This window comes from Dromaius novaehollandiae, chromosome 3 (assembly GCF_036370855.1).
Source record: "Dromaius novaehollandiae isolate bDroNov1 chromosome 3, bDroNov1.hap1, whole genome shotgun sequence".
Classification (NCBI taxonomy): domain Eukaryota; kingdom Metazoa; phylum Chordata; class Aves; order Casuariiformes; family Dromaiidae; genus Dromaius; species Dromaius novaehollandiae.
In genome coordinates, this window is record NC_088100.1 from 70,423,696 (window position 1) to 70,567,874 (window position 144,179).

A 144,179-nucleotide genomic window follows, 5' to 3' on the forward strand; every position below is an offset into this window, starting at 1 on the left:
CCAAGCAGAGTTACGACTTTCAGTTCTCAGATTTCTCCTCCGTAAGCATTAAGACAGAAGAAAATAGGAGCAGTGGTTCTGTGAAGAGTGACTTTCAAGGAGGTGAACACTGACTTTGGTCCTTATGATTAGAAGTTTGAAGCCTTTCTCCCAGAAGTAAAAAAATAAGCTATACAACTGCTACTGCCATAGTGTTAAGTATGCTTTGAAGATAGATTCTTGAGAGCTGAGATGTGTTAGATTTGCCTATGCTCTTACAGCTGTCCTGTGGGGTGGCCCTTCTAGACTGCTTTCAATCCCTTTATTTTCAACCCTACTAACATCTGTGCAGTCTTGGTCTCTGTTTTTGTAGCACTTTGGGAGTCTATATGTAATATACAGGAGTCTAGACCAATTTTGTGCACAGAACAAATACAGGTTTTTGGCAGAGCACACAACCACCTTAATGCAGTCCTGTGCCTTTTTGTACCATCTTGCCGGATTGTTTTGGCTGAGTGATAAATGCAGCAATGTGTTCTCTCTTATTAGCATTTCTGGATTTGCGGCATGATTTGACAGGATGCAGATGCCAAATATGTATTTTTCCAGTGCTGTTGCCTTGAGGCGTATCAGGCTCCAGACTTTTAAGGTGCAGTAGGCAAGCTAAATAATATTTTCTCTTGAGACAAAATTTGGAAACTGGAATTTGGAAAGCTTGGAAAAAATAACTGGCAAGATCTGGCAGGATTCAGGATTCAAAGACAGATTTTCAGAACATCCTGGTCTTGATTTTTGAGACTGTGACTGGCAGATCCACGCCGGTTCTTTACTTAGGCATTGAGCTTCAGGCGCCAGCCATCAAAAAGTTACTCAGCCACTAAATCCCTGGATCTCCGTCATCTGCACCGAGGAAAATGAAGAACTGGGTGGTGTTTTATATACCTACTTTCTTTTTCCTATTTCGACATGCCAATGTGGGGCAAAAAAAAAAAAAAAGAAAAAGAAAAAGAAAAAGGCAGGAACCCAGCACAGCTAGCGTTTCACTTTTCATCGTCGAGGCGTCTTCCTCCCTGCCGTAACACATTTCTAGGCCAGGCGCAGGGGCGCCCGCCGCCACAGCCCCGCACGAAGGGGTCCTCGGGGGGTCTCCCCGGCCCCGGTCCGGCAGAGCCCGCCCGCTCCCGCCGCGGAGGAGGCCGCAGTGCCGGGCCCTCCCCCGGGGCCGGCGGAGCATCCCCGGGCGGGCGCGGGCGCGGTGCCGCCGCCGCTGCCGGGCGCTCCCCGGGCGGCCGCGCCGTGACTCACCCGCCGGGGCCAAGCGGGGAAACTCCCGCTGCCGCCGGGCTCCGGCGCCGGTGGCAGAGCGCATGTGCGCTCACTGCCTCTCCTCTCCTCTGCTCTCCTCTCTCTCGTCTCCTCGCATCCCTCCCGCCCTCCCTCTCTCTCTCTGTCTCTCTCTCCCTGCCGGCTGGGTGCTGAAGTTGGGCGGATGGCAGCAAACCAGCTCCGCTAGGGACGAGCTGCACCAGCCTTTCCGCGGGATCGCGCAGTGCCAAGTACACACAGCCAGGCGGGGGTGGGTAAGGCAGTCCGTTTTTATTTAAGCCTGAACCTTGTTAAATGGCATCAAAATGTCTGCTTTATACCGATGCATGGAGTGAAAAAAAGGGGAGGGGAGGAAGAGGAAGAGGAGGGAGCGAGGTGGGAGAGAGGATGGATGGAGGGCGGTGGAGAGTGCGACCGAAAATGCACTCAGCGGAGGGACCGTCTGTGTGTCAGTGTGTGTGTGTGTGTGTGCAACAACGGGCGGCTGCGGCGCCGAGGCTGCAAGGTGGAGTGTGCGTGTGTGCGCGCGTGTGAGTGTGTGTGCGCGCGCGCGCTCGTCGCTCCGCGGCCGCGGTGCACAAAGGGGTGGGAGACGTGCCGCGCCGCCGGTTCTGCCCGGGCCCCGCTGCCCCAGGCCCGGGCGATGCCGCCCCGGGCGATGCCGCCGGGCGTCCGCTGCGCCGGGCGCCGCTGCCCAGCCCGGGAGGGCCGGGGGGAGGGACCGGGCCGCCCTCGGGGAAGCCGAGGGCACGGGCTGCCGGTGTGACAGCCGCCAGCTTGCAGACGAGGCAGGGCTCCTCCTGCCTCTCCTCTTGACCTTCCTCTTCGCCTCCTTACAACGCCGGGCCACTTGCGGGGGGTGTTATTATTATTGCTGTTGTTATTACTATTATTATTTTAACCCGAGGAGCCGGAGGAAGGCGAGGGCGAACAAACGAGTCTTTGCTCTCAGATGAATAGTTGCGTTCCTTTCTGTCTTGCCCCTCCTCAGCCTCTTTCCCCGGCTGCCCCCGCCCTGGGCTGGCCCCGGCAGCCCTCTGCCGCGCGGGCCGAGGGGAGGCGGCGGCGGGGCCGCTGCACGGGGGCTGCCGCTTCCCCGGGGGCGGCGGGGAGCGACCGCGCCGCCCCCCGACCCCCGCCCCTCTGCGGCAACGCTGGGGCGCTGGGACACGGCAGCACCCCCCCCCCCCCCCCGCCTCCTTCCCGCCCCTTCCCTGGAAATGTCGGCGGGATGCGGGCGGGGAGCCAGGGCGGCGGCGGGAGCAGGTGCCGGCGGGGCAGCGGCTGCTCCCGGCCCAGCCAGGCCCGGCCCGGCCCGGCCCACTTCGCCGCCGCCGCCGGGCCGCGCAGCCGGCACCGGCGCCAGCAGCCGGGGGCTTCCCCGCGCCCTGGGAAACCCCAGCTGTTGCCGTGCCCGGACTGCGGGGGGGAGCTGCAGTCCTTCCCCGCCTCTGCCGTCCGCGATACACTTTCCCAGGGGCTCTTTACCTCTCCTCGGGATAAAAACCGCTGGCAATCGAGGAGGGCTGATGCTGTCCAGCTTGCTTAACTGTCAACTTATTGTCAACCCTATATTGCACCATTCGCTCTATACTGCACTACCTCTTCTTGCTTATTTATAAGGAAACCTTCACTGCACTGCCAGGCTTAGAACTGGCAGAGGTAAGATCTCAGATTTTCAGTATTTGGTTTCCTCATTTTTGTATCTGGATTCTCACCAACATGTGTCATAGGTTTGCAGCCAGATGCTTTTGCAAAATGGATGAAATCTCAAATAACCTGCTAGGTAAATGTAAGTTACATGTCATCTGGCAATAGTATTACGGGTAACAAGTGATAAATAGCTTTCTACAAATGTAATATACATGTACCACAAATCTGCAGAGTTTTATAAAGGAAGTTAATTCTTATTCACATCAGTGGATGTTAGTGTCATCATCCTTACATAAATCACTCAGGACTTTGCTGTGACACAAGCCATTTAGGCAAGCAGATTATTTAACCTTTATAAAGAAACAGCGTTATACCCAGTTATCACTGTTGCCAAGATCTTGTTTTATTTAATTCCAGATTCAAAATAAGCAAAGGCCTCCTAAAAAGGTACACCTACCCCACCCAAAAAAGTTTACAGCCCGAGAAGTGAAGGCCATGATAAGCATAAATATTTAGCTCTCTAAAATCTGTGAGAGTTAGATATTTAAATGCTTTTCTCAATCAGGGCCTTAGATTCTTCTAAGTAGACAAAATAGGGACATAATTTGATTAAAAGCATAAGATCAAAAGAACTGCTATAGTGAGTTGGACATCTAGTTCAATATCCTGGCTTTGACCATAGTCATTAGCAGATGCTGAAGGAAAAAAAAAAGAACATGAGAAGTGGGGTTTGTACAGAGTGATCTTTTCCTGGTATATCCTTTTAAGTTCCAACAATCAGTAGTACAGGGATTTCTTAAACTGGGGGGTGCCTCCAGACCATCGTATTTAATAAGCTATTGTATTTCTCTGCTCCCATTTTTTCACCCACTTATACTTTGGTCTCCACATCATTCTGTGGCAATGAGCGCCACAATTTAATTATGAGCTGTGTGAAAAAGTGCTTCCTTTTGTTTGCTATGAACCTGCTGCCTCATAATTTCATTCAGTGCTCCTTAGCTTTTGTATGTGACAAGGAGCACATGCTGTGTTTGTATAAGGTGCTAGCCTGGCAGCAGCGTCCTCTCGCACCGGAGCAGGTACAGCACTGGAAGCTCAAGTCCCTTTATTACATCTAACACTGAATTAGGAGGTCTGCCTAGGGGTGTAGAAGCCAATGCCCTTGGTCTATATGTTGAAAATTACAGATAAGAATAGTGTGTGTGAGAGTTGTTATGCAACATGGATACGTGCACAAAGAATTGCCCTGAACCCATGAACTCATTTCAAAAAGGCTGCTGAAAAGCTGTCTGGTGAAAATTAATTCCCTGCACTACTGATCTGAATCAAAATCTGACTGACAGCCTAGTGAAAAATTCCCTCTCCTAATCTACTTCTCTGCTGCTCTGAAAAGAAGATGAAAGGTTTTATTCTTGAACTGCAATTTTTCATTTTCAGGAGGTATACTAAATACAAAATACAAGCTACATGTGAAGTGGCATCTATCTATGAACTCTGCACATTTGAATTAGCATCACTTCTAATTGCTCTATGTTAGGGTTCATTTTAAGGAACGTGCATGCTGAACGATGTGCATAGTTTCAAAAGTTAAGTGTAAATTTCCCACAAAATCTAAATGATTTTGAAAGGCTTGTAACACAAATTCTCCCCAAGAGTAGTGCTGAGTTGGAATCATGCTTGAGGAGCAGAAGTATTGATCAGATTAACATTGTGGAAGTCTTTCCTGATCTCACCAGTAGCCCTGCTTTAATTTTTTTTTCATAAGAACAATAAAGGAACAAGAGACCAGAGAACTATAAACGCATGGTCAGGACCTAAAGACCCAGAAGTTCTCATAGTTGGAAATCAGCAGCAGACACAACTTGGAACAACACAGTCCTCCACAGCAAGATGTGGACAAGCGGAGAACAGTAGAAACTCAGTAGAGTTGAGAAACCCTTCACAAAAAAATAAAACACCCAGAAAATAAATAAATTATGTTAAAAAAAGAACATTCAGATGCTGGAATCCTCATCTCCCAAAAGACTAAAAGAAGAGGAGACTGAGTGGCATCATTATTAAGACAGGATAGAAAGGATGTCAGCCAGTCTCAGACTTAAGCCAGTCTCAAATTAAACATGAGAGTGGTTTGCCAGCTGTAAATGGCATATACATACATATATATATATATATATATATATATATATGCATGTATAGGCTTTGTTTCAATGAAAATACATTAGCTTGAATAAATTGTATAATCCTAGCACCTTTTAAATAAAATTAGATTTCACTCCTATAATGAGTGAATGAAACCACTTTATCACTTGTTTGCTTCATGCCTGCCTTTAAATATGAAACATACGGAGATTCTTAGGAATACTCTAAAAGTGTGCTAAGTGAAACAATATTAGGTCTTATAGAGATGTTTAGCACAGTTGCATTACAGCTTTCCTGATCGTGACTCCGTAGTTAAGGTATGGATTTATTTTGCACTTGTACCAAGGACTCAACCTCAGCTTTTTTAATGAAAAATATGTCCTCACCTTACTTGCAGTGCTTATTCTGTGAATACAGGATGAGTTTCCTATGAGCTTACAAGTTCATATGCTAATTAGCTTGAGTTCAAACTGGTTAAAAACTAAATCATTCAAGAAATTTAGCATTTCTATTGACCTGTTTTTTGTCCTGAATAGTCTTAATAATGAAATAACACAGTCAAACTTTCCATATTGTTAATTAATTAAAAGCCTGTGCACAGGCTATAAAAAATGAATTTATTAGGTTGTAATTAATCTCATCTATGCATGATTATAGCTCATGGCTATAACTATACAGGCTGTAAATAGGCTTGTGTCGGTAGCTTTGATGACTCTTGGGGGGGGTCCAGCAACCTCGAGGGAACTCAGCCTGTCATCGCGATGACTCTGCAGGAGCTGGCCACAGCGAGTCTGTGATATGGGGGGCTGGATGCATGTGTCTCCCCATTTCACTGGCAGATTAACTGATGCAGAAATCTCCTTTCTGCAGAGATTTTGTATCTCTGCCCTAGGTCAGAAGGTTTCCCCTGGCACTGCTGCTGTGCACGAAGAAAACATCCGTGCAGTGTAACTGAGGCAGGAACTGATGGGAACATTTAAAGCACACGAACACATGAGCTCAGGGTCTACACCCTTCCGCCTGCCCAGCCACCATGTAATGTGGGTTTAAGCTAAATGTGGGTCCTCTAAACCAAATCTAGGGGCTAGATTCAGTAGTATGCTTTAGCTGCTTTGCACTGTTCAGGTGATGCAAACCAGATGTAAACCCAATTTAAAGGACTGGTGTGCTTTAAATAATAGGTGCTGTTCTGACATACTGATAAATCTGTGCTTAAAATAAATAAAAAAAGAATTAAAAAGTAGTCCAAACTGATTTAAGATTGATTATATCATATCTTCATTTAAGTTTCGAGTGATATCCTTGACTTTGGGTTCCTTGTTTATAAAACATGAATGAAATGCTTCATATCTTTCATACAGTCAAAATTTTCATATATTACTTTGTAAGCAAATGTCAATAAGCTCATAGAACTCAGTAAATTTCTAGACAAAATGAAGGCAGAGATGTGGAACAGAAATAAATGAGTAATAAAATCATATGGGGCTCCTCCTTAAGCCAAGTGTTACAAGTTACAGATTATATTTAAAGCCATTCAAACATCTTAAACAGTATGTCTGCACTGGGTAATCCATCTCCATGCAGAAATACCCAAATATCTAGCCTAGTTCTGTTAGTGAGAAAGGGAGTAAATTAGTGAGTGCTGCATTAACACAGGTATGCAAGCTAGGCAGCTTCTGCTACCAAAGCAGCTTCATTTAAAGCTAGCTTGGGTATTTTCTTCAGTGAAGAGCCAGCCCTGTGCGTACTGAAATAGGAGACAGAAATCACAAGCTGGACCACTCTGTAGAGCCCTAACTCTATTTGCATTGCCCAGCAGAGAGTATACCAGAGAAACTACTGCCTATAAAGGGAAACTGTCACTGCATCGTTACTCACTGCTATAAAACTCAACTGAATATGCCATCTTTCTCTGTAATTTTATTTAAGTGCAATTTCAAGCAAGACTTGCTCTTATAAGACTTATTCTGTTTTAGGAAGGTTGAATATTGTTAAAGCTGTTTTGCTATGTTGTACTTTCCTATGCTGTGGTATGTTGTTATATTATGAAATCCTTGTCTTTGGTGGAAATAATGATAATAATAAAAATGAAGTATGGGATAGAAGGAGCTTGGTCAGTGCCGCAATGTAAATAGCTCTAGCTTATGATCTAACAATGTCTTCTTCCTTTATCATCAACTCATGTCAGTTACAGTAAAATAATACTATAAGTTCAAAGATAAAGCAATTGAAACACAGGAATCAAGGATTAAGGCTGTCACGGTGTCCTTAGCACAACACTTTTATTCCTACTGCAGTTCAGAGAGCTTTCAGATGAGAGATCTCAAAACTCAGGCACCCCAAGAGGCAATCTGTTCTACCATCCCTAGACACATGGCAGCTTAAGGCAAGGAGCTGAAGGAAATCCTTAGGTTTCTCACAGTATCATTGGCCAGCTAGTATCCCAATACACACACTGATCTCCTAAAAGCCTTAACTGGAGAAAAGTGTATAACAAATTTTTAATAGCATGGTTACTATTTATCATTTGTGTGATGAAAGGAACTTTCTGAAATGAGGAATTTCTTACCTGATCCACCTTATTACAAAAGCATTGCAGGCAGGACTCAGTCTTCGATAGCCATATTACACCAGACCTTTGAGTGGTGTAGATGTTGCTTTGTCAGTTGTCAGTTGTCTGTGTCAGATGAAAATCCAGAACAGTGAGTAATAACTTCCTTTACAAGTAGCCCCATTTTAATTAATGTAGGTGGGAAGTGTGGTCCTAATTACTCAGTGTCCAAAAGGGAGTTGCATTTCCAAATCTTAAAGTTTTTAGAAATGGCACAATCCTGAAATATTAATCACATACTTTCATAGCTTTCACAATGGGGTTGGGAAGAAAGGAGCGAGATGAGATGTGCAAGCTACTTTTATCATTCAAGTAAAACAATTTAAAAATATAACCACAAACTATTTTCATGCTTAACTCTAAACTAGTTTGTTGGAATGCAGTTTTGATAATGATCTGATAATCTAGTTGATATAGCTTGATACATCTGATAATCTGGTAACAGGAATCTAATTTTTAACATTTTTCACTTTGTTATATATGTGCAAAAATTTTACAAGCACTTATTGACCCTCACAACATACAAAAAAAAAATCAGTCTTAGCTGTTTGATAAGCATCATGCTGACCAGAATAGATAAAGATGTTTTCAAATCCTATGTCTGATTATTTTTTTTTTTTGTAAACCAAGTCATAGAGATACCATAAAAAGTCAAATATGTATTTTGTGTGGTAAAGATCTTGAAAAGAATTGGGGGAACACCTGCACCCAGGGAATTCAGGAACTTCTTGAATGCAGGAGCTGTGAAAATGGCAGCTTGGAGCTGACAACTCATGTACAACTGGGCATTGGTCAGTGATTCAGTATACAATGATTTATTGTACAGAAATCTGACTTTATGGGATTTGTCGTTAGGTCTGTCTCAAAACACGTCTGCACTGCCAGCCGCAGTGTAGAGATATCTGGCATAGGCTGAGTACTGGAAGCAATCTAGTTAAAGCAGCACTGAACCCTGTGCAAGACGGTGACCCTATTTTACCTCTGCTGTCTGTATGACATCTTGCATCCTGCATGGACTACCCAGGAGCTGCTCAAGCCACTTCTCAACTATTTTTTTTTCTTTTTTTTTTTTCTCAAGCTAAATGGCTCCTGAGGGTATTTACAATGAGATATGTTTCATACTCCTTCAACCATTGTCTTAGTTCTTCTTAAACCTGCTTCAGCTGATCAATATCCTTCTTTATCTGAGGACTTCACAACTGCATTTCAACAGCAGTCAGTAAAAAATACAAAAGTAGCACAGCACTTACATGCCTGCTTAAAAAATTCAGTTTTATATAGGCGAGGCAGCACTCCTCTTTTGGCTGCAGGATTGCACTGAGCACTTCTTTTATTTGCCTTGACTCTTAGTGTTTTTTAGATTCCCAGGTTATGTCCCTGTAAAATAACAAAATCCTGGCCCTATAACTTGATCATCTACATATTAAATTGTTAGAATGGTCCCAGACCTGGCTGGGAACATAGCCTAGTCCAGGCACTATTACCAATAAGCTGTTTGCATGAGGCTGTCCTGTTATACAGATCAGATGAGACTAGTTATACAAATATAGCTAAACTGGCCAGTTGGCCTCAGAGCCAAGTCATGGAATTGCTTAGCTTACCTATGTACATACATATTTTCCCAGGATATATTTTCCAGCTTTTGACTTTGGCTTGCATCCTTTCTTCCTAGACATATGATTTTAGGTTTAACCAAATCCATGTAAATCCAAATCCAAAGTAAATTCATGTTTGCTCTGCCTTATTTAGCAATGAATCCAGATCACCTTAAGTTAGTGATTTTTTCCTCTTTAGCTTATATTGTTCCCTCAATATTTGCCTACTGCAGACATTAGCATTAGTGATTTTTATAGTTTCTTCTATATGGTTTCTTTAACTCACTCATAATAGAGCAGACGGTTATAAAGTTGTCTAGAAGAGCATATTCTTGCACGATCCAATTGGAAACATGCCTGCTTAATAATTAGTCTCCGTTTGTAATTGCAGACTAGGACTTGTCAGTTTTCCATACATTTGATGTTTACCATGTTGATTTATCAGGCTCATTTACAATCAAAATGTTGCATGTACTAACAGAAGTCAAAGTATTTATATTGACAATGTCACTTTTAGCCATCAAACTGTTAATCTTGTATAAAATATAGTATAAATACTTCTCATGTGGGTCTAAAATAAATATATCTAGTTTTAAGAGTTCTATTTACCGTAACGCATACTGAATGGCTTTAATTAGATTGCCTTCCTTGAAGCCCTTCATATGTTTATTGTTACTTATATCCTTTTACATCTGTGGAATACAGTGGGTACGGTTTTATGTTCAATGTTCATTTCTTTCATACAAAACAGGAGGTAGAACTGTTCAAGCACATTAAGCAAGAAAGTGTAAAGTTTAGGAAAGGAAAGTGGCTCGTATCCTATGTGTATGATATAATAGGAAAAATATACTTTGTGTGACTTTACTTCTACTGAGCATTTTTCTTGGCCAGGCATTTAGTGGTATGACAAATGCTGTGACCTCTTTTCATACAATGTGTAAAAAGAGGTGGCATTTCAGAAGCTTTTAAGAAAATCGTGAATCCAGAAAGCTAACAGTAAAAGAGGAAGGGTACTATCCTTCATATTATTATTATCTTGAGGATTTTGTAAATACTGAGAACAAACATCAAACAAATTATTAAAAGTCCATTCTTTTTAATACTGTCTTTTCAGATATTTTTTCTGGGTTTCAGTCCTAACAGGTTTTTTAAGATAATTATCCCATCATACCACCTTTTCTACAAGTTCACTTTTCAAACAGCAGCAGCACTTGTGTGTGCTGGGACATAGTAAACAGCACTGCTATTTTACAGCAAAGGAAATTCAGATATATATATTAATTAAGTGATTCTCCAGGATCACACAGTAAAATAATGGCAGATCCAGAAATAGACTATATAGAGCATTTGGCCCTTAATTTTAAGGGCCAAAATTTAACATCAGAGAGAGCTTAAGATGCAGAAAATCTCCACACCAAAATGGGAATTTGCAGCTGAATAAGAAGTCAGTCTTTCTGATCACATATTCTTAGACACTCTGAGAATGGCCAGAGCAAAGCCCATGCGTTTCCAGCCAGCGTATTTACACTGTGCCCTTGAATAGGTAACCTGTATATCAATATGAAAAATATTAATTATGACCATGTTAGAAATAAATGTCTCAAAAAGCAACAGACTTCAAAAACATGATGGCTCTGATAACTGAGCAGTATGGTCCTAAGTTTTACAAATTAGGAAGAGGAAATGGAAATATATAGTAGATAGTATAATATTTTCTGCATATATTTTACGACATTCAGCTCATCTTAGATCAGTTCTTTGAAAAAATTTGGAAGCTTTTTGGTGATTTGTTAAACCATTACCTATAGATTTGTCTTCCTTTTATGAGTTAACTCCAACACAGTTAAAGTCAGTCAAATAACACCTGTCTTAGCTTTAGCAAATTAAGCATAAAATAATTTTATGCACATTTCTTTTGGCTTGATTGTCAGTTTTTGTGATAGAACATCCTATAAAACATCCTTTTACCCTTTATAGTTATAATACACACACAAAAATGTGTTTACAGCTAAGGACAGGGGAGTGGACTGACTAGTCCACTCTTGCCAGTTTCTGCTATTGAATATGCCATACCTTTTCTAACCCAAGATTACTTTGAATCTTAGGAACACTAGATTCTTAGGCTTATCTAACGTCGATCTAGGGGAGATACTTTAATCAGTCTGTATCAGTATATATTTTATATATGCTAATATATATTTACTTATAATTTGTTTAGCCTAGGATCGTTTGAATTAATTGCCTTGTCTTTACCACAGTGGCAGAACACATGCATGAGCTGTGGCATATGTTACTACCAGTCGACTGCTCTAATATATCTGCGCTGAAGTATGCTGACAGCCCAAGAAAATACAGGTAGTTTACTCCTTAGTGAAAAGAAAGTTACTTCACATCCCTTTAATGATGTAGGGAAAAGGTCTTTTTTTAATTCAAGTAAATATGATCTAAAAAAACTTTAATGTAAGAAAACTAAATTTATCTGTAAACTATACTGGACAGCAGCAAAGTGGTTGAATGCCAGAGCCACCCTGAACTCATTTGACTGCACCCAACTCTGTGAGATACTAATGGGAATACCTAAAGACAGTATTTTATGTTTTAAAAACAAGCTGGGTAATATTCATACAGCAGACTTTCTTTTTTTCTGTGTTAAACCCCAAGCCATCTAGGTGAGAGACTTACATTGTGCTGCAGTCCTATCTAAGGTACAGAGTGTATCCAGCAGGGTGCCAAGCAAATCAACTGCTATCGAACCAGTCTGGCAGCGTGCACTCAGCAGCTCTCTGGATTGGACTGCTTTTTATTATTATGGCCAATTCCAGCAGGTGGTTTAGGAGTAGTTTTAGGAACACTGGAAAATAAGAACTTGGATGGGAAGGAACACCATGGCTAATTGAATCCAAATCCCCTGCTGTTTCTAACAACCAGTTCTTACCTTTGCTTCCTTTTCTGTACCAAGTTAATATTAAAAAGCAATTAAGTTTTTACCTCTATTCTTATTCAAAGGCTGTTCCAGAGCTCCTGTTGAAAACCCTTTTCTAGTTTCCAGGCACGTATATCCAACGTATATCCTTCCCAATTTGTTCCTGCACAATCATCCATCTTAAATCAGTCTTTTCCCCTTCCATTTGTCCATCTCACACACTCATCTCCCTCCCCTTTAATATTCATCGCAATAATGCTCCTCAGATCAAACAGACCTCAGAAGATGGAGGGAACTCTCAGAAAGCAAAATCTCCATATCTTGTGAAGAAAGAGGGCTCAAATGCCATGGCAACAGCACTCCTTCTGATCATGAAAACCCTCCCCCAACCCTTTCTCTTCATAATTTAAGCTGTGGAGCTGTCTGTAGTAGGAATGTAATAGGCTGCATGGCTATTGCATGAATGTCTTCTCACTCCCACTTATGTAAGGGGGATCGCATTCTAAGGGGCATTCAAAGAACAGCTAACACCTAAAGAAATCATAGAAGTGTGCTGCTTCATTTTCAGTACTATGGCTCACTGCAATCCGTACTGTGAATAGTGGCACCAAACCACATGAGATGATGTGTGTGAGAGAAGACTCACCTATATAAATTTCTACAATCTGGACCTACCTGAAAGCTGTATCCTGGCATTTATTTGTGATGAAGTTGCACCCTATCCTGTGAATGAGGCAGGTGATGATGATACACTATTAATGTGAACAAGTGACTAGTTGCCAGAAGAAAAGGTGGTAGGGACTGACCATTAACCACTTCCATCTCCTGTTAAACAGTGTGAAAAAAAAGAAAGACATGCCATGTGTCATAGCAGTTAGAAAAGACACAAAATTTCATTAACTTCTGTGTGCATTTTCCCTACCTTGAATGTAAAACAATAATTTTCTGAATATTAAAATGAAAATATGCAAGACAGAAAAGAAAAAATGAGAAAATGTATATATAATACATTCCTCAGAAAAAAATACACATTTTAATTAGTCTTTAAAATGTACTTAACCTAGCAAAGCTCTGCTGACTTCACGTAACTTGAATAGATGTAAGTTCTTTAAAAGTCAATAGAGTTGTTTTTAGAGTTATTTCAAACCTAATAAAAGAAGCAACTAAACAAGGTCTCACTAATTTAATAGCAAAAGTTCTGGTATAATAGAATTCTCTATTGCTTTCCCAACAGAAACCAAATTTATTCTTGATTACTACTAGTTTTATAGGGGCCTAAAATTTTCTTTTTTTCCCCCCCTCAATCACCAAGATATCCTTTCTAGGTTAATCTGGATACATGAAAAGCTTCAGCATCAGTATAATTTTTCTTCTCAGACAAAATGTCTCCTTCAGCAAACTCTTCTGCAAGTTACTCATAAGACCTTTGTAACTATGCATCATGTGCATCTCAATCTTGGCATCTTGTAGAACTAGGTAAATGCACAAAATATGAAGGTAGACATGTAGATATTGGCCTAGAAGAACATGGTTCCAACAGCTGTGTGGTGCAAATGCTTTGGTTCACCTACATGGGATTGCACAGGACAAAAAAAAAAAAAAAAAAAAAAAAATTGTCCGCTTTGATTTGTTGCTGCATGAGTCACCTTCAAACGAAAAGTCAAATCACAAGATAAAATTAAACAGTTGTCAAGCAAATTAAGAATTGGCCGTTTGCATGAATCGGTAGATGACTATTCTTCGAGTTCAATTTTGTTATGGTATTGCTGACCCACTTGCAGACTTGAACAAGAACAGATCATGCTGCTCTATGAGGGTTTCATTCTCATCTCTAAAAAGCGGTCTTTACATCCAAGTAAAGAACAGGTTCCAACTGACAATAATAACCACATACCCCTTATTCTGCTTGCCATTCTGCTATTTCTAGCCATGACCATGCACAACCCTCTCTCAGCACAGGGACCTCAGCAGGAAACAAAATTTGGCTGGGCCCAAACTTACAGTTTATGAACAATGACAAAACATCTGATATGATTAGCAGGCAGCAACTCTCCCAGCAAATGCAATTATAATGTGACCTCAATTTATTTTTTATATTTTAAAAAGTGTATGCTACAAATAAATATAAAACCTTTTAGCAACCATCTAAATTTGACTTTCAGACTGTTTCAGATTGCATATGCTATGTCACTGCCTCTGAGTGATGTGTAATGGAAATACAAAGGTCAGTGTTATGAGCACATTGAAAACACTTCCATCCACGTCTCCTTCCTAATATGTTGCGTGGATGATATACAAGAGGGCAACATGTGCCCTAAGTATTATCTGCATGTGTTAGAAGAGAGTCCCCTGAAGAGAAAAAGCAGCTCCACCAAGAATCTCTTCAGTTGTGCATATGCTATTTGTTAAGGCTGGTCTGGAGCTCACACTCCCCAAACTTCCACATTACAAACCTGTGGGGACAACACTGAGTTGGTCTGGGTGCCTGTGGATGAGCACGTATCTTTTGGGTGTCCAGTGATTGTTAACTCCACCGGGCACTCCACATCCCAGCCAAGCCTGAGTGCCTGAACCTACCTGGCCCTGTTGCTATCATGCTGCCACACAGAGGCACAAGAAAGCCCTGTGTTGTTCACAAGACAGCAACGTGGACCATGAAATGGGTGGGAGCCAGCCATGCTTACAGCTGGCTGGAACCTGTGCTTCTTTTTCCCTTGTAAGCAAAGCTTCTTAAAGGCAGAAACAAAGTTTCCGCAATGCATGTTTATTCCTGCTAAGACTCAGCTAATCTGCAGCTCCCCAGAATTGAAATTTCAGTGGATTTAGACAGAATATTGTTGGCAAGAATATCTAGTGTTTGTCAGTTTCTCTCCAGAAATCACTAGAAATTACCAGAAATCGGTCATAGCACATTTATAGTGATGATGCTGTAAGTTAGAGTGAAGCCAAAGCAACAAATTCAAGGAGTTTTGAGACATTTAGAATGCCTTAGAGAAGCGTCCATAATTGTTTCCAGAATATTAATGAGAACTGGAAGGTCAGAAGTAGATCTTTAGTGGCACAGAGGTTCAGTGTCCAGAGATGGTTTCTGACAATAGGAGCAGACATATACTTTCTTAAAGTGCTTGGCCCTCCTGCCTCCTGAAAGGTAGAATTGAGAATATTCTCCACGAAAGAACCATAGTAGTTGCCCACAAGTCTTCCCCAGTGAGGAAACACGTCAGTCCAAATTAATAATTGCAAGGCAAAACTCCTTCCAACATTTCCGTGCAATGGAACGATGAACATGAACGCAGACCTCCACCCAAGCACAAAAATTTGCAAAAATCTTACTTTATGATCAAACATGCAGACAGTTCAGTTTAATGCTGACCATTTTTTCCCACAAAACTACCAAAAATTTCCTTGCAAGAGGAAGTGTTTGAGTCAGCTCTTCAGAGAAAAGAAGTTTATCTCATTCACTAAGTGGGCTGAATCTTCTGTTGAGATGAAAAATACTACTCCTTTGCCTTCCACACAGCCATTCCATACGATCTTAAGAACTTTTTATGGCACAGTCATTTATACTCAGTATAACGCTTTTGTCTCTGGCTCTCCAGCTGTTTCCCTGCTTACACCCTGAGGCAAGAACTGCTAAACTTGGGGAGCAGGAAAACTGAAATATGGACAGAGACAATCTACAGGAAATTGTAGAGGGTGTGTGCACCTCAGAACTAGATATCCCAATCTTCCAGGAAAACAAACAACTCTGCAAGGGCAGAAATAGTAACCATCACAGACTGAGAGAACATGGAAACTTTAAGGGGACGTTCAAAGTGTAAGAAGGTAAGGGACTGGCATAACAGATATTAAGATTGCAATGGTAGGCAGCAATGAAGGGTAAGTGAGAACATGAGTTTGGATGTTAGTTAGTGAAGAAAAGATTGATTAAATAGCTAAAGTAATAAAATCTTGCAGGTATGGAATAGGAAGAACCCTGAGAGCAGGAAACTGAAAAGTGAAGGTGGGAGAGAGGAAGGCTTTTTGCTATGGAAATGGGAAGGAGAAATGGATTTTAGAGCTGAGAAAAATGAATGACAGTATTTTGCAACAGACTATATGATAAGTAAAGGACAGAGGAGTCAATGGTGGCTGAAGCCTAAAAGGCTGGGAATAAAGTGACTGGAAAAATTATGGTGCAGAGGGGAGTGGAAGTTTTGAGGAGGAAATAAGGATAGTTCCTCTCTATTTGCCAAATTTAAATTGCCACTGCAACATCAAGCAGGAGAAACCCATTCACAGGTGGGCTGAACAGAGTGCAATCTCACCAACTGTTAGCTGACTATGAAGATACCAGCACAGAAAAAAGGCAGTAAAGGAACATGTTGCGGGAAAAAGAAAAGTAGCAGTAAAGAACCATGGAAAGAAGCAGGAGATGCTGAAGAATTTTATAGTGAGGACTGAAGAGAATGGAAGAAATGTATTATTGTCACTTTTAAAATAAAAACTGATTTCTAATAGCTTTGGATTATTAGGAGATGTTTGTAGCAGCCAAGATATCCAGTATTCATAAGGAGATGGAGGACTTTCTTGCCTACAGCATGCTTTCTTTCCTATTAAAGGATAAAAAGGTACTATTGAGCCAAGCGTAAGTCTCCAGAAGATTTTATTGCTATTAGAGCTAAGTTAAATCGCATTGTATTCTAAGCAGTAGCGTTGAAATTTCAAACTTGATTTTGTTTCGTTGTTTTGAAGAAAACTCCAAATCACCTTTCAAAAATTTCCTAATATTATTTTTCATCAATTCTCTCTATAAAAGATATATATACTATACCCTATTGGCACTATTGGTGCCACTGGTGTCCTGAGTACTAACCGTCTGGTAAACAGAAAGTGATTGGCCATTTCAGTAATATTTAAATACACATTCTGGGGTGAAATCTATGATCTCCAGATTTTTCAGGATGGAGGAATTGCTAATCATCATTCTTTTTGAGGATAACATGGTTTTTTAGACAAAAGAGAAATAAACATTTTTAATTAAAAGACTTGACTTAATTGAAACATTTCTCACAACTCCAGTTTACATGCAGCCTTCCAAAATGAGATACTTGTGTACAGGGCAAATCAGCCAAGCACAGAAATAAGCAAGGGAGTGTTTATCTACTCCGGCTGGGATGGCTGTAGCTGCTGTTTGCACTTAGGCCCTGATGCCACAGGGGTTAGGCATCCAAATTAGTATTTAGTTGGATTTCAGTCCTCTATATCCAAGAACACAAGTATCCCACTCCCCATGCACTCTCTAGGTACCTAAATGCCTCCAGTGAAGTCTCCCAAGTGCCTATTATTCTTCTTGTAGACATATCTGGAACTGCTTCCAACTAAGTCACAACCAACTGTCATCAGGACATTTTCTTCTGCCTGAGATCCCTGAGGAGCTCTGGCCAGGAGACATGCTGAGAGCGTGCTTCTCATTTCCTGAAATAGCTGAGCTCATCACAAAACACAAAAGCCAAACGAACTGGCACAGCCAAAGAAGGAGGCTGATCATAAGTAAGTTCTGTGATTATTTAATCCCTCCTGATCTCACTAAAGCTGCTGCCATTTTATCCATTTTTCATTCATAAAATAACGGAAGAGCTACAGCTCTACCGCAGATGTGGGAAACCTGGGTTCCATTTTGTGTTAATCTGAGGGAGTTCAGATCTACCTTTCCCACTCACAGGAAGCCTGCCCAGAATTGAGTCCGGAAGATATTCAATGGGAGAAATGCTCTCCACTCTTCCTCTTGATGTTATGCTGTTTTTGCAGAATCCCTACCAAAAAGTTAAATAGCCATTACCCAGGGAGGCAGCAAACTGCCCACCATTACACCTGGCAACAGGAACACCTTGGTTTCTGCCCTAGTCTAAGCATTGAAGCGAGCGTTGGAGCCACATTATTTAATCTTGGGGATATTGAATAAAAGCAAGAAAGCACATTCACTACTTCCCTTTTCAAAGAATATCCTGGCACTTTATGTGTTTTTAAAAGGAGTGATTCAGAGTCATAAATCTAGGTGAGTGCTCATGGCTGAAAATCTCAGTCATTCTGCAGTTCATATTGGGTTTCTCAGTCCCAAAAAGGGACTCTCTCTGGTCACCACTCTTCTACTCCTGGTACTGTTGTATGGCAGCTTAAGCCAATCTAAGTCAGAGCTGCTGCACCTCTCCCCTCGCCACGTGTGAGCGACCGCAGTGAATCAGTTCAGAGAGCTAACCCAGCTCTACGGGTTATCTGGCTAAGTACTCATTTGTTTCTATAGAGTGACTGTTCTGCCAGATCAGCTACTTGATTTGACTTTCCACGTGGTAGAAACACATCACCAGAAATTGGAGGAGTCAGGGAACCAGCAGCTTGGACCTAAGTTGGCCTTAACTGCCAAGGACTCTCGCCCTTGGTGTGCCAACCTCCCAGGATTCATTCTGAGGTGTCTAATCCTGCTGAGGTATTGCAGGTACCTAGAGACTTTGCACACAGCTGTTCCTTCCTGGGAGGCAGTCGCCAAAATCGAAGTGCTTATTGTGTCTTTGCAGCCTGCCTTCTCAGGATTTATATTTGCAAGCCAGCTGTGGGGAACCTAGCACTCCCCATAATGCACTAAAAGCAAAAGGCGACATTGGTTTGACTTTCTCATTTTCTCTTGTAAATAATGTCCATGTGAACTGTGCAATGTTTTTTTTTCTTTTTTTTTCCTCCTGGAGCTTTAGTTTTATTGGGCTTCAGTTCTAACTTTCAGGGTTCTGCTTGTGTTTCATCTCTTTAGTTATCTCAAAAAAAATATAATCATATGCAATATAAGTAACACATAAATAACTGAATCAAAATAGCCATAGATATTGTATAGCTGAAAAAGGGTTGTTTGACTTATGAACTGTTGTTCAAACAAATAAAAGTTGTACTTAAGGAGCACATTAAAAACAATGACATCTGGGTCCCTGAGACAAAAGCTAAACTTGTAATAAATGTTATATGCTACAGATACCTGACAGGTTCTTTCCAAAGCTCTGCAGTTATTATTAAATGCATGTTCAATGTGGCCAGACATCTTGAAAATACTTATCCTTGCATAGAAGTTCTGCAGCGAGGTGGTTATCCTAAATCCCTAAGCAGCAAATTCATTTCTATCTACTCCATCATTTCTTCCTTTTTTCTTTGTCTATTTACAGTATAATCAAATCTTTTGATACTTATCTCAGTGAAGGTCTTCACCAAATCTGGATAGAGACAGCACTGAAGGCAGGCCTTTTCTAAGAATTTCTCCAGATGCAGCATTTGATCTGCAGACAGATGAGTTATTCCAGGATTTGTGTCAGACAGTTTTGAAATTCTTGCTCTCTGAAGAGTTCATTTGTTTTTAATCTTTTGAATGACACAGGGACATCAGGCAAAACTGTAATGAATTTATTTCCTAGGCTCAAGATCCATGCTGAATGTAGATAGATTTAGGAAACTCCACTTAACATTTCAGAATTCTCTGTCAGCCCTTGCTCCAGAGACCTGTGAAAGAGGCAAGAGGCTGTATGTTGTCCTACTTTGAAAAATTAGTAATATGACAACATGAGTTATGTATGGGAGCTCAAAACTATTGTTTAAAAGTGACCATAGAGCTAAGACAAATGATGTACAGCATCATTTGTAATTCCAGCAAGGGCTTCCTTAATGCAGACAGGTCCACTATACCTGCTATGGCCCTGCACAGTAGCTTAGAGAAATGGAAAAGGATAACTTTTACAAATTCAGGGTTTTCTCTGGATATCTACATTTCTTATATATCTCTATCATCTTGTCCAAGTGTCTCACAATCATATAATTCTATATATTGAACAATAATATAGGCCTGCAAATTAAATTTGAATAAGAAAAATTTTATCAGAAAACACAGGTCTATCTTAGGCTAGCTTTTTCGTGCAAATTATTTACCATTCTCATCAAAAAAGGTCTTGAGTCCAAGCTAGACCATCTAGTCAACAAGAAAAGTCTCCTCTTTTTTCACCTGCCTGCTTTTCCATTTGGAGTTAGAAAGCAAGGTTTAGGTCCAAGCTGAACAGAAAAGAGACTCAAACCCTGATCTCTTGCATCACCTAGCTTTATATCCACTAACAGTGAGACTATTGACTGCAGGACAGGAAGCATCTTTTGCGTTGATGGGACCTACGCCCCAATGAGAAGTCTAGAGTCACTCTTGATTCAAAACTGGGTAGACCTTATAATCATCAATATGTTTGATGAAATGGGAAAATTATTTTATACATGAAGAACTGAAATCCATTAATTCACACCGTACAGTGTCCAACTCTTACTAAAGCAGTGACTTTAGATAGTAAGCCACAAATGAGAACATTGAGCCAGGCTTCCTAAATTTTAGGATAGCCCTCAGCTGTGGGACCATCTTTCCTCTCTAGTTTGTTGACTATCTCTGATCACTCAGGTGTGGTGGCTGACTGAGGCTCTAGTGGAGCTTCCTTTATTAATTACTTCTTGAAGTAGTAGTGGGCAATTATCACAGGAAGTTTAATGCCAATGTTATTCTGTACAATCTGAACACTTGCTTTTAAAATGCCCTGGCTCATCTACTGACACACTGCCAGATGTGAATCGTAGCAGGATTTAGTGCTGCTTTCTGTATAAAGTTGGACACACTGAAAAAGTGTCCTCATCTCCATTTTCTAAGTTGTTAATGTAAACAGTAACTCTGTATTGCTGTTTTTCCTGAAAGGAACATCTCACTTGTATACTGTCAGGTTAAGGATGTGAGAAAGCAGTGATGAACACTGAAAGACAAATGAAATAAAAATTCAGTGTGGTCTATTAGAGCAATACAATGGCAATACAATAACAAATAATGTAAAGGAATACTGTTAAAACAGAAGTGCAATAAGAGGGAATTTTCAATGTTAAATTGAACTTCAATGTTGACTTCTTCTGTTGAAAAGCATGGAAGTATCTTTCTGCCAGACTGACAGATGTTGAGTAACTTTTTAAAGCTTCCCATGGAAGTGACACAAATGCACAAAAACAGGAATAAATGAATAAATGGGGAAGCAACATTCCTATCCATTGCTTCAGTAACTTCTATGTTAAATGACTTACCATTAAAATGGAAAGGGTGATAAAAGCATATCACTAGAATACTAAGCTTGCCTGTAACCATAACGTAAGTAAGCCATAAAAGCTAGGAATCATCAGGCTGAGTGTTCTGAAAGCTTCTCCATTCAGCAGGATACAGAAAACCAATTCCTACATTTTGTTATGAGTCAAGCCAGCAGGATCTTTTTAATGTGCTTTCAAGCTTGATTTTGGAAATATCATAGTGTCACTTATGGTAAAACTAGAACAAATAATAGCATCTGTCTTGAACATAGCCATCTCAACCCCATTATGCCATAGCAATACCATTAGAAGCAAACCGACTTTCCTGTCCTTTCTCTCTATTAAGTTATCTTCCAGAGTGATAGCATTCTTACCAGAAAGGATTGCCAATCATGTCTAAAAATGATTAACTGTTTACACAGTATTTCATTTTCTTCATCTATTGCAGATTCTGATTTCCTTTGGTTTATGCTTTGAGTGCCACAACTAAAAAGTAATGTATTGGCCACATAGGATAAAAACAGCCTCTGTATCTGAAGGAGGCTCTCAGTTAGTTTGTTTCTGGATTAGTATAGCGGTCATTTGTAGCTGGAAGATTATGGATTAGATACTCCAGGTTAGAGAAGTTCAGCCTTTGAAGAAGGTATGATATGTAGGGAGTTTTTTAAAAACTTTGTCTTCTTACCTTGCCCAAAGCAAGTGCACAGAAGTAACATATGTAAATCATGAGATGGTTAATGTCAGATGTCACTGAAGAAAATGCCCCAGGGAACAACAGTGTATATCATTCAGCATGGAATGGAAGACCTTGAATCTCTTCCATATCGTTTTGGTGACAGAATCTGGCTTGGTGCAAAAGACCAGAGTGTTATTCTCTTGACTGCAGCTTAGCCTCCATAAATTCACTTGAGCTAATGGACTTTCAAATGCTAAACTACTAGGAAGAAATAGCTACTGCAGAAAACCAGACTGCGATTATTCCTATAATCTGTGGTCAGCCGATTAAAACTACATGGCTTCTGAACATCACTGATTCAAATAGCAGTTTCCTGACATGATGATAAAGCATAACCCATCTTTCTTTGCGCAAAGTGGCTATGAACTGCCGCTAGAGCCCTACAGTAGATATCTCTGTGGTTGAAGTATAAGCACTTACTGAATAACAGTGAAGAATTGTAAGGGAGGATGGAGCACTGGGAAAAGGAAGTAGAAAAAAGCTGAGACTGAACTGCCTTTGAGAAGGAAAACTGTGTGAACAACTGCAGACACCTGCATCATAGCATATGTCACCCTCTTGAGCAAGGAATAGACTGTAAACTGTCCTCTGCATCTGCCCAGGAGTAATCACAAATCATTTCGGAAACACCACATATCCAAGCTATTGCTTGGCTTTTGATAAAATTAGTCACTTTGCTTCTGCTTGTTCTATAGCAAATTGACATCTCAGCTGTCAATATCAAGCTTCTTGACTATCAAGCAAATAAAGCATAAATCTGAGTCCTATACCATTCCCTCATTCTCCATAGGAGTAAAAAAGCAAAGGTTATCCATTCCAAACTAAGAACTTTGTACTGCCTCACATTCCTCCTGCTTTCAGAAAAAAAAATAGCCCTTCATCTCTATTTAATATCAAGTATATAAGATTCTAACTGGGGAAAATTTGGAAATCCAAGAACCTTGTGCTCTAAATCCTTCTTTCCCTTGTCACAGGCTTCCTGTATAACTCTGTAAACCTCCCCCCACTCCAGCCCTTAAAAAAAACCCTTCCATGCCTGCACTTGTGTGAATGTGACCAGTATTAGGAAACCAAAACTCATCTTGCATTCAGCATTATTAGGAAACCTGATTCATATCTCAGGTGCTTTGAAGTTGATGAAAGTTCTGTGCAAGTGCAAAATGATGAGGTGTAGTGCATAAAGGTGCTTTCGTACAAAATAAATAGTGGCTTTACAATAGCTAAGATGGAGTTGAATCAGAATTACACCTAGGCAACTTTATTGTTTCACTGGTTAAAATGACTACTCTTTGAGGTACACTATAGCTTCTCTTTTTAAATGATGCCTCTTTTCCATCAGCTCATGTAAAGCTCACTGCTCACTCTTCACTTTCTCATTTTAAGACTGCATTTTATACAGCTTTCCCAGTATAACACTAAAGGAATAAATATTGATGTAAATGTATTTATGGTTCAACATCCCTAGAAAGCAGCTATACAAATAACAGGTATCTGTCTCATGAAATAAGTCCTACTGAAATCTTTTAATCTTTGAGACAGAACTTTTCAGGAAGCAGTCGCTATGTATCACTCAGTTTTGCCTCCCTCACCCACTCAGTGATCCAGAGGGAATCCTTCTAGACAGCTCATGCGCTGCAATGTAATCAGGACTAAATACATTATTATAATCTTCAATAAACTTGATCATGGTCACTCCTCTGGCCTCTATTGGCATGGACTTGAGTAACTATATGGCATTTTATTCTTGAATAGAAGAACTCGATGTACACAGATTTACCTGTAGAATTTGAAAATAACACTAAAACCTGAAAGTACAGGACTCCTATAGTCCATTTGCCAAGATGACGGGAAATTGATTCTTAGCATAGTCTTGGCATGTAAAGCAATGCTAGGAATAACCCTTTGTGCCAGTTTTGGAATAATTTAAGTTTATTGTCTCTGATAGACATATAAGCAGTCCAACTAGTACTAACTGTTGATTTATCATTAGTCAATAAATATTGTGCCTTACAGCCTCTCTTATCACTAAAGACTAAGTAAACTTCTTGAGCAAGTCTGATCCCATGCAAAAGCAAGGAGCAATATGCTAGTCAAACATGTCTTTCCCACTGATATCTGATTTCCCTGTCATTTATATCTTAGAAATTAAAGTTGAAATCAGCACTAATGGCTACACTTACTAGTCTGTTGTGGAGGATACTCCCTCTAGACAGCTACAAACTTTCATTCTGATGCAAACTGTATTATTCTGGGCAAAAAGAAATGATGGTCTTGCTTCCTCCAGTTTTGTAGGTTGTCTTTGTGACTTGAAAGGCTCTGCCAAATTCTAAGTCAAATTTTTCATTGTAAAAACAAACCACCTTTGCCACTCTAAGCACTATCTAATACTAAGGTAAATGAAACAGTCCCTAAAGGAAAGCAAAAAGCATATGCTAGTAAGTATCGCTCATATTAACCGTATCCTTTATGGGAGGTAAAGCTGGGAGAAAAGACCTGTTCCTTTGCCATGCTACTTTTCCTGTCCAAAATAATGTCACTTCAGAACTAGCATTATATTGCTCTGTATATGCATTGACTATTTGACGCTACTTGACAACTTGCCCGCGCGAAGCACTGGCTCCTCTTCCCCATTGTGCCCACAAGATTCTGCTCCTTTAGGGTAAATTATCTGCTTCTCTACTGGTGTACCCAAAAGGGGATGAACTAATCAGTACACTTATGCTAGATGTCTGCAATGGAAAAAGTTAAGTAATCATAATGTCTAAATATTCTTTTTTTCTTGTCATTGTCAGATACTTAGGGTAACTGGCTTGTTTCCTAGCTACTATGTATTTGCTTTAGAGAAAGGAGTACAACACAGTGCCTTTTTATGTACTGTTTGCCAGGCACATACAATTGTTTTATTAAGTAGAAAAGCTTTGGTAACCTAAAAAGCCTTTTTTTGTAATAGTCATTATTTTAAGTTAAATACCTAACTTGCTAGGAGGCAACACTGTTTTCTGCTGTAAAATAACCAGGTATACCCCACTGAATAAGTAACAATCAGTTAATTAGAGCCAAATTTATGGTCTTTGTTCATATCATAAAAAGCAAGCCAACATGGTTTGAGTACAAGATGCACTCTAAATGTATTCTCTAAATATTGGTTTGTTTTTTCCGCAACCAACTATTTACAAATTCTGTAACTTGAGGTCTGATTTTTCCTTTCAGTTGTTTTCCCCGTTTTAATCATGCCACAGCAGTTTTCCCTATTCATGTGGAAACACTCAGAGTTTTTTCAGAACAACTGCTTGAAAACAAGATAAATTGGGTTCCAGAGGAGAATACAACTTTTAAATCTAGAAAATTAGTGGTTTATAGGCAAGTGGGAAATTGAGATATATTATTGTAAAAGGATTGCATTCTGCTTTTAATTTGCTGGAGTTTCTAGCAACTGGTTCACATAGAGTCCTGAACAACTCCAGTTTAGAAGTGCAGACAGAAACATTTTTTCTGTCCCATGAACATCTTTAACATTTCCAAAAATGTTTCTGTCCTGGACTGGGAGACAAAGTCTCTCAATCATAAAAAGCCTATGTAAAAAGAAAATGTGGGAATTTGGTCATTAACTGAAACATTGATTTTTTAGAATTCCTTTATTTTATACTCCCAGTATAAATTGATTAATTTCAAACCAAAGGTTTCTTTAAATGAAAAACTGGCTTGCATTTAAAAGCAAACCAAAAAAACCCCTCATCAGCAAGATGCTTTGGCAAGTTCCAAACTTTCTTTAGAAGAAAATTTTTTTAAGAGGACATCTGTCAAAAACAATCCCTTCAGCAGTCAGTTTTGGTTTTGACAAACATAGACTGTTCTAATTAATGTTTAATTGAAAAATTCCTGACCAATCTTACTCCAGATTGACATGGGAACTGGCTAGCAGTTGAACACTTTGCAAAAGAAATATGATATTTGCACAACCCAAGGAAGAAAAGCAAGCTGGGGAACGAGGGCATAAAATTAAGGTGATGTTATATAAGGCAGCTTAGTTCCCAGAAAAATCTCATAGTGTGTATAAAGCGTTACTGATTTTGTTTGCCGTGACAGCAAGGGGGACTAGCATGGCCAAATTGGGATTGCTTCATGCTCTGACTGTTGAAAGCATCTGCACTTATTAATATGTCCCTTTCAGCGCATAGCAGTAGTATCTCAACATGCACAGTTCCAGTGGTTAAAAACTTGAAATTTCACAGGGAAATGGGAGTCACCATTTTCTCATTTTCATGAGAAAAAAAAATCCTATCAAGAGTTCCCTTTTCTCCATAGAATAACCTTAGTGAGGAAGGTGAATGCCTACTAAACAGCTTGTTTTCTGCTAATTGCAGGGCTATGGAAAAGTGTCTAAGTACATAGAGTCGTAGAGCTTCACGTTCCTATTGTGATATCTTAACAGAATAACTACTTTGTCAATTAAAAGTTAACCCTGCTTTTAAAGCACATCCACATTTTAGGGTAAATTTTCAGAAGAAAAATGAGAGTTTTCTTTGGTGTTGCACCTCCCATCAGTCGCTGCTGCTGCTACTGCAGCTGTCTCCCTAGCAGAGGGGTTGGTATGGTACACAGAGACAGCAGCACGATTTGCAGCAGGAGCTGTGCCAGTGGAGGTGGAAAAGGTGCAGTGATGAGAGCAGTAGCAAAGGAGGCTGGTATGAGTAGGGAACGAGTGGGAATTTCTGCACCCCTAGAGAGAGGAAATGAGATGCTGGAGAGATTTCAAAACCTTTTTATTCCATCAAATCAAACTCTTCTTTATTCCTGCTAAAGCACAACAGGACAATAGTGATTACAATCTCCCTGTGCAATTCCTGCTTTCTAGCCACAGACATTTTGGGGGTAGAGATAATTAATCTTTTCCTCATGCACTTGAGAATGCACTGGGGTACTCTCCAAGTCTCTGCTTCAGCAGACACCTTTGCTCCCCAGGAGGGATTTATTCACTGCTACAAATCATTCACTTTTAACATGCAAATCAATATGTTTCAAGAGAGTCTGAATAAATTATGTTTGGAATCTGTGGTGAATAATTCTTCATTAAAAAGAAAACAAATTCTCCTTGAGAAGGAACGTATCATGTACATTTCTGAAGCAAAACCGACAGAATGGATAGAGCCCCCATAGATACCTAACTCACTAAAACAGACCTGGTTCCAATGTGAATTTCAGGGGCCTGTAAAGGAGATGGAGAATTCTCAGGTTTTTAGCATGGTGGCAGAAGAATTTCTTCTTTCTTCTGCAGTAATAAGTCTCCTCTGCATAGGCCTCACTGACATTAAAGATCTAGACTTACCAAGAGGACAATAGATCACTGTCTCAGCTTCAAAAGGTAAATGAGCACACCGGATATTACTATGTCCCTTTTGTGACTTGAGGACAGAAAGAGGACATGAATGTCACTGTTACAGGAATCCTCATAACACCCATATAATGATTAAAACTCTTCTCTGCTTTATCTTATTTCTAAGAATGCCAGTGAGAAGGGGGAGGGGAAGGGAAAGGAAGAACATGGGGAATGTAATAGCTTGACCCAGCCCCAGCTTGATTTATTTCAAGTGTACTAATGCCTACCAAAAGGCTAACTGAAACAGAGACTGCAGTCTTAAAAATACTCAATGAGAAGTAGCTAGGCACAGAGGAAAAGTCTTTAGAACTGCACGAGTGCCATTACTGAGTGGCTGACATTACTGATCTGTGCAAGAAAATGCATAATAAGTGATGAGAGTAGGAAAGGACCCACTCCAGCAAAATTATTCTTCTGGCTTAATTTGAATTTGCAGAGGCTACAAAGCTGATACAAATGCCAGTGGAGTTTTTCAGCCCCTCTTTTGCCTCTGAGACAGAAATTAACTTGAGCAAAAATGAGAATCTCCATCCAAAGGAAGTCTCTGTTTTTTAAATATTTTTGTTCATCTCAAATTGTTGAAAATACTCTGCAAAGCTTCTGAGATTTGATTTAGAAATACCGAAACATCATTTGAACAACTCTAATCAAAATAGTTCAAGCATCCATTGCTGAATAGCACCTTTCTATTGCATCAAGATCTTCTCTACCCAGACAACGTTTCCCACGATGCACTTGCAGTAATGAGACTTGATACATTATGTGACTTAGGCAGAGGGGAAAACAGTGCATCACAGGAGATAAATCTAGCAAATGCTACCCAGGATTTAAGAAACTGATGAATCATGGCATCAGTGGCAGAAACAATCTAATATGGAATTGAACAAAACTGAAAAGCAGGGAGGATTCCCCCAAACAAAAACTGAGAATCTAACTAACAAAATCTTTCCATCACCACCACCACACACTCTGGAAATCTTTAATGATCCAGAAGCACCATTTTCCAGCAGTCACAGGGAAACTCTGACGAGTCCTTGGCAGAATCAGATTAATTGTTGTTCAATAATTTTCAGCAAGACACAGCCGTTTATTTCTGCAGAATCCTACTGTCATCATCAGTGTTTAATTTGTATTTATTTTTCTTGTCATATGTATGTTTATTTCTCTGGGAGAAATATAATGGCAGTTGTGAATATTATCAAGGAATTCCCAAGTGTTTCAGGATAGTGCAGGTTATTTAGAAGTCTTATTTATGCATAAGATTATAGAATACCTAGAGAATTCATGAGAGACTAAACAATTAGTACAGAACAGCCAGCTACATCACCTACACAATTTTTCATAAGTCATTTTTTTTCAGCTGAATTAGTTTTTATATTGGTGTACATGGTATCAGTGGAGTACTCAATTTCTGAGCTCTCATCACTTTCATTAACTACATTCAGATTATCTGTAATGATTAATTAACTTGAATAAATTGCCTGGAAACATTCCTTTAACCACTTCCTGTTTGTGTCTCATTAAAAACACTGTCTTTACATGATAGGGAAGGATGGCAGATGTATTTACATACAACTAAAAAAAACAAATCTCCCTCATGTTGCCATGTTCCTACTGCAGTAAGAATTGTTTATGGAGTTATCTCAGTTATTAGACCATACTGGAGGAGCCTATTCCTGCAGTTCCTCCTGCTGAACTACATCTTTATGGAGGCTGGAGCTGGGACCATTCAAGAAGCTCAGCAGAGGCTGTGCAACGAAGTGCTAGTGAGGCAGACTGCAGGGAGGAAGCCGACCTCAACCAGACTCTGGTTCCAGGGCAGCCAGAGTAGTGATGGAAACTGTTACCATAGCTGTAGTGGAAGAAAGTGGATCATCCTCTGCTGAGAGCTGAAACTCTGGAAATGTGGAAGGCTAATGGAGAAGTTTCAGACCTTCTCTCATTTCATCAGGAATTGGTGCTCTCTGAAAAAGAAGACAGGCAGAAGCATTCTTGTTTCTGAAAGTAGATGGTACTGAAAAAATCTAGAGGTTTTGTTATTATTTTTGCTAACTTGGGCAAAGAAGGCTAACTACAAAACTGCATTCAAAGTCTGAGACATACACAAAAATGAATCCCAGAAGCAGTATGTTCTTAAACGAGATATTACAAGCAATTAAAAATGGAGTTAATGACTGGTCTAACTTTCAAAGGTAGTTTTGGGAACGTGAGTTCCTGATACAAAACCAGACTAGCACTGCAATCTGGGACAAAGTGCTTGGCCTACAGAGGGTTCAGAATTAACTTTTAACAATAGGATGAAAGTTTGATGAGCGAAGGAAGTGTCCCTAAGTTTTGAATGGTGAACAGGACATGACACTGTGGACAACAAAGAAAAATATAAAATATAGTTTAAAAATAGACTTGAAGTAGAACAGCATTCAGAACTCAAAATCCACCATATTCAGCACCCTGCAAAAAACACAAGTATGGCTGCCCAACATGGAAAAAATGAAGGAGATGCTTTGGTATATACCCTTTGGAAGAGTCAACAAACTTCAGGAGAGTCTGATGGACATAAGCCGACAAAAGTACTAATTGCCCAGAAGAATCCTTCCTAACCATCCTGGACAGCACTGGAACAAAAGATGATTGGATTAGTAACTGCACATATACGGAATATTCAGTTATATGTTGAATACTGATGCACAAATCAGTATAGCGCTAGAAGTGCAGAAGAAAAGTAACAGATAGTAAAAGGCAAACAGGAAATAGGGCTTCCAAAGCGATCTTCTCCCCACTAAAGGACAGCTAAAAAATAAACGGAAAAGATATTGCTTGTGCCCCCACAGTGTTCTGTGGGGAAAAGTATTCCTGATAGGTCTAATATCTGTCATATCTTTTCTTCTTATGCCTAAGCTGTCCTCCCTTTAAAAGAGACTTCAGGTGGCGTCAAGTGGAATGGTAGTCGAGAGATCTCTACCCCACGTCCTCTGAGGGTGCTGCATCTTCCTTCCACACTGGCCTGCATCTGTTTCCACATATGTGAGCTCTTCTCTGCAGCATATGGCAGTTATTCCAGCTAGTTGTATCCTAACGTAACTGCATAACTCTAGTGGGCTTTTTCATTGTTGTTGTCTATATTGTGGAATGAAGCCACTTCAAGAGATGTTTATTAGAACAAGCAAAGAATGGCAGACTGGCATTAGGCATGCTGACTTGTGTCAGATTTCCTGGGAATAAATGCTGAGTTTTGCTTTTTCAGTTTTGCATTCACTGAATATGCCAGAACTCTGCAAAAGGCATGAGTCAAATATAAAACATAACATGAAAGCGTCCTTTAGCTCTAGAGCTCTAGAGAAACAAAGCAGTGGCCTCTTTTATAGAGAAATATTGTGTTTAATGTCCTTCTGTGAAGCCTCCGTTCTTATTTAGCACTGCACTTGGTAGCACAGCATTCAGGTATCAACAAGGAGAGGTGCACAGTAGCTCTCTGAGGCTGCACAGATGTGTTAAATATTCATCATTTGCCTCAAAGAATAGTCTTACTTATTTAGCTGTAGCAAGTGTAATGTTTTTTGCTTAGTGAGTTACAATGTCAGAGAAATCACTGATCCACATTATGTAACCTTAAAAACCATCCATATTAAGCAACCTTAAGTCTAATATTTAAAACACGGATAGGTTTCCAGTAAATAAAATTAATTCCATGCAGTTTTCTGTGTTTATGCATTTTTTAAATATGTGTCCCCAAAATCCCTTCTCCCCAAGCAGGTTTTAAAGGTAAGAAAGTTTCAGAGTTGTTCACCTTCTTCAAAGTGAGAGCTTTATCTTCACTTTGCTTCAAATGGGAGAAGTTTTTATGACTTGGTTCAGTGGTCGAAGCATAATACAACCACTGAATGCTTTTGAAAGACCTATCATACAGAACATGCTGTATTTTTCTAAAGAGACATGTCCTGATCCATAACAAATTTCGTTTGCTACTATCATTGTGCTCTAATTTCTGTCTTAGAAATTGCTTCATTATTCTTTTATTGTAAAGAGTTTTGGAAGGAAAGATACTATAGATAGCTCATGTAGAGATTTTAAAGCAATATGTCATTTCTAATAACATATAAGTACTATAGAATGCCGTACTCTGGAGGCAAATCTACACCCATCTCAACAGAATCAAGGCAGGCCATTTAAAACAGGCGCAGAAATTTTGAGCTGAAATGAGAGTTGCATAAGACCTTTCACCTCCTTTTTGAAAGGATTTTTTACTTATTATGAAACTAAAAGCAAAAAGTCTAAAGACACCCTCTTTCTAACAGTCATTGCCTTTTTCAAAATGAGACTAAAGTAGTTTCTAATACTAAACTTCCTCCTTAGTCGGCTGCCAAGCTTTGTGGCTTTAATCACATTTTCCAGTTTTACTGTAGAACTTTTTTCCTTTCCATCAAGCATGAGATGAAGCTGCATAAATAGTGGGACTGGATCAAGACAAAATACTGCTGGATACATAAAATTAAACCATGGTGCGGTCTGGCCCTGCTTTACTCCATATAGCCGAGCTAGACAATAAGCATGGTTCTCCTTTCACACGCTTCTCCAACACCAAAAGCAACTCACAGTGACTTTGCATCTTTGACTCAATGACTGAAAATAACTGCAAGAAACATTTGCATAGATCCTAGCTATGGCTGGAGAACAGGAATTTATCATTCAGTATAAGGCTGTTCTAAGCTACAGTTGTGGACTATTCTAAGTTACGCTGCTTAAAGCTCTTCATGTTCATCTAGTTTCTGACTTTTTGTTTTGGATTCCTAAGCAAATGATGCTTGTGAGACCACGCTGTGTCTGCCTGTCTGTCTGTCCTTCTCTACTAACTTTGTGTATGTCAGCTGATTTTAACTAAATGACAGGTTTTAAAGACCATCTCAAAGACAGAAAATTACTGCAAGTTCATTTAAAAAAAAGCACACAGCAGCCAAGTGAAGGTGAGGGGTCCTATCAATGCTCTTCTGGAGAGAAGATTGGCCTATAAGCTTAGCTTTTACTGGCCAACACAGAATTCCTATAAATCCCCCAGATGCTAGAAAAGTTGCCATGATGGCTCACTGAGGAGATTCTCAGATATCACAAGTCACAAGACAATAACCCTTAGGATACCAGGATTTTTTAGTTCAGGTGGTCACATAGTTGTTTCACTTGTGTAAATCCAGCATATGGTATCTACTCAGAGAAAATCTGTGGGAGTGCCTCAGTAAAATTTGGCCCTTGTACATGCAGAGTAGCTCTCAAGCTTCCTTCATTTCTTGTCCTCTTACAGGTACCACAGCAAGGTCCTCCTGAAGAGAATTTGGACAAAAGTGAATGCACAAGTTGCTACACTGCTTAATGGCTGGGAGACAGGAGGTTGGGGAAAAAGTGAACCTGCGGATAGTTGGCTGGGCCAGCTCTGCTGTGTCCATAGCTCTTTTTAACCTACTTAATGCTATTGTTTAACACATACTCGACAGGCTGCCCAAAGCTCTTGTACAGGTCTTTTAGATTATTAAAACACTACCTTGTGCTCTTATCATTATAAACATATTTTTCTAAAATTCAGCAAGAAAGCTACCTAATCATATTTCACTGTCGGAAGGAAATATACCTCTTTATACAAAGCTCTTTGACTTTTTTTAATGTTGTGAATTACTGGACAAAAGGATACTGATGAACTGCCCTTATGAAACCAATATTGTGTGTAGCAGTAAATAGGGACATTAAACAGGCTGCACTGCACAGTGAAGTTTTTATAGGAAGAGGGGTGATATACCAGACATTCACGTCAAGCTTCATTCAGTAATCTGTGAAGACAACATGCCAAGAAGTCTCATTTACTGATCTTTAGGGCTCTATTTATCAAAGTTAAATCGGTCCACCTTATACCATTGCATACTCAGGTGGAACAATTACTTTAATATCTTGCTGTACAGTAATATAGCTCATGATTGTAAATTCGTGCTAATGCTCAGGATAAGATTAGAGAGCTGGTAAACATACAGATCTGACTAGATGAGACACTTTCACACTAAAATTTGCATGTATCTAGATATTTCAAAGGTTTCAAGTTTTCCTAGCATGTTTCTAGTCCTTTGTCTTTGAGCATTAGATTCTTTAACACTGGTACAATAAATAGATGTGGATTATGATAAGTCATTAAATTTATATCACTGCAGAGTAGTTTCAAGTTCCATCCTTTAAACTTTAGAAAACAGAGGTGTTAAAAATAGACTTTTTATGTAACTTTTTTTTGTAATTTCCTTATAAGTGGCTTCCTGAAGATTTCTCTGCCTTTGAACATACTTTGCTCTTTCTGGGTAGCAAATGATTTGCAACTCTTTTTCCCTTCTTAAGCTTTGAAACAAATGTAGTAGCACCACAGCCTTCCCTAAGCACATACTGCTGCAAGTATAGCATTATACATGGGAAAGGGGGAATAAATTAACCTCTGGAATACTACTTGCCCTTATTCCATATCTTCCAAATTCAAATATCCTTTCCTAGAAGGAAAAAAGGTTGGATTCTTTCTACCCAGGTTTGTATTAAGCATTTATATAAACATTCAAAGAATAAAGTCACATCCTTGATAGGGGAAACAAAGGAAGAAAAACTGCTAAACTGCTATATTGGGGTTTTTTTTTCATTCAGAAAGAAAATGAAAATATTCCATAGTGCAATAGCTGTCAGCTTTTGCAGGAAGGCATATTTTATTCTTTTCTGTTAGTGAATATGAAAGAATACACGATCAGCTTGCTATGAAAATGTATTTACTGATAGTTAGAAACCTGTATTTTTTTTAAACTGACAGATTAAAAATTGACTGTGAGAGGAGAAGAGGTGGGGAGAAGAAATCATAATTGTTTTTGTTTTCATTCACTGTATCTCCATGTACTGCTCCCATCATACAATATGCTAACTAGCTTTAGAGACTCCTCATACTAGTTTGAAAATGTCTCAAACCCTCCGCCTTAATATGGTATTTTGGGAATCTCTATGAACTTACAGATATCAGTTGATTGTTAGGATCTGTTAGATGCTTATAGCTGACTTTTGTTGTATCTTTGCATCCTACCTCTGTGCTCAAGGGAAGAGAGATTGTGATATGAACATACACTAACAACTAATGTTATAAAGTACCAGCAGCCACATTAATTTGTGGAAGTGAACTGTGAGGAGCTCCAGAGAAACCCAGTTTTTCAGACAAGAAAACAAACAACAAGCTAATGAGGATTCAGGCAGCTGAGGCAGATGCTCAAGAGGAGGAGGTAGACAAAGGAGGCTGCATCTCTCTACATGGAAATCCTTCCAGCAAGGAAAGGGATAAAACAAGGACAAGGGAGAAGAAACTAAACCTGCTTCTTTTCACTGAAAAGACAGTGAACAAGTTCTACAAAGCTCCTGAAACAACAAAGGGATCTACCTGGAAGTCTGTTTTTTTATTTTTATTTTTTCCCCCACAAACCTCTCTTTATTTCCTGTGCTGTCTAGTGGTTTTGACACATGAGTTGTAGTGAGTCTTGCTGCAGCAATGTAAGACTTGGACACACAGATCTGCCTGCTGCATTGCTCTGCAGGTTACCACTTTCACCACAGAGCTGTCAGACATCTCAGGCAGCAAAAGCCAGTGTCCTTGGGAGTGGAAGAGAAAGGAGGCTGTTGAAAGTGAGCTGAGCTAATACACTGGAGCAACTCAGGAGCAGGCAGATGGTCCCATGAAACTCTTATTCTGCTGTAGGTTGAGTGCAGCCTATACCACTGCATTGTTTTGTTACTGGTGAAAGCAAATGAAAGCTCAAAAAGCACAGTGTCATCATTGTAAAAAATTCTGTGATGCTTTTTTTCTGCAGTCGGGAAATCTTAGAAGAAAACAGCTCCAGGGCCTCAACCAGTGATTTCCACTGCCCAGAGATGTGTCAGACCTGGGGCCTGCCTCAACTTTTTCATGAAATCTAGTCAGGATTTTTATATTTTCAACCAAAGTAAATGTTGTTGCTGAAATATTTACTTTGTTAAGGTATACCTACATATACTTTCAAGGTACCTAGGAACGGAAAGCTGTGTGTCTATTTTTCTACAACTCCGTGACAAATACCAAAAAGTCTCCCATTGAAGGTTTTCAAGACACATAGCTTGTCATCTCTCAGATATTCACTCTAATTCCTTGGTTCAAAATGAGCCTAACCCAACTTTTAGTCAGTGAAAGCCACATCTTCTGTCTTCAATATTTGTTTATTGTTCTTCCATTTTCCTACCATTCACATCTCCCCTTTTTATTTCATGCCTGTTTTTCCTGATAACTGGCCGTTTGCTCATGAATAGCAGAAAGGGAGAAGAGAGCCCTCTACAGCCCCTCCTCAGTCGTTCTCCTGTGCGTCTCCTTGCAGCTGTGATCAGTGGCTCCCACATCCCTCTGCACTGCTGAAGTCCCAGCTAGTGCTCAAAACCAGCAGTCAAGGGTGAGGCACTTGGGAAATAGAGGGGAAGTGCATGAATTACATGAATCTGAAGAAGCCTTGATGCAGCATGTGGCTACAGCGCTCACTGCAGCTTTGGCATCTTCATAAACCATTCTGTTAATAAATAAAGGAACCACTTTCATTTTGTAAGCGGGTAATCCTCTCATGTTACACAGCATGTAGGACATGAAATTTGGTAGCAGCAGATGGTAAAGTGAGAGTCACTACAAGGGAAGTGTGACTAACAGGAAGACAAAGCAGCATCTAAAACAGAGCAAACAAGCACCTGGAAAGAGTCAGACCAGTGGAAATGTGGGATTTCAAGACAACAAACCTTCTCCAAGCATGCAAGCAATAGCTGCTTCTGTAAAGAGCTGGTCATGAGAGATGAAGATGAGAAAATGAAGGCAAAGCTTTGTAACTATCTTTTTGGGGAGGAGAAAGGGGAGATGAGAAGAGACTACAACATCACTGACAAGAATAATGCCTGAAACACAGAAGCAGGTGATATTGAAAAACTGAAAAAAAGCAAGAGGTTTTGTTTTATTTATTTATTTATTTTTACCTATCATGTAGAAGCACAGAGAGAACAGATGCATCACAAGACAAGAAGACTGACATGAGAACTCATGGGAACTTTGGTAATTTTGGTAACCATTCAAGATTCCCCAATTAGAAAACACATAATTTGAAGGACTTTGGATACCTGTTTATGGCAAACATTTCAGTGGGGACAGGAGAACAGATTTCACCCTAAAGAAACTCTCTAAAATAATCATGACAGTGAATCATCCAGGGAATACTAACATACCTACTTAAAGTGAAAAATAATAATTTGCATAGCCCTGACAAAACCATAGCAATTAATAAGATGAAATACTGAGGAAGTTGCAGCCAGACCTGGAAGAAGTCAAGAACAAGCCTGTGTGCTTTTAATGATAAGAATGACTATTAGTCCACATCCCAGAAATGAAGTAGCAATCTAGAAGATATTCTTCTATGAATAGCTTCTATATATTCTTCTATGAATTTTAGAAAACCATGATTAGGAGCGTGTTCTTTGCTCAGTACACAGTACTTTCCATATGTTACAATAGATTGCACTCACAGCATAGCAGCAAATCTGAGCACAAATCATCTTTACCTAGACAGTCACAAAACAACAGAAAGACCTAGTCAGAAGTAAAAATAAGCAAAAGATTGACAGATGATAAAGAATGGATTGTAAGGAATCCCTCCTACATCTTAATCATCCTTTCTACCTTGTCAGGTACTAAATTCTAACACTGCACAGACTGATAGCGACGGATAAAGACCTGCCTGTGAGAGTCAAACACATGGAGAAATGCCTGAAGTCATTACAAGAATGCTAAGGGATAAAAGTTACATTAATATGAACCTATTCTACAGGTGAGCAGATGGCCACCCACAGCAAGGGCAAGAGACCAAAAGCCCAGGCTGCAGTGGGCTGCAAGTCACAGGAAGCAGCTACAAATTCAGGATGAGTAGAGAGTTCTACCGTCATGAAGTTCACAGATACTGTCAAGCAAGCAGAGCATGATATCTGGGCAATCCCTCCCCTTCCCTTTACTAGTGGAAGCAGCTGTTGCAGCACTTTCTCTCCCTCTCCTGATTCTAGATCAAGCCTATCCAAATGTTGCTACTTACACTAACCTTCCCCCACCATCCCAAGCTGTCCAGAAAGATCCTACCTTCCTAAACCTGTTTCTCCCTTATGCCACCTTCTGCTCCTCTCTTTCCACTTTCCTACTCTGTTAATCAAGTACTTTTTTCCTGCAATACTAATCCTTGATTTTGTTTATTTTGCCTTTTTTGTACTTTTGAGGGTGGCTGTGGGAAGGAGGACTGGAGTGCACATAGATCCTGTTGGAGGATACCTCAGAAGTCAGTGATAAGCACAGCGAACTTAAAATCAGCGTGATAATCAAATCTCCACTTACTTCAAAAGGCCTTTATAACAGAAGGTTACTTCTGTCCAGAGCTGGGACTTCTATTTCTGATGTAAATCTAAAAAAGGAAAGTGCCTCAAAAGTAGAGGATGCAAGCCTTCATTTTACAGTGAAGAACGTAGATTTTGTGACTTCAGAAAATAGAATCACGTGAAAGGTGGTTTCAGAAAATCTGTTTTTACACCAGAATCATTTTCCTAATGCCTTCCTTTGCTTTTCAGTCTGCAGCAGCATGTGCACACTAAATGAAAGTTGTGTGCATTTCTCTGATTAAATGCTGTAGTCATTTATGCAAATTTGCTGCCATTTCCACAGCTGGAAATTTGCCAGTGAGGTCTTATGTGCAGTGAAAGTAGTTCACCAACATTAAAGCTTGTTCTGATACTTGCATTGCACATGCAAATCTTTTTCCCTTATGTTAGCTACAAAGTCTTGTACTGGCCTTATTCTTAGGATTTTTCTTAAATTTCTGCTGAAATTGCACAGAATCTGTGCAGTTCACAAGATCATAACTCAAAATGAGATTTGACTTCTCACACAGAAAACTGTCTTTGAATACAGAAAAGCTTATTTAGAAACTACAACACTGACAACTGCAGTAAAGCTTTCTATGTTGTTCTCAAGAGTCATCTGAGTGTCCTCTTTATGGGGAATTTAACAAATACTTCTTTAATTTTCCAGCAATATGACAAGATCTAAATTTCCCCCCGTGAGGAAAACAACTTTTCAGCTATCTCTAGTGTAGTGGTATCATGTGTCTAAGTCAGCTGCAACCATGCTAGCCACAACCAATAGACAGATAGCTGTAGCACAAAATGGGATTCTCAGATGTTTCTCAAATACATACAAATAAAAACAGTATGCTTGAAAAAGATAAAAGGTTTCCTGCTGAGTTTTACATTTTGCTTTTTATAAAATGTTCCTAAAGGCCGTAAAGTGCTCTTAATCATAATTTTAGTACAGCTCCTTAAAAACCACATGCAGGCAACTCAAACTTTTCAATAATACATTACTGTCAGGCTTAATGTTTTGTTAGTGAACAGTAATAGACGTCTGATTTAGAAGTACGAATCCATATCTACTTGATAATGTGGAGGCTGAAGCAGGGTTTCCTATGGATACTCAGTTCACCATAAAATAATAAAAAGAAATCTCAGACGTCCTTTACGAGCACACAGGCTGTCTGGCAAAGTCAAGAAAAAAATATTACTGTACACAAGGTAAGGTTTTTACAACTTTCAGCCAAATTGCACAGTTTCAAGTTACATGAGCATTCACAGGGCAGTGATCTACTCTAACAAAACACTTAATGTCTGAATGCTTTCTGCTAAGTGGTAGTGTTTTCTCTGAAAGGCTTTAGAAGGAGTCAAACATCTGCAGATTAGAAGACTGGACAGGAGAAAGGTATATGTACAGAAGAAACATACATGTCCTGAAGCTCTTTGTTGAGTTGCAGTAACTAACAGAAGAGCAAGAGGTTTTGCTGTAGACACTCAAGTCTCCAATCCCCCAAAAGAAAAATTTAGTAGGTGCAATAACCTGTTCTCTGAGCCAAAAAGTATTTGAACAATAAAATTGCCAAGGTTACTACCAATAGGAGGTCTGCCTTCTATAGCAGAAGAATGATGGAATGGAGGCAGTGGGCTGTCTTAAGTGCTTCAAGCTATTTAATAGAGAAATAAATTGCTTCCATGGTATGATTCTGCCAGCTTGGTAATCAGAACAGGATCATCACAGTTAAAAGCAATGGCTCATACAACTTGATGTAGGCAGCTAGGCTTTTAAAATTAAAAGCTGTAATATATGCATGCCCTTTTTTTGGCTGAATTCAGAGATTGTGTACTGGCCTGGACGGTCAATCAATATGAAGTATTCATGCATTATGAAACAGCTTCTGCTTTGCTTTTAATTCAGGTATTCAGAGCTTCTCACTCTTCTCAAAAATCTGTTAAAAATTTAATTAAGTAAATCTGTTAAAATTTGGAGTTATAATTCAAATACTAGCATAACTACTATTAACCAGAATGATTTTTAAAAATTTGCCTTTTGCATTGATATTTCCTACCAAAACTAAAATTCTTAACAATGCAAACATTTCAGACTTTCCATACTGCTGCAATTAACTGAAATTTTCCATGTAGACTATATTTAAAGCAATTAAGGCATAATTAAGTTCTATTGTTACCCATAGTTTCTAATTGTTCTGCAATAGACTACAGATAGGTTGAAATAAGTAAACAGAGCCATTATGAGAGCAAAGGTAGCTAATCTAATTACACTTCTGGTAGACTCACTCTTCTCTATTACTTTGCAGGAATTTATTTGTGAAATATTGAATGGCTGTCATGACTCAGTGGCATAAGAGAAAATGTATGCATGTCAAGGTTTCTCTTGGATATACAACTAGTATGAATGTCATTACTCTTTAATAAAGATTTTGTAGGTGGTCAACAGGCCTTTAAAGGTGCCCTTGGCACCCTTGATTTCACTGCTTACTCAGCACTGACAGGAGTTTATGGACATCTTAAAAGTTCACAAGCATTCGATAAAATCTCTTAGTCTATCTTCATTTACTATGTACACACTGCCTTAACACATTCCTTTAGATGAATGAAGGCATCAGAAATATGATTGACATTGTGCTAGGGCTGTCTTTGCCTTGCCAGAGCAGTACAAGTAGCTGTGAGACAATTTAACCGGCAAGCGCATTCAAGCTGCATTGCACTGTTCTGGTACACTGGTAAATCTGTCCTTAAAAGAAAAATGGTTTTAAAACTGATATTATATCACAGATTGTTAGAAATAACACATTATGGCATTCTCAGAGGGCTTCTGCTTAGTGTCTTGTGTTAAAAAGCTGTCTTATTTGTTAAAAATCCAATAAAGCACCTAACTCCTATGAAAAAAATAGGATTTCAGGGACATCTCTGTCACTAACTTCTGCCCTTGACTGTTTCAGGCAACTCCCTGCACAGGGTGTTAAGGGCTGAGAATCTCAATTTCAATAACAACCAACCAGTCAAAACCCTGTAAAGCTCACTCTAATTATCCCATAGCAACCCATTTAAAAAAATCAAGGAAGCATTAATATAACTCTGTTCTTACTAATGTCTAGATTTTCCAAATATGTGGAAAATCTAAAATGATAGAAGGCTTGAATCCTGCTTGAATCCATAAACAGCATACAAAGCCTTCCTCACTGTATCTTTATTTAAAACAACAAAGCCTGAATGGAGTTTTAAATGAATAGTGCTTACCTTAATGCTGAGGGCGTGAAGGATTTCAACATCCCTATACTTAAAAAAAAATTCTTGTTAGGACTCCATGTATCTAGTGAATGCCAGTTAAGACAGAGAAAACACGAAGTAAGGTTATGAGAGATCAGTAGAGCCATATCTGGTGCTGGTATAAACTCATATAAGCTTTCAATTTATGTTAGCTTCACGGTTAAGGTTTTGGTCCTTTATTGGCAACGTTAAAGGAAGCAAAACAATGCAGAAGAGCTGATGTGCTAGATCACCCAAATAAAGTACTTTAAGGGCCAAATTTCTTGCCTGTGGAGTAAATCACCCTTGATATCCTTAAGGCATTGACTGTTCCTTTCTGATGCAAGGTGATTTTCTCTCCTATTGCAGAAGTTTGAAAAAAGGCCGATCGCTTTAACTGATTCTGCTCCCATTCTGCTCTGAAAGCTAAGCCATTATGTATCCTACCTGCAGCAAAAGATATAATGCCACTTGCCTTCTGTACAAAAAAAAAAAAAAAAAAAAAAAAAGAAAAAAAAAGTGTGTGTTTATCTGCACTCTCTTATATGATAGCTTTCTTTCAAAACAGACATTTGATAATAACTCCAGAATATACAGTAAAAAATTCTCAACCCCTAATGGAGTTTCAAGATGCTTCTCTGGCCTCCCAGTGCCTGAGCTGCTCCAGGGAATGCCCTCTCGATCCTGAGAACAGAAATGGTTACAGGAGAGTTTTGTGGAGTGGAAAGCTCCAGAACTAGCATGGGACTTTACCAAACGTAAAGGCCAGATAATTTGTGGGCCAGTTAGGTCAGGCTTGTGAGGCCAGGAAAAAAAAGGTGGTCTTGCTTCATCAGAGGATAGGCATCAGTAGGATCACTGAAGTGATGTAGCCTGTGTTTTACGCCATCTCCAACAGCCAATTTCTGGAAAAAAGTTTCTAAAACCTAAGCACAAGTCCTGTCAGGGGTGGAGGAACAGAGAGGTGGAACAGCTTGGAAATTACCTTCTTTTCTTCTAGAGGCACTGTGTGGAGTTTGAAATGGCTGTAGTCAGTATTCAGTAGGGCTGTCCAAATGTAAGTGTATAAACCAAACGTTTCTTCCATCAGTCATTCTTTTCTGTGCTCTCTTCCCAAGATAATCCTCTGTGCACAAGGGGATTTCTCTGAAAATTACTCCTGAGTACCCAGTGGAATAAGTGGTAATTACACTGTCTAAACATAGAAATAGAATCCTTTATGCTATCAGTTCCACAATTGACAGTAAGCCTTATTCCAAATTTCTAAGAGGTTTTCAGTTTTCATATTCCTATAGTATTAAAAGATTGAAGACGCACATAGAGCAGTACAGACTTTCTTGCTTTGCAGCTTATATGAACTACTTGTCTCTTAACGAGTATAATAAACAGTTGCTGTATCTACCCTGGGTTTCCTTTCCTTAGCTGCAGAGTGAGACAGCAGATGTTCTGCAAGATGAAATCCTTTCATGATTACAGGATTGCTCACAAGGCCGTAATACCTAACCACCCCCAAGAGAATGAGTCAGTCAAGCAAAATAGAATATTATTCTTATTTCCTACCAGCACAAATGGAAATCATAACATTGTTAGTAAACCATGCCACCAAATGAAGGGGAAGAACCAGATGCAAAACTGGCAGAAGGACCTTAAACCTGTGGTGTGATTGTCTGAGGCATCATCTGGAATACCGAGGATATTACTTCTGTTGGACAAAGACCCACTCCTTCACCCCCCCAGTATTATTGCCAAGCTAAAGGGTCTCAGGAAGAATGAAAACGTGCAAAATGCTAAAGGGCAAACTCAGATCTTGGCAATAGTATGTGCAGTTTGTACCACCATCCTAGAAGGTTTGCTCAATGTCAGTTCACAATATTGCACTCCTTCATAGCTGTGTACAAACTTTTACACTTAGTTCCAACAAAATAATTTATCTCATCAGACTGACTTGCAGAATCAAAGATTCTAAATTTTTTTGTCATACCTTCGACCAAGACACCAAATACAAATCCTCTGTCTACAGTTCAGGTCCTAAATGCAGCCAAGAGTTAATATAATTCTGCTCCTGCACCCTAAATAATCTCATGGAATCAATGAGAGTTTTGCATGGAGGATGTCTGATATCTGCAAATGCAACATGAAACATGAAATCCAACCAAAGTAAGCATGGAACTAAAGTTACCACCCACCCTACTTCATCCTCAGTAAACATATTTTTGTTTTGCACCACAAGACATATTTTTTGTATTTCTTGTAGACTTCAGCTTAGAAGCTCCCCAATAGAATTTAATGCCAGCAAAAGAAACAGGCCGATAACTTTGACTTCAGCCAATGGTTAAGCCAGATGAGAGAACACAGTTCACGTATTTACTGAAAACACAATGTCATTTCTTGGATTTTCAGTCTTGCACTTTTTTGAGTAGGTTGCCAGCCATGCCAAACTAGGTAACAGTTTGCATTGTCAGATACAGCTGGGTTCAGACAGCTTCAGTTGTGGAAAAGGACAGAATATGGACCCACAATGGATTATATAGAACTCCGTCCCACTGTGCCAATAAGATCTTTGCTCACTATATTGGGAAGATAAGTATAGTTCCACTACACAGCATGTGCCTATCCATACAATCAATTCAATTCAAAATGTAAGCCCCTATAGCACTGTTCTAGCACTGTATTAAACATAAATATATTTTCACCTCAATTAGCCAAACATTACATTAGGACTAGGATGCAAACTATCCCTGGAAATAAGTATACAGGATTTTTTTTCTCTCCATCAAATATACCCTAGATAAGTATAACTACACCTGCAATTAGGGACTACTCTCTTCTTCCTCCTCCAAAGAATGCATTGTCAGGAAAGGGATGGGCCAAATCCCTCTATATACTCCAGAGCAGAGCCAGAGCACAGGGAAGGGAGTACTGTAGTGCCACTCTAAAGACTGGCTAGCCTGAGGGATCTAGCAGCCTTGGAGGAAACCATGCCTCCTGAAATGCTCTACAATGTAGACCCACATTCCCCACAACTCCTTTTGATGTATATACTATACTGCCAGACTTGCAAACCTCTGAAATGGTTGGCCATTGCTGTCTATGACAAAAGGTGAATGGCGAGGGAATTTGGAGTGGTGAAAGTTGTTGGGCAGGGCTGATGGCATGGACCACTCCTGCGAAATCACGCCTCTGACTTTGTTGCAGGATATGCCCTGTGTTGAGAATTGCAGCAGTAGATTTTACCTTTACACAGCTGAGCAACTCCCATCACCTTCATCATCACTTCATGCCAGTCTAAGTAGGGACTGAAAAAAGTTATCCCCGCTCTCCCCTCTCCTGCCTGTGTATTTGTGCTATTGTTCTGTTCCCTCCTTTGCTCTGGCCCAAGTGTTCCAGGGCCAACCAGACTGGGACTTGAAGACAGTTAAAATCAATTTCTTTTTTTAATCCTCTGGATTAGTTTTAAATGATGTCAGTTCTCTTCTCCAGTTCACCAAGTACCTGCACAAATGCTGCTGACAGCAGAGCAGAGACAGGGCAGTGCAGGTGAGGGAATGAGTGACTGTGGACTGTGGAGGGAGAAAAGTGTGAGAGAATCATTTCTTTCACGTGCGGTGACAGCCTATACTGGCTTAAAGCTCTTGTGAAACTACAACAAAGTCACTAAAGGTCTTCATTATATCTGTACGTATGACTATTATCCTTCCACCTCGTATTTACAGTATAACAGATTCTAGCCATTTTTTAATAATGGTAACAGTACATTTTATAGATGTAGCTAAATAGTGTAAGAAATGCATGGTTTTAGGTACACAAGTGGAACATATAGGTTGTTTTCATTCTGTAAAATTCAATTGACAGTATAACAGCTCAGTGTTTCTTAAAAGACTATGATTCTGGTTCTACAAAAACCCAAATATGAGTTACCTCACTTGTTTCTGAGACTATTACATTTTGTGGTTATGTACAAATGTTTCTAGAATCTCTTACAAGCAGCAAACCTTCCCTGTGACAATAGCTGGCTTCAATTCCTTTACCCACAGTCATTGCACCTGATGAAGCAAGTACCATTCACAGCATGACACAGCTATCTATGAAATAATTGAACTACATCAAGCAAAGTCAGCAAAGTTCAGGACTGTAATCTGGAGAAAGTGACTCCACACTGTCACTGTTTGAGCTACATATTGTGCCGCAGTGTTTTTCCTTTCCTTCCTATCTCTTGCAAAAATAAGAGCATTCTTTCAATTATGTCAAAGTATCCAGTGTTAACAACATGTGTTTACAGTTCATAGAAAAATGAAGATTTTTTAACTTAAAAAAAAGTCATTTTAATCTTCAAGAGTTCATCAAGTATAAACCATAAAAAGTAATATCAACAACATTAGCAGGTACCCTCATCACGGGTAGTTAACTTCTGAAAGCCTAGCTGAGTGGTAGAAGCGGTGGGGGTTTGATTCCACTTAAATCCAGATCATGCCACTTAAAACCTGCATAAAATGGTTGTTCATTGTTTAACTTGATCAAACACTTCAGAAATTAATTGATTCTATTCAGAGACTGCATAGACTGAAGAAGCCAGAAAAATCAGGTAGCTACACAAGAAGCTGAAATGTCCACTGACCCTGAAGTTGGCAGCATGAGTTGCAGTGCTGAAGCTTAATATTCTTGTTATATGTGATTGTGCATAAACTACGTATGAAGATACTGTTACAGGAAAAGAACTTCAGGAGTTTTAAAGATCATGTAAATCCAAACTTTCACAGCTGCAGCTGGAATGCATATCAGCTGAGTACATCCATCTCTCAGGCATCTGTGCATTTAGTATCTGGGTTGCAAATGAACCAGAGCCTGCCTTTCCCCAGCACTCCTGGCTGCAGCATGATGCCCAGGAGGGTGCAGAGCAGAGTGTGTGCTGCTCACACTAGGCCCTTTTCTACCCACTTATGTTTAAAACTGGGCTGCTCTCCATAGTAAGCTGTTTAGACATTTTTCAAAGGCAAAAGTACTAAATTTATTCTAATTTACATATGCTTGTAATAATCGTTACTCTGGGAAACTGAAAGTTTTTGTACAAAGGAGATGTGCACCATTAGAAGAATCCTGACTTCTAAACCTTCCTAAATAACTTAGCAATGAATGTTTTAATTTCTTTTGAAAACTTCAAGTAACACATAGAACATTACTTTCAGCTGCATATTGAAAGTTCTTGGAAAAAAAAAATTCTTGGCCTAATAAAACCTAGGAAAGACTGGCAATGAGTAAAAGAAAATCTTCTGTGGCCAGAAAATAGTCCCAAAGTTGGAAAAATATTTTGGAATTACATATTTATTATTCCTTGAATTCACAGAAAATAACTCTCAAGTAATAAAACTCCCAGTTATGACATTTATGATAATATTGGCTCATTATTAGCCTACAGCAATTATTGGCCCTGACTTTTATATCACTTAATTCAGTTTCGTTGGTCCAACATTGACCAGTGAAGTCACTACTTGCTTAAAGTAAAAAGATCACTTTCCAGCTCATATTTAAAGTGAATAACCACTTGCTATATTTTTAGTGCAATGGAAAAAGCTGTGATAGTCATATGGTAATTAACAACTCAGCCTCTACCAAGCGCTACACAAGCTGTGTAGCTTGGTGTTCAGAAGGGTAATAAACAGTTCTTTTAGTCCCGTCACGGTGATAAGAACAGCTGTGATTCTAAGGCACTGTGGCATAAGCTTGTCACTAAAATGCGGTCTTCCAGAAACTGTTTTGATCACAATAGAACTATTATTTAGCCAGCACGGTCGCTGGTCATGTGGTTTTGTTACCACAAGCTGGGAGAATTAGTAGAATTAGAGACTGCTGTAGAAATGTGAATGTACTTTATGACTGTCTGTAGTAATTCTGTACATCTCCTATGTCTGTGTTCTTACAGCCGCTTGGGCACTGAAGTAGCTGAAATGAGAAAGAGGCAGCAGTCACAAAACGAAGGAACATCAGCTGTGTCTCAAGCACCTGGAAACCAAAGGCCCAACAACACATGTTGCTTTTGTTGGTGCTGTTGCTGCAGCTGCTCATGGTATGTTGGGTAGTCTGTTTGGTTCCCTATCCAATGCAGGTAAACAATGAGAACGGAAAGGGCCAGCTACTGGGAAAGTGCAAACTTCTGGGAGAGGATTTCTCCCGAGAGGCATATTTTAACACTTCAAACAAAAACTTTACTAAACATTCCATGATTTAATTGGGCATGTTGTTAGGGGGAAAGAGGAAAGAATAGTAAATTCAAGCTATCTTTACCTTACTTAGACCATAACTAAATGAGAAAATTTTACTCATAAAACCAATACATGTCGATGGAGACTTGATATTGAACATTTTATATTTTGCATTCAAAATATTTTTCCTGCTTTTCTTTTTTTATTTTGCTGTTCCCTGCATTCAGGAGAGAGAGAGGGAAATGCTCATAAATGTGGATATATGGTCGCCTGTTTTGTTACTTAGTTGTTGCAAATCTCAGATCATAAGCATTAAATTCTACACCACCTTTTAACTGGTAAAACATAATTTTAGTGGAAAATAGGCTGGAGAACTGTGGCTGCTTGTCTCTTCCTAAACAAGCAGTTGGCTTGGAAAGTTAAAGAATTTAAACTGGTTTCAGAAATAGCTTTAAATTCTCATCATCTTGAGAGGCAGCAAGTCTTTACTTCTTATTTTAATGAACACGGTTAGTGTTGAAACATAAAGTAATTGACATGTAGTGGTGTTCAGAGCCTCTACGTCCTCTTACATACAGTTCGGTCTTTTTGGAGTGACCACTTTTGCATACATCTGTGTTACTTTCACTTGAATCAGCCATTTGGCCCCAATCTAAAATTAGACCCTATTTGCCCCCAATATTTCTAGAAATACACACCAGCATGTACACACCAAACACCAAATGGAACAGCTTTTGCATGATTCTGCCTTACCACATCCTGGAGGCAGAGGTAGTACCAGGGTGGACCTGCCGGATCTGTTGCTTCCAGTTTCACCTGGAGGCAGCAGATATTTGGAAGAGAGATGAGTGAGTGGCCATGATTCCACAAAGACACTTTGCAATGTGTTCATTCTAGACAGAAAAGGAGTGAGTGTCTTAAATGGAAAGAGAAGGGAGGGGTTTTTTTGCTGCTGCTGTCTTCTGCTTTGTGACAAGGGCATAAAGTGAGAGCAGCTATCCTGTTACAGACCAAAGGTCCATTTAGTTCTGTATCCTAGCTCTGGAACTGACCCGTAGCAGATGCAACAAGGAAAGGACAAAACAAGTGGGCATCCACATCCTAGTCCTTCCCCGAGCAATACTTCTCACAACTTCTGGCAATCTGCAGCTTAGGGATTTTCTGACTCAGAGGTTATATCTGTGCGTTTTATAGCCCTTGATGGAATTTTCTCTCATTAATATGCCTGACCATGTTTTGAAATAACTTCCTGAACTCATCTAAACTTTTGGCATCTAGTTTCCCATTGCAAAAAACTCTACAACTTAATTGTGCACTTTGTGAAATATTACTCCCTTTTATTTGTTTTAAACTACTATCTGATAATTTCATTTGATGCTTTCTTGTTCTTATGATTGTGAGAAATAGCAAATAACTGCTCCGAGGATGACCACGTGTTTTATAAAGCTCTCTCATATGCCCCTTCAGCTGTGCTTTCTTCTGTAGTTTTGTCTATTTAATCTCTGTTATACAGAAACTGATCCAGACCCTGGTTTGTCCTCACCACTCTTCTGTCTATCTACCTACCTTATATTGATCTATTTATCTTTCCTATTCTACCACCTCCAGTCTGAGGTGTGTGACCAGAACTGTTGCAGTAGTCAAGACAGGGGTGCACCATGGGCATACCAATGTTTTCTGTTTGCTTTTGATTTTTTACCAATTTCTAGCATTCTGCTTGCATTTTAACCATATCTGAGATGATATTTTCATATCCATCATGACTGCAAGATCTCTTTATTGAGTGGAAATAAAGCCCATCATTGCGCATGAATAGCCAGGGTCGTTTTTTCCCTTGCATATTGGAACATGTGAATGGCCATAGAGCTATCAGTCTAATTTATGAAACTTAAAGATTTTATTTTTTAAGCATGCTATAGCTCAAGAACATTTATTTGACAATTGTACTCTATTTTGAAGCTTTAAAGATCTTTGCGATCCTTGGAGTGCCTCCACAGTGATATGCAATACCATTATATACTTATACCACCTAGGTCTATTTAATCCATATTTGAGCAATTATTGCCTTAAAATGTAGGGAGCCCCTTCAGCTGCTTTAGTAATTATTTTTTTACTGTTAATATCCTGGTATTGTGGGGTTTGAGCAGGGTGGCTTTTTTTTTGGTAACGTAGATTAGACTGAGCATGGAGAAATCACATCCATTTAAATAGTTTTATGGATTAAGTCAGAAACCTGGGTCAAAGGGAATAGTGACACCACTTGCATCTTCAAAAATCAAAAAGATAGAACAGATGATCTAATAAGTCTCTGAGCTCTGTCTTTTGTGATTCTGTAGTTGAAGCTCCAAGGATAGAGGAGAAATGGGACAAAACTTTGAAAAAGTCAATATGAAACCTTTCAGAATATGAGTTAATTTGTAATTTGTTCTGATGCCAGATTTGTCTGGTAAATTTAAACTGTCTAGGCAAAATACAGATTATTGGTCTTGCCTCAATTGTTTACACTAAAAAAGTTACAAAAATAATTTAAAAAATCTACATAATAAACTTGACCAGTTGCTCATTATATAGGTGATTCTAGGCAGGTAATTCTCTAGGGCCATGTAACAGGAAGGCATAATAGATAATCGTACTGACTCCTCTGGCCTTAGTGTAATTACATGCTTTCCCTAGTTTCATAGGTTTTTGTGTTTGGAGTAGCATAAATTTCTCAGAAGACACCTTGCTGGAAATGTTGCTCACTTCATTAATGGTGAGGATAATGCTTTAACAGCCAGTATTAAGATTAGCAGACTTCTTTTCTGTTCTTCAACCAGCCTGCGTGATTGCAGACAACTCTTATGTCACTAACTTCTCAGTGCCTCAACTTCCTCACTAGTCACAGAAAAAAAAAAGACCTACAGCTTGCTTATCTTGGAGGATGGGGTTAGGTAGCTTTTAATAGAAGCTATCACTTGTTTCTGTTTGAAGAGCTAGTTCGTTGGTTCGTGTCTCCAAACAATGCATTACAATTCTAAAAATATCTTTGTGAATCCTGTGATGTTTGTTTTCTTTTGTTCCACCCTTTGTTAAAATCAGAATAGGCATTAATTCTTCTGTTTGCATAACAGCACAGGCAAATATTCACACCTTTGTTTGGGGAAATAGTACCTTGACTAATAAAGACGTTAACAACAACAGGTGGGATCCGAAAATTATTTAGTACATCCTTATAGAAAGTTTTTTTTTCTCTAATAATTCCTGTGGAGAATAAACTGCCTCTTTAAGTTGGCCATTTTTTTGGAATAAGTATGGCCAGGATGTTCTCCAGCTAGGTTAGGCCCTGAACTGGTGCCTGAGCATCACTAGTCAAGGAAGCAGTCCTCCTTAGTGGAGAAAAGTGTTTCTGAAGTCCCCCACAGGAAAAGCTTATCTGCCTGCTTCAGAGGTGGATAAGATCTCCCTCCAGAGATCTTCTAAAGCATCTTCCTTTCTCTGTTGACCAGGTATAGATCTTAGGTGCTTACCTCAGGAAGACTGCTTCACTAAGGCACCTAACATTTAGGCACAAGCGAGGTGCCTAAGGTACCAGACTGAATTTCATTCCATGTCTTAGGCTTCCACAAAACACCACTCCCAGAGAGGACAGAAGAGAGGACCTTCTCACTAGATAAAATTTAAATGATTTGGGTAGCCTGAGAATTGCAAAGCTTGCAGTAAGACTCCTAATGTGATAGTCTTTAATTTTCCTCAGTGGCAGTGTCTCCAGAGAGCTGTGCTACTAGCATTTAGCGCTGTAGCTTTACCATTTTGAGATCTACCTGGAGATGCAGGGGAAGAAACACACTGTTTCATAGACTAAGGGGATAAGCCCCACCACCTTCTTTAACAATCCATTAGCTCAGCTTCCTGTGCAGGTGTAAATCCAGTCATTCTCTGGCCTGTTAATGCAAATACTTCTAAATCACATAAAAAAAAACAAAAAACAAAAAACGAAACCCAAACCCTAATGCAGGGAGGTTGGCTATTCTGCCAATTCTATTTTGTTTCCTTTTATGTGTCTCACCCAGAGCAGGAGTAGGATCTTTTCATCCTCTTTTCCCCTCATAAGATGCTAGAGTGTATTTTAAACCTCTGGGACACTCTGGTACCTGATAATCCCTCTTCTTTTACTACAAACAGAAGGCTCGGAAGACATCTAACATCTGCCCTACAAGAGATCCTAGCAGCACGTGAATCTGGGAGACTTGAAAAGTCTTCCTTGGGATAAGTTAAGCTGAACACACAACTTTAAGGCCTTTTCCTGAAAGGGCACCATTAAAACAGCCGCTGAAGACTTCCCAGGGAATTCCTGCCCTGTGGAAGAGGGAAAGGTACTTGCATGTCCAGCAGCTCCAAGCCATACCCCATACGAAAGCTATGCCTGCCATTTGATTTGATGTGACCCTGCTATGACTAGTTTCCCACACGCAAGAGATCCCAGGGAAGATAGGGTGTTTGCCAGCTTGGCAGTAAACAAGAGTTGCTGTTGGCAAGAAAGCTCTCCCCTCTAGTTCTTATAACTTGCCTAGGACTGCTGCAAGTGAAGTCTGAAATTTCTTCCTGCTGACCTTGTTACACAAATATTTGTCTTTATTAAAGGGAACATTTTCCTTGCATGGGGTTAGCAGTTGGCCTGGGCCTATAAAAAGATATTCCTGTCACTTGTGCCATTAATATGAGAAGACAGATCTGGTCCTAAAAAGCAGTTTTAAATTATGTTAATATTTTACCTCTTATGGTGTTCAGTGTTTTCCTCATCCTGACATACAGATAGAGATAGCATTGATAGGGTTAATTTGTTCAGGACAGGACAGAATGTAATTTTTCTGAAGCCTGATTAGCAGCTGGCTGAAATATCTGAATTGGATGTAAGTTTGCAAATGTGGGGCGTGGTGCTCTAAGTGAATCATTTTTTTGCTCTTCCCACCTCTCTAGTACTTTGAGATGAATAATTGTTTTCTAACATATTCAGCATTAGTTTGTCATGGAAAAAGTATGTCTAAGCTTTGCATGACTCTACACAAGGTAACTCCTGGGGGTTACAGTCACAGCTGCTTTATCTTATTTAACTATGGTAGAAAGTTTGGAGGAGAGGGTAACAAAGAAGGGATGGAAACAAAAAACAATTTAATGTAGTAAATTATAGCCACATGTTCTGAAATATGTGGAAAACAAAATCCATATTCTGTTTTCCACGCCTGTCCACAGCAGAGCTTTTACGCTAGAAGTAGACTAGAGGTAGTCTTGTATAAACAAGAGCTCCAGGATTTTTGTAAAACTTTCTGCAGGCAGAAAAATATTCTTTATCTTTGAAACAAAAAGCACTCATTGTGAAAAACTTTTTTGGCTTTCAAAACTATTTTTTTTGTATTTATAGACCTATTTTTTTTTATTCTTTGCCTCCCTGAACCTGTAAGACAACGTCTTGAACAGATGTACTCAACCCCCTGTATTCTACTTTTACAAAACATCACACCTGAGGAAAGCAAATACGGACAAGTACATTGGGAGTTATTGTACTCTAGAGTAACATATGGAAGTACAGGGAACTGTACCATATTTTACTGAAATAGAAGCTAATATTTTTAAATATATTTAGCAGGAAAATATGTTTCATTCTGAGCCATTTTATGCTTTGAAAAATCTTAGAAGGTTCCTTCAATTTTTACCATTCTCTGTGACTGTGTAACAGAGATCAAAGATGAAAACCTTCCCTCTCTTTCCTGGAGAAGAATTTGTTCTAGGAGATAGTGGGCTTAGCTAGCACAGGACTGCATCCCTGTATAGGGCAGTATCACTTGCTTTGCTCCAGGTAATCATACTGTAATGATCAGCACTGGTGCTTCCTTAGGAAAGCAGCTCCCTGTTCGACAGGTAGAATTTAAAGCTGCATAAAATTCACTACATGACCTGTCACATACGCTACAAAAAGTGGTATTCCAGAGACTCTCTCTTCAGATCATCTTGTCTCCAAACCCACCAAATCTACATTCTAAGACCTTGAGCGAAAGCTCCCTGGCAAACATTCCTTTTCTCATTGTAATGCACTATGGGGCAAGTTTGGGACAGAGACTTAAATATTTCTTCCTGAAAAACGGGCCTCTCAAGGTTCCCTGAGCTACTTAAAATGAGAAATTTAAATTCTCGGCATTTGGAAAAACAAGCGGAAGACACTCTAAAAATAAATAGCTTGTCAAGTATTTTTTTCATACTTTGATAATTTATATTAACAATACTTATTAAATAATACTCAAGAAAAGCATTTATTTTCCCTTTAAAGCAAAGGAAAGGGATGATCTCTAAAGTTAAAAAATCAGAGGGGAGAAGCCTACCTTCCTAAGGGGCATGATATTTAGCAGGCTTACTCTGCTTTATAATGCAGACAGGGCAAGTCATTTTACCAGAGTTTTATGGATGTTTCGTTCTTCAGGGCAAGATGGGGACAAGTGGCTCTATGCGTGCTTGTTTACACAACCCTCCCAGGGCATCACAGTCTGATTTGCCAACCTCTGGGTTTGGGCCCTTCTGTGACACTGTGCCAGACTGTCAGTTTTAGCCTAATAATTCCTGGAAGTTTGCCCACTCCTTGAGCTGGAACACAAATATGCCTCAGATACGATTCAATACAAATCTAATCCCAGGACTTCAGAGGTAGCAAGTAAAGGCAGGTTTGACCACCTCCTGCACCTCCCCGTGAGGCAGGTATGAAATTCTGTCATTCTAAAGAGAGGAGCACATTTCTTCTACATAAATGATGCCATAAAGTGCCGAGGCATGACCTGAATGGGGTCTCAGGCATACTGATGAAATGCAGTGAGCTACTTGTCTGTAATTTTTCCTGCAGCTGTTTCTAAAGAATGAGATGTGAGTGCAGGAAGTAAAAATGCTACCAGCAAGCCAAAAGAACTACAGAAATAAAATGTGCAAAAACACAGTTTAATGTAAAATTGACTAAAGGAAGTTTAGCTAAAATTAACCTGTTGTATTTCATGAGAGCCTGCCAGGGTCACTGTGGAGCCCCACTCTAAAATAAGCAAGTCCATCTGATCTCCCCTCTAAAAACAGCCCAGCAAACCCTGTTTCCAGCTTCATCCACCACCTCTTATCTTCCTGTCTTCCTCTTGTCTTCTTCACTGCCTCATGTCATCTACCCCAAAGTCCCCTGCACAGGGTCTTGCACAGCTCTGGAGCAGGTGCAGGTGCTGTGAGCCATTGCCTTACACAGCAGGAGCAGGTTTCCATGGGTCGTTTGCCACATAGAAGCAACTTCGGTGTAGGTCACTGCCTTGTGGAACATGTGAAGTAAATCAAGATTATACACTCCTCTAGGAAAAAGCAGTAAGCTACACACTGCACATATTTTGGCAAGTTTCTGCGAAGGGGTAGTCACTAAGGTATTACTAATCTACAGCAAAATTGAGGTGGAAACACAAAAGGCTGTATGGACCAGTCCAACATACTAAGCAGATGTTCAGCATATAAAATATTTAAAATAAATTTTCCAGCCAAGAACTCTGGTTTGAAAAAAAACTTTTAACACTATAAATTGAGTCTATCTCCATGTAAACTGATAAATGTTTCTATTTTCAGAGGTATGAGGTAAACTTGTTTCTCCCCATAACAAAATAGAAGTCTAATGTGAAGAATGGAGTAACATCTTATATTGCACCTAGTCAGCTAACTTAGTTTACATGCCAGTGGTAGAATCATCATTAACACGAAGGAGAGCACTGGGCTCTCTGGGCCAAGCTTTACTAGTATTGGACTTGATCCTTAATATTTTAAACTTTGAAAGTTCATTTAATTTTGAGCAACAGATGGAGGCTCATGTATTCCCTGACATTTTTACCCATCTGTGATAACACAAGCAGGTTAGAGAATGGGCAGAGCATAAACATAATGTATGAGCAAATGTTTGATAAATGTTTCTGAAGCTTCACAAAGCAAATGCATAGATTCGTATGTGTCTAATACTGCTAAGATAAGAAATCCTCATCAGTCTAAAAGCAGAATCTAACTGCAGAAAATAGGCCTATTTCAAGCAAAAAATTCTGCAAGGAAAATTGGAATGCAAAGAAAGATCAGAACTGCAATCCTCCTAAATTGAAGAATAAATACATGCTCAGAGGGGATTTGGGATTACACAAGGCTCATTCTAATTCAGCCATACGTAAGATGCTGACAGTAGCTCCTTAGAAGGAGGCAGCAACCTAAATCTATTTAACTTTAGAAAATGATCTTGATTCTGCCCTGGTGCAGCATGCAGAGTGTATTCAGGGACAGCTGCTCCTGAGGAGACCAGGGGGAGAGAAAGCAATGGCAGAATCCCCTCCACAGGGTAAAGCAGCTTGATAACTCTTCAGAGCTGCTGAAGAGATGGATTGCTTCAGGACATCAGCATCTCGGCTCCCCCTCACCACTCACTGCCTTTTCCCACCTGCCTGTGCCAAAGTGCTATTCAGCTTGATGCCTGTGGAACAGTGGCTGAAGAAAGATTTGTCATGTCATGACAGATTTTCTGGCACTAGCACACAGCTTGGCTTTTGCTATGAGGAAAAAAAAAAAAAAAACAAGCCCAAGAGTGCTGAGGATGTCTGAGTCCAGTTTACACTACCATTTGTGTGATTTTCAGCTTTTAGGAGCTTTGAGCCTATGACAGCTCCCCAGACAGGGTTCAGGGTTCTTTTTTTTTCTTTTTTCTTATTCCAAACTTGAGAGTTTTGTATTTACACCAAGATGCATTAACTTAAAAGTCTGAAGAGAGACACAAAAATGTAGAAGTGGGTAAGAGTTCAAAATGAGTCTAGATCAAAATAAAAGCTGAAATAAGACATGTTGATAGATGGTGTCATTTTAAAGGAGCAAAGACAGCTTTGCAAATCCTCAGAATTTTATTCATTGTGGAGTATAATAAAGACTTTAATATTTATCATGCAAAACAAACAAAAATCTTGTCCAAATTAAACACACTGGCTACATCTATACTAGTAAACTAAACAGGTTCAGGGTACAGTGTGGGCTCAGACAATCATCAGTACTGTTAAGGTTAGCAATGTTAACGCCCTGGCAGAGTTTTGGCCAGTGCTGAAGTGCACAGTCTCAGGCAATGACCTGTCACAGATGCAGAAACTCTGTGTTGGTGATGGGCTTTATGGACTTGAGCTGTGCTGTACAAGTTAGCCTCAGGGCCAAAGAACTCTCCCAGCCCATTTTACTTGCAAGAACAAATGTAGCCTATAATTCCAAGCTGAAAGGGAAAAAAATAGGCTACTTACATCTGCTAGCAGCAAAATTTCCATCTTACAAAGGTTTATTTTTTAACCGTGTATTATTCCAAATTGCTTTAAAATGTCAGTTAAAACAGGAATAAATGTTTAGGGCTTTCAAGAGAAAAAATGAGAGAATGTATCATGGAAATGAGTCCGCACCCCTAGTAGATAACACTCGTAAGATGGAGATCCTCTCACTAGAAAAGTGGGTCAGATATTCATTATGTAAGGCAGAAAGGCAAAGGAGATGAGAATCTTGCCTAGTCATCCTCAGTAATTCCCTAGCACAAACATTTGTCTAGATGGCAACCCTGGCTCTTGCGAAGGAGCTGATATTGCCAGATGCTGAGCACCCGTTATGGGAGAATAATGCATACTTTCAACTCCTTTTCATGTCCATGGTGAAAGCACTTGCCAGCTCAGGGCCTTGTCTAGCAGAAAATTTGAAAAACAGCAGTTAAATTCCATCCAAACAGAGGCCTGTCGGTATTATATGCAGCCTGAGAGGGCAGTTCTCAATCAAGTTTATTAAGTGGACAGGTGCTGGGGGAAGATGCCCCATCTCACTTGATTATAGTTTTGATAAGTGCACACTGGTTTGGTGCAGGTTAATTTCATGAGGAAAGGTGTTCTTAAACATCATGGTAGGAATTATACTCTCCAAAAGTAGAAAGACCTCTTTAACTGAAGAACTTTATAACACCTAATGAAAAAGAAAGTGTGAATTTAGTATGAATGTTCCCATGCGTCTCTTCCCATTAGGAAATAAGTAATAGAAGGGGCAATTCTAGCCAGGCTCAATTCTTTACTTGTGCTGCTATTTCCACTTTTGCAAACCCAGTATAATCAACAACACTAAGGAAACAGAGACTAGGCCTATTTATCAGAATAAACTGAGATTATTAGGCTTGCTTGCCAGAGGATTGGAGGGCTTTTATTCTTTTATTCTAATCACCATCTCAAACAATATAATTTCTACTTCTTTGAACGCTATACAACTACCATTTTTAATTGTCTCAAATGCATGAAGGAATTGCTTGCAAAATAGCCTTAGACAGGAATAAGGACATTGCAGATTGTCTAGCAATTAGAAGTTTCCATTGTACAAGACATAATACGAATGGTAATATTATTCTGAAGGAAGGAATGAAGCTGACAGCTAGATTAGTGACCCGTTGGGTGACCTGACAAGAGAAATATGCCCTTGAGTTGAATCTTGCCTAAAGCAGAAACTAGCCCTACAGTAATGAAACAAAGATAGAATAATTCCATTAAGAATCAGTGGTAGGTGAACCTACTCAAATTGCTTAGCTATAGAGAAAGGACATTCTACATCTAAGAACAAAATCTCAAAAATTTGTCCTAGAGGAGCCTCAAAGTTTCCAAAAGATGTAATAGCTTCTGGTGTGACTTTCATTATGTAGAAGTAATATGGTCTCTTTGAAATTGAATCCAGCAGAAAAGATATTTTCTTAAATCATAAATTTTGGGAAGGATAAAATATGTCCAAGAAAAAAGGAGAGTTTAGGAAAGTCAGTTGCTTTAAATCACTAGTTCTTTCCTCTCTTGCACAGTTGCAACTTTTGCTCAGTGGTTTTCTGAGTTCGAGGGAAGTATAATCCTTTATTTCAGAAGTTCAAATACAGTGCAAGTAGTTTCCATATGCCTTTGGATACCTGCTGAGCTGCAATATCTGTAGCTAGATAGATTAAATCAGGCACACAAGAGCAGAGGAGGAAAGCATTTTCAGCAAGGCTGGTCTTTCTGAAAGGCTGTCCATTCAAAGGACCTGTCTGCTTTCACATACCCTTAAGCCTACATTTACCGTCATTGCCCTTGAGAGCATTTCCCTCCTTCACCCAGGAAAACATAAGTCATTCTGAAGTGTAAATATTGTTACATTGTTTAAAATAGCCCCCAAATATATGGTTCAATTGCAGTCTTTCTTTAAACATGATCCTGATAAATGTGTTTGACTTGGCACTGGCTAAACTCACATCTTAAATATCTGCAAATCAGTTGTTATATATGTGGGTACCTTAGAATGATGTCCCTTTTGTCAGTGGGTTTCTAGCAGGTTGGTTTCTCCACTACCAGTCAGCTTCTAGACATATCGTAAAAGAAGAAAGAATCACTAGAGAAGTGGCATCAAAGATCAAACCACAAATAGCAATCTGGGATGAAACATGTGTCAACACACAGACTTTTGATTCTACAGGATATTCCTTTCAAATGCTTCATGGAGTCTAGAAGGAAAATGCAGAGTTGGGACAAATTTGAATGTATTTTGTCATGCCAAATTTATACTGACCTCCTCCACTCTTACGGGAAATACAGCAGGGGGATCTAGCTCATGGCTTTAAAAAGGGACTGTTAGAGTGATTGTCCCTTATGAACAGAAAAGGTTTCCAGATTTTAGATCTAGTACATTTTAAACTGTTAAACATACAGTAAAAGGAATAGAATGCTGTAGATTTGCTAAAGCCTTTTTAGGTATTTGCTTCACTGAATACATCCCTGTATGACTTACTTCAGCTCAGCATTCATATTTTAGTAAGGATCATCTACCTTCACAGTGGCATGTGGGATGCAGTTTAATAACCTTATATAATGATCTTACATAAACTCCAAAATCTTGGCCAGGACTTCCCATTAACAAGGAGATAATTATATTCTTCAGCACTAGATCACTTGGGTTTGATTTTGCTTTTACTCAAGCTGAGGAGTAGCACAACATAAGTAAGGATGTCAGAACAGAACTAAATGTCTAACTGACTAGACCTTAATAGCCTGAGATGCTCCAGATATCTTAAACTTTAATTTCCATCGATCTCCTTTTTCTTTTATTGTTCCTAGTTAAATCTGTAATGACTTTGACCAATTACACTGAGCCCAGCACGGTATTAAGAAAGTAGAGCTATCGCAAAACCAGTAAGAGATTCAGCCTGCTCTCCCCTACCTTCAAAGTGTGCCAGAAACATCCAATCTCAGATTAAGCTGAGAAGTTTCTTATTTTTTAAGGGGAAGTTCACAATTCTGAACCACGAAGGGGCTGGTCTTATCATAAGCCTTTTAACAAAAACAAACCTGAGTTCAGACTGTCATAAGGAAAGACAGGACCCTCTTCATTTGTAGTATTTTTAGGTGTATTTCTTTCTGAACTTTCAAATTTCTCACAAATTTCTCTTTATTCCTAGCTCCACACACTTCACAGGCATTCTGTCAATTCCACTCTTCTAGAAATCTCAAGACCAATTTAGGGAAGCAAGGATGCTTCAAAAAAATCCAAGAAACAAATGCAATTTTGGTTATGTTTTAGGATTTAGATGCTTTAAGGTAGCACTCCCAAGTTTTTCTCCACAATTCTGAGCATAAAAGTGATTCCAAATGAAAGGTGAGATTATTAAGTATTTGCAGGGCTTTAAGAGATGGGGTTCTAAGAAACTTCAGATATCATGAAATTAAGAGTTATAGCTGCTGGATTTTCTGATGAACTATTTTCCTCTTAGAAAATCTCTTTTCTTTCAAGCTTACTGGGAAAAAATCTACTATGGCAAAATGTGATTTTTAAGTTAAGCACTTTAATAAAGTTAATATGTCATTTAAATGTATTACTTGATTAAATTCATTAGTTATAAAATTAATTACAAAAGACTGGTTAGAATACCAGCTGCTAACAATGAATAACCAAGATTACTGCTTATTTTATTTTATAATTTGAAAAGAATTATTTTTAAAAGCATCAAAACAAATCATGAAATTTCATGAATCTGAAACTTTCAGAAACACTGTTTTGTGAAAAATGTAGGATTTTAAATCTAATACAGAACTAAATTATTTTTAACTGTCAAATTTATATGGAACAACTCAGTTTCAATCAGCTATATTGTCTATAACACCACTGTGGAGAGGCCTGTGAAACAGCTTCTGCATCCATTCTGGGATTGCAAAAATGAGACCAGAAAATTTCCACTTTGGGCTTCCTGTTGGCCCACAGGATTTATGGTGTGCAGAAAGGTGCATATGGGAGCCAGAAGTCTGCCTGCATTTACTATTACTGGATCTTGAGCAGACATTAAGCTTTTCAGTTGAAAGCACATTCTCTGCACAAACAAGTGCCCAACCATCTGTTACATACAGTTTCTCAGCTGTATGCTCTTCAAACAAAGAAATGGAAAAAGGGAAAAAAATCTGAAGTATACCAAACTACAGCATAGCAAACTGAATCAAGGGGAAAAAATACCACCAAGGAAAATTGGAAAGGAAGAAATTTAATGTGTTCTAGCCATTGGAAGAGATCAAGCATCTGTTTTTATCATTTGTTTAATTTTTATTTTACCTTTGTGATCTGTGAGAACTCAAAAAAGGCCAGTTATCGTTGTGGGTTGTACGGTTACAGGCCAGAATGATGGGACAAAAATAAACACTTTTTTTTTCCTTATGTGGGCTAAAACTTGCAGAATCAAGCCTTAGGTTTATAAACTCTTCTTGTAAATATACATTTTTTCACTCTCTAAAACGGCTGAGGAGGTTTTTTTTTCTTTTAAAACTATTTTGATTATTGCACCATCTTTTCACCCAAGGCAAAAGTAACTCTGGCACTCAGGAAACTTAGCATCACAGGTACCTGGACTTTTTGAAAGGAGTTTATAGTTTCAGTGGACACTGCCAAGTAGGCTGATTATAGCCTTACGGTAATTGTTGGCTTCTCCCCAACAGGCTGCTTTCCTATGTCAGTCTACTAAACACAAATCTCCATCACTTAGTTTCAAGCATGAGGTAATCCATTTCCTCAGAAAAGGATGGATCTATCTTTCACTACAATTCTAATTTGTATTCAGTATAGAATTTTGCATCCTACATTTCTTCATGGAATTCAGTGAAGATCTGAAAATCTCATCTCATTAAAGAACTGGGATGGGTATTAATTCCAAAAAAATTCCTTCACATGTTTTTGATCTGCTTATTCTTTGGAACAATAATTCTCCAAATTAACCCAAAGAATTTAATATAGTTATATCAAAGATAGTATGTGTTATGAAGAGGCTGTAAAACTATTAGTCCTCTATACAGACTCCTCCACCACTATAGAAGGAACTTTGATTCTCTGTGTTATCCCAGACACAAAATTGTCACATTCAGCTGATTCAGCTCAGGCCAGACTCTGACCACTTTAAGTAAATGGTTTCCAAGGTTCTTGACCAATAGACCATGGCCTGGCTCCAAAGGCTCTTGCATACCACCAATGCAGACATACTGAAGATAACAAGTTTTTGATTTTTACTGCTTCATCCTTTTCTGCGGACTAACTGCAAATCACTACCTCCAGGGGTCCATGCAAGCCAGGGATCTGGAATTCTTTCAGTTCCACTAATTTGGCTGAAGTTTGCTCTGCACTTCTATGCTTTGCACAAGTTGGTGTTACAGCAGTGAAAATGCTTTATTCTGCCTTGCTATTCTTACTCACAGGAGGGTATCTTATTTTTAAGTTCTCAGATATCAGAGATAAGAGGCAAGACATGACTTTGATGTCTGATGGACCGTTTCCAGTGGCATGCAGGATATAATACAAGTTCCCCTGAGCCATAAAAATAACTAGAGCAAGCCATTACTTCCTCATAAAAAATCAATAAACTCTAGCTACAGATTTGTGAAAATAATTATTCTGGACCTGATTTACTTATTGTACTGAAAATAAACCTCTTTCCCAACTTTGATATTAGCATTTTTTATTCTTTATTTACACTAAAAAAAAACAAGAAAAATTATCCTTGGATAATATTGTTCATGTAAAATTTCATTCTGATGGATGCATATTTTTTGCAAAGTTAAATGGGAGATGAAAGATAGCATTATTGACCAGACTCTGTCCAAGTGGCTTTGAGATTAACACAGCTGCATTGTTCTTTATGAATGGATCATAATAATATTTCAGTTATTTTTCATTATTATTATTTTATACAATATAGCAAAATCATCATGCTTCTCTGTCCATAAAGAAACACAGCCCTGCCCAGTCTTCACCGGCTTCAAGCTCAAATCTTCCAGCTGTCAGAATAACAAAGTGACAGAAAAGAATTTTATTTTCTGTTTCACAGAAGAAATTAAAAAATGCCACTATAATTGTCTGTTAAAGTGCCATACAGCATCACAGGACCATATTATTCTCTGACTTCTACCAAAGCCTTCCTCAGCATATAGGAGTCACTTGCGAACAGAGCTGTGCAAAGAATTGATTTGTCAGTGACTGACTGTCAAACCGAACTACTGAAAACAGTCTGTTCAGACTGGTCTGAAATGAAAGTGAAAGGCAATACTGGCATAAACTTTTTTCTGCATCCGAATTAAAAACAGGAAAAATATGTTTGTGCTCATATGTAAAGTTTTATTCTAGACACTTATAATAAAAGTGAAGGAATCAAAGAGCTTGGAGAGAGAGAGGTACACAAGCACTTTGTATTGAGGACTTAAGATATTTTTCCAGCAGGTGTAAGATCTAGGGTTAGAACCCATCTTTGTCTCAAAGTATTCAAAACCATGTTCCCCTCTCTTCAGGAGAATCATATAATCTGATCATATATCCTTGTTTTCAGGCTTTCCTGTCAATGATGTATAAAATATTTCTTATTTAAAATACTTAAGTATTCTTCACACCAAGATTTGCCATTAAGTTAGAGTCTCTTGTTTCTATTTTGTATGAGTATTCAATTATTTTTAACAAGTAGGATAGCATCAGCAGAGCAGTTTGAAAGTCACCTACCCCACAACATAGTAAGGGTGTTTCAAATCCCAGATGAGCACACTAACCTACTGGTTTAAAGGAGGGCTTATCTTCCTCCAAAATACCCTGAAAAAGTATTTCCAACAGAATTTACTTGGCAAATTTGACCAATATTTGTCAACATTTTCAGGTTAATGGCCATATTATCTAATCTGTCAGCAGAATTTTAAAATCACGGTGAAATCCTGCTATTTTGCTCTTTTTCTTCTGCTTTAGATCTTTTTAAAAAATACTGCACTTAAGCTACATCTGTTAAATCTACATTATATAAGTTATGGCATTCCTGTGGCCTGCTCATACAGAAAATTGGACTCAAGCATCAAAACAACCCCTCTTGGCTTTAGACCTGTGACCTAAAAATATTCTGTCTATTGATCTGATGAAAATTAAACTTCCTAGGAGTAAGTTAGGGTGCAGTAGTCCAAGTCAGATATGCTCTTTCAGGCAGTAAATGAGTGAAAGAAACATGCCAGAACATCTGTTATCCAGAGGTTCTTAGCTGCACACTGATTTTAATCCGAAGAACCAAATTCTGCCTTTAGATTATGTGTGTGCAATTGACTTTAGGTGACCTTCAGATTGGAATATAAAAGGCTATTGTGCTGCAGTGGTAGCTGGAAGGACCATGGCCCTACTGTGTTACATATACAGATTCAGAGTAAACTATAATCATTCCTCTGAAGGGCCTACCATCTAAAAACTTCAGAAAAGAGGTAGCAACTGAACACAGATCTCCTGAATGGCAACCCAGTGGCCTACTGACTATATCATAGTGTCCCAGTTTGATTTCTATTCCCTATCTTCATGACAGCATAATAAAAACCTCTAGGGGAACAGGCTTTAACTGACATATTGTCTTCAATGCCAGATATAATTACAAAATACTGTGATGATGTACTGGAGATGCATATAACTGAGAAAAAAAATGAGTAAGTAGTAACTGGTGGTAGCCATGCATGGGTAGAATATCAGTCTTATCACCTGATACAGTGACATCATTTTCTTGCCATAGTGATATTCGGTAGAAGTAATTTCACTTATTCACCAGATTTAAACTACTGGTACATGAGAATCTGACCCTTGGGAAACAATTAAAGTCCGTTCATGTCCTGGCTATATGGAGAATGAAGATCAGGTCCCAGTCTAAATGATTTTCAGTTTCTTAATGGCAGCTGAAGATAAGTGTAGCAGTAGGGATGCTAGGTAACTTTCCAAACAGCTAAAACCACTGGCTGATATACCTTGAAGTGCATGCTTTGAGACTTCTGCTCTTAAGTTATTCTAACTCTCTTGATGATTCTATCCAATTAGCTTGGCCTTTTTGCCTTACCATGAAGCAGTGGCTGCAATACTGACTCAGCAAAATAGTTACTCAGCAGAACAACTATTTAGTTGCTGAGCATGAATATTAACAGCTGAAGAACTGTAGCTAAATAAACATTGCTCTCCTGAATCCCAATGGCTCCTCCAAAAATACATCAGTAAGGAACCTGGACCAGTTTAACTTCATATATAGTTGGCTTTTTTCGATTTGTATACTTCTTCCAGCAGTCCCTGGTCATTAACATTTTTACTTTAAAGTTCCTAAAGTTCCAAACGGAAAACTAACTACTCTTAATAATGGTGGTTGCTGTAGTTAAAATAGCTATTGTTTTTGTAGAAGTCAGGAACCAAAGATATATTTGAAATCCATATCAAGGTCAAGCCTCTTGGGCTTACTGAAGTACTTTTTATCATATTCTCCAGACCAATTAAATTGGCATAAAAATGAGCAGAGAAAACCTTCTAAAGGAATGGAAACACAACCTACTGTTTGTGCTTTCCACTTAAGCTCTGCCTTTAGACACCCCAAACTCCCTCTTTTCAAGGTACAGTTAGCTCTGTTGTATTTCATCATGGATATTTTACATCTCTAAATTTTAAAGATATCAGCAAGATGTACTCTAATAAACAATAAAGGCATCATATATGTTAATTTACACCAGATGTCTCTCTAGAACACCTCATTTTATTTAACTATTTCTTGTTAAGGCAAAGCAGCCATTTCCTCATCTTAGAGGCTCAAACAAGTAAGATTATTGTGTTGATTTTTATCCTGTTACTTCTACTGTGGTTAGTTTTACACCATACAGCATAATTCTTCTGACATAATAAACTAGCTTCCAAGATGTATCAAAGATATTAACTCAAGGAATGCAGGGTGCTTTTGCCACTGTAGACTGCTTTAACTCCACAAAGAAGTGTGAACTGATAGGGTATTTTCGACTGAAGATAGCAACACAGCAAATAACAATGCAATACTCTCCTTTTGATGTAAAAGGTAGCAATCTGTTACTGTGATCAGAGTTATATAAAGGCTGCTTTCAAATTAGCTTTGCAGTCACAAATGTGTAAATATTTAATTTTTTTCTAAGCGAACATGAACCAGTTCCCTGAATAAAAACAGAACCATGTCTGACTTGAATGTACTTCTGTATAAAAATGATGGTTTCCTTCACGGGAAAAACAAATCAAAAGGAATGTATCCAATGGAGCTTCAGTCTTTGACAGATGTAGATAAATAAAAGTTGAAATGTACTGCTATTGTTTGTCACTGAAAATATAACGCAGAATTTAGGCCAAGATGTGTTATAAATTTAGCACAGCTCTAACTACAATACCTGAACTTGAGAAATTATTCCAACCAAGTATAATGCTTCTTTATAGTCTTCCTGGTTTTGCAAAGCTGACTAACTTTCAGCCATTGAACTCGAACTATGAATGGTGAAATGAAGGAATCAGGGCTAAAGGTGTATTCCACATTATCACACTGGTATAAATAGCAGAAAACCGTACACGACATTCAGGGGCCACTGTCAGAATCTTCTACTACAATGCAGTCTTGCAAAAAATCAAAAAACCCCACTCTACTGGTTTGATGAAAAAGTGAAATGAGGTCAACAAGGCTTTCTTGTCATTTTTCCTATTTCTTTTACTCGCCATTCAGTACTTGGATTCCATCTTCATCGGCCAATACTGGTTTTCCTAACTTTAGCAGAGATTTTGCAAGAGCAAAACAAACAACATTTGACCCCAGACATCACATTAAATAAATGGTGCGGTTTATCTGCTCTCAGATGAGTCACCTTCTACTTCCAATGAGGATCTGCATCCAAAGCTCAGAAGAATTCTACTGTCCAGTTAAGTAAACTATCTCAGTATACTATAGCTGCTGCTCATGTGGCAGAGATTCTCTGGTGGAAGGACTGTGCCTTGGGTGAACATCCTTTCACATTGCCAACCTACACAAGCTCTTTTCTGCTTCCATTCTGCTACTCTTCCAAGGAGCAAAGGGCATTAAACTCTCCATATCCAGCAGAGGACATGAATGCTGTTCTGTGTAAGGGCTGCAGATCAGGGAGGAAGAGAAGCATTGTGTATTCCCGCTTCTCGCTCACTCACGCTGTTGCTCCAAACAGTTGCCAAGTGACCCTGAGCAGTTACATGCGTGGACTTAAAGATTACAAGACAGAAAGTGGACGGTCCCTTTTTTTACCTCCTTCTATATATGGAACTCCCATTGGTTTTGGTGGGTGCTCCCTCTATAGACTGACAAGCAACAGGCCAAAGGAGGCAGAAAGGCTTTTTACCTGCCAACCCCAGAGTTCAGGATGTGTTGTTTCTCCTGCAGCGGTTGATGGCACCCTAACACCTTAGCAGCACTGGAGCTGCTTTCCTACACTGTAACAGGGGAAGCAGGACCAAGGGCCTGAACTAAGGTCTTGGCAGGTAAGTCAAGGAGCAATCAGTATCAAACAGCTTTGTTTGAAAGTGTATGTCTTTGTAATGTTTAAGTCTGAATATGTGCTCTGCTTTACTTGGGAGCTTAAACTGCCAATTTTCAAAAGTGTATTTGAGATCACCTATTAACTCTGCCAAACGCATGAAAAAATGTCAGTAAAACTCATAAATGGAGAAGAGCTAGAAAGAAAGGTTATTTGTGTTAACAGCGTCTCAACATTGGGATTTCTTTTCAGAGCTCAGTGGAAGGTACTCAGATTAGTGGGGAAGGGACAAGCCTTATCCTATCAACATGTTTTTATATATCTCCACTTAGGTTGATTGATATGTTCATCAACATATGATGAATACTTAATATCCAAAATATAATCTTTGTTGGGAGTGGGGGAGGGGAGGCTTTTTTGCTTGTTTGCTGCTTTTCTCTCCATTGGACATGTAAGGAACATCTGACAAAGGGAAATCTCCATCTCCTTAAGATGTTTCACTTCTTAAGCTTAATTATTGTAATGAGGTTTCCTATACAAATCCTTAGGTCATATCAAATGTGCTGTATTTCAGTAGTTATCAGGAACTGTGTTTCTGTAAGTGTTTTTGCTGGTAATATCATGTTCTAGAGCATTTATAGAGAGCCCACAGAGACAAAGCAGCTACCAGTGAAGGAAATCCGATTAAAAAGGCATTTACAGAAAAATAACTGATGCTAGTTACCAGCTGAAAAGAGAAGCAAAAAATATATCCTTACATAAAGGAAGTCCTTCTTTTCCTTGCTTCTGGTAATATGAGGGTAATGGAAGCCTTTCTGTTGAAAAGCCAGTAATTTTATTTATTGGAATGAAAAAACAAATTTGAGTTAAAGGAGGAAATGATATGGAGCTGCAACATGCAACATAAAGAGAATTTTCATAAAAGAATGAACAAACATCCATAACTGGTGGGACACTAAACCTCCTCTGTGTCTAATTCAGATATTCTCACCCTACCTACCCTTACTTGTTACTAATATTATTCTCAATTTGCTAAGGGAAATCACTCCAAAATTGACATCTAATTTTGTGTCAGTCTTTCAGTGGATAAACTGTGAACTTGTAAAAAATTATAGATACTAACAGCACATGCTAATTGATATTCACCAAAATTAAGGGAAAAATTGTTATCAGAAATTTCTCTCCAACCCATAGGTCTAAATTTTAGAGGCAATAATCAAAAATGACACCTTACTTTTTTTTAACTTTTAAAAGTTTACATTACTGTAGTCATTGTTTAAATTAACTTCCTCTAGACAAAATAAAGTGTTGTGCTACATTGCAGCCTCACTGTTAGGAATGAAGATAGAGGAGACAATGCAGGAAGGCCAACACACACGACCAAAATGGAGAGTATCCAAGTCATAGAAGAATGGTAAGTTTCTCAAATCATCTTCCAGTAAATATGTTTTTAATTTGCCTATAATTAATATCAAGATTTACCTTGGTTTTAGGCTTCTGGAATGGTGTTTTAATGACTTTTCCTTCTAAAATTCTTATACAAAAGGAAGAAAATCTGGCTTGGTAACAAAATGCCAACAGAGACATTCATAAGCCAGGTTTACTTACAGCAGCTTATTTATGGGGGAAGAATAGATGAATGGAAGGTGTATGAGTGGTTCCATAAATCTATGGACCTCTATAAGAAGTTTCTCCTAACTCTGAAATCATTTTCTTCTGCTTACCCAGACAAGAAGAAAAATTGACTTGGGCAAATGTGTACTTCACAGTCAGATTTCTAACATGGCTACTTTTTGTAAAATAGCCTGGACTATGGTTTTGGCTAAATTAACCAAGGAAGCGCATACTTTGAAAGACCGGCTTACACATACTTAAAGTCTGGGCTTCTGTTTCTGTCTAACTGTATCCTACATAACCTATGATTCTCCTGTAATCCAATGGAGAGACTAATACCTCCATAGTGTGACTCTGAGCACCTGACAGAGAAATCTATCTTTTTCTATTTACTGTTAGTGGAACTTACAGCAGTTAACATCCATCACTTAAGGTTAGCCTTGCTAATGTCCTCTTTTACATGTTCTTTTATATAACTGGGAACAAGGAATGTTTAGACACTACTCCACAGGTGTTTGGGTGTTCAGGCTTGGGTTTGGGTTAGGTGTTTAGGCTAGCTTTGGCGTTTTTGCTGTAACCAAGACTTTGGACAAGGAGTTGTTCTCCTTCTATTTCCTAACATCAGGATGAGTTATTTAGAGAGAAATGAGCCTTAGTTTATCAAATTTGAGATTCTGCACCTCATTCTCTCCTGAAAATCTTTAGCTATGTAACGTAGAGCTATTTTTCACAAATCTCCTCAGGAAACTAGTATTTAGAGAATACAAGCAGGAAATTAGTTTTTAATGAAATGATGTATCTTACTGTTGTAAAACATCTTAACAGATGAAACCCAATCCAAATGGCCTCATTCTGTATCTTTTTTACCTACATTTTACTGTATTAGAAAGAACTTCCCAATAGACAACCAGGGAGCACGGGTTGCTTGTCAGCTTCATCCACTTCCAGCAGGTTCTTTTCAATCTTTTCAGAGAGAGAGCTGTTCACCTTCATATCTGTATGCTTATACTATTTGGATCAGATTATAATTATTTTTGCTCAGGATAGTTTAAATGTTAAACACTTTCTCGGTTATTAGATCTTTTGGTCTACCAAAGCACTATCACAAAAAGCTTCTTGTCTTGCAGTCTGACTTGCATGTAGAGTAAGAGTTGATAAATGATCTTGAAGACAAATCACATGGCCAAATGTCACTTATTGTGCAAAATGATTATACAGAAGTTTTTAACCAAAGCTAGTAAAGCTTTTGTGTTGGATCCTATAAGGAAGGAGAGGATGAGCACCTATTATTAAGTTTGAAACCATATTTAATTTTTGCTAAATAAGTTGGAGTATCACCTTCTCAAGCCATTCATTTGTACATTAATGGATTATGGAAGCAAAGCAGTCTTCTGATCACCTATCTGGTGCATCCACTGTTACAAGTCAGGAATAGCTTCCTTCAGAAAACGGGAATAGGGATTTTTTTCACATTTCTTGTCCTTCCAGTTTTGCCAGCAGCATCCACTGCATCCTGGGCCAACAGATTATCATTCAGGTCAATAGCACCAAACAGAGAGAAGCTTAGCAACCCTTAGGTACAAGCACAGAGAATATGCTAATTTAAAAGCTCTCTGAATTAGTATTTTGTTTGGCCTCATTAGTATGCTCTTGGCTGCCAAGAGCCTTTTTGTTTTTCTTGTCCTTGCTGAATCAAATCATGTGGCAGCCAGTGATTGGCCAAACACCATCAGAAGCAAGCAGTGACATCAGGTGTCATCTAAACCCATCATGAAAGAGAATCTGTTGTCAGCTTCCCAAAATCTCATCTTTAACTGCAGAAGCTGTAATTAAATTCTGTTGTTGGGTTTTTCTTTGAGTCTGGTGGCTAACAATACTAGTAGAAATTTGTAGAAAGCCAAGGGTGTGTCTCATAGTATTAAACACGCTTAGTGGGCTATTGGGGTAATGAATGCACAAGTGAAGAGTGAACAAAATTCTCCTGTCACTGCTGAAGCCCCGTTGCTTCCCATTTTCACTGTGGACTAAAGTGCAAATGAAAGGAGAATTTTTGGCCAAATGTATGAAAACACTGTTACAAAAATAGAAGCATATTTGTAATGATACTTTGCTTTTGCAGCCAAAACCCTACTGCAGATGAAATTTTGTCTTGGGCTCAGAATTTTGACAAGATGATGAAAACACCAGCTGGGAGGAACCTTTTTAGAGAGTTTCTTCGAACAGAGTACAGTGAAGAGAACCTGCTCTTCTGGCTCGCATGTGAAGATCTAAAGAAGGAACAGAACAAGAAAGTTATTGAAGAAAAAGCAAGACTTATATATGAAGATTACATTTCTATACTTTCACCAAAAGAGGTAAAGCTGGAAATATTACATTTGCATTTTCTGTTATTTCAGAGGAGAAATGTCATACCTGGATTGCCAGATGGGGGACATAAAGTCTGCCTGATGTGTCAGATGAGAATATTTCTTCATATGGAACGTTAAACCAAGAAAGAAAGGACAGAAAAAGTGTTGACTCAGGTGCTGAGCCACTTAGCTTCACTGGCTCTAACTCCTTAAGTGCTCTGTAAGAGAGATGAAAGAGAAACTCCAGAATCAGATGGGAAGGAAATGGGCAAACTTCTTTAGTACTAGGACACGCCTACCAAGGACAGGCAGTGAGGGAAATGGACTTTCAGAGAAATGGCACCAAAATTTTCAACATCATATGGAATATCATATGCATGACCTTTCACAGGAAACAAAACATGGAACATGTTCACAGTTTATGTGTTGTACAACATAAAATAATTTGAATCAAAATCATTATAGATTGATTTGCTGCAACTGCTGTCTGGGAGCAAAGCAGAATTTGCACTGCTTATTCCTATGCAAGATCAACTAGTCCAGGAATTGAAATCAGGTATTTTTTCTTAGGACAGATATTATAACATCTAGGAAATTAGATAAAATATTCTTCAATCCTCAAACTGAAATAGAGAAATTCTGGAATGATCTTCACCTGGAGTGAATAAAAAGCATTATGTATCAAATCATATTCTGGAATAGACAGAAGAATCTTTCTTAGGCCATGCTAAGTACTTTTGAATCCTTTTGCTTGTCTCCATGCATTACATCATACTTTCTACTCAATGGTATTATGCTAATTTATGCTCACTGTGGATCTGGCCTTCTACACTTTAACTTGGCACTGCTTTTTGCAGTAATTTTCAAATTCATTCACATGAATAAAGCCAACGGCAATTTATAACTCCATTATCTTCTTTAGTGCCATAGTATACACTATTTTGGAGATAACTGTCAGTACAGCACACTAATAACGTGTATTTCTTACAGTATATATGTATCTTTAGTACATATATATGTGTCTTAAATGCTCAGTCACCTTTCTAACCCAGCATGAACCAGTAGTTAAAACTATAACACTACAGAAGTCTTGTTTGGCTTAGTGTTTAAAAAAACTGCTCACAAACTTACTGCGCTGGACATGTGTGGATGCAGTCAACTTAGTGGCCCCTGCCCCTAGCAGAAATCTCATGAGGCAACCAAGAACTCTTTACAAGCCTTTTCATGAGCACATGAGCTGAAAAGTTCTTGTTCATCCCAGCACCCCATTCCATATGTTATCTTTTGGCATAAGAGCGGAAACATTTAGCATCACTTGTTCAGTGATGAAGTTACCAAGGCAGAAAGCCTTAGTATGTCAACCAGATACCTCATATACTCCTGTTTACCAACCAGATATTTTTAATAACTGCAATTCACTTTGCCAGCTTGCTTTACTGAGTCACTGAAAAACTACACTGTGAATTAATAAATCTCTAATTATTTCTGAGTCTGTAACTGCAATTGACTTTCATTATATTCCATGGCAAAAAAATTCTTACAAATTTGCCATTATATTTGATAGCAAAGGGTAAATTAGCTAGCTGCATAAACTGGTTTTGCTAAGATATGTTCCTCTATGTGTGTATATGTGTGTGGGGGGGAACTGATTAAATCTCAGTGGGTCATTTTTATCCTACATATATGCAATGATCTAGGGTTGAAATCTATTCAAATAAATTCCTAAGACACACAGCTGCACCACTGGTTCTCAGAAACGACCAGAACACTACACCTCTGCATGCTGTTGTGTCTAAAAGCAGTTAGTCTTTGGCAGAATGCAGCAGTTCATTACTAGTGTGTAGTCCAGTGTGCTCGTTCACTTATGCCAGTTATACAACACACTCAATCAGAAAATTGAGTGGGTTAAAAAATAGTCCAGAAAAAAATGCCACTTTCAGATGGATCGATTCCTTAATTCAGTCAGCTGCAGGGCTGCCCAGACAGCTGTGGGAGGGAGGGAGACTGCGCAGGTGGGAGCACATGTCTGGGGAAGGGAGCAGAGGCTGCTCACACCGCTGGAGTGGCACTGCTGCCAGCGCAGCCCCAAGGCCACAACGGACACGCCCGTCTCCTGTGGTGCTGCACGCAGCCAGTGCAGTCAGCACTGAGACAAAGAGTGTGCATTAAACAGACGTAATGGGCATTCTGCAGAGTGAACGTACTGGAGTGATAGGTAAAATCTGCTAGCATAAACAGGCTGTCTGCATTTGTAGTTAGTTGGCATCGTAATTGTGTCTTGTGGCTGATAACTAAGGAGCAGAGTGACTCTTTGAGGAGAAAGAGCTTGCCTGTTATGACAGTGACATAGGCAAATATACCACAAAACCAAAAAATGCTAGATTCTATATTTGGTACTGAAGATATAATGAAAATGTATGTAGAGTCCTCAGTACTATACCATACTACTGTATTTCAAAGACTTTGTTTCACCACATATACAAATACACAAGCTCACACTTCTGCGCACGTTCTGAATTTTCAATATTTAACCATCTATACTAGGATCCTTCACATATTGAAGTATCTTGGTATGTGGAGTTTTCCAGGACTGAATACAGTCCTTCAGATAATATGACTGCCCGTTTATATAGTTGCAGATTTATGGGGCCAGATTGTAACCTGTTTTAAGTGACCATAGCATAACTGGTCTATGCCAGCCATTGTGCTTGGTACTTCTGAATTCAGGATTTTAGCCTTTTTATCCTAGCTGAGTAACTTCTTGCTGGCCCCAGTGCGCCTTCCCTGTTATACTGCCGTTTTGTTCAGTCTAGGAGGTATTCATTTTATCATTTTTAGAGCATTTGGTGGATAAGATGTACACTGAAACTTCCAAATGATATTCTAAAATAACCTGTGCATTCATTCCAAGTGTAATATGCCCTTTTCTGCCTAGGTACAAGAATTCATTACAGATGGAAAATAAAGTCAGAAGCTAAAATGCAAACTTGCAAACTTGCTACCAACTTCAATATGAACATATGATATCCTGAAAGAATAAATGACCAGATGCTAAATGGTTTTAAAGAAGAACTTAAAGAAGGGTTTAAAGAAGGAAGAACAAATCTGAGACACTTACCATTAATAGGGATGTTAACAAAAAAACAACAAACTTCGGGTAATTTGTGAGTAATAAGTGTAGTGCCTGAAAAAAATAAAAAAAAATCTGCAGGACAACAAAATGGGAATGTGAAATAGAAAGCATCAAAACATTTAGCTGCAAAATGATCAGAAAAAAACCATTTCACCTTGTTGAGAGAAATTCATTCAAAATTCCCCTGGGAGAAATATTTAAATAGTATGTATGTAAAAAGCAAAACATTTTATGGTAAAATAATATATTTTGGGAAATCCAGGTTACTTCAGAGCTTTACTTAGCTGCACTGTATTTATTCTGTTATATAGCACCTTTCATCTTAGAGAGCTTAAGACAAATGCAGTGACCAAGCCAAAACCCAACTAGAGGTGATAGGCTCAGCCTGTAATTTTGTGTACCCATTTTGGAGTGGTGGCTCTGAAAGAAGCACAGAACATAACCTGAGTAAAGAAACTGATAAACTCTTCATGTTCTGTGGAACCCCGTGAGATAAATATATGTATACAGCCTTTCCAATATTACTGCTTAATATTAGTCTGTTCTCATCTTCTTCAGGTTAGTCTTGATTCCCGGGTGAGAGAAGTGATCAACAGAAACTTGTTGGATCCCAGTCCTCATATGTATGAAGATGCCCAGCTCCAGATATACACCCTCATGCACAGAGACTCTTTTCCAAGGTTTTTGAACTCTCAGATTTATAAGTCTCTTGTTGAAAGTATTACAGGCTCTACTTCTGAAACTTAGTTTTAATTTTCAAATAAAATAACTTGGGTTTTTGGGGGTGGGCGGGGTGGAAGAAAAGTAGTTTAATAACATCTGGAGCTGAGTTCCTGGAGAACTACAGTTTAGCACTACTCAGGCTACTGTGAAGAAAACAAATACACATTATGGTCTCTGTCTACATTTTTACCAAGGTCCTCCTTGCTTGAGATGATGGGGGAGGGGAACAATGGATTTGCCAAAATACATTTGTTTCACACTCCTTTCACCTAACTACAGTCCAGATTGCAATGATGTATTTGTAGTTTTATGAACAGTCTCCTTGTGTATTCTCACACTGCATGTGCAAGGTAAAACTGCTTCACTTACCATGTAGTTGTTGCAATATTTAATCCAATAACATAAATTATATCTGTATTTAAGAACTTTTTTTGTGCAATACAGTCATGGTATATACAATTGCAGCAAACCAGAAAGAGGCTTGTATTTTTTAACATCACTAACTGAAAAAGCCAGTTTTTAAGGTGTAGCATTATTCAACATGCTCTACTGAGTACAATACACTGACTTTTTGAAGCCAATATTTCTGTACAGAAAGAAGAGCTATTTATCACTGTTTATTTAAAATAAATCAAGTGAGGGATTCTTCTGGTTGCTCACTGCCAAAACTGTGGCATTTTCATTACAGAGTTTGCAATGTCAAAAAAGAAAAAAGAAGAAAAAAAAAGCACAAACCACTTAAAGGGATCCATATCTGGGTGACACAATCTATGCGCTGATATTGTTTAATTGTTAAAAGAACAAAGATTTTCAATGTACATTTCTGATGTCAGATACTGTAATTGATTTATTAAAGACTGGCTATCCAGTTCTAACACTGTTGTATAATGTTATGTACTTCAGAAAAAAAAAACAAAAAACAAAAAAACACAAAAAGCTTGATAATTTAGTTTTTTGAATAAAAAAGTTTAATAAAAGATTGCCTACATGTAGCATTTTAGAACATTTTAGAACATTTTGATGAACTGCATCTGTCCTCTAGGATTTTCTTTTTCTGAAAACTAAATCCAGTAAAAATTGTTTTTAAACAAAGTAATGTTTTACGAGGTGGCGGGTTAACGAAGACTCACCTCAGCTTCTAGCCTCATTGATTTTGAGTAACTCCTTGAAAGCAAGGGGTTTGGAGAGTAATATTAAACCAAACTTCAAGGGCTTCTAAACCTACAGTCCTTACCCAAGCAAAATGCCTACTGAAACTCCGCAGGTGTCTTTCCTGGGTAAAGAATCCTGTACTGAGCCCTTAATCAGAGCTAAGGCAGCACAGTACTCAAATCACTTTGCTGCCATGGTGTTTTTAATAGGTGTTTGCTTGGCCTTTTTATCAAAAAATGTCCAATTTTAGAATGCATTTTGATGTTTAAAGAGACAGTAACTTGGAACTTAAAAAAAATCTTCATACCTATCGTATACAAGAAAAATGTGTGTTAGCATCCCTCACAAACTGTTAAAGATATACCATAAAATGGCTTTGAATACAAGTTATATATATGTATGTATGTATGTATGTCTATATATTTAATACTGATAACTCTGGTCTTATACTAAGACTAAAGAGGCAAGGTTCTTCTCACTTACATAGGACTAAATATGGCATGGCCCCATTGGTTTGGATGGGGTTGAACGGTTTTAAAAATGTGTAATTGAGGGGAATCTAGCCCCAACATATTTGGCTCTAACCAGCAAGTTACTCCTTGCAGGCAGTCTTTGCCAGCTCTTGTTGAAGTCACTGGTACTGAGACTGCTTTGCCTCTATACAGTAACTGGCAGGATGTAGGTCTTAGTTTATTTTCTGCGGCTTATTTTTTTCCTTTATTTTACTACCTCTCATTTTTTTAATTTATTGAACATGCTTCAAATAGCAGGTCTGGGGAATTTTTTTAATCATTCTTTTTACTTGAAACCTGTGTGCTTTTTTTGGATATATTTGAACAATTTAAAAAACTGTTTCTTAAACTCATTTGGTTTTGTAATTTATATAGAATTCAGGAGATGATTAAAAGGGCTATTTTCTATTCCCTATGCAAATATTTTAATTGTTGTAGTGTTTGACAAAATGGGATCTAAAAAAATCTTCAAAGTGGAAGACAATTCTGTTTACAGTGGCGCTGCTGACTATCCTACCATATTCAGCACTTTTAAATATTGTTATTTATGAAAATGTAGTTTAAAATGCAAGACAAAATATTTATAATTGTTTCTTTTAATAAATACCTGTTTTGTCTGAAAGTGTTACTGTGTTATGACAACTTTATTCATGTTGGTTAGTTACTTACCATTATGAATAAAATATTTAATTATTATACTGATAGAATAATAGCTATGATGTTTACAAATCCTGAGGAGAGGGGGGAAAATTCAGTGAGAAAAGACTGCCTCCTTCTACTGTGAAATACTGTTAGAATAATGAATTTAAAGATGCTTTTTTTTCTTAATTGGAATTTAACTATGTTCCTACATATGTCTAGTATTTGATTACAGTTATATTTACTGTAGTAAACATATACAGCATCAGATATGTATATATTTACATTGTGTAATTTCAAGTTTGTTGGTGTTGGAGGCACAATACATTTGATTCACACATCGAAACAGTGTGTAAGAGGCAAAACTGCATGCATAAGTCTTTACAAATGTAGACTTAAATATTCTTGATTCTTTATTTGATGGTGACCTGCTAGTCATGAGCTATCTTTAATAAGATATTTCAGATAGGTAGAAATTCTTCTCAACACAGACAAGCCATCCATCCAAGGACATTAAAGCTAAATGTATGGGCCATAAAATACTATCTTGATTTCTTTCTATCATAAGATTCCAAAATCTGTACTTGGAAACTGTTACATCATTTTGACAAATATTACACCAATCTTCAGTGTCATACTGCAATGAAATCACGTTCAAAATTTCTTGTCTTAAATTCTCTATTTGGAGAGATTTATAAATTGAACATAACTTTTATGAAGTTTCTTTCTCAGAGCAAATGCTCATATTAAAACGATTCATATACATTTCATCTGTCAGGTTGAGTTTCTCAAAGTTTTATGAATAAATGGACATGGTCCAAATGGACAACAAATCAGACCATAACATGATCTCATTGCCTATCATACAATTCTTTGAACACAAAATGTAAAACAGTCAAGCTATTAAACTGATTTACTGTGCATGCAGTGTACAATACACTTTGAAAAACTGCCTAAATACACTTATTCTATAGCCTGAAATAAAATAAGTATGTATTTAACTTGTATTTCAGTTTTTCATGAGAATCTCCATAGCAAGTACACTACAGAAAGTGAGTTATGTTTTTGTTATTTTTGTTCAGTGTTTAAATCTTACATGTCAAATAGGGTCTAATCCTGAATAGCCACAAATAAGCAGAGCACTTGGGTATACTAAGACTTTGTGGTTTCAAAGAAATTGAATATATATTTTACTAAGCATGTGTTCAATTTAGCTGTGTACAGTTAACTTACAAATAACTGAACTAATAGTAGTTTGGGATATCCAGGATAAAACAAAACCAAAGATAACATGGAGAATATTTCAGTTTGAATGAAGGCATATATGGTATGAAGGAGAAGGAAGCTATGATGGAGGAAACGAAGGTCAGCAACAGAAGTGGCTGGAGTGCAGATCTTGGAACTTGCACCCATATGAACCAGTTAAGACAGTCCAATACTGTGCAAATGTGGCTATGCTGCTCCCATGTGCACAGGTCATACACAGCTCACTTCAGCATCAGTGCAATCCACACAAGCCATTCAGAGGATAACAGAGTTAGCAGTCATACTTAATAATAGCTAATAGTTAATAATAGCTGTGTTTTAACTTAGAAGCATGCATAAGTGTCTGCTAGGTTGCACTCTCAGCTGACAAAATATAGTAGAATTACATTTAAGTTAAATAACCAGAATTTAAACTGTCACATGATGCCAAACTTGCTCTGCGTTGAGTCAAATGTGAGCACAAGGAGCATTTGCCTGTGAAACTAGCATCTAAAAAAGGTGGGAAGCTCTTTCTGTGAGAGCAGCTTGCTGGATTGACAACACTGTGAGCCCTAAGGAACTGGCAGCCTTCATATTCAGTAAATGCTTGCAAAAGCTATTTAGGATACGTATTCCACAACATTGATTCAAAACCAATCAAGCTGATACAAGAAAGTCTCTTCATTTCAGTGACTCCCTAAACCACAAGCAATAAAGTTCACACCTGCCAATATCTGTGAGCCTGCCCCTGGAAGAGCTAAAATATCCAAAAACAGTCTGAGTCCTTACCAAATCCAACAAGGCAAAAAATTCAGGCTGCATGTACACAGACAGCTGCAACATCTGTTCTGGGTTGATTGGAACCATGTCTGACTATCGTCCTCACAACAAGATTTTTCTCAACCCCAATGTTGTTTCTTTTTGGAGGCATCCAAGAGTAGAGCTTAAGAGCATCCTAGGAGATGGCTGCAGTGACAATGCCCTTGTTCCATTCACCGATAGCCCGAGTATGTTTGCAGTGACAAAACTTCAGTTCCATTCACACGTCCCGAATACTTCTGCCAGCAGAAGAAGTGACCTTTGTGGGATGAAAGAACAATGCAATAATGCTGCCAAAACCAGCTGGCATTAGCACGGTCTGCATTTTTGGGAAATAATTACATTAACTTTATGCCAAAGGCCAGATTTTGCCCCTTCCTTTAACCATAAACTATCACTCTGTACAAATCCATCCTTCCAATTTAAGACAGGGATAAAATTCAGGTGATTCAAAGGCTGACAATCAGTCAGTATAAATTTGATCATTTTTTCCTATCCTTTTGAAAAAAGACATACTGAGTTACATTATCCATCATACTTTAGGGAGCTTCATGGACAGGCAGGTAGCACTGAGTTTAAGGGAAGCTTTCAGGGAATAAGATTTTATAAACAATGCTCTAGGCTGTTTATCAATGCCAGACTAGCTGCAGAAACTGTATAATCTCCACACAGACCTTCAAGTGTAATTTTATTTTATTGTTACAGTGGTTTTTTTTCCAACGAATCTTGCCCGAAGTGGTACACCTGCAATGTTTAGAAAATCTTTTTAATCAAACATTCATTTTAATACTCAGTACTTCAAATAACATATTCTCACGTTGAACATAATAACTTGTAAGTTTTGTTCCATTTTGGAAATTCAAAGGTTTAATTTCCAACTACTCAAACAACTTACATGCATAAGCATTACCCTGACTTCTGATATGCCACTTATGAAGCTGACAATTTGCTAATGTAACATATGGGAGAAGTTACTGTTATTCCATCAGTGTATGTTAATTTAGTCGTAAAGTACTATTATCTGGTTCTCTTAAGACACAAACAAGAAAGGAAGAACAGCAAACACCTGACTGATTCCTTGAATGACTGTAATACAAAATATTGCTTAATATAGTTTTATGGATAGCTGTACATTTTTATAATAAAGTATATTTTTAAACTATGTTTTTAGTTTAGCCAAGAATCTTACTATTGATGCTATCTAAAAGCCAGGCTGTCTGGATACCAGAGATGATTTGCCAATATCATCCCACAGTATTTATCACATCACCTTTTTTAAATAAACAACTCCATCTTCATTCCATTCCAGCTTAAAATTTTGTCACCAGAAATTGTACTCAGAGGACTCATATTTTACAAATAGGTAGTCTTTCAGTCTAATCACTAATCTCCGATTTAAAGGCTCTGTGAATTGCCTTTTTACTTCTTACAACACATCTATTTTTTTCCCCTCTAAATTCCCATTTTTTTCCCACCTGCTTTCAGTGTAGAACGCATATGAAAATATACTTTCGTAAGTATTTGCAACTTCCTTCGCCACCTCACGGCAGTTTAGTCCCGAGAACTTCTTCCAGAGGGAGCGGAAAAGCACTGCGGTGTTAACACGGCAAGCCAGGCCACAGACGGAAGCTGTTCGCACGTGCTCCTGCACAAACTGCCTCGGAGGCGGGCTGCGGAGGAAGATACTTAGCGGTACGAGTTAAAACCTCAGAACCCTTGTGGGCTCTTATCCCAGGGAGCCTTTTTAAACTTGTGACATTGCATGGAAGATCTGGCGAGGGCTTTATTCCCCCTCCACCCCCCGCTATAATTAAAAAAAACAAAAAACTCCGTTTCTGTGTCAAGTCTCCCACGGGACAACAGGCAGGCACCTCACAGCTGCCCGCCGCCAACCACGCTGCCGGGGTAACCTGCTCTGCGCAGGCCTGGCTGAGGCCCCCGAGGACCAGGACGGCCCGCACCAGACAGACGGCGGGAGGGAGGGAGGGACAGACAGCGAGAGACACATCCTTCGACACGGCGCCGACGTCCGGCCGAAAGCGACCGCCACGCCGAGCCCCGCCCCGCCGCCCCTCACGCACGGCGCTCCCCGAGCGCCAGACCCGCCCCCTCGGGCCCGCCCCGCTACGGCCGGCCAATCAGAGTGCCGCCCGGCCCCAGCCCGCCAACCGCCCTTCCCGCGGCAGCTGCGCAGGGGAGTCGAGCCTCTTTGTCTGTTTCCGGAAGCGGCCGGCGGAGCCCTGATCCCTTCCGGCAGCTTCCGAAACCAGCGCCGAGCCTCTTCGGCAGCTTCCGGAAACGCAGGGGAGGGAGGCGAGTGCGTTCGGCTATCTCCGGCGCAGCGGAGGCTGGCGAGGGAAGGACGACGCGAGCCTTTGCGCTACTGCCCCAGTTGCGGCATGCGGCTGCTCTCGCGGGCCCTCCGCGCAGTCCAAGGACGCCGGGCAGCCGCGCTTCCCCCTCGGAGCTACCGGGCAGCGCCAGCGGAGGGCAGCGCAGCGGGGCCATGCCGGCCGCAGCGCCCGCTCAGCGCCCGGCCTCGCTTAGACGAGCTGTTCGCCGCCCCCTCCTTACACCGCCTCCTGGAGGAGAGGGCGCGGGGCGGGGCGGGGGCGGGGCCGGAGCCGGAGCTGGCGGCGCGGATCCAGCGGCTGCGGGACAAGGAGCAGGAGCTGCGCGACACGCAGGAGCTGGCGCGGCAAGGTAAGCCGGCCCGGCCTCACCTGCGCGGCCGCCCCGCTCCGGCCCGGCCCGGCCCCGCGGTGGTTGGGGGCGGGGGAGGGAAGGGGCCGGGACCCGCGCTGGCGCGGAGCCTCCTCGAGGTGGGTGGCCGCCGCGAGGGAGAGGGGAGGGGGTGATTTGCATAGGTCGGATGTGATTGGAGGAGTGTCCCGTGGGAGGGGCGTAGGCGGCCACGTGGCGCCGCGCACCTGTGCGGGGTCGGCGGCGCCGCTGCGCGTGCTTGGGACGGGCGCTGAGGCGCCGCGCGCCCTGCAGGATACGTTACAGGTGAAAGGACAGTTAAACATAGAGAGCTCAATACTTGCCTGTTAAGCCTTCAGTGGTGGTCCCTAGAAGTGCGCATTTTTCCTTCTCCTCCCTAGTGCGAGGTGGGAACCAGAAGCACAGCCGGAGCGCGGTGCGTGGCGATACTGCCGTTGTTTCTCCCTGCTGTGCACAGCCTGTCTATGGCCCGCAGTGGCCTGAAGTTGGGGTGCTGGTCGCCTGTGCCTGTAGCTGAACCGTTTTTGCCAATGTGTCCAAACAAGGCTGAATTCTCTAAGTGGTCTTTTCAACTTCTTTGGAAGCTTGTTGCTTCCCAGGGAGATGAGAAAAGCTAAGGAAATTCAGGAGAGTTTCCTCTTATGTTCCCTTGACAAAAGCAAACAAACCTCATAAGCAGAGGACAGTATGCGAATAAGTGTGAACTAGGGTGAGTGGGTAAGAAATCTACAGATGTAAAAAATTTTGCAGAGGCAGATGGGAACCACTGACGTTTAAAGAAAGAGCAGCATGATACCATCATTTCTGCATAAAATTGGGATAATCCTACTGGGATATAGAACTTTTTAAATCCTCTTTTTTTTTTTAAAACTGACTCTTGTTGGTTGCAGATATTTCCTTTATTTGCTGCTGTGAAGAAAGACCACCACACCTGTGCTCATTCATTTAAGAAGTTATAAAATTTAGCAAATGTTTGTGCTAGATCGATACTGTGATTTAACTTTGTATTGTGATACTAGCAACACACTTCTAGTACACAGTGAATATTTTTTACTTTGCATCAAGCTACATTTTGATACTGGCTAGAAATCAAAATGTGGTAAAACAAAATAGACCAGTAAACATTTCCTAGATCATTAAATATTCACTAGATCATTTAATACTTATTGCTTCATTAAATCTTGGTTAAATAAAGAAGTATTGACCGTAGTCAATTATTTCAGCTGATGCAGAAGGTAAACAACATCAGAAAGCAAATTGGCGCTCTCTCTTTTTTTTTTTTTTTTTTTTTCTTTTTCTTCTCATTGTGTCCCACCTCAGACTGAAGGAGGAGAAACACTTTCTTTGGAAAAAAACCTAATCCTTGACCTGAATTAACTAAATAAAATGGAATGAAAGGTTTTTTCTTCTTTCAGAACTTGCTGAAGAAGCTAGTGCCACCTGATTTAAAACTTCAGCAAAGTGATTAGAAGTTCTTGGTCAGTAGGAACTTTGAGCACTTCTGTAGTTTATCCTTTAAAATGTTTTTAATGTATTAACTGATTTTAAAGTTTTTGTTATGCTTACACTTTCAAATAGGCAATTGCAATTAAATTGATTATTTATCAGAAATTATATCATAGGTATCTAGTTTGACTGCGTTAAATTTGTAATTCCTTAATTTTTATTCTTCTTGGATAAAGGCCTTATATTAGTGACTAGCCCTTGATTAATCACTAGTTATTCTAAAAATGTAGGCAGAGTTGCAGATGACCAAACTTGCACACTTAAAGCATTACAGCTAGTCAACCATGCATGCTTTTAGCCTGCTATAAGTAAAGCATGTTTGCAATTAAACCAATTTACACACAGTTATTTTTTCAGTTTCCTTCTTCTAGAATTAACTGAAAAAATATTGGTTAATTCACCAATATTAAACCTGATCTGTAAAGTCAAAGTTTCCTTTAAAATTGTGTTAGTGATTAGTTGCCGTTACAGTGCTGAAAGGGTATGTGTCTACTCTGAGACTGAACCTCCAGTCTCAGCTGAACTCATATAGAAGCTTGCTGTACCGAAAAGGGAGACGTCTAGCTCTCTTGCTGCTGACTGTGCAGTTGTGTTGCTTCGTGTCGCCATTTTCTCCATTTAGAAGTTAGTTTTTCTTCTGGGAAATTGAGGTGAATCACTGCAGATAGGAGACTGCTTAAGCTGACGCTGTAACTGAAGGATGTATGTGGAACCACAGCCTCACTATAAGGAATGCCTTTTTTTGGTTTGTTTTGTTTAAAGCTGTAACAGAGCCATGAAGTGACCAGAAAAAAGGAACAGTTTAACATATTAAAACTGTAGCGTAGAAAAACAGCTGTAATCATAAAGTGTTAGCGTTGATCAGTCAAGTAACACTTTAAAAATACCAGATTCCTCTTATTATGCAAGAGGTTTTTCATACCTTTGTTTTTAGTGACAAGATGAGATGTCGTTAGAAGTTTTGCAGCTGTTCTGGCTTAACTTGACAGAGATAAATTGATACTTGAAATTATTGGGGTTTTTATGTATGATGATAGGGTAACAGTCCTTTTAATGAAGAGTGTCCGTTGTGGGGTTTCTGTGCTCTCTAAACCTTTGATGCTCCTACCACACTGGAAAACAGAAAGTAACTTCATAGAATCAGAGTATGGCTGAAGTGGGAAGGGACCTCTGGAGATTCTCTAATGCCCCTGCTCAGAGCAGTGTCAGCTAGAGCAAGTTGATCAGCACCACGTCCAGTCGGGTTTTCAATATCTCTAAGGATGGAGACTTCATAACCTCTCTGGGCAACCTGTGCCAGTGGTCGACCACCCTCATAGTGAAAAAGGATTTTTTCTTATGCTTAACAGGAATTTCCTGTATTCAGACATTCTGATGTCTGGTACTTGAATAACATCAGAAAACACTATTAACAAATATTTCTTCATCTTCTTTACAGATCATATTATTAATGTTTTTTCTGACAGGTTTAGTGTGTTTTTTATTTGGTAAGTGGAGTAGGTTGTTCATACAATATTTTCCAGAAGATTTCCTGAGAGTGACAATGATTTTAAGTCTGATGATTAACCATACTCAAATATTCCAGATGAGAGTGAAGATTTGCGGAAGCTTGCAGAACGGGAAATCATTTCCTGTCAAGAAGAGATAGCTGAACTGAAACACCAGGTTAGAGTCCTTTGAGAAACCTTCGTTTCCTTGCCATTCTCAAATTTGCAAAGCCAAATTGTCTTCTCATCAAAATAAGATTTATATATTTGTGCATGTAAACTTCCGCCTCTCTTTCCCCTCCCAACTGTATTCCTTAACCAGTGTCCATTGTCTAAGGAAAATGAAAAATGCAGATGGTATATAGACAGTTTATGAATGCCTACTTGTATCTGAAATTCTTTGAATCAATAAAACTTCATAAGTAAGTTCTGTAGTTTGTCTTGTCTTAGTGTGTGTTTTGGATGTCTACCTTTGAGCTATTGGTAACATTAAACTTGTATAGTATCACACACTAGTGGTTTTGCAAAAGACTTTTTAAAACTATGTACCTGTTTCAGACCTGCTAGTTTATATAGGCTTTACATAGTATCTGTGGTATTTTGTGTCAGAATAATTCTCTTTACATAAACACATTGTTACAGATTCCTAATTTTGCTGGGTAAGTAGAAGCTGATATTGTCATATCCTTTATTCATTTAGCAACAGTACAACAGTCATTTTATAAGCATTTTTATAAATGTTTATGATAAAGATTTACCAAAAGAAGAAAGAGAAGTCTGTACAAAGAGATTTCACCTAATGCTAGTAAAGAAAGATGGGTGAAAGCATTTACAAATCATCCAAGATTAGATGTAGCCTGTAAAAATTATTATACAAGTTTTTGGGGGTTCTAATATTATGGTGGATCTTTCAGTTCTGAAGATCAGTATAAGGCCAGCTGTCATTTAAAAAGAAAGTAATTACAGCTGAATTCTTGTTGAAGGAATATACTCCTGAATACATACATACATACATACATATATATATATATACACATACACACACACCTTTATTCCTAAACTGAGACTGGGTTAAAAGGAAATCTGATGCGAAGGGACACAGGTTTTTTGCAAGCATCAGTGTGTATCCTATGGTGTACAACATGGTGCAGTGTTCCTGAATAATGGAAAGTTCTATAAAGTTTTGTAGGTCTTGAATGAAAACTTCCTTTACTGCAAAAAGATATAGGTAGCAGCACCCTTCCTCCCTCTTCCTGACTGTGTATTAATGCAAGGGGCATCAGAAAGCACTGGGAACCCAGTCCTCTGGAGAATCAGTGAGTTAATGCAGAATGCCACACAGAATGATTACAGACTTGGATGGCATTTCATCTTACATGGCTTTTCATCTCTGGAGTGGATTGCAGTGTCAGAGTGAAATCTCAGATGAGTTTTTTTGTGTTCACAGATAGTATTGCTTTTGATTCCTTCAGAAGAAACAGACAACAGTGATCTTGTCATGGAAGTAACTGCTGGAGTTGGAGGACAGGAAGCCATGTTGTTCACCTCAGAGATATTTAATATGTATCAACGATACGCTGCCTATAGAAAGTGGAGATTTGAAATACTAGAATACTTTCCCAGTGAAATAGGTCAGTAATGAAAATACTTAACATTTGTTACTTTAATTTCAGTTGAAACATTTTACTCATATGACACTTGGGTTTCATGTCTGCAGGAAACTAATTTGCACTAATTTGGTTTTAGAATCAAAGATTATTTGAATGTATGAAAACAATTTTCCTCAGCTTTTGTATTTCAGAATGAAATTTCATTTGAAAAGTACTGCTAAATATTAAAGTACAAAAAAATAAAATTTGTCTTTCAGTAGCTTCAGAAAAGTAGAAATGAAACTAAGTGTTTGGATTGAGGAAGTTAAGAAAGTGAGGCAAATATGTTTTAGCTTTTTTTACAAATACAGATTAGATGCACATATGTTGTTCTATCTAGTTACTTGTTATTTCTGGTGCTTATGGATCAGTTTGGTGGCAGGCTGAATATCTGTTCGTTATTATGGGTTCCTTGGCAGAGAGAGGAAAACTCTGTAATTAAAACTATGCTCAATGTAGAAAGGAGGGGTTTTTTTTTTCCTTTCTCCCCTCTTCCTTACTTCCTCTGCACCTGTCTGAACAGTCCTACCATTTTTTCTTTTATCTGTTCTGATGTCTTTTCACTTAGACTGGCAAAGATTATTCTTTTTATGCCTGGGATAGTTTTTTGCCTGGTTAATGAGACAAGTCAGTTCTCATGAGTGCTAGAGCTAGTGTAAGATAAGCAGCAACATGTGGATGGATGAAAAAGGTGAAGTATTGGGTCTTTTCGTGATGATGAGCTGTTAAGTTAGTTTACTGCACCTCATGAAACTGTATCTTTACAAAGATGAGGTTTGGTAGGCTTACGTAACAGATGAAACTCTGGTAATGGCACATGTTAACATATTAATTGTAGTTTAATCAAGCTAGCTTACAAGGTTGTTTCATGAAGATCAAGCAGCTATCCTGTCGCTGTGTTCCTCTGACTCCTTTGCATTCACACTTGTGATTGTGTGGCTATGCAGAGAGTCAGTCACCAAGTTAATCTGACTGGAAAACAGCACACAAAAACATGATTAGTTTTCAGGTGATCCAGCATAAGAGAAGAGGAGAAATGCTCATGGGGGGGCAATGGAGGCTGAAATGTATGGCTGCTAGTCGTGACAGTGAGAAAATCAGGACCACTTCTTCCAGCAGCAAGAGTCTTTGATCAGTTAAAGCCAACTGTGAAACTTCACGGCAGTGAAGATGAGGTGAAAAGGATTTCAGATTCTGACTGACAAATTGAATATTCAGCTATGGTTCTTAACAGGTTAGATTTACGGAGTCTATTTGTGTAAACACATCTGCATGCTTGCTGTTATCCATGCTGTCATTAGTAAAGCTGGCACATTTTGCTAATCTACATTTTCCTGTGGAGGAATATATGTATTATAATAGGTATGGATGAATAAATGGGCACTTGTCCAGTTTACTACTACTACCTCAAACTGGTTAGGAAACTTTAACTGCATTTGGACTTTCATCAGCATCTTTTGTTCTTTTTTATACTGATGGATAGTTCATTTTTAGTTTTAATAAGAGTTAATGCTTTGATTGTTAATACTTCTAATGAACAGGCATCAATGAAATGTAATTTGAATTCACCTAATTGGTAATGTGAGAAGTAATAATTTAGAAAACGACTTATTTTTCGAAAACGATTTGCTTGTGAAACTTTGGCAAAGGCGAAATTGGAAAAGCTAAGTTGTTAGTATGTGTAATCTTCCAGGAAAAACTCAAATCTATTTTCAGTCAACAGTATTAATATAATTGCAGAGAGATCTTAGAAAACTTGGGCGAAATAGGAAACATCTAACACATCACCTGTTTGCTTATGCCATATTTTGGATTTAATGGTGCTCTCCAATATTTTGAATCTTTTCTATTTCTATCCTGTAAAAATTCACAAAAAATAAATATCCACAACTCTTCTAACAAAACTTCTCTTGTCATTGAGCTACTTGCCACTTCTAGTGAGGATCTTTCAGTCCCATGCCTTAAGACCTTTTTTGACATAAGTACAGTTTTTGATTCATTGTTATATACTGAGGATTAGGAGAATGTTCAAAAACTGGTATGTATGGGGCAATGCAGTAGGATATCACAAACTGGGAACTTTAAATTTTAAAGTACAGGCTTGATTTGTTCTCTATATTCACACTTCAGAAAAGGGAGGCCCCTTTCTTTAGCTTTGTTACATGTACAGATATGCTTTTGTCAAGCAAAATGAATTACTTTTCAGTGATTATAATTAAGATAGAGTTACTGATTTTAATTTAATATGGATTTCACTTACACTTCTGGGTTCTTAAAACTCAGAATCTAATCAAAAAGTTATATTTGCAGGTGTATAGAATTTGTTTAAACAGTAACCTTCTTTAGATTTCTTCTTAGCAGATAACTTATTCCAAGTTCAACTTTTTGAATTAGAGCTCTGTTTTTCACCATTTCAGAATCTCCTTCTAGAGCAGCTGCAGTTAATTCAACTAATACATTCTTAAATTTTCTGAGGCTTGAATTTACTGTCATCTGTCATGTAGACTTGTTTTCACTAGTAAACTTTTTTATGGTCAAGAAGTCATTTAAGCAAACTGTTTGCACAGTTTAAGTGAAGGTAGAGACAAGATGAAGTTACAGCACAGCTCACTGCTGAATGGGGAAAGTCGCATTTATCCTTATTTATGACTAGGCAAACATGTGCAGAAGCTGAGCCAATTCAACCTACTAGGCCTGTAGAAGTCTATTAATTTTTTAGCAAATTGAATAAACATAGTAAGGTTAGATAAGCTTAAATGGTTTATGAGGAAGAGGCTGAGTCCTCTCCATTTCATATGCTCGAGAAGGAATTGTGGAGAGGAAAGGAGACCTACCCTTTCCAGTGGTGGCAAACTTCAGATCAGATGAACGCAGCTGTCATATACAGTTTCAACTTCAGAGCATAGTTTCACAGTCAGCTTTAACAAGGGCAGTTTCACCTTCCGTCCAGTTGCCAGCCTTATGTTCCTTTCAGCTCTAGTGATTTTGAGACCACAGTGCTAATTGGATCAATCAGCTGATTTGGCTTGAAATCCGTCTATTGTTATTGATAGTTTCAAGTCAGATCTGACTCAGTTTGCAGTTCTGTGATTGTGAGAGAAAGGGTGTGGTGTTTGACTACCCTTTTGATGGAACCTCATTCTTAGATGGACAATGAACCCACACCCTCTGAGACATTTAATGCCTTAAATTGGAAATTTGAGTAATACATTAACCTAGTTAACAACCTGCTGTATTTTCTTTTTGAAACTGTTGGTTTCTGCATGAATACATATTTATTGTAAACTGTTTTGTCTTGCTGATGGCTTGCCTGTGCAACGAGATGAACATTTAGGAAGCTAGGATGTCAGTTTAGAGGAAAATAAAAGCAGCTCTATCCTTTGTATGCCTCCTGCAGTGTATTTTCTGATCTTACTCACTTGCATGACTACATATTATCAAAAACTGAGGGCAGGGAATAAGCTGAGAGATAGGGGGACTATAGGAGGCACTGCACTTGAAAGACATGTTTTCCAGGCTGAGCCCTCAGGTTCAAAGTGTCTTTGCTCTGTTTAGGAAAAACTGAGTTAAGGATATTTGCTGGTGATGGTAGGCTGTTGCATCCCATCCACACTCAATTTTTTATGAACTGCATGAGCAAAAGCATGGTCCTACGTTAAAATGCTCCCTCACTGCAGAGATCTTCAGAATTCGACTAAAAGCTGAATGTGAGCGTGTGTAGACAAGGTGGATGTTAGGCAAAGGTTCTAAATAGAATCAGTTTGGATCCACACTTAAATGACATTATTGCCCTACTCCAAAGAACGTCTTTGTGCAAAGTGACACATTCAAGATTTAAGATGCACATTAAACCCAAACCTACATCACTGTTTATCCATTACTTCCAGCCCTATAGTGGCATGCAGAGCCATAGACGTAGAACCTTGTCTCAGTCTGGGTATAAGCTGTCACATAAAAAACAGAGAGTGCAAACTCACACCTTGCTCTGTGCACGTCAGCTTTTCAGGATAGAGAGGAACATTTTAGTTGAAAGAGGCAAACATGCGCTTGGCAACAGCTAAACAAATATGTTTGAGAGGCCTACGATGTGTCTGCTGTGTAAAAACCTTTTGGTAAAAGGTTTGTGTAAATTTCATTGGATTTGACTGCATTTCCTACTAATGCTGAGTTTACCGTATATGCTGGTAATTGCATATCTGAAAAAATATGGCCTAACTATATGTCTTTTAAATCAATTTCTTGAGTGTCTTGTGCTAAGCACCACAGTGCTACAGATGCACTGTAATCACTACAAACTTAAATTTTCTCAAACATGTCGCAGATTTGGCTGCAGCTCAAAAGACAGACTGTACCTATGATATATATGTCAATGCCAGGTTAAGTGAGAGAGAAGAGACAGAACATCAGCTGTTGCGATGAACTGCTTATTACATAATTAGTACTTGTCAGTAGTGCCATAGCATTGTGGACATTGAAATTATTTTTACTCTGACATTGCCTAGCTTCTTTCTCATGTGCAGAGGTTGCTTATTATGTTTAGTACTTGCTTTTATATGTAAAGGAGTAATGTTTCAGTACCAGCACTGTAGTCAACTACATAAATTATTTTAGGTTATATAAGATTCAGTGTAAAGAAGAATCTTTTTGTTTACTGGAATGATATTTGTATAATAGTAGAAAGATTTTACAGTACTTCTCAGAATGAAACTTACTGATTTAAATTGAAGATATTGGCATGTATTTTTACTTGTTAAAATACCTGCTTTATGGTCATATTTATTCTAAATATGATTAATCTTACAGAATTAATAGTAGACAATGGCTATAAATGAAATTATTGAAGCAGTAGGTATGTTGAACATTGCTTTTGAATCAAAGTGGTAAAGATTTGTAGAAGTAGGAGCAAAATTTAAAAAATCACCGGATCAAAAATGAGGTGGAAGAGAAAGGAAGTAAGAAGAAATATAGGCTATTTTCCAGAAATTTAACTTTAAAAGGAAATATGCTTTAGTAAAGTTATGGGGAGCATTAAGTTTAAGTAGAACAAAAACATTTGCAAACCTGCTCAGTAGAGGTGAAAAACATGGCCTGCATCCTGACTGATGATTTTCTCGTGCTCTGGATAGCTTTTTCAAATTTTGTGTTGTCTTCACTTTCATTTTTAAAAAGCTGTTATCTTGTCCCTGTGGCACAACGTTGTTGATGCTGTGGTGCCTTGCTTAGGCTGTAGATAGCCTCAAACTTCTGAGAAGTATGTGCCTCCTGTTTTCCTCAGCTGCAGTTTCATGTTGCAAGAGTTCAACAGCAATACTCTTTCAAGGTATTTTATCTCCTCTTTGATTGTTCTCATGGCACACCATCCCTTGTACTGAGTACTGGATCAAGGAATTGATTTGGCTTAAAAAACAAAACAGGCAAAAAACTACATTGGTTTTAAGCTCCATCACTTCTCTATTCCCTCAAACAGTTGTACTAGCACAAATGAAGAAGGGTTCGCACATCAGCACAAAAGGTAGAGCAAGATTACTATAAACTAGTGTTGCATCATCCTCTTTTCTGTCAAGAAACTTCATTTATAATGAGTTTTACTTCCAAGTTCCAATTCTGACAGCTTAGTGCTAGCTTTTACTGTATCTGTGACTGTCAAGTGTTTTGCTGAATGTATGGGTAAGAGGGGTAGAAGTTGGAGTTTTGTTCATTGTTAAAAAGCAACAGACTAAAACGAGAAGCAAAGACGAGAGGAGAATGGGGAAGAATGACGAGTATAAATAATAGTCATCCTTAAGTTAAAATTTGTGAATGTGCTGAACTTTGGAAAGGTCTTAATGTTATCAAGTGTGATAAGGTTCTGAACTAACAGTAAACAAATTTGATACAGTTTTTGAAGGTTGCTTTCAAAATTTGATCTTTATGTAAACTTCCTGCTGGTGTTAGTGAGAGTTCTGCTATGGTTGAATGATTGTATGTGTACATACAAAGTTTCATGGCTCATAAACAGTCTTTTTATGTATACAGATAAGTTGAATTTGCCTCTGTTAAATGGATTTGACAGTCCTTTATTTGAGAAACTACGAGTACGTATGTCTGTTTTTGTTGAGAGTTTTCTTGCGTTTTGGATATAATTCTGACTAAGCATTTAAATGGTGAATTCCTAGTTTTTTTAAGAAACAGATGACAGTGATGTCTGGATACAGTGCTAGAATTATAATAGCATAGCACCAGCAGTTTTTTTACAGCTTTACAACTGTTTTCCTTTTGTATTTAAGGTGGCCTAAGACATGCAGTTGCCACTATAGCAGGTCTTAAGGCTTACAAGTACATGAAATTTGAAGGAGGAGTGCATCGTGTTCAGCGGGTGCCAAAGACAGAAAAACAAGGACGCATTCACACCAGCACAATGACTGTCGCAATATTACCCCAACCCACTGAGGTAGTATTTGTGTTTTAGTATAACTGATTTACCATGAAAAATAATTTACCTTCTGTTTTGCTGATACACAACATGTTTCCTATCTATGTTTTGTTAATCTTTCTTAATGTTTTTTTAAAATCTTAAAATTTTAAGTCAAATTTGTTTGTTTATTTTCATTTTTGTCTAAGGGGTTGAGATAAGGAACTTCTGGATTTCTTCAAAATCCTAATCTCCAAAAAAAAAAGTCACTGGCAATTAATTTCACTATACCTTAAAAATTCACTGTAACTTTGCCTTCCATATTTTGTGGAAAACTTTATGTCTTTGACGCAGTAGCAAAGATTAAATTAGTTTAGAGAGCTCGTAGAGATTTCTTCTAACACCTCCTCTTCCACATTCTTATATTATCCATATTTTCCTCTTCCAAAATGTATGGCTGATAATATTTTCTTACCATATTTGCTTGATTAACAACAACTGGAAATCAGAACTTTGTTGTGATTTTTGTCTCATTAACCTTGCAAATTGCTGAATATGTTATTCCTTCCTCCACTCCTTAGGTTGTCTCAGTCCTTCCTCCCAGAAAATGTCCCTCCTTTCCAGAGTCCGGACAAGGGAGTATGTTCCATTTTAGCTAAAACCCATCTGGTCAAGTTCAAATATTGGTTAACTCTGCTGTGAGGAGGTGCAGAGCTTTCAGAAGAGAGGAAAGATTGACTCTAAGGGATGGTTATGTCATAAACTGCTCTTTGACTTTCCTGCTTCCACCCTGTTGCATTCCAGTCTGGTTGCGAAGATTTGTTTTATTTGTTATAAGTGGGTCTGAGCTACCACTCATTAACTTAAAAAGAGCTTGATTTTGCCTGAATAGGCTTTCTAAAATAAAGCAAGTACGCGTATTTGACATCTATCTAGAAAGAAAGAACATAGGTGTGTTCTTTTTTTGTTTTGTTTTGTTTCCCACAACAGATGAGGCTGAAAATTAATCCAAAAGATCTACGAATAGACACTAAGCGAGCTAGTGGAGCTGGCGGCCAGCATGTCAATACCACAGACAGTGCTGTACGGATAGTTCATATTCCAACAGGTAGCTTAATTTTTTCCTTAGTACACGATCTCCATTTTAGACCTACTGTCATAATTACAATGCAATATCTTGCTTATCAAGAGATCTAAAAAGTAAAAACATCTTTGTATGTTTCTGACTTCCTGAATTTCTTCATAAGAATTACCATACAAAAATAAGCTAACTGTAAGAGGCCTGATGAACCAGCAGTTCACTTCAGAAAATGTCTTTAAACTGTATATAAATGTATTTGATAGTGACTATATCTCCATGTCACAAAACTACCAGAATTTTGAGAACAATTGTCTAGTTCTTTTTTCTTAAGTATGCAACTAAATTAACTGAATGTCAGAGGTGATCCTCCCCCTCTACTGAGTCCTGGTGAGGCCACATCTGGAGTACTGTGCCCAGTTCTGGCTCCCCAGTACAAGAGACATGGAGCTACTGGAGCGAGTCCAGCGGAGGGCTATGAAGATGATTAGGGGACTGGAGCATCTCTCCTATGAGGAAAGCCTGAAAGAGCTGGGCCTGTTTAGCCTAGAGAAGAGAAGACCGAGAGGGGATCTTATCAATGTATATAAATATCTGAAGGGAGGGTGTAGAGAGGATGGGGGCAGACTCTTTTCAGTGGTGCCCAGCGACAGGACAAAAGGCAACAGGCACAAACTGAAACACAGGAAGTTCTGTCTGAACATGAGGAAAAACTTTACTGTGAGGGTGACAGAGCACTGGAACAGGTTGCCCGGAGAGGCTGTGGAGTCTCCTTCTCTGGAGATATTCAAAACCCGGCTGGACATGATCGTGTGCAACGTGCTCTACATGACCCTGCTTGAGCAGGGGGCTTGGACTAGATGATCTCCAGAGGTCCCTTCCAACCTCAACCATTCAGTGATTCTGTGAAATCAAGATTGAAAAGTCCTGGGATAGCTATCAAGTATAGAAAAATAGTTTCCAAATCTTTCTTTTACAATTTATCATTTTTTAATCCTTATAATACTTCACAAAACAAAAGATTATGTGTTTAGCTGCAGGTGAGACTATCAAGATAATTGTGTGTCCTATTCATTATCAACCAAAATCACAAAAATAGTTATTGCTACAAATAGCTAAAATGGCAAAAAAAAATGGATTTTTGCTGTGCTCAGTATCTGGAGCTTTCTGTTATGTAGAAAACAGCTTTTTATTTTGATACAACTATTTTATTTTCAAACCTGGATGACAGTAGAACAGATAATTTTCATACATGCAATTTTCATAGTATTCTAATGGCAGTGTCCTGTGCCCACCCCTTATTTGTAACTGTCACTGCTACCTACTTCAGTAGGAAAGCCGTTCATTTTGCCATTTAGCATTACACTCTAAAAGCATCCAAATAATTTCTATGAAAAAGTTGTATTTAAGCTTTTAAATAATGGAAAAGGAACTGAAAAAACAGAGTAGATCAGGATCTGATCATCTGTCTTCTCTTGATTAATCTCTGAAAGGGAGATTGCTCTATCTCCATCTTAAAATGTTCTTTTTAAGTACTATCTACCCCAGAGTCTGTTTAGCATTCTAACTTCTATTTGTTTTCTGGCTCCTTTCCCATAGATTACAGACATAATTAGGAGGCCTATTCCCAGGGTTCAGGTTAGAAAATGTAGGTGGTGTAAGATACACACTCAAATGCTACCTGATTTGAGCTATCTCATCTTTTTTATTGCCATTTCTAAACTTTTTACTTCCTTTTGAGCAATCCACAACAACTGCCTTGATTTTCACTGCTTTTTAATTTTTCCTCTTCTCTACCACAAATATTAGTTAGGCTTTACAACCTCAAGATAATCTTGAGTCGTTTTTATCTCCACATATGCAGATTTTTGCCACCCATTTCTTCATATTTGTAGAAGACAATAATCTATTCTACACTTGTTGCATCACCTAAGTAAAGTAGACAGTAAACAGTGGAATTGATAGAATTCTGTTTAAAATATGGTGACACAGAAGTACTCTAGATTCCAAAAGTTTTGGAGACTCTGCATGTTTGTAAAAGAAAATCCCAAATGATCTTAGTTTTTGCTGAAGGCACTTATTAGTGTTTGTTGTAGAAATCTTAAAATGTACTGCGAAAATTTTGTGTTTATGCATTAGGAATGATTCAGAGGCTTTTATATTATTCAGAGGGATTTTATATCTCACCTTATCTCTTGACATTTTCCTTTTCCATTTTTCCTCATGTTCGTTCCTCTTCATCTCTGTTCCTGTACAACTGTTCTTTTACTTCTTCTATTTCTCTCACATTAACTGTGTTCACAGGCCTTCATTATGACAGAAAAACTTGTCTGTATACAACTGTTTCATAGAGTCATATTATGTAAACTTATGTAAGTATGTTATAAGCTTACCAGAGTTACTCGCAGTAAATCCAAATAGCAACTTACCTTGCACTATCTTTTCACTATATTTCTTTTTCCTATTGTTTTCTTAGGCTGTTTGCTTCTTGCCTTAACTTGAATTGTAGGTTTTGGCAGGGAGAAAGCAGACCTTTTTTGAAGAACGTACTGTCCACTTTTGTATAGTCTGATCATATTCCATATACTCATCATCTAGTGTATAATATTGTTCCTTAACTCCTAATTTTACTTGAATTGTGACTGAAAATTACTAATGTTAAAGCTATCTTCTATAAGTCAGATCATGTCACATAGCTTTTATTTCATTGTTTACCTGTTGTCCAACATATCCAATTAAATTTCTTGTCTTATGGCTTACAAGACCCGTACAACTCAACCCTCACCTATCCTCCAAGCTCTATCGTTAGATATTAGTAAGTTGAGACTTTTACATTCCCAGTCTCCAAAACATGTGTTGAAGAAAGAAGCTGTTTATTTTAATCTTTAACATAATAAACATCTTATAGAAATTTGAAACCCTTTTTGTACATGTTACTGTTAAGTGTTAAGTCTCATGATATTTTTGGCAGGGATTGTGTCTGAATGTCAACAAGAAAGGTCTCAAATAAGAAACAAAGAGAAGGCTATGCAAATGCTTTGTGCTAAACTATACAATCTCAAAATGGAAGAAGAAACCAGAAAGCGAAACAGTGTCCGAAAGATTCAGGTAAGTTTCATTTTGCAGAGACATAGCTCTGTATGTGCATATGTGTAAGGGGTACCTCCTGTGTCCAACTGCAAATAGGAAATGGAACTGTAGTGGAACAGGAGTCCAGAAAGGATTTGCATGAGACAAAGAAACAAAAATTACATTCTAGGTCAGCAATATATGTCAGCAGAATATAAATTCTAGAGGCCTAGTGAAACAAACTGGATTAGAGTATGAATAACCAGAACAGTATTAGAGAAAGATATAGTAAAATTGTTCTTTTAGATACTTAAGAACAATTACTGTAACTTCTGAGCTTGTCTTAGTACTAAATAACAGATTTTGTGTATTTATGGAAGGAAGAGAAAAATTTGCATTCAGGTGCTTAATCCATATTTCATCTTTTGTATACAAAGACTATGATCATAAACTGCTTCTTCTTGTTTGGTAGATTGGGACTAAAGGAAGATCGGAGAAGATCAGAACATACAACTTTCCACAAGACCGGATTACTGACCACAGAATAAGCAGATCCGTGCATCATATTGAATGTTTCATGTTGGGAGAAGACATGCTAGATGAAATGATACAATCCCTGAGGGAATATGCTGATTATGAATCTTTAATGGAAATTATTTCAGAAAATGAAAAAATAAATCCATCCTGAACATTGCTCTTTGTCAGACCGTATTACAACAGATACAAGCACTTGTCTACCAAAGAGCTTGTTGGAGCACTATCCAGAAGATGGAACTGCTTTTCAGATCATGAAAGACAACATAACTTGTTTCCTCATAATAGATAAACAGTTTTCTTACCTGCTGAGTAGAAGGTGTTATATGAGACATTATTGCTGCAGTAGTACACTTAAAAAGTAATTGTGACTGGCCCAGAAGTACCTGCAGTTTTTACTTTCTCCATTGAGAAGATACTGATACGCCACTCTCAAAAGGTAGGCAGAAATGAGTGAGCTATTTCTAGTTCCAGGTTTCATTCAGACAAAAGTTTAGACATCAGTAACAAATAGCTTACCTGAGTTAGCAAAAAAGTGCTATTTTGTTAGAATCATTGAATGAACATGATAAATGAGTGACTCTGGTACTGATCCAGAGATTTCACAAAGCAGATTTGTTAGTATCACTTACACATGGCGTGGGAGAGGGAGTTCTTCAAAGTGCATCTCCTTCATTTCTTCATGGCCCTGTGGCACTTACTAAAAACACAAAGAAGAATTCTTTAGGAATATCCCCTTTTCCAACAAAAGCTGTTGAAGCCAAGGGGCGAGTTATGTGAATTACTTCAGGAAAGAATATATTTTTTCTTGAGTCAAAAGTGAAAAGAAACATTACGATATTGTTTGGCTGTCTTGAAGGCTGATAGGATTTCAGTCTCTATTTGGCTTCAGTTTTTCAATTTCTGCTTTACATTTGTAATTGGCTGTCCAGCTTATTAGTTTTCTAAAGGTTACATGATATGAATGGCATCTCTGGCTCTTCTATTTAACAGCATCTTAAATTGATTGATCTGTAAAAGCAAAGTAAAACTTTTGCATTTCTCAACTACTGATATATGTGTATATATTTATATTGGTGGATAAATAAGAATTTTAACTTTTATATTAGACTGTTTTACAGTCCCTAATATGTAGTAATACAAACCCTGCAGCCTTCATGCCACATTATCCCATCATGCATGGTACATATGCATGTATATATGCACACCCAGAATATATTTAAAATATAAATACCAATAACTACTCAGAACCAAAGGAAAAACTTTACCACAGTACAGTTTACTTTCAGACTTCTCTTTAATTAAAATCAATAAAATCAATAGGAAAAATTAGAGTAGAAACAAAGTAAATGCAACAGGGTTTGCTACTGGTGACTTATAGAATAACATTATTTAAAAATCCTGTATAAAATCCAGTAAGGAATGCAAATACAAAACTGATTATTATCAGGTTCATAATTATCTTCTCCTCTTAGATTTAGTCTGTATTTGGAACAAATGCCTGTGGGGGGAAAAAAAAACATGTATAGAATCATTTATGACCTTTATCAGCTTTGTTTTCTAGGAAATACTGCATGGTAACTATGATTAAGTTCCAAATCTTTACATTAAAGATGCATACATTAAGACATAGGAGTGCCTATATGTGTAAAATGAGATACACTTATACCCTGTTGATGTGAGACCTTAGGTGTAGATTTACTAGCAGGTTTACAAGTCCAACTGGCACATAAGGAAATAAAAATAAAAGCTGATTAATTTTGTGTAAAATAATTATATATTCATTGGAGCAGAAGCTAAGGACTGAGGTTTTCATCCCTACCAGATCAGTGCTGTAACCCAAAAACATTAGAGCCCTTCTCACACTCTTCTTGACTTTACTAATAGCCAATTTATCTTACACTAGATGATGGAAGGAGTTTGAGATTTCTTCAGTCTAACTTTAGCTTTATATCCCCCCAAGCAAATGAGGGACATCACCAACATCTACTGCATAAAATATAATGGTGTCTCTGTCACCCTAGATGTTGCCTATTGTTCCACCGGTGGGCTTGCTGGTCAGCTTGTGCTTGGCTCACAGCACCCCTGTTCTTGTTTGTCCCTTAAACAAATACCAGATGCTTTATCGCTTAGCAAGTGGCCATGCTTGGATCAGTGTGAGAAAAGCTGACATCGTGACATGATTCTGGCAGGAGGCTGACAGAGGTATCCCAAAACTCTCATCTGACAGTGTTGTACAAGGTGGACTTCTTTACCTTGACTTGTCCTGTGAATCCAGCCCTTTGACCATAGGATTAACAGTACCTCCTGGCAAGCTTTACTCCTTAAGGACTTGAAGACTGTTTTTTGCTCTGTATTCGTTTTAATGAAAGATTTATTTTCTCACAAAGCTGTGGCTTCACAAATAACGGAACCTTCTTGAACTGTGAGAAGATTGTGTTTTCAGGTGTGGTGGGATACCTCCTCTACTTACGTTCAGTTTGCTTAGCTTCCAGAGAATTCTCTCCTTGATCTGCTAAGAATTAATGTTGGTTATACTTAAAAAGAAATAAATTTCTTGAGAGCATTAACAGAACTGCCTTCCAGCCATGGAGGGGAATCTAGGTGTATGATCCACCACCACACTTAACAAATGGTGGTATTGACACTGAGTGTGCAGAAAAATGATCTGTCTATCCCAAACATATTGATCTGAAAATAAATGTAAGTATAGGTAGGCATCAGGTAGCACTTAAATGTGTGTCTTATACCAGTAACGCAGAATTAATTCATTCTTTTAGATAAACTGAGTAAGAGATTAATCATATACAAAGAAACGGGAGAAGGCAGTTGCAGGAATGGATCAGAAACTGGCACTGCTTGCTAGTGGCTGCCTGGCAGATCATACATATGTTCAGTGTGAGTTTAGAAGTTTCTTCTGCCCTGTTACCACTTTCCACCATTAAACCTGCATTCTTTGTGAGCCATTTCTCCACCGAGCACTTTGCAGGCAAGATGCAGTTACAGGAATAAATACGATCACGCACATTGTTCCGAGGAGCTTTGTGAAATAGCTGGGGCCCGCCGGAGGAACACGGACGGGCGTTTGCAAAAGGGGCAGCGCCGGGTCCACGACAGCGGGGGCAATGGGGTTTCTTCTTTTCTTTTACAGTAGCGCCTGTGCTGCTCCGGGGAGGACCGCCAGCACACGCCTCGCCGCCGCGGGATGGGGCTGCGGCCGCCGGGGGCGGCTCGCCGCGCCGGGGCAGCCGGCACAGGGGTAAGTGCGGGCCGGCTTCCCGGGGGCTGCGGCAACGAGGGGCGGCCCCACCGCGGGCGGCCGCTGACAGCGCGGGGCGCCGCGGGCGGCAGAGGCCCCGGCCCCGCCCCCGCGGTCTCCCGCGTTCCGCCCCCTTCGCGGAGCGCGCGCGCGCCACCGCCGCGGCCACTAGCCTCGCTCCTCGCCGGCCGAGGAGGGAAAATGTGAGCGGGGCCGGCTCCGCCCGCCCGCGGCGCCGCGGATTGGCCCCCGCCTCCTGCCCGCCTCCCATTGGCCGCGCCGCCCCCGCCGGCGGCGCCCCATTGGCCGCCGCGATTTTGGATACCAAATTCAAAGTTTTTAAAAGTACCCGGCAAGGGCGGCCGCGCACTCACTGCCCACGGGCTGTGGCGGCTGGAGCTATGCAGGTGAGAGCGGGCGGCGTGCCGGGCCGAATTGGGCCGGGCCGAGCCAAGTCGAATCGTGCAGGGCCGGGCCAGGGAGGCCCGTCGGCTGCAGGCTGCCCTGCCGCAGTGCGGGCGCGGAGGGCTGCGCGGCGCGCGGACCACCGCGGAAGGCGCCCTTGGGGGCCGGGACTCGTGGGGCGCCGGGTGGCCGCCGCCGGCGCCGTGCGGGGAGGCGAGCGGCTCGGGGGGAGGCGCAGTGAGGGCGTCTTCGCTCTCCGCAGCCCGGCCGGCAGCGATCCCGCCGGCGGGACGGGTCCGCGGCGCATGGGCGCCGGCGGGGAGCGCCTGGCCCCGCCGCCCGGGTCGTGTGGGGCCGCCCCGCCGCCATTCCCCTGCCCCGGGGCCGCCTGGCCGGGCCGCCGCGGCCGGGGGGCGCCGATGCTGCCGGCGGGCGGCGGTCGAGGCGGCGGCGCGCAGCGCCGTCTCCCGCCCGGCGGGCCACGCCGCCGGGAGGGCGGCATCCCCCCGGCGCGCTCCTGCCCGCCCCGCGGCCACCATTTTGGGGGGAAAGCCTCAAATGCGAGGGAAAGCGGAGAGCCCGCAGCCACGGAGCGCGGTTTCTGGTGGCCCCGGGGCTGGCAGGGCCCGCGAAGCTTGTCTACCTGCCTTGGACCCGGGCCATCTTGAGCGCTGGGCGGGAGCAGCCTGACAGCGCAAAGCCCCTGCAGCTCAGTACATTTCGTCAAAAGAGGGTTGAGGCTTCTGCTGTAACTGCGGTACCTCAAAAACACGGGGTAGAGGTGGGGGGTTAATTTCTAATTCTAAACGGATTCAGCCCAGTAGCTCCCCTGCTCACAGCTCCCAAGTGCTGGGAGGGAAAGGGGAGAAGGTGTTACACCTATCCCCTGTGTCTTACCCACAGTGAACAAAAAGCTAAATGTATTTGCTCCATTATTCTATCCAGTATCGGTAAGAAGGGACTTTTTCTCTGGAGCATACATGAAATGCCTCCATTTCTCTTCTACTTTTTCCAAAACTATTGAAAATGCTTAAGTCTCCTAAAATACTTGTTCAAATGAGGAAGCTTATTTTGCATTCAGATTGTAAAGGTACATTGAAAATTACTTTTCCTTACATTTAATACAACAGGGATGGCTTCCTCTTCCCCTTCAGCGTTTCCCCATCCCCCCACAATTGTTAATATAGATAGCCCCAGACTTGGGGGGAGGGGAAAGAATTTGGTCAAGAAAAACTGTTTCCCCATCTCTGTCAGTCCCAGGGTCCTTTTCTTCTACCTATTTAAAAACATGCTGTGTTACTGTATTTCACCTTAATCATTGTTTAATGGTGTCTGCCTCTCCTTGTAATTTACATGTACAAGCGAGCATGCATACAATTTGCTTGTACCACCCCCCTCTCCCCTGCCATTGCAAGACATCTGGCTGCATCAGTAACCTTGCCTCTGGCCTTGGATACAAACCCTTCTGGTGGCTCTGTCCTGGTCATCCCAACATGAGCTTTCTGGGCACTCTGCTATCACTCACGGGCCTCAGAAATGGCTTTCACCAGTGCCCCTTGCAGGAACTGCAAACGTCCTGAGTATATAGATTGCATTTAGGGCAAGAAGTAAAGTCAATGGTGTGCCTAAAAGTAATCTATATTTAAGGGAATGGAGACAATATACATGATCCAGTCAGTTTTCTCAGCCCTGTTATATGCAGCATAAACCTCCTGTTCTGAGAGGATCTCACATAGATTTAGTGTGTGGCTACACAAATCCTTAGTTGTCTGTGTTCGGCACTAGAGGGTCAGTTATATAAAGCTTAAAATTCGTAGTTGCAGAAGACAGACACAATTTCTTAAAAAGAGGGGAAAAAAAGGCTTTGTGATGCAGTTTATGTAGCCTTCTATTAATGCTGTTGTTGTTGTTGCAGGATATGAACAAAATAATGAAAACAAACCTTGACCATTCTTTCAAAATGAAATGTGATTTTAATTGTACCTCTCTTCACTCTGGGTTCACACCATCAAAGTCTGCTATGGAAAAACCAAGACTGGAAGAATCCTGCCCCTTGAGTTATGAGGAAGGGTTTTGTAAAGACTGTGCCAAAGAGTGTCAGAAAGTATTCCTTAGTGAATCATACCATGCGGTCCCCAGAAATCTAGATCTTAAAGATGAAGGAAGGCCTGTACATAACAAAGAAAACAAACAAGTAACCCAGAGACTTGGTGAAGGTGTCTATGAAATGGAGGCACTGGAAAATAGTAAATTTAATGATGACAGTGGTTACTCCTCTATGTTAAGCAATCAGTACAGTGATCCAGTAGAATATGAGGATAGTATACCCTTGGCTGGAAATCTCTGTGACACACCAAAGCACTGTCTCATGAAGAACCAAAACCAAGTACAGTTTTCAAAGAAGACTTTGTTGCCAGTAATCCATTATGAAGAATTGATTTGCTCAACTTTGAAAAAAAGTGGTAAAAGAAATCTCAAGTCTTGGACTGCAGCAGACAAGATTGTTTTTAGGGGAAAGTTTGAACTTCATAACCTGATTGGAAAGAAAATGGGGTTAGACAGAATAGACATTCTTGCCGAACTCTTCCAAAAGAACCTGAAGCATATATTAGCAAACATCTTAAGGCACCTTGATGAGATGGATTTAATAAAGTAAGTATATTGATCTTCTAGGTATTTTATTGGGAAAGCAAAAACATAATCAGATGGCTTAAAAATATTTTAAATATGAAGCTTGGAACATTTGCTCAATGGTTGGTATATTATTAAGTTGTCACCTAACTGCAAAATTGTTCCTACTGTTGAATAATACCTTTTTTTCCCTCTTTCAGAAGGTAACTGACATGTCTGTATTTTCATTACAGTGTTGCCAAAGTCAGCAAAACATGGAAGAAGATTCTACATGAAGATAAATGGGCTTTCCAAACATATAGTAAAGCTGTGAAAAACATTTCTGTAAGTTTTTGTACTTGCTGGATATCTTAAGCCTAAATCAGTGGTGTCTTTTTGTTATTTCAAGACTACTTCTAGCCTTAAGCAATCACAAAAGAGATCTCTGGTAGAAAACAGTTTCACTGGAGTGTTTGAATTTGTCCTGTTAGGATGCCCAATCTCAAGCATTGCGAATCACTTTATCTTTAGTGCCTTAACTATTTTTGGAGTCCAGAGATGGTTGACTGAAAAGGTTACCCAAGTAGATGTTCTTAAGAGCTTCCACATGTCCTGTATTACAAAAGAAAAAGAGCATCAGCTCCAGCACTGCGTGTTGGGTAGGGCATGGACCCTCTCAGCAGATAGCTTGCTTACTTCAGCATGGCCACCTATCCAGAAGGGAGAAAATGTAAGAGACACTAACCAGCCAACAGTGAGATTTGGATCTCCTACTTGTGCTTTCCAGCAGCAATTTCTGAAGCGTGATGTCAGCTACAGATAATTGAAAAGCCTTTTCATATAAGCTACACCTAATGCCCACCTTTTTTGTTGTATAAAATGATAAAAGCAGATCCAACTACACTAGCATTACACTTATTAAGGCAGGGCTCTTCTAAAACACTAGGAGTGGTTTTTTTCCTGAGATGGAAAGAAATGAAACCAGGCAGAGAATTTACCACAGAATATGGTCACTAGCTTCAATTTTATATAGTGCTTCATGATGCTAGTCTGGGATGAAACAGCTGGACGCCACTGATATGAGCATTCATCCTGTTAAGTTTGATCCCCTTCTGCCACTGTGCATTCTGTTTAACTTGAAGTGCAAACTTGCAAGATCAGGGGAGGGGAGGAATTGACCCCTCAGAAGGGAAAGGTGTAAGCATTCCTGTTCGCCATAAAGAAATAGAAATTTTGCTTTGCGCTTTAAAACGCTGCAGTGACTAATTTGCATGCTCTGTATAAATAATGATGATGTGTTAATAAGAAAGTGAATTTCATTATGTAATAGAAGATAATTGGTTTTGGTGGTCTGAACCAGGGGTCTTTTCTATACAGTAGTAGTTCCTGAGAAAGCTAAGGTAAAATCGGTAGCATGCTACCTGCTATGACAATTAATAGAAATCTTCTAGCCAGAGAAGGAATTAAAGATAAGTTGTTAACTCATGCTAAACAAAGTCATTTCAGATTCTATAAACAGTTAACAGATCTGACTCTTAGTTTTCTTCATGTTTTTTCTTTTTATTAGGATGGCATTAAAACATCAGAACATGCTGCAACAAGGGAATATGTTCTCTACCGAGCAGCTTTAGCTTCTGTTCAGAAAGCCACCCCACCAAATAACTTTTATAAAAAAGGCACCAGATCCAAAGCATCCAAGAATCACAGCAGACTCATGGAGTTTTCTGAGGTAACTGGTGTTTTCATTCATCTTTAACTACTCACATGTTGTCAGGCACATGATCAGCTTATAAAAGATATTTCTAAAAGTAGTATCTTCAGCTCGAATTGCTTATAATTCTTATTTGTATGGCTACCAGATTTTTTTCTTATTGAGCCAGTTTTAAGAAACTGTCAAAAACTAACTGCATGGTATTAATACACTGGGATGTTCTACATATTTTCCCCCCCCCTAAGTGCTTAGGTAACATCAAAATGCCTTAGTGATTTTTTTTCTTAAATTTTGGCATGGATCAGACATGAAAAGTTTAGTCATTTCCTCTTAGTTTCTGTGGGCTTATGATGAATCTGGTGCTTTCTAGATATACAGTCCCCCAAAGCTGTCAATTTTCCTTCAACACTGATGGTCAATTTCAAAATTATTTGGCATTGAGGCCAAAAAAGCCAAAGACTAAGTAGTTAGTTTTGAAAACTGAAATGAATATCCCCCCTGTTCATGTTATGCTGCTTTTTCAGTTAATTTCTGAAATTGGAATGGCTTTCTTAACTATATATTTGAAGTGTGTCCCAGATTTGGAGTTTTAATTCAGATTGTTTAGTCAACAACTGCTAATAACTAAGTTTTTAGATACAGACTTTTTCATTCAAGGACTATAATTTTCTAATCTTTGCTATGGAGCAAAGAGCTATGGACACAACTGTCACAGATAAGTTATTAGGTTTAGAGACTGATTTCAGCAAGGTGCACTGCTTTGTAGAAGTAGAAACACTGGAAGTGTGGATTTCCCTTCACCTTGTTATTTTTCTTAAGCATTTTTTCACCTCTAGGTGCAGCCCTACATTGCAAGGGTATTACAAGACTTTTAAAAATGTCAGCTGAAAGTCATTGTTAATAAGCAAGGGATATTCCCAACTAGCAAAGCAGTTCTTACTCTCAAGCTCAAAAATCTTTATTTTCAAATTGGTGAGGTAAAGATACAAAGTCTGTTTAGAAGTGGCCACAGACTTTCATTTTGTAGCAAGCTTTATAAAACAGACAAGAGACAATCAGACAGGAAAGTATGATCAAGCTGTTCTAGAACAAATATACAGTACTTTGTAGTGTAACGAATCTGAAAGTGCAGCTGTAAACTAAAGTAGCAGTCTCAATTTTTGCTTGCCCTGATAAGAAAGTGTATATATATATATGTGTGTGTGTGTGTGTGTCGGTATGCCCATGCATGTGTTTAGATTATAAAAACATTTTGCTTTTAACAATTGAGCAATATAACCTGTTATATACAACTGTATAATTTTCAAATGCCAAATAATTTTGGATGGTTCCATTTTTGACACAAAATGATTAATTTGAGAAGCTTAGGAATTGTTTAATTTCTGGTGTCTCAGGCAGTGCCCCACAACTGATGATTTTGAACTCACTGATCACTTTTTGAAAATGTTGACAGTAATTTTAGTTCAGATTTTTTTCTCCTTTTAAATGAAAGCAGCTAACTAAATCCCCATCCTTGGGTGAGGTTTGGAGAATTCAGCAGTTAAATCTGTGTTACTTTTCTTACTGTTTTGCATTTAATCTGTCTATGCAGTGTTTTAGTCACCTGTAGCTGTGTAAACAGTAAGAATTTTAAATTGGTTACCTCTAATCCAGTTGAAAATATCTGCAGTTATAGACTGATTACTTGTGTTCAATTTCATCAGAATTTGATAAAACAGAATTACAATAAACTTGTAACTTATTTCTCTAGAGTAGGAGAAAAGTTAAAATATACAGTGTGTTCTGTGGTAGTTAAATAACATCAGGGAATGTTTGGGGTGTGTGTTTATCTTCCACTTATGACTTTCTTTATACTTTTCCAATAGGCTGCCAAGACTTTGAAAAATTCTGAAAGCCTTAAAGTCTGCCATCACTGTGGCTCACCTGCAAAGTATGACTCCTATCTACACAGAGCAATATGCAATCGTGAAAGCTGTGGCTTTGACTTTTGCACAAAGTGCATGTGCAGCTACCACAGCTCCAGTGACTGCATGAGTAGCAAACCAGTGAAACCAAACTCTAAGCTAGGGCCACTTCCCGGGACTAAGAAAAGCAAACAGAATCTACGGCGATTGTGATCCGTCCTAATACAAGTTGACAGATAAGCCATAAAAGTTCTTTCAGATATAAAAGTTACCCAAGAAGAAAACCAAACATGAAAATGCTTCCTGCTATTCTATATTCAAAAAACCAAAAAAAAGTTAATTGTATAATGCAATATTTGGTCTTGTTTAAATTCCTGAGAATTTTCACAAATATCCATTTTAAAATGTCTTACTAATTAATAAGTATAAAAGAAAACTCTGGATATGGATTCTAATAACATTTTAAATATAGTGTTGACAGTTTCTATCTGCAGTGTTCTAGTCTTCAAAAACTGCCCACAGTAATATTCAACAAAGTAAAAAAGTCATCTTTGGCAAGTACCCTTCCATGTGTAACAATTTTTGAATAGCAGAACAGAAAAGCATAAATTTTGTTTTAATTAAATGTTTGCTCTTGGTGTTCCAAAAGTCTTTTAAAGCTTTTATAGTGAAAATTTAAGGTGGGTGAGGTCCATTTTAACATAAAATTGTGTGGGGACTCTAGATTTTACTATTTTTTGAGGCTTTGCCTTAATTTTAAAATGTGAAAGTTTACCATTTTATCTGATGATTTGCCTTATGTGACTCTTTTGTTGCCGTGCCTTCATTCTTCACTCATTCAGGGGTCATTGTGATCCTATCCTTTCCAATTTAAAAAAAAAAAAAAGAGAGAAAAGTACTGTATCTTGGCTATATTGCTAAAAAAAAAAAAAAAGCCTTTGGTTTGCTATTTTTTCCAAATTATAAGACATATTTTAACTATTTGTATATATTTGTAAATACCACTTTAAATATTTTCATGTGTTTGTGTTGTAAATGTGAAAATAAATTACTGGTTTCAACAGATAGATGTCTGGACTTTGTTTATAATCTTAAAAGTTTACTCTTCATGCTTGTTTCCCAGTATGTGATTCTTAAAAATGTTGACTAACAAAGACCAATTGTCTCTTCTGTTTTTGTGTAAATCCATTCTCATGCCGTGACCCTGCAGCTTACCTAAAAGCTCTCAGTAGGAAATTTCTGTAGTCTCTGAACAAGCGCATTGAGTGGAAAATTTTCTATGGACTGAATTTATGGGCCTATTGTAGAACCAACCCACTAACAGTAAACTTGTGCTTGGTATTCCATGGCAAAGAAGGGCAAGTTTTCAAGAAAAGCACTGATTGTGCTGTCAAAAATGACTGCTGATTTTTTTTCAGTCATTTTTATTGTTTACATCAAGAGTAAGCAAATAACAGACTGAGAAGACAGCCTAGTAGGTCCTACTTGAGTAGTTGCTTCTTCCTTGAACTTCTGGTAGAGCAGTATCAAATGCTGCATTGCATCTTTTTCTGCACTTGTTAATTTTTCAGTTATGATGCTGCTGGTAAAACAGTTGTGTGGAATCATTAAGGTTTTGCCGTTAGGTGATAACTTAATAATATACTAACTTAAATCTGAGACTTAAAATAAGAACCTGACTGAATACTATGAAGAACTTTCATTTCATGCAGCTGTGGTCTATTTAAGTCCACTTATAGGAAGAAATGCTCAAAATCCAATTGTGAAAGCTAAAAGTCTTCCAACCTGTTATACTTTATTTTATTCATTAGGCCACAAAAATTTCAGTAACCAATCCCATGCTGTAGGCCAGAAAGAGTGGTGTTTTTATGGAGGATAACAGCTCTCAGCTGTTGGATATTGATCTATAGTATCTCTTGTGAGACATGAAAAATAGCCGGTGGCCAGTGACTTGATTTACTGCTATTTATGATTAGACTGTTAGTAAGCCATAGGCCTAGAACAAATATGTAAAATGTTGTGAACAAGTTGGTTATTTTCTTCTGTGCCTACTGAAATTCCTCTGTCCTGAATAGCACAGATATCCTAATGTGAGTTCAGTAGAATTGCCCTTTCCTGTAGATTGTTTTTTACAATTGTGGCACAGGCATGCAGCCTTAGACTAGTGTTGTAGAATTTTATACATCTTAAATTAAAGTTTCTGTGCCTGTTTTGGAAATAAATGTGGGCATTTCAAACTTTAACAAATTTACCATTTTGAGTTTTGGATTTCCTAAGGCAAACTATTACCACTCACTTGTAGGCTTAACAGTTTGTATGAAGAAAAAGCAATGGACAGCTTTTTTTTCTCCCCTTAGAAACTGATCTTTCCTAACAAGGGGGAACATAGTAGTAAAGGCAGAATAATGTTAAGGTCTGTACTAAGCCTATCTTCAAACTACCTTACATGTATAATCAACATGAGAGTTCCACCTAGCATAAGAGAGTAGTATAGCAATTGCTATACAGAGACAAGTCATTCCCAATTGCTATAGCTGTGTTGTCAAACAGCTTTCAGACTCCCCCCTTTGCAGCCAGAGTGATGTTACAGGATAAGGGTGATAAATACATGCAGACTGGCAGAGTTCCCTAACTGGTCTGGGCAATAGAGTACATGTCCCAGTTACTCGCTCATCTCTAAGCACGATTCTACATTAGTAAGAAGCAAGAGATACTTCTCTGTGCTGTAATTTGCCACAGCTAGTAGCCATTTGACCTGTTCCAAAAAACTCTGCTGATGGCTTACTCCATAACTTTGTCCTAACCCTGGTAAGGGAGGCAAAGACAGGGATTTACCTCCTGAGGTGACTTTCTGAAATCAATAGTGACTCAAAAACTCAATAGTTTTCTCTCTTGCACTTACTATGCCATTTTGAAAAATCCCTGTTTAGGTACTACCTGAACAGTTTAAAGAGGTGTTTGTACCTTTTTGAAAAATGTTAAGATGATAACTATCTCAGCTGTCCCACCTCAGCAACCAGAAAAGCTGGAGACAAGTGTTAGGTGGTGATGATTAATTTGATAATATAGTCACTTGCAAAACAGGACAGGCTTGTATGCACCTAGCAGTGTAATTTATCCTCCAGCAGCAGCTTTTTGTGCTGTGAGGGCTCGGAGACAGGGAAGAATCAAAAGAGGAAAAACAATCTTGCTTGAGCTTTGCAACATTTGGCACCTTAGCATAGCACACAATCTATCTATCTGACATTTTTTGAGGAGGCTTATTTCTGACACATGGCAAAACTTCGGTATATATCAAGTTATACTGTCACTAGTCGAAGGCTCCATTACAAAGAACCTACGTTCTAAAATGACAGAATAGTTTATTTGACAAGAAGTTTAAAATGCAAAGTTGTGGCAGCTATTACTCTCCAAAAATGTCAGAATATTTCATAGTAAAAATGTACTGTCTGCCCTGACTGATACGGTTTAAAAGATTTTCCTCTCCATCTCAAAAAATCCACACCTAAAGCCAAAGACTGACATCTCCATTGAGGAAATGATGCTGTACCCTAGAGATTTAAAAAAATTAAATGTTCTGGAAAGGAAAAGCCACAAGATGGTGCTCTTGAAACACTGCATGAAGCCAGATTCATTGACTTCCTTTTTGCTGAGTTCATCAAGAATATATTTCCTCCATGTCCATTGTGTAAGCATTGAACATAGCTATCCTTCTAGTTACTATTATCAAGGTTAATTGCTTTAAATCTGTACTTGAAAGAACAAAACCCAAGTCCTGTATTCAATTTTGGGTTCTAACATTTGTTTCAAAAATATTTGTGTAGAACATGTAATTGTTTACTACACTTGATAAAATACAGGCTCCTTCTCTAAAAGCTCTATCTTGCTGGTAGATACACATACTTTCCTCAAACAGTGATTGGCTGCACTAAAAACATTTCTTTTGCTGTCCTGGTGCCCCAGCAATGACAAGTGGAGAGTGAAGCTGTAAGTCCAAGGCAGCTGCAGAGGCCTGTGGCAGGCTGGGGGTAAAGGGCTGGCTCATAAAACCATTGCTTCTCACCCTTTGCACAGCACCCGTCTGGAGTGAGCGGGGAGTGGACCTTTGCCTGTGTGCTTCTGATTCACTTATGCTCAACGAACATGTATGTGACTGCTATGGAATGAACCACCTCTCTTTTCTGGCAGAAGTTGAATATACTGAATTGCAAAATATCCAAAAGGCTTAGCAAGAATACATGAGGCAATGTCTTTCCTCATACCAACATTGGCTCTGCTGAGCTTGCGGGGAGTTGGTGTCTTGATCTGAAACCCCATTAACTGAATGCAGGAATGGGCAGTTTCTGTGATACACGCACGATTCTGGAATACATTTCATATGATAGAAAAGATTCTCTCTCTCTAATATATATAAAATTTGGAGCAGAGGATGAGGAATTACAGAGATGGGAGTTTTCTGGAATGGGAGTCTTCTACCTGAGGATGAACAAATCAGCATGTCAGGCTCACTGCATTTTTAATCTTACCTTGCAGTTGTTTATCCCCTGGAAGGAATAGGGGGGAGAGAGAGAGAAAAGCGTAGTGCTGATTTCCTGACATAAAAGCAAGGGTCTACTTGAGCCTGCAGGCACATACAGAAATAGTCAAAGGTTCAAATAAAGCAACACTTATTTTTGCAGATTATAATAGCCATTGAGATGGTTCACAGCTGAGGGTTTGTCTGTTAAAGTTTGGCATTGCTCTGCTTTTTACATTTGGTACTGCACTTAGAGTACTTCAGCACAGCACCCCAACAAGCTGAGGGCTTTGGAGATATTTTGAGAAATTAAGATACAAAAAAATACAGTGACCCATGTTTGCTGACTACTCTGTAGATGTTGATTTAGTTCTGGGAGGACAAGGGCCTGAGCGGTGCCCTCTGCAGCCCATGGCCAGCTGCAGCAGAGGGGCCAGCCCCATGGCCCTGAGGGCGACCCGCAGCCAGGGAGGGCAAGGGAACCTCTGTTCCCCAGTTGCCCACGTCCTAAGTGCAGCGCAGGTTTTTGGGGGGGTGCCAGAGGTGCTGCTGCCCTTGGTGGAGGCAGCGGTGCCCACCACTGGCCTGGTGGTACAGGGGCCACTGTGGGGCTGGGGACAGGGCTGAGGAGGCGGCTGCAGAGGATGGCGGCACAGCCGGGGCATGGGTGAGCCCTGGTACTTCTGGGGAGTGCAGGAAGGGTTTGGGAAGTCATCTGGGGAAGACTGCAAGGCCGGGGGGGTGGGGGTGGGGGGGTGTCTTTGTGCAGCGCTAAGGTTGCCAGTGTTTTTGATGGCTAAAAAGCAAAAGTTGTTTGGTAGCATTTGATGCTACCTTATAGCCCAACCAAGACGGTACTGATTGATATGCTCTGGTATTGCTTTAAATGGCTACTATGTCTCGCTGAGAGGCTTACAGTGGACACGGCTATGCCTGTGTTTCACTGGCAAGAATATTACCTCTTGAAACTCTAGGTTTCTGCATTTCTCTCTATTTCCACCAGAGTGCGCAGTACACCTTCGCAAAAGTGATGAAACCTACTGCAAGGGACTTAAATGGTCGCTTGCTCAGGCAGGAATCATAAAGCAAACATTATGATACAAGACCTCGGAGACTTACCTCTTATGTTTAGTGTCATTTTATAACGGTCTACCTCAGCTGAGTTAATTACATCGTACAACAAGTTTTTGTTAGTCATATGCAGATCTAATTTTCAAGACTGTCCCAGGGTACCAAATTACTAGAGAAGACATCAATTGCAATTTGCTTACAAACACACTTTAAACACCAGCTGCTTGTAAAAATATACATAATGTTTTAAAATTAAAAAGCTCTATGTTGCCTAAAAAATCCTTAAACCAGGCAACACAATAATATGTTTACTCCCTGCAATACATTTATTTCTATGCCCCTAGATGAAAAATCCAGGTGCCAGTATGAAAACAAGAAAGTCTGTGCATCGCTCACACGTCCCTACCATTCTTTATGGCACATCATGATTGTGTAATGGGTCATGATGTAAACTCTGGTAGGGAAAGTTCATGCAGCAGGGTAAAGGCAATGTAAGATGTTGTATGTTAATGGTAAGTAAATTAGTAAGAATACTGCAGGATTTACAGGCTTACAGCATACATTTTAGAGAGTGTTTTGGAAAAGCAGATAGTTAATATTTGTTCTGATCTCCTCCCATCTCTTAAGTAGCAGTTATAGACTATTTATTTGTACATGATATACAAACGTAAGGCCTCAGAGAGTTATCGTCTTGGCCACCCAGGGACTGAAATCCCTCATCTATACCACTGGCATGGCAGAGGCACATCTGTACAAATTTCTACAGGCTGTCAAGCCTGAATACCTCAATCCTGTCCTGGAAGGGCCTCCTCTGTGGGCGAGACATCAATCTGCCTCCAAGCACTTTGGGCTCTCTGCTGCGCTTGTCCTCAGTTGTGACTGTGACTCCTGTGAAGCAGATCCCTCCTTATGAAGTAAAATAGTACCCCAAACCCAAGATAACAAGTCTGCAGAGATCTGACGGATACAACTTTTGGCAAATAATTTATTTGATGTATTTAGTGGTTTTCCTACTGGCAGGTTGAGGTATTAGTATGGTCTTGCAAAGATGCTACACACAATTGTGAATATATTCATTTTGGAATTAAAAAGTTTCATGTAAAGCTCAGCTTCTTTCCGTAAAGAAGGAAGGAATGTGAGATACTGAATACGACTCCTACCATAATATCTTGAGAGGTCTCCAGCAACATCAAGTTTGTCATTCTGAAAACTATGGCCAACCAACAAGGAAAAACTTTTGCCATATATTTGCCTCTGAGATATCTTCAAAAATAAAACAAAAAACCCTAGGAGACAGGGAGTCTGACAGATCAGATTTTTTAAGCTGATAGATACCTCTGCATTTTGAGTATAAATCTAGGCTTTAGTCCTCCAAATATACCAAATGCTAACTTAACATTAGAGTGTTAGCCCTCTTCCTGTCTTACATGTGAAACTGTTTTTTTAACCCACCCAGATATTAAAAGCTGGGAGAAATGAGTGCGTAGAAAAGTTTTTACAGAATAGCTCTTTTACATGCTTTGATAGTATTGGACAGTCTTTACTGACAAGCAAACTACACATAATAGAACAAAATTAAACCTAAGCAAGGAAAGGTAAAAAATAACTTTCTTCTTTTAGTTATTCTTCCAAATGTTTTCTGTAACTCTTCATTGTTCCCTCTCTCTCATGCTCTACCAAAATGTGCAAAAGTAAATACATAGAATGTGTTTCAGTTTGACTGAAATCATGTTCACAGAAGTCCTCCACATGTAGTTGGTTTGCTGTATGCATTTTTGAAATTCATGCATTATAAACACATCAAAGTAGAGATAGATTTACAAATCTCTGTGTACATCAAGATATCTTGGTGCCATAGACAGGTACCAAAGTCCCAGCACGTTGTTATAAATCAACCGTGCAATAGTTGAGGAATACACTTTTAAATATTCCTATTTATATTCATACCATGTTAATACTCAGAGTACATTTTCATGTCAGTACTCATAATATCCTTAAGTTTTCTCAGCACTCTTTTAAGTAGATTATAACCTGAAGAGTGACTTGCTCAATGGGATGAAGATAACTCTTTTGCTTTATTTCGTATATCACAGCAGAAGAAGGGTTCTCTTCACTAGTAGTTTCAATCAAGAGGAAGAATGTCATTGTTCATACAGACCACCTTTATCCTCACTAAAGCAAGGTTTTCACAGAGTTTCTGCAATAGACAGTAACTCAGCACGTCCGTTTATGTTTACTTGCCACTCTTGAATATGACTAACTTAAAAATGCTTTCAGATGTCCTATCATACACATTGACACTGAAGCAAAGTAAAGGTCTTTGAGTATTCTTTTCCATATCAATTTCATAAATTCTGGCAACTACAATCAAAGGTACTGCTTGTGCATCTTTTAAGAAGTCAGAGCATATGCAGTCCTTCCTCTGGAAATACTCAAAGGGGAGCATATGCAGTCCTTCCTCTGGAAATACTTAAAGGGAAAGAAGCTGTTGTAATGTACTAGATCATAATAACTTTGAAAAATACTGATTTGTAAGGCAGTTAATGCTTACTCTTGCACAACGAACAGCTTGGTTTCTGGGAGATACAGCTCGCTGACCTGCAGGTTCATTCTTGGCCTACCTATGACTGGAGAAAACTAACATTCAGGAACTCCATGAGCTTTTCTTGAAGGTGATGGCTGGATAATTTTCTTTCTGAGTGTTCACACTAAATGAAACAAAACCATTGACAACACAACGTTTTTTCAGAGGAAGTTTTTAAAATGATCTTGGCTTATTGGAACATAAATCAGGTGTAGAATAGGACATAACAATAACTAAGTCATGTGCAATGTTTTCCTATCTGTAAATTGCAAAGAATTTTGCAAGTGAGATGAGTGTTGTAAAACAACTGAGATATGAAATGCTTGGTCCATGGTCATGCAGTGGCTCAGTTACAAATACAGCCTGGAGTTTCTGACTCCAAATTCTGGACTATGTCTTTTCCTATCTAAATACCTTCTCATAGTAATGAAAGGCAAATAAATGGTGTTTTATGTTTTATGATGCTTGGTGCCCAAACAAGAAATAACCCTTTTCAGAACGTGAAGGCATGTCTACTTAAGAAACAATGCTGGTTTAATTTTTTAATTTAGTACTATTTTAAACTCGTTTACTTAAATCAATAAAAAATATGAAAAAGGATGTCTATTAATGATAAAACCTGGCTCATCTCATGCCTCAAACACCTTTGGGAGCAAGTGAAGATCAGGTAATACAGTTCCTCATTTTTCTTTCTGAGACAGAGTTCACCCTTTGAAGTAATTTCTTACTGTGGGTAGATGATGGTTACTTGTACAGCCCTCCCAAATCTATCATCTATTCATCACATATGCAGTTGATGAAAGCAGAAGTTTACGTTATAAATCCAGGATAAACTTCTAGCACTGCTAATGAGGCAAAAAACTGTGGTGTTTTGAAGTACATAGGTGTCACTCAGAGTGCAAAAAATTAAATTGATGAAAGGAATAACTGTGACTTGAGAAAGCTGTGCAGTGGGCCTCCAGAGGGTAAAATATGCTTGTTGTGAGGAGGATTGTGTTGCTTTTCTGTCTGTCTTGAATAAATGAAATGTATAACTTAATATGGGTTTAGAAGAATTATAAGCTTCAAGGAGAAAGTGGTCACCTACATTCCAATCTGTTTTAGTTTCCTGGATTTGAAATTAATAGATTTTTTTTTCCAGAGAAATCATCTCATCATTGAATAAAAATCAGAAAGTTCAAAAATATTCATGAATGCTTTCATTGACATATTCACAGAAATTCTTTATTATAAACCAGCTCATCTTATAACTTCAGGGAAATAAAGTTAAAGAATTGTTCATTTCTGAGGTTTTCTGCATATGTAACTGTGTGTTTAATCACAGCTAATTTACTCAGTCTTCATAGATAGTATGTTAGGCATAAAATATTTATTTTTATTCTCTATAAACTATCATGAAATAAGTAGGAAGGTTATATCAGTATTTTTGAAATTTTGAGTTTATTTTTGATTTGCAGTTTAAAAATGACATTCTTTGCTCCATTTTCAATATTTGAATGTATATGTTATTCAACATTATTTTAAAATCTCTAACTTATTCAATCATAACTTTCAAAGATTTGTTTATTGCTAACTTTTAAAAATATGTGGAAAACAAATGATATTTTCAAGTATAAAAAAAAATCTTAAAAGCTATTTTAGCTTTTTTTACTTGCTTTTTTCTTTGCCTTAGACCCCTTCAGAAAAAGGGAGAGGAGAAAAACTATACCATCTTCTTTTAGTCAGGATTTAACAGAAATTACCGTGGGAGCTACGCTGAAAGCACATTTGTTGAACGGTGAGGTTATATAAACTTGTGGCAAAAAACTGTGAAGGAAAAAAAGATAGAATATATGCCATACCTTTATTTCTCATAAAGAACATACAAACTAGATATAGTCTGGACTGCCTTTCAGATTCTAACTTGAGCTCCTAGAGTTACAAGGAAAATATGTATTGTTATTATTATGTGTCTTGCAATAACTGGGGAAGTGTTTAATCCAATAAGATGCAAATTAGCTGCTCAAAAATCCAGACCTTAAAATGGTGTGTAAGTGTAAGCATGATGTTCCTCTATAGGCCATGACCCATACCACAGTTTCCCAGTAGCAAGTTGTACACCTGGTAGTAAAAATATGCAGATTTAGAAATTAAAAGAAGTTATAGCAAGTATTTTGGTTACCATTTTTAAGACTTGTTCAAGGCCAGAAAATTAGTCTATCTTTTTAAAAGTTAACAGAACAAGAAGCATATCCAAAAGGTTTCTCCTTAAGCCTGCCCTTAAGGGCTTTGAAAGAAGCTCAGAGCCAGACCGAGATACAAAGCTGTGGGCAAGAAATTGACCCATAAATCTTCGTAAGTTGAGCCAGTATTTGTGTTGCTGAAAAATGTGAAGAGCCAGATTCTTTCCATTGATAAAATGCCCTCAATGGCACTGTATATCCTATATATGAATTTGGTTTAGAGATGCTGTGGTATCCCTTGCCATATCAGCTGCTACAAAATTGCTATACAGAACTAGACTTCTCTGCTTCTGTTTTCAATGTCCATCTACTCTGGATGTGTTTTCTAGGTAACAAATGTTAACTCTGAGGAAGATAAAATAGCAACAGCACCATTTTTGCATTAAACCTCCACTACCCTCGTTCATTTTGAATTCAGAGTAGAAGTAGCATCTCTGTTTAAGCCAAAATTTAAATAATGTGCAAGAAACATAGAATATCATTCAGTAGATCTGGGAGATAATAGGAAGAATTTAGGGAAGGGACTAGAGAACATGCTCAATAACTTGCTTGTCTTTATGTGCTCTGTGTGACTTAAAATTTGTAATTTTAAAACACTGTACAATTTTAATACACTCTGCTGCTTAATAATGCTTCTTGATTTCCACCACCTTATTCCTGTGATGTCGATGACAGATCTGAATACTTTCAAGAATATTTCACTATCTTTCAAGCTAAGACTCTCTGAGTCAGCAGACTTGACCTCTGAAAAGATCCTCTAACTCAATGACCACTGGGGAACAACTACAAAGGAAAAAGACTACTTCGCAACAGCACAGAAAATGTTTTAGTAAATCTTTCTGCACCCTGGAGAGTCCATTTCCCTACAAAATGATGATGAAACAGAACAAAAAATTGCAACCTAGAAGTTTGGTATTTGTTACTGTGGGTCTGCCAGAGTACTTTCCCCAATCTACACTTGTGATGTAAATATGATATGACTCAAAACAGGCCTGAGCCAATGTACAATAGTTTGGTCCTTTCTTAACTAGTAAGTGATTGTCTAGGAGATTCTGTTTACTTATAAAATGAGTCTTCATAGTCTTCAGGTAGCTCTTAAGGCTTCAGTGTAACTACAGCTAAAGGCATGACTGTGGGGGCTTTTTTTCTTTCAAGACAGACTTGCAATATTTCTGCCTGTGCTCTGAACCAGCAGGGGCTGTCCAAAAAGGCATGTAACTATGTACAAAATACATACAAGCCCAGTATTGCACACATGCGGATGTTCCCGATTGTTCCCCATTTTCACTCTTTACACTGGTGAGAATGCAGTGAAATCCACGGCAACGCGGAGCATGTGCACAGCGTTATTTGCTCCTCTCTAGTCATTTTCGCATACATGCCCTCAATATGCAAGTCTCCTGCGCTCATCTGATAGCGCTCTGCTACACAAAGTTCAAAGCAAGAAAACTGAACATCCCTTATTGTTAGTTTCACCAAAGGCTGAGAGTTATAAAAGGCTTGATTCCCCTCTTGGACTGAATCACGTTCTGAGCAAACAGAGGCTGAGCTTGAAAAGAAAATTGTAAGCACCTTTGTACTCCCCTATTGCTGGCCAGCTCGAGGCAGAGTGATCCTTTCGCTGCAGACTGGAGCAGGCTGGCAGGAACCAATGCTATTTGCAGCCCCTCTCACAAGTGGTGTGTTAGAGGCCAAGCAGCAGCCGAGCTTCGCCACGCCAGCCGGTTTCTCCCAGGCAACAATGGAAATGCCATCACACAATTTCACATCAGCCAAATCCACGCTCTGAAGCAAAGCTGGAAACTATTTTTCTGAAAAGCTTGTTATTTTAAAATTCATTCAGTTTTTTCCATTTTTAAGAAAAGACCAGTCAGCACTTAACCGTCAAAGCAGAAGGGAGGAGGCAGGCTATTACCCACTGTCTGAAGGAATTTAAAAACAAGCAGATAAATATTTTGTATATGCATGTATGGTTTTTGATCTTGGGCCAAGGCAGAGCTTGAGCTCAGTGATTTGAAGGGATGTCTCTGTAGACCTAGCTTGTGGAAACCCTCAGTGATACAACCTTACAGAAACAGTTGCACTAGCTCAGTGATATCAGATGTTTTTCGTTTCTGCTGGCAGATTTGCTGTAAAAGTATTATTGGTGCCACCCCACATCCCTGGTACTAAACTTGGCATTGATTTCAGGTTTGCTCTCATTATATTAACTTAACCATCGAACTTTTGGCTAACTTCATATCTGTGTTCTTTGCACTGCTATAAATGTAACTCTGTATAAATGTACCTCTGACAGTTTCCATGATGACAACAATACCACTACCCATGCATGCATGTGAAGGAAGGGTCCTCTGCTAAAGGAGAGGAAGGTGAGGAAAAGGTCTTGAAATAAAGTAAGTACCAAAAATTTTTACCTTTCTTCAGATATTTGTCATGCATGCATGTTTTGGCTCCTATTTTGGGCTAAATTCCAGCACAGTGCTCCTGTACTATTGATTAGCATTGATTTCCAAAGGTCATATCAGAGCTCAAGATGAGAAAATGTTGTCATATTTATCTATTTTATTTCTCAAGTGCTTTTTATAAAATTACATATTTCTTGAATTACTACTTTGTTTTATAGCTGGTACTGTTCAGTTTTATATATTGCAGCACTGAAGTTATTTTAAAGAGTTTTCGGTTTCTAGTGCTCCCTGTCTTAATAAGAATGTAAAGCTATTACCTGGTATAGTCTTGCAGGCATCATCAGCTGGATTCAAAGTTAATGAATCTTCCTCTTAATTTTAACCCCTCAACAGAGGCATGACCTTCTCCTCCCACAGTTTTGAATTACAACGAGTTTGGGGGTGGTTTAATCTATTGATGCACTTGTCCATGATGACATTGCTATATTATTAATTGCAGACACAGACTATGTGTGCATACTCATCCATTTACTCAAAAAAGAGACACTTTTCAGGCTTTATGTAACAGAACTATGTTCCTCGCTCTTAACTGCCCCAGCTTAGGCTTTCTAACTAGAGTGCGTACTTAATTTGTCATGAAACAATAATCACCATACCAGAAATATTTATTACTCTATCAAGTTTTCATAACATAGGCTACATTTTTGGTGTCAAATGTGTATTACAGTGGTCTAAGAAACTATTGGGTATCTGCTGAGTGTTGTAACAGTCCCTGTGTTCAGTCCTAGTCCTACTATTCGTGCAAACAATTCACCTCAGCTTAAAGTCCATCCAATGATGTTTAGCCTAAATTGTTCTGCTTTGTTGTATGGGTGGACTAAGCATGTGCTGGTAAAATAAAAGTGGTCAGGGGAACATTTGTAGGCACTGAGTAGAGAACAGCCCAGACCCATGCTGGCAACCCCCAGCCTCCAAAAGAAGTCAGCTGTATGCTGATCACCTGTTGGCGATGATCTCTTTCATGTGCTAACTTTTAAATTGCACCCAGGAATTGTTTGTGACAAAGCTAGCTGGTGCAGGCTAAGGATGGGGCTGTCACCTTAGAAGACAAGGTGTTCCAGGGCCCAGGAGTGTTCTCAGCTAACTTTTAATTTCCTTCTATAAAGGCAGCTGTAGTGGACCACTACACTGATGGTAACACCATCAGTTGAGCTTTTAGTAGGGAATGCCCTTTACTGAAATGATGACATCTTAAAGACATTAGAATCTGGTCCACAGTCTTAATTACATTTATGGCAGAGCCAGAAATTGTTGGGCAGCACTGAGATCTTTAATTAAAGTGGTAAAGGAACAGGAATCCCTGGAATCCAAGAAATACAACAGAGAGTCACAGACTGTGATGTCAAGACATCTCCTGGCAGTCTGTGGAGAGCTGTCTCATCATTTTCTGGTTTCTGGTTACTGAATCCTGTTCAAAGGAGAGGTAAAAATGCATTATGCACATTCCTAATGTTGCAAGCTATGTAAGTGATTTCTGTAGTTGCCTAAGGGATTGTATACCTACTTGCTAGATAGATGGATTGTAGGAACTTTAGAAGTAATTATAGTGAATAAATTATGATATATTTGTAGCTCTGACCCATCTATCAGGAAATGTGCACATCTTAAAAAATATGGTGGAAGAAAAGTACTGAAATAATACACATCCTCAGATAACTGAGCTGAATAGAAAGGATTATATTCCACTTTGTTCCAGGCACACGGACAGAAAAGTTTCTGTCCTATACTGGAAAGGAGGAAACAGAGAGGTAAGAGGCCATATTTCATGATGGTCAGTGAGGCAAAAAGACCTCTGCTCCTGAGTAATGTCAAAGAGGGAGGAAAGGAAGTCTCTTTTCTGGGCTCCCTGCTGCAGGCCGGGAAGGAAAGGAGGAGGCTCAGAGCTTGAAGAATGACTCTGCTTGGTGAACTTTTCCATGCATTACCCATGTGTGAGTGTAACCCATCCCATTCTGGAGCTAAAGATTTTGACTGATAATACACAGCTGCTACATGTGAAAACACAGCACATAAATTTCACAGCAGCTGAAGTTTCCCAGGGATTTACCTCTCAGCTTAAGCCTATTATTTATGTTGGTGGGACAGATTTTTCAGGTGTTGTAAATCAAAGTATCTACATGATTTACAGCATATGAGGATCCAGTCCAAATTGTGTGTAGGTAATTTCTGTTGTATGAGAAGAATTTTGGGGCCTGATTTTTTCCTATGTTTTTTTGCCAGTATAATTCTGGAATAATATCCATGAAAATAAAAGTATTTTCTCATTATGTGTGAGAGGTGAATTACCTGCAATGTGTGCATTGCAAAGATGTAAGTGATAGGTCATGTTGTGTTTCTTGCTATCGAGTTAAAAAGCCAGCAGGTGCATATTTAAGTCCATGATAGTTATGTCAAATTGAGTCTATCATAGTGTTAATCATATAATAGATTGTGGCTATACACAGTAAATTATGTTGATACCATTGTTTTAATGCTCTTGCACAGGAAAATACTGAATATTCAGTTTAACTGATGACACTGAAAGATTAAGAACATTATTGAAAGTGACAGGCTTTTTCAAGCAGAAAAGAAATGCAGGCAAACACATGTGATATTCTAAGAAATATGCTGAGATGTTATCTCTCTGAATAATTCAGCAAAGAACTGTCACTAGACCTGCAAAAGATTGTTATGAGATGGTTCCTTAATAATGCTGTGTTTATATCTGGTCTTCCCTAAAAAGGTATTTTTTACAACTATTGTACTGCTAATCGTAAAGCATTTCTGCCTATGCAAGAAGAAATTCTAAAATTTTCTAGAGCAGCACAGTCCAGCTGGTGACAGGAAAGCCAGATCTAGACCCAGGATACTCCTGCCTGGCTTATTACCTGCTGCTCAAAGAAGTGCTGCAGTCCTAGCAATCCACCCAGAAATCCTCCAGCACTTTGGCACACCAAGGCACTTGGAGGGCAAGCCTGTCACTGTGTTTATGTGGGAGGGCAGGCAGGAATGGAGGCATGTGTTGTCTTGCCCCTCCATGTGTTCACCATGTAGAGCCCCATCTGGAGCAACTCAGCACAGAAAGAGATCCACCAGCTGGGATTTGGCTCTGGTGCTGATGGGGCAGGACTGCCTTGTCTGAAATTTAATTCTATTAAATATGTATAACCAATATTTTAGGAGAAAACACTTTTAAGATTGCCTGTAAAGATTTTTGTGAAGTACTGACATGACAAATAAGACTCGTGAAAAGGCAGAGGGAAAGGCTAAAATAGAAGTAATGGTCATTTATTAGTCATTTGTGAAAGGTGTTGGTCATCTTATATGTTAAGCGGTGATGATGCAGTGAGAGTAGTGACTCAGAGCTGACTCTTCTCAGAAGATTACAGCTGCTTGCTGCACTTCTAGCCATCCCCTTCCCCTCAGTTTCTGGGAAATGAAAGAAGCAGTGGATTTGACCATTCAACCCAAAATAGAAGCCTGGAGGCTGGGGAAGAAAGGCAGACTGTCAAGACCATCTTTTTATTTTATTTCTATCTTCCTTCACTGTAGTAACTCCCTCAGGGGATTGGAGGAGCAAAGCCAGCAAGGAGGTTTCTATACAAGGCAGCCTTTGGTATCAGCTTCTCACCTGAAGCACTTCTGGGAAATACTGGCCCTTTTATTACCCACTATCTAGTAGCTGATAACCTGGGAGGGAGGGGCTGAGTTGCTTATTCAAACTGAAGATGTCTCAATAGCCTCAGGAATTTATGCCTTAAGGTAAGACTTGGTGGCCCATAATTGTATTAGACCCTTTGATTCACCATAACAGGGTGGCTGCTTTAAAATACCACAGGCAGATCTTTCAAAACTGGATCTGGAGGTGTGTCCCGGTCCAATATCGGGTTTTGTTACGATCTCAAGGACGAGATTAAGATGCTATAACCAGTCAAATATCATACAACCTCTTAACTTTATTTTTCACGAAGTGGGAAGAAAAGGTGGGGGAAGGGTGAAGGGGAGAGGGGAACAAGAGATAGAGAAAGCTGGGAAAGGAGAAAAGAAACCAGCTACCGCCACTCCGAGTCCAATGATGTTCCACTGACTCCGTTCGAGATCTTCAGTTGTTGCAAGCCCCCCCCCCCCCCCCCTCCCCTGGCGGCGGCCATGGCCCGGCTGCGACGAGCACAGAGTTTGGTGCACAGGCAGCCACTCTGCGGGGCTCCTTCTCCCCATTATTCACACAGTTTGCAGTTTTTATAGGTTCTTGCCCTGCCTCTGGGAGGTGCTTCCTCACTTCCCATGCAGTGTGTGCAGTCCACCCTCTTGCAACCTTCCAGAAACGGGCTAGGGGCTTCTGGGGGTCTCTTGTTCATGCGCAGATCGCAAATGTGTACGTGTGGTTTGTGCCAGACGTGCTGTTCCCCTAGAAGCCTTTTTCTGCCCTCTTTGCACCTTTTTCTTCCTGCATAGGCACATGAGGTTGTCTACCTCTAAACTGTGAAGAAGATGGTTTCTTTAGTTCGAAGCAGGATGTTCAATGCCAGGAAATGGTGATGCAGCAGCAATGTTGAGACAAAACCATATTTAGTACAGGCTCTCTACAAGGTGGAGAGGAAAGGGGTGGTACAGGAAGAGCTTCTTCCCTCAACAGAAAGTGAGAGAATAAGGAGGTGCATGACACTGCATCATTTATAAACTTTTTATAGTGAAAGGTAGACTGAGAAGAGGCTCTAGTCCTGAAATAGACCATCTACCAGCTGGTGGTTGTGGCTGCTTAAGGTCCATGAAATCAGCACTGATTTCAACTTCACACAGGTTGCTTCTGTTGGGGCCTTCAAGGGAAGCCTTCCTGTTATGTATGTCTGTGTTATGTTTTTTAATTTATTTTTGTTCTAGCAAATGAGGTCAGTGAATAGCAGCTGCACTTTAATAGGGTCCACTTCTTACGTGTTTGAAATCCATTTCCATTTCTGAGCTCAGTAACACAGCCCCCATGACGCAATTTATTCCTCTTAACACTTCCTGACAGCCGTGGGCATCCGTGATTTGTATCTGGACAGTAGGTTTACATTGTCTGAAACTGTCTGCTCACAAAGCTGCGGGCTTTTGTTTTAACATTGCAAGGTTTGTGGTGAGTTAGTTCTTTGGGGCTGGAGTATGCCGGGCTGCTTCACAGCTCTGTCGCTTTGTAATGGCAGTGGGTGCAGAGTACTGTGCTCTTCTGAATCAGGGCACTGACACTTCTTGATTTGGCCATGTTTCGAACTCCTAAGTTTCATTTCTGGAGAAAGAGTTATATGCTAACTCAAAGTTAGCATTTAAAATTACTAACTCCATGTTGTGGATGCTAACCATGTCATTTGTTTTCTTTCCTCCCCACCCTTTCCCCTCACTTTGCTGTTGCAGCAAGTGTTGTTCACGTAGATACAGTCCTATTTAGGTTGTATAATCCACTGAACTGAATCCTCCTTTCTATTCTGTGAATTTTGGGGTGCTGGAGGAAAATCAGTAGCTTAGTTTGGTAAGTTGTCTTTAGTGGAGAGACAGATCTGTTGCTAAAAGGGACTGACAGTTTTGCTGCAACCACCCAGCCAATTCCTAAAGACAACTGTAGGTGCTTATACTTTTTACAACATCTTGATAAATGATGCTGGCCTTCCTGAGGAGAAAAATCTTTCAGTCACAGTATTTATCCCTAGGCTGATATTTTCATTATCATCATTTCATTTCAGGGTGCTCTTAGCATTTACTGAGCTAAATACTTAATACAAACATCTTCAATTAAAAAACAAAATCCAAACATCCCAGACAAACGCTTTCTTTTATTGAAGGCTTGTGGCAAACTTGCATATTGAAAAGGATCTTTCAGATGGAGGTACTGCAGTCGCTAATTTGGGAATAACAACAGCTGAGCTCACACTACATGTGAAATTATTTTATAGACTGCATTTTTGAAAATGACTCTCACCGTAACCCTTGAACACTGCTTATTAAACCTCTTCAGCTGTCTGGGGAAAACTGGTAGTGTGGTGCAGACAAGCAGATTCCCTTGCAAGACCTGACATGGGATGCACCAAGGGAACAAAAATCCTTCTGGATGGTGACCTGGTTGGTGTGGACGTGGATAGCCTAAAAGGGGCTGCAGACTTATCAGGGGACCATTACATTATTGAAATTACAATAGACATCATTTTCTTTTCCCCCCCCCAGGAGCTCCACACTGGAAATAATGAAAATATTAATGTTGGCTAAATCCTCTACTTCCTAGCTCTTGCCTGTGTAGATACCTTTCTTGTTACATTCTTTAATGGATACATCTCCAGTTTGTATTAAATTTATGTCTTAAAGCACTGTATAATCATCCTAATTGTCACAAACTTGTAAACTATTTACACAGCACAAATAAAGAGTCAGAAGCAAGAACTTAAAACCAGCCTACATCTTGCTGCAAACTATTTTCAGAGCCAGGATTATAATGCAGGAACTCTTGACTTCTACCTTCATCTTCACTCACTCATTATACAGCCCCATTCCCTTTATTTTTGTCTCTCTTTTTTTTTCCTAGAGACTAAAACACTATTGGGTAAGCACTCCAAAGATTTATGTATGTACCTTTAAGCCCTTATGAAGCCTGAATCAAGACATGAAAAACAAAATTACTCATTATAGTGGAAGATGGTTCTCCATGGCCACTAAATCTAGCAAATGTTTCAATCATTTTGATGACTGAAAGGCTTAAAAATTGCTTGGCGAATCTATTTTGGATTTTTAGTAAGAGAGTAGAAAATAATCTGCAAGAAAAGAGATCACTTCCTACTTTGAAACCCTATGTTTCCCAATTGCTTCACTGATTCTGCTTCAAACTTCATGAGGAAAGTTTTAACCATTACATAAGCTGAAACTTCAGATAGGTAAGTTTTATCTGGAGGAAGACAAAATTTAGGAAAAGTTTATTTATATCTGTATTATGAATGGACTAGAATGATACATTGGTGAATAATAAATACTACTCATCAAAATATTTAAAATCAATCAACCTTTGTTCAAAATGGGAAAAGATAATTTCTTTTTTTTTAATCAGTACAGTTTTTCTGACTTCAGTGGAGTTATTCTAGTTTGCAGTTACCTAAATGTGGAGAGACTGATCTCTAATTTTTCTTGATTCTTTCCTTTCTAATTCTTGATTCTGACATTATTTCTCAGTGTATATTGAGGATGAGGGAGTTCTGTTGCAGCGTTTGAAGGATTCCGTCCAACCTCTGCTGTTTGTTGCAGAGCTGTGCTTCAACAAGCTCCAAATGTCAAACATCTTTGATTTGATTTGGACCGGACCAGATGTCAACAAATTGGAATTTAACGTTGTTGAGACAGATGACAATGTAGGAAGCATAAAGGGATTAATTACAAATTAGAATTAAAGAAAACATTCAGAGGGAGTTGTGCAATTTTTATTCACCACAACTTGGATCAATTAAAAAAAATCAGAAATTCAACTTTTCTCTTTCCTTAAGAAGAAGTGAATAGGAATTTAGGACTTGCGTCACAATGCAACAGTATGCATTTTTTTCCAGCTGGACTTGTATTTTTCAAGGAGCAGTTCCTGACATACATTATGATAGTCTTCCCTGGTCTTTTTAAAGCATACACACCCTGATATTTGTGGCAGAAGATGAGACAGAAACTTGACAAGATGCCCAGTGTTAAGCACGGGGGAAAAAAATGCTTTATAGACCTTCAGATTATCTACAGTAGTATAGGTGCACGAATCCATTAAGGATCTTTGTGTGTGTTGAAACCAGGAAACATGCAAACAATGGCATTTTATATGTACAAGTGACTGCAAAACAAGCAAGGCAACACTGAGGTGTCCAATACTGTGCCCATTTTTTTTTCTTGTTTTAGGGCATCTTCTGGGGGGCTGGCCAGTGACTATCACCTTCTTCTGGATGTTCTCCACTTCTGGGCATGGCCATCTCACAGCTGCAAGGAGGGAAAGCTTTCCCTGCAGACCAGCTTCTGCCTCCCTGCTGAAGAAAGTCATTTTTCTCCAGGAGCTCAATGGTAGCACAGAGGCCTCTTTCACCAGCCTTGGCTTATCAGTCTGTCTGGGACCTCAGAGACTCTTCTGCCTGCCAGCTCTCCCTGCAGATTTTCTTTAGGAGAGTAGGTAGTTTGGCCTCCAGGGAAATGGTTGTAATGGACTGTAGTAATGATGAAAAGATGTTACGCTAATAGGTTAAGGGGAGTAATTGTCCCAAATTGGTTTTCTTTTTTTACCCCTTCTACTTTGTCAAATGTGTATATAATTTATCTTTCTTGATCCTTTCTGCAAAATGATGCTTCTTATTTTCATTTAGGCTTTAGAAAATGTATTCCTTTCAGTCTTAATTGTGTCCCACTTTCATTTTCAACTGTATAAATATTTCCAGATTTTTTTTTTCTGGAAGATTGCACACAGCTCGGGTTGCATTATCACTGGGCACTGTTTTAGATAAACCAAGGTTCAGTATGCATTTTTGCTCCAAATTCAAAAGTGAACGATACTGTAGACTAACCTTACAAGAATTTCAGAAATTCATGGAATTATCCATACTGTTCCCCATTGTTCCTGATGAATATAATGAGAAATATTGCTTCTGGATTTTGAAGAGGTCTTCATAGAGATACTTCATGGTAAGTCTTCAGGAAAATTATGCTGCTGAAACGAAACTTAACTCTGCCTTTTTTCTTTCAAATGACTGAAAAAAGACATTGGTCAATTACGCTTGTGTCTTCTCTTGAGCTTCTCTTATCTTCTAGTTTTATCTAAAGGTTGCAAAGCTGTTGATAAATTCTTGAAGAATTTTGTCAAGAAGAAAAAAACTGTGTCTAACAGTAGTATACACTAACAAGTTTTTACACTAAGTAAAGGATAGGTAAGACTTAAATTTGTACAAATCTCCTTAATTTCCTTAGAGTGATTTCCTTACTGTGTAGTAAGAGTTGGTTTCTCTCTGCAGTCGCTCTGGTTATCTCTTCTGCTATCTAGGAATACAAGTCTGGCTTGAGAATGATCTTAAAAGTTAAGTAGACTAATAAAAGCACCTATTAAATGTCTCTACCCTTGTGGAATCCAAGAAAGATCGACTTCTCATCAGATATAAGTGACAAAATCAGCATTTTCTGAAATTAAATCCATTGTAGTGATGATTTTATTCAGTGACAGTAATCCTGAGCCTAGGATCTGCAATGCTTACCCTTTGGTCTCACAAAAAAAGAACAGTTCTGATGATGATCCACAATTTAATTTCCTTTTTCTCCATTTTTAAATTTGTGTAAAATGTAACAGGAGTGTTTATCTAGACATGTCAAAAGCACCTAGAAAATTAGTTGTTACTTAAATCATATCCTGTCAGTACTGAAGTGCAGCAGCACCACAGTTATGCTTGCCAAGCAAACTCAAAGCTTGACTCCTTCTCTGTAACAAACTCTTTTCTCTTTATCCACCTCCTCCTCTACTTCCTATGTTTTAGACTAAAATATAAGCTTTTTATTATTGTTGTTAGCTCCAGTGTCTGAAGGAACAAACAGGAGAGAAAATACCAGAGACAGTAACACAAATAAAGAGACAGCAAGTTATATGTGAGGTTTTATATGTACTCCAGAATGGGGTAAGGCTAAGCAATAGAAAGGAGGAATACATGGCAGTTGAATACCTTTGCAATGTACAAGTTTATTAATTCACATCATGCTAGAGGAAAGAATGTCAGAGCCAACATCTACTACTTCTACCTGTAAGATCTCAGAGCAATTGGACTGAAAATTCTGAGAACACCTAGTCCAGCCTGCTGCCCTAAGGGAGAACCATTATTTGGATATTGTTCCTGACAAACATTTCCCTAATTCTTCTACTAATGGAGGTTGTACAGCCTCCTAGGCAACTTGTTCTGCTGCTTCACTCTTCTTATCTCTAAAGAAATTTCCCTAGGGTCTTATCTGATCCTATCTCTACAATTTAAGCTATTCCCGTTCACTGCTGTGGTAAAGGACAGACTACTCTCTTCCTCTCTACAGGAGCCCCTTATGTGTTTGAAGGTGACAGTCATGTCCCTGTTCCATCTTCTCGTTCACATAAACAGCCTCAGTGGGTTTAACTTCCCTTTGTGCAGCATGTTTTCTAGACAGCTGATCATTCTTCTTGTCCTTCTGCAGATCTACATCTTTCACTGGATGAGTTGTTCACAGTCAGATATTCTGCTCTACTTGTGCAGTCAGGAAATTACAGTTTTGCCTGAAGTTGGAAACCATGCTCCAGCAACTAACATTACAACAGAGCAGAGGGATTACTTTACAGTCTTGAGAGTCTGCTCCTCTTTATACATTGTAGGATGATATTTGCCTCTTTGGCAACAACATGATGTTGTTGACTCATGTTCATCTGTGACCTCCTCTAATCCTCAGCTTCTTTTCTGGGAGCATGTAAGCTCACAGGATAATGCAGGTTGGAAGGGAGCACCAGTCTCTAGTCCAACCTCCTGCTCAAAGCAGGGTCAGCTGTGAGCTCAGACCGGGTTACTTGGGGTTCTCTTGTTTCAACTTCTGCCCTGTGTCTCTTGCCCTCCCACCACTCACTGCTGTGAAAAGCCTGGCTCCGATTTCTTGCCAAGCTCCCAGCAGTGCTGGGGCTGTGGTGAGGTACCCCCACAGTCACCTCTGGCCCAGGCTGAACCAGCCCCACTCCCTCAGCCTCTCCTCAAAGGGCGAGGCTTCCAGCCCCAACCTTCTTGGTGGTCCTCTACTAAACCTGCTCCAGTTTATGTTTTTCCTGTACTGGGGGCCCAAAGCTGGACTTGGTACTGTAGATGCAGTCTAGGAAGTGCTGAGTGAAGGGGGATGATCACTTCCCTGATGTCCTGGCCACACTCCTGTTCTACAGCCCAGGATGCTGCTGCCCCTCTTTGCTGCCAGCGCACCTTGGGAGCTCAGGCTTAGCTCTGTATGCCAACACCATTGGGGCCTTGCTAGCAGAGCTACTCTCCCCAGTCATTCCCAGCCTGCCTCATTGCCGGGGGCTCATCTTCGCATGTTCAGCACCTTGCATGTGGCCTTGTTGCATCAATAGGTCTCCAGCCTGTGCAAATTTTTATGTGTTTATAAAGCATTTCTACATGATTCAGGAAGCAGAACCTCCTCCACGCTACAGAGCTTTGGTAGAACTGATTTGTTCAAAGGACTTTCCTAATGCTCTCTGTGCACTTTTTTTTTTAATTCTGCCTAAAGAGAAAAAACCTTATTGTGGTGTTTGGAGAAAGAGAAATACAGCTTCAGGGAACTGGGCATGTATCTGTCAAATAATAGGGGCAACTTCCTCTCTTTCTGTCATCTTCCTCAGAACAAGATCTATGGGGCAGTCAGCATGGCTTTTCAGTTTTTTTCCTCTGAGGTAGTGAAGAATGTGGCCTCTCATATAGTAGGCCCAAGAGCTGTTCAGACTGTCCAAACTAACTTTTCTCAGGCTTTCTCTTTCTTTCTTAAGGAGACAGAAAAGAGTTGTCAAATGGTCTTTTTGGGTCATGTCCATAGTTCAAGTCAAAGCATGCAGGCCAGGCTATTGCAGTTCTCAGCACCACATCTTATCTGTTGTAACTACTTTAACAAGTCCTAAGTATTCTCAGTGGCATTTGTGTTGTTGCTAATTTTGTGACAACAGTATGAGACCAGCTGTTTAGATTGTTCCGTTTAAATTATTATTCTGAAGCATTTTGTCAGATTTTCCTAAGAAACACAAGCATCTAATGAGAAATAACCTTTTTTATTAATCAAATCGAAATTTCTATGACAAGAAAATACTTCACAATGAGCATATCCTGTCTTCAAAATTTCAAAGACATGCTGCAAACAGTGAAGACATTTTAATATATACAGTTTGCCGTTGTATTTTATAATGGAAGGTATGGTGCAAGCTGGACAAAGGATTGCTGTAAGCTTTCCTTGTAGTAACTTAGTCCTGTTTTGGTCTGACCAGTGAAACCAGAATAACCTTCTTTTATTAGCTTTAAAGACACATGTATAGTTCACTTTAGAAAAAAGGCAAAATAATTCCCTTGGGGCTTGGCTAGCTAAGTAGCTTAGTTGTTATGGATACAATGACTTTCTGCTACCACTCCCATTTGTAGACACTAGCCCTATTTGGAACCAGACTGCTGTAAAGTATGGTCTTTGAATGAACATAAGATTTTGTGGATATTCTTTGCAATATTCCTCATTTCTTAACACTATTGTGCATGGTCTTGGTATAATTTGGCAGTCAAAGAGTCCTTGCAGAGACTACATTGAATATTAACTTTGCATACCAGATCAGTGGCAGAAGGGCAGAAGGAAGTGCTTATTGATGTAGAGTTCCATGACAAGCTCAAAGAGTTTATGGAATAATGAAAAATTATTTAATAAAATGTTTAAGGGAACAAACGTTTAGCCTTAGAAGTATAGTTCTCAGATGAGAGTATTCTTCCTTTCTGTGACTGATATAAAAATATATATTATTGTAATACTTCCTGGGTAACTGGCTACTCTTATATGGGAATGTGCATATCCCAAATCTGAGCATTGTCTGCAATCACAGCTAAGTAGTGTGATCTTGTAAAGAAAACAGGTCAAACGCACGTGAACATCTTTTCTTCTTCTATTGTAGAAGTCATCACCAACTGCAAAATATAATGCAATGTATTTAATAACATAATGCAATATAATGCAATGTATAATATAAAGCTGTAACGCTTTGCTGAAGCAGAAATTCAATTCTGTCAAAGATCCATTGCTTTCTTAGCAGCATTTCTTAAATTATTCATCAACTAGCAGGTAGGTTGTGATAATGTGTTTTTCTTAGGAAATACCCTTTTTCTGCTCCATGCCTACCATTTTGCTGAGGTTTGGAAACTGAAATTTATGAAAGCATCTAGTTTATTAATCCCTTTTTACCATGCTCATCACCATGGTATCTGAGCATTTCTCTGATTATTAAGACTTTATTGCGTTTCACCAGTGTCTGGCAGTAAAAAAAAACCATAGGTTATTTCTTACCATCCAAGCTTTAGTCTTCAATCAGGATGCTAAAATAAGCTAACTGCCTATTACTCATCATCTCAAACAACAATGTGAACTAAATAATGGCACTTCAGTGCTCGCGCCTTGATGTAGTGTAATTATAATTATATTCCTGGAACCTACAGAAGTACATTCTAACCTGCCCAAGGTAAGGAAAGCTTTAATCTTCAGTTACTACTTCCAGTGCTTGTTGCCTTCATGTTCATTCTACAGAGTACATTGGATCATTCCAGCTGCAAAATTAGTTTCTTGTAGAAGGTAGATCACTCTTTACTTTCTAGTTAAAAAATGTTCTTGCGTTGCTATTCATAAACATTCTCTTTTAGAGAGATATACTTTTGTAGAATGAATGTAAATCTTGAACATTTTCAAATAGCTGTCCTTTATCCCAATACATTGGATTAAACCTGCTCTCACAGGATTCTTTCTGAGTACAAAGCTGGACTAGACAGGTTCTGGAGATCCCTTCCAACCTATATGATTCTGTGGCCAATATGTGTGTCCTGGTTTCTAGTAATCTCTACTTTCTCCTACTTTTGTAGGAGATTTCATTGTATTTTCAATTTCCAGAATTCAAATAAATCTCTGTAGCAGTAGAGGCATAATTTTGGCTCTTGGGTATGTAAAATTCACATTGGAATATGCAAATGTAGAGAAGTGGATGAACTTGTTCTACAGCTCAACAGAAGTGCTCCTAGTGGATCAGAAACATTGACTCCTTTATGCCAGCTCACGATGACTACACAAAGTGGAAAACCAGAACCATTAATTATATTCTTTGCTACAGAATGTGGTATGGAAGGACAACTAGTGGCTTGGACCCACATTTGACTTGTAAACACAGTACAAAACAGGCACCTATAGAGGTAACATTTCTGAAATTATGGACCTACACACATATTGAGGCCTCTAGTGGCTGAATGTCCTAAGCATGTACATTGGTGTCAATGTGTGCCTAACTCGCAGAGAAGACTGTAGAAGATATAGAATAGCTGACTTCTATTATTAAAATTGGTCTAGAAACTTCCTGACACAGTTCAAGTCCAGAGAAAGCTCCTCAATTTAAAAAAAATACTCTGATAATAGACTTGAAGAGAATTTTCTATATTGTCCTCTCTGGAGGTTTTATTCTATGCACTACTGCAGCTCCAAACCTGCATTTCAGTGTGGAATGATGCAGACATGAAATGATGGTTGTCATTGGTTTAAAATTGGAAGTCTTTTTCATCTCAGGATCAACTCCTTGCTAAATTTTAAATTCCTGAAAGCTTCAGAATACTTTCATGAAATATTGGAAAGCATTCTACAAAGGAGATAATAAAAATTAAATGTAGGAGTTGCCATTTCTTTTTTGGTGTAATATTTACAAACTACAACTGAAGAAGTAGAAGTTGTTTCTTCTGAATCATAAAAAGGTAAAAATATGTATGGATATGGACCTTCACATCCGCCCACTTCTGGACAATCAAACAAATGTGGCTAGCTTCTGGGAACAAGTAGATCCTGAAATTTTGATTTAAAATGCAAAAGAAAGATAAAAAATTAAAATTTAATGTTAGTAGGTTAAATCTCTGTTAACCTTAGTAGGTAGTGACCTGCAAGGTCAAGTGCTATTGCAACAAAAAGTAAAGAGAACTTTTCACAAATTTGTCTCAGAATATACTTCTCATCTTTCCTCATCCCTCCTCTGATGTGCAGACAGAATAGCATTCTGAATACTGATGCGTTTTACTCAATGCTTTATCAGTCACTTAAAGAGTTATTCTAATTGTGCTTTGCTGGAGGCAGGAGGCACAACAGCTTTGGCAGGGGCGAGTTTCAGTAAGGCAGCATATCTCCACCCTACCGGAGACTGACCAGGTCAGACTACCAGTAATGGGATGAGCTTCCTTGACTGTGGGGAACATATGCTGGCTTATACCAGCTAACTACCTACCTCTGTGTGCCTGCAAAGGCATTTTGAAGCATTCTGCCCAAACCTCTCACAGCTGAGCTTTTTTAATGCCTCTTCTACTTTCACTTACTGGAACTTAAAGCAAAGAGTAGAAGAAAATAATGGTAGAACGCGACTTTAGGAGCACGCAAATTGATGGGATCGCAGCTGCAGCGGCATGTTTGTCACTACTTTTGAAATGATTAGATTTTGTCACTGCTTCTCAATGGACTAGATTTCAGAGGATAGTGTCAGTTTAACAGTTAACAGATAGCTGATCGGTGATCAGGTGAAGATACTGAATTAGTTTGGTGAGCCTGAAATATAAAAATCACAAGGAAAATAGACACTTAAAATAGTTTGTCAAATCAGGGATGAAGATCAGATGAAAGAAATAAAAAGTAGGAACAGAACAGCCTTTGGGACATCAGTGGGATCCATCAAAGTATAATCATTATACAACTCTGGCATTTTGCTTCAGTGTAGGGTGTGCCCCAAGCACTTCTGGTTGGTGGCTTGCTGAGTAAATGTCAGTTTAACACTGTTTTCCTGTTTTTGTGAAAAACTCCTGTAGGGTCCCTGATCAGCTAACCAGTTTTATTACATCCCCAATGCTTCTATTCAAGCATAAATGTTAGTTCTATACGCAGCTGCTTTTTTAGCTTCTCTTGTTTCTCATTACTTGGTGACATCAAGTTTTTTAGCCATTGGAAGTCAAAGACCAGCTATTTTCGAACAGTGAACTATTGGTATCTTTGATCATAACTTGCAAACCATACCCCTGAGTGCGTGTCACTGAATTTATTACAGGCAGCAACCATGCAAACAATTATAACAGCTGCTTTAAAATTATTAATTCTACTTTAAATGTGATCCATGAATAATATAGCCCAGGGAGAGCACAGGAAATAGGGTCCGTTTTGATTTTTTTGTCATGAACACCAACAAGATCAAGGCAAAAGTTTGTGACTTTTGCTGTATTATATATTGGGGGTGGGGAGGGCCAAAGTAGCTAATTTCATTTTAATTTGCAGGGTACATGCCTGGCCATGATTGTATGCTATGTTTTCAGTCCATCTCTTCTTTTAAATGTACTTCACATAAAGAAGGATGGAAATATTTTGTTTGATTGTTAGTCTCATCTAATGATAAACTGGAGGTAATGCAATTCATTATTCTGTTCTAAGCCCTGTAAGTGCCCACAGTAACTTACAACCTGCCATCAAAAGAACATAATTGCTACATCATCAGTCTGAGTGAATAAGCAGGCAAGGTATACTGAACAGTACTTATACATCTTTCTCATTGCTGCTTAATTACCAATGTATTTATTACATCAGCAGTTACATATCTATCAAATAAATAATCACATTAGAGAAAGGCAAACTGGGGTGAGGGCCTGATTTACTGACCTTGCATTTTAATTGTTGTTTCCTTTGGGGTTGGACTAGCAAATATTTCTCTGGGCAGACCAGCTTTCTCTGGAATGTGACAAAAACAGTGGAAAGAGTTTTAGAAATTCTGTCAGACCTGGTGGAGAAGTTATAGGCTAACGTCCTTCATACTTTCTTTCTTTCTTTTTTTTTGAAAAGGATATTGCTAGGGCAAGGTGCATACATGGCCATGCCTTAGCTTATGTGACTGTTGTCTAGGTAATTCCCTGTAGAGAGCTCCAAAATGTTGAATTCTAAAACTCTGAGACTATGTCTTTCTGTGAGTTACAACAGGAACAGAAGCTCTGTTTTTAGACAAATACAAGGTTAGAAGTTTGTTTTTTTACAAGAGGTCAACTCACATAGTTCTGTTTATAATTAAAGAAAGTTAATCCTGCCCAATGCCAAACAGTGAATCTGTGAGCGTGGGAACCGGCAGCCATGAGTTTTAATTTGCAGTCTTGTACTCTCACCGGTAGATAATACTTTCTTAACATAGGAGAGTAAGTTTAAAAAAAGTGAAAGCAATATTTATTTGAATCTCTTTGATTTAGTTAAAGTCAGATTCTTATAATTTTTTTATGCTGAGGTTTTTGCACATAAAATATAAATGAAAGCTGCTATTAAGATTCCGCCTTTTTTCTGCATCATAAGTGCTACTATTTTTAAATAATCATCCCTTAATGCATCACATGGCTCATTTTCATTAAATAAACATTTGAAGTGTGTAAAAGCCATATTCATTAATATTTTTGAAAAAATTCTAAGCCAATGGATGTGGCTCTCTATGAATAATTGATATCTGTTATATCTCCTGTTTCATATAAAGAATGAGTTAAAATAAAATGACATTTTCCTCATTTGTTTAATTTTTCTTCTCTTTTAATTTTCCATTTATATCAAGATAATTCAAATGCATTTAGTCTTTGCCCTGTTCCCTCCCTTTTTTCTTTGCTCTAATGCTCCAGAGAGTTGGGAAACTGCAACCATCTACCTCACCTTTGCTTCAGTCACCACTCACTGTACATCCAACTTAAACTCCAGTCTCTGGACTTTTATTTCATTAAGACACCAGAACCCAGCAAACCCAGGCTATTTGTCAGAGTTCATGGTTCTGTAAAACTTGCCCGTCTGCAGTGTGCAGTCCTCGCGTCTCATCCTGGTGCCTCCATAGTTAGTAAAAAGGAAACTGGAGTTGAAAGAATCCTCTCTAAGTTAAGTTTTATGCATTTGTTTCCACTGTATTGCTAGACACCCCCTTAACCCTCACTGTGCACAACCCCTTTCTTTAAGTGTTTTTTGTCCATTTTGGAATCCATAAGAACCCTCCTTCTTCTGTTTTCACACCTCAACTGTCTGACAGCATTTGTTTCCCATCTGCTTATCTCTGAAATTCCATAAAATTTTTAAATTCTTCATTTTGTTTCTTTTTCTTCAGCAGGCTGCTATTGTGTGTAACTGATGGCTTGCAATTTACTCCCTGTGTCTCCTCAAATCCCATCTCATTCTCAAGATAAGAGTCCTCCTTTCTATTCGCCTGTGACCCCAATCCTGTCTGTAATGTAACAATCAAATCCTATTCTCTAAATTTCATCATTTTTCTACATTCAGTCATTCTCCACAAAATCAATCCATTACAACGGCATTCAGCTTTGAAATGATTTACTGCACATTGCTTATGTTGTACAGGCATAGGATTTAATTAGCTCTTGGTTTTTCATAACTTCTATTCCAGACATGGAAAGACAGAATATTCTGTTTAGAATATATACGATTTATGAAGCAGGAAAGGTACACATTTATTGTGCAGAGACTAGAAATATACTTTTTATCAAGCCAAATGTGAGTCTGCTAAGGAACAGTTCTGTTACTCATTCTATTGGAGTTGTATAGCTATATTTGTGCATCTGAACTTAAAAAAAAAAAAAGAAAAAAAAAGAAAAAAAAAGGTTAGGCTCTTTGGAGACAGCACCAATCTAGGATGACTGATACCTGGATTCTAGCCCTCCTCTACCACTAGCCTTGCTCTATGCTTAAGCAAGCCATTGTCTTCCTACCTGCTTCAGTTTAGCATCTGTAAATGGAAATCATTCTTTACAAAATGCTTGAAATCTGCTGGCAGGAACAGCTGCATGAGAAAAATTCTATAATACCATTTCTTAATCTTCATCTTGGTAACATAGTTTGGTCATATATACCTTCTTTAGTAAATGAAATCACTTTAACTGTGTTTCACACCTGTTATTTTTTCAGAACCAGTGCTCCAAACTGAGAGTGAACTAGAGTCAATTCCAGGTATACACAGGTGTTGCCTGAATTCCAACATAATTAAATGACAATTTAGCAAATCAGCTGAAGTAAATGCAGTGAGTACAGAGGTGCATCATCTGTGATACAATGTAACCAATGGAAATACTACTCCTGGACTGCAGAGCTATTAGTGCTTAGCTGGCGATAATTAGTATTTTAGCTGTGACAATAGGTAGGAGAGAAAGGAAGATTTCATGGTCTCAGGCAGGGATTAAAGTATTAAAACAAGCATGTTTCTCTCCTAAAAAAGCACATTTCATATGTAAAAGACCGAGATGGTGAATATAGAATCCTATTTTTGAAAGTCCCAGCTCGGTCTGGACGGAGAAGGGGTGCGCAGCCTGATCAGCATAAGGCGCACTGCAAAACTATAAGACAGGAAATCTAGAGTCACTGTGACTGGTGTGAGTGTGAACAGTACTGCATGTGTGTGTGTGCCTGTAGCCTGGGAATCGATCAGGGCACCCATCGGCTGAGAAGCTGCCCGCTGCAAAGGGACAGCAGTCCTAGCAGTTAAAGACTCGGGTGGTGTGAGTGCGGTTCCCAGAGAGCGAGAGAAAGAGACTGTGTGATCACACCAGTTACAGGGGCTGGTGTTACTGGTAAGGAAGTGTGCTGCCTGATTTGCTTAAGATGCGCTTTTCAGAAACTCAATATGGGGAATAATTTTGGCATAGAAAAGGGGACGCCCTTAGCCGAAATTTTGGAATATTGGAGTAAGATTGATGGTACCAAAAAAATCTAAGGAAAAAAGGTTGATCCAGCTGTGTCAGGAGGATTGCCCATTCCTGACAAAGGAGGGAAACCCAGCGGAACGGTGGCCACCGCAAGGGACTTTTGATCAGCAAGAACTAACTTTCTTGTGAAATCATCTAGAAGACAGGTTTCCAAGTCGAATGGATTACTGGTATGTTTGGGATAACTGGGCATGGGCACGGGAGCATTTGAGCCAGGAGGGAGGGAGGAAAGAAACCTGTCGAAGGTAACACTTGTGCTAGCAGATACTAGTACCCCGGACTGTGCTCCAGAAGTTTCTGCTCCACCTGATGTGCCTGATGATCTATCTGTCATTTCTTCTCCTTCTCCTCCTCCTTCTCCCTCTACTCTACCGGCTGCCGGACTCTATCCTATGATCTCCAACATGCTGACTAACCCTGCCACTTTACAGCTAGGGGGAAAGGGAGGGTCCAGTCCCCCCTCCTGTGCTGCAGGTATTTACTAATCAACCCTGGGACCCTGGTGATCTCGCCTTATGGGGGGGGGTAAAATGCAGAGATTAAGAAAAGATGCAGAGTAATATGTCCAGTTATTTTCTAATATATGCACCGGGCACAACCCGAACTGGAGTGATACCCAAATTCTTTTGAGGGAATTATTTCAACCAAATGAAGGGGAGAAGATAATTAAAGATGCGGAAGAAGCGCAGCAAGCCGGGGGAATAGAAACCCCTGGCTAGCAAATGACCCAAATTGGGATTGTAATAATGCAGGAGATAGAGCTGTGTGTCAAACAGGACTTTGAAATTTAGCAGAAGCAATTAGAGCATGCAGAGAGTTAGGAGTAAATTGGACTAGAGTGCAAGAATGCAGACAGTGATTAGATGAACACCCCCATGACTTTTGGGGACTTTTGTGGTAAGCCCTGCTAAAATATGGAGGAATGACCCCACAAAACTTCAATGATGCTCTTGCAATTAGTGTTTTTATAGATCAAGCAGCCCCTGATACACGAAAGTATTTTAAAGAGCATATGCCAGGCTGGCAAGGAGCGGGGGGGGGGGGGGGCGGAAGAACCAGGGGAGATAGATGGAATCAAAGTGAACATGGTGTACAATTAAGAGTTAATGATGTTTGTCATTATTGCTGGGAACAAGGGCACTGGAAGCAGGAATGCCCAGTGAGGCCCTGTGTACTTGGAAATAGAGGGGCCAGCATGAGAAAATCAAACACTAAGAATGAGACCAGGCAATTCCCAGTCAGTCCACAATGACAGGAGATAGGAGACTCAGAAAATACTGTGGAAACTGGGGTAAATTTATGGGATATAAATTTGGATTTGAGGGGCAGGTAATGGCAAATATAGAAGGTTTAGAAGTTCCCTTTCTAGTGGATATTGGAGCCACCCTTTCCCTTTTAAATTTTGAGACTAAAGGATGCAAGTCATCAGATAAAATAATGATGCAAGGAGTAATGGGAAAAGGCGAACGAATGTTATCTAAGCCCTTATTACTCACTATTGGGGGTAAAACAGTGTGGGGACGTTTTATAATTTCCACAGACGCGCCCTCTTGCCTCTTAGGGAGAGATCTCCTGCAAGCCTTGGATACTCAGATCTGCTTACAGCCGGAAGGGATAAAGGTAATAATTATGGGTTCATGTGTTCTGGCTAAGACACCAGAACCAGAGTCAACTAATCTGCAAATTCCAACAGGTTTAGAATCAGTTCCTAGAAAGTTATGGAGCTCTTCAGCAATGGATGTGAGACTACTGAAATCAGCTAGTCCAGTCTCGATAAAAACAAAGGGGGGATTGCCTCCTGCAGTTAAACAATGCCCTATCCCAAAGGAAGCAGAGAAGAGTATCCAAAAACAAATTGATCATTATCTGAAACTGGGTATCCTTAGAGTCTGTGAATCCCCGTACAACACCCCAATTCTGCCAGTTAAAAAGAACAGGCAAGATGCTGATGGTGATCCAGAGTATCGCTTTGTACAAGACTTAAGGGCTATAAACCAACATGTAGTTGCTCCACATCCAGTAGTTCCCAACCCCTCAACCATTTTATGACAAATACCTCCTTGGGCAACTTGTTTTACTGTGATTGACCTAACGGAAGCCTTTTTAGTATACCAATAGCTGAAGATAGCCAAGGTCTCTTTGCTTTCACTTGGAAGGGACAACAATTAACTTGGACAAGGCTGCCACAGGGATTTACTGGGTCTCCGACTATTTTTTCACGTATACTCAAAAATGACCTCTCAGATATCGAACTTCCAGGACATTCTGTATTAATACAATATGTGGATGATTTGTTATTAGCAAGTAAAGATTATGAGACATGTTTAAAAGATACTGTTTCTCTATGTAACGCTCTTGCAGAAAAAGGGCATCAAGCATCTCTGTCTAAACTCCAGCTGTGTCAAAGAGAGGTAAAATATTTGGGTTTTATCTTAAAAGAAGGACACAGGTTAGTTGATCCAGAATGAGTAAAGACAATTCTTAATATGCCTCGTCCTGTAACAAAAAACAACTTAGGGGATTTTTAGGAGCTGTAGGATTTTGCCGACTGTGGATTCCTGGGTTAGCAGAACTTACTAAGCCTCTAGTACAGGTGTGGCAGACAGCTGAGTGAACTTTTGCCTTAAACATTTCTTGGTACATAAGGTGCAAGCAAACCATAACCCCGAACAAGCCATCTGTCCCCAGCAGAAACAGGACTAAGCTGCTGCGACCCCCGAAATGGTCTCCCTGCGACCACCCAGGACACACCGAGCCTGCGCTGAACCAGACCACGATCGGGCAGAGACTTTGGGACCTGGACTGTAAATTATTGCCGCTTAGCACAACTTCTATAAAACTTGCTTAGCATGAGTAGCTAAATTTGCTGAAGCCTTAGGCTGCACTCCGTAGTTCAGTGAGAAAGGGCCCCAGAGCTGGTGCGGGCAGGAAAGACAAGGGAGTTACCAGCAGTTTGCATTCCCATGCTTCACGCTCCAGGAGGAAGGATGTCAAGGCTTTGAAGTGAGGCCTGCTTGGGTGCTGGGACCCTGGGGAGCAGGGCCTCCTCTCGCTGCTGAAACAATGCTGACTGGGAGGGGTCTGGGCTATCTTGGGGTCCATATTCCCTTTGTCTGGACCTTGGGAAATAACACCTACTATCACTGCTGGGGAAGTAATAATTTGTCAGGGCCTTGAGAGATAAGGGCAGGACCCGAAGAATGAAAACACATCTGTCAGCAGAAACCACAACAGTAAACAACCTACCTAGGGACCCAATAAGGAGCAGGAGACCCCAGACCTAAATATTACTGTTGGTCCAAACTACTGCGTGAAGGGTGAAGAGCTTAGATTGGAAAGTATAATTGCCCAGGGATTTCTTTGTTCAGGGTCCCTCTTCGGAGGCACCCAGCCTGAGCTGTAGTTCAAACGGAGTCAGCAGAACATCAACAGACTCGGAGTGGTGGTAGCTAGCTTCTTCTCTCCTTTCCAACTTTATCTTTTCCCCTTACCCTTGTTCCCCTCTTCCCTTTGCCTCCCCTTCGCCTTTCCCCACCTTCTCTCCCCACTTTGTGGAAAATAAAGTTAAACGGTTGTACGATATTTGACCGATTTTAGCGTCTTAATCTTGTCCTTGGGATCGTAACAAAATCCCCCCCGATATTGGATCGGGACAACAGGCAACAAAAAAGGAAGAGATAGAGCCTTTGGCCTGGGGCCTAGAGAGGGAGAAAGCTTTTACATCTGTGAAAAAAGTGTTGGTTTCAGCCCCTGCTCTAGGGTTACCAGATTATAGCAAACTATTTGAATTATTTGTCCATGAACGACAGGGAGCAGCAAGTGGGGTACTCACCCAAAAACTAGACCCTCACCGTAGACCAGTGGCCTATTACTCCACGCAACTAGATGAGGTAGCTAAAGGCACTCCAGGATGCATCAGAGCAATAGCAGCTACGGCAGCTCTTATTGGAAAAACACGACCTGTAGTTTTGGGTCACTCATTAACTGTGTATGTGCCACATGAAGTAGAACTGTTAATGAAACAATACACAACTCAAGCACTATCCTCACAGAGAGCTCACCACTATGAACTGATAATACTGCATGCAGATAATGTGACTTTAAAAAGATGCAATATCTTAAATCCAGCAACGCTATTGCCTCTACTGGAGGATGGAGAGCCACAT

At 39.2% G+C, this 144,179-nt stretch overlaps 3 protein-coding genes and 1 long non-coding RNA gene across 7 annotated transcripts; 3 read left to right on the forward strand and 1 right to left on the reverse strand.

The window, feature by feature from the left end:
- Positions 1-1,460: 1,460 nt before the first annotated feature.
- On the forward strand, positions 1,461-75,215 carry RGS17 (regulator of G protein signaling 17). Of its 3 annotated transcripts, none has more exons than XM_026122220.2 (5): positions 1,461-1,559; positions 47,069-47,212; positions 68,508-68,597; positions 70,917-71,151; positions 74,837-75,215. In XM_026122220.2, exons 2-5 carry the CDS (start codon positions 47,094-47,096, stop codon positions 75,023-75,025), a joined length of 633 nt encoding a protein of 210 aa, XP_025978005.1. In that variant the 5' UTR covers positions 1,461-1,559; positions 47,069-47,093; the 3' UTR covers positions 75,026-75,215. The 3 variants fall into 3 exon arrangements, with proteins under 3 accessions (XP_025978005.1, XP_064365205.1, XP_025978006.1); XM_064509135.1 differs by having other exon boundaries at positions 68,520-68,597; XM_026122221.2 differs by having other exon boundaries at positions 1,466-1,555.
- A 2,489-nt stretch (positions 75,216-77,704) lies between these two features.
- On the reverse strand, positions 77,705-81,530 carry LOC112996621 (uncharacterized). Of its 2 annotated transcripts, XR_010388409.1 has the most exons (3): positions 80,844-81,530; positions 80,043-80,112; positions 77,705-79,627 (listed from the first exon to the last, which is right to left on the reverse strand). It is a non-coding gene; the product is annotated as an uncharacterized LOC112996621 (long non-coding RNA). The 2 variants fall into 2 exon arrangements; XR_003262508.2 differs by having other exon boundaries at positions 77,705-80,112.
- A 62-nt stretch (positions 81,531-81,592) lies between these two features.
- Positions 81,593-97,965, forward strand: MTRF1L (mitochondrial translation release factor 1 like). The gene is made up of 7 exons (XM_026122211.2): positions 81,593-82,071; positions 85,184-85,263; positions 86,533-86,716; positions 93,001-93,164; positions 94,116-94,233; positions 97,175-97,311; positions 97,745-97,965. Exons 1-7 carry the CDS (start codon positions 81,768-81,770, stop codon positions 97,958-97,960), a joined length of 1,203 nt encoding a protein of 400 aa, XP_025977996.1. The 5' UTR covers positions 81,593-81,767; the 3' UTR covers positions 97,961-97,965.
- A 3,404-nt stretch (positions 97,966-101,369) lies between these two features.
- FBXO5 (F-box protein 5) lies at positions 101,370-108,760 on the forward strand. Its single transcript, XM_026122210.2, has 5 exons — positions 101,370-101,472; positions 103,386-104,122; positions 104,335-104,425; positions 105,648-105,809; positions 107,657-108,760. Exons 1-5 carry the CDS (start codon positions 101,467-101,469, stop codon positions 107,906-107,908), a joined length of 1,248 nt encoding a protein of 415 aa, XP_025977995.1. The 5' UTR covers positions 101,370-101,466; the 3' UTR covers positions 107,909-108,760.
- The last annotated feature ends 35,419 nt before the right edge of the window (positions 108,761-144,179 follow it).

Excerpts from the sequence above, each read along its gene's own strand:
- RGS17 (XM_026122220.2), top strand. The coding sequence starts at position 47,094 with ATGAGAAAGAGGCAGCAGTCACAAAACGAAGGAACATCAGCTGTGTCT. Across the intron at positions 68,598-70,916 it reads ATCCAAGTCATAGAAGAATG|CCAAAACCCTACTGCAGATG; the intron begins GTAAGTTTCTCA and ends TTGCTTTTGCAG. Across the intron at positions 71,152-74,836 it reads CTATACTTTCACCAAAAGAG|GTTAGTCTTGATTCCCGGGT; the intron begins GTAAAGCTGGAA and ends CATCTTCTTCAG.
- MTRF1L (XM_026122211.2), top strand. The coding sequence starts at position 81,768 with ATGCGGCTGCTCTCGCGGGCCCTCCGCGCAGTCCAAGGACGCCGGGCA. Across the intron at positions 82,072-85,183 it reads GCAGGAGCTGGCGCGGCAAG|ATGAGAGTGAAGATTTGCGG; the intron begins GTAAGCCGGCCC and ends CAAATATTCCAG. Across the intron at positions 94,234-97,174 it reads GATAGTTCATATTCCAACAG|GGATTGTGTCTGAATGTCAA; the intron begins GTAGCTTAATTT and ends TATTTTTGGCAG.
- FBXO5 (XM_026122210.2), top strand. Across the intron at positions 104,426-105,647 it reads AAGCTGTGAAAAACATTTCT|GATGGCATTAAAACATCAGA; the intron begins GTAAGTTTTTGT and ends TCTTTTTATTAG. Across the intron at positions 105,810-107,656 it reads GACTCATGGAGTTTTCTGAG|GCTGCCAAGACTTTGAAAAA; the intron begins GTAACTGGTGTT and ends CTTTTCCAATAG.